Raw genomic sequence first — 118,341 nt, 5'->3', positions numbered from 1 at the left:
CTCTGTCTCTCCCTCCTCCATTTCTCTCTGTCCTATCCAACAATGAACAACATCAACAATAACAATAATAACCACAACAAGGGCAACAAAAGGGGAGAAAATGGCCTCCAGGAGCAGTGGGTTCGTAGTGCAGGCACTGAGCCCCAGCAATAACCCTGGAGGCAAAAAAGAAATCAAAAAGAAATGGTCACTATTACGTAGTCCAGATGCTCAGAGATGCCAGCTTTGTGTGTGGGTTCTTCATCCTTAAAGCACCCACAGAGGTGATAGAGCACTGGACTCTCAAGCATGACGTCTGGAGTTCCATCCCTGGCATCACAAGTGCCAGACTGGTGTTCTGATTCTCTCTTTTTTTAAATTTATTTTCCCTTTTGTTGCCCTTGTTTTCCATTGTTGTTGTAGTTATTGTTGTTATTACTGATGTCGTCATTCTTAGGTCAGAGAGAAATGGAGAGAGGAGGGGAAGACAGAGAGGGGGAGAGAAAGACAGACACCTGCAGACCTGCATCACCACCTGTGAAGCGACTCCCCTGCAGGTGGGGAGCCGGGGCTCGAACCTGATCCTTATGCTGGTCCTTGCGCTTTGCACCACGTGCACTTAACCCGCTGTGCTACCGCCTGACTCCCCTGATTCTCTCTTTATCTCATTAATAAATAATTCTAAGTCTGTCAGGCAGCTTCACTAAAAATACTTTTAGGGCCCATGACTGGCTCATCTGATAAATAGCAAACTTTACCATCCTGGAGGACCTGAGTTCAATCCCCCAGCTACCCCATGGGAGCACCCTGTAGAAGAGGTGGGGCAATGTCGTGTCTCTCTGTCTCTCACACTCTTTAAGGAAAAAAAAGAAAAAAAAAAGTGGGGCCAGGTGGTGGTGCAGCTGATTGACCTGATTTGAACCCTTTTCCCACCTTCGGGGGAAAAGCTTTGCAAGTGATTAAACAGTGCTGCAGGTATCTCTGTCTCTCTTCCTCTCTATATCCCACTTCCCTCTCAATTTCTGTCTCTATTCAATAAATAAATAAATAATAAAATTTTTAAAAAGAAGGGCTGGGGGCGGTAATGCAGCGGGTTAAGCTCACGTGGCGCAAAGCGCAAGGATCAGCATAAGGATCCCGGTTCAAGCCCCCGGCTCCCCACCTGCAGGGGAGTCGCTTCACAGACGGTAAAGCAGGTCTGCAGGTGTCTGTCTTTCTCTCCTCCTTCTGTCTTCCTCTCCTCTCCCCATTTCTCTCATCCTATCCAACAACGGCGACATCAATAACAACAACAATAGTAACTACAACAGGGAGTCGGGCGGTAACGCCGCTGGTTAAATGCAGCGGCGCAAAGCGCAAGGACCGGCGTAAGGATCTCGGTTCGAGCCCCCGGCTCTCCACCTGCAGGGGAGTCGCTTCACAGGCGGTGAAGCAGGTCTGCAGGTGTCTGTCTTTCTCTCCCCCTCTCTGTCTTCCCCTCCTCTCTCCATTTCTCTCTGACCTATCCAACAACAACGACAGCAATAATAACAACGGTGACAATAAACAAGGGCAACAAAAGGGAAAAAATTATACTAAAAAAAAATTTTAATTAAAGAAAAAAAAGGAAGGGCTGGGATATGGCATAAAGTTATGGGAAGGAGTTCCATGCCTGAGGCACCGGAGGTCCCAGGTTCAATCCCCTGCATCACCATAAACCACAGCTGAGCATACATACTCTGGTAAAAATAAATAAATATAAAAATCACGAGGGGCCAAGTGGTGGTGCACCTGATGGAGCTCACACATTACCACAGTCTAGTTCTCATATGCAGGGGAGAAAATTCTCCAGTGGTGAAGCAGTACTGCAGGTTGTCTTTCTACCCCCTTTCAATTTTTCTCTGTCCTCCTACCACATAAAAGTAAATAAAAATTGGGCAGGGGTAGATAGCATAATGGTTAAGCAAACAGACTCCCATGCCTGAGGCTCCAAAGTCCCTGGTTCAATCCCCTGCACCACCATAAACCAGAGAAAAAAAAAGTAAAATAAATTTTTTTTAAAAAGTAAATAAAAATTAGAGAGAGAAAGATAGTGCAGTGGAGCATTGGAATCCCACAGGCACAAAGCCCCAGTGAAAAATACCCTGGGGAGAGAAGAACAGATACCCCAGACCATAGCATCACTGTCCCTGGACACCCTCAGCCTCCTGCTGGAAAGGATGGCACCTGGGGGCTGCACACGGGGCACACAGGAAGACACAGTGAGCAACTAGTATAGCGCCTGGGGGGACGAATGAATGAACTGTCCTGTTTCTCTTCACAGAACTGCCACAGGGCAACCTCATTCCCTGAACACCCTGTCACAAATCCCCCTCAGCTGACCCAACCCAGTCCTGTCCCCAGATCTGAAATCTTATCACAAACCAGGGAGAACAGAAGCAACCCGTGGCACAGCTATATACAAGATGTTGGGTATTGTACAGCAAATCCTAACAAAGGGACTTTTCAAAGTTAACCCAATTACCAAATAATGTGATGATAACAATAACTATCCATTGTCTTCTTGAACCCTAAGACAGCAGGAACCTCACATTTCCACTATACAGCCTATATTTTCCCCAGTCCTGGAACCTTAGGGTGGGGCGCACTTTCCTGCATGCTTCTCTCAATTCATATCAAATAATACTGCATCTGCCGATCACAACCTAATCAACACAACGAGTGCCTCCTCAGCATGCTTCACTTCAGACTGTGTCCAGAGACTCCAGGTGTGGAATGACAACCCTTCAGCTTCATTACTCAAGTGAGACCTTTCCTTTCATAGTATTCTCTAACTACATTCCAGGTGGTCCACTTCCTAACAAAGTCCCCAAACCTAGATACAGACCAGGTCCCCTGAGATAGAACATATGTTCACACGTATCCATAAACTAGGGCAAAATATATACCTGAAAGCAAAAGTACACAATAGTCTGCAGTGAGTACCCCCCAACACTTCATCTGCACTATTCCAGCCTTTAGGTCCATAATTGTTCAACAATTTGTTTGGCTTTGTATGTTAACTCTCTTTTCAGCCACCAGGTTCCAGATGCCAGCAGGATGCCGGCCAGACTTCCCCAGACAGAGGACCCCACCAATGTGTCCTGGAGCTCCACTTCCCCAGAGCCCCACCCTACTAGGGAAAGAGAGAGGCAGGCTGGGAGTATGGATCGACCAGTCAACACCCATGTTCAGCGGGGAAGCAATTACAGAAGCCAGACCTTCCACCTTCTGCATCCCACAATGACCCTGGGTCCATACTCCCAGAGGGATAGAGAATGGGAAAGCTGTCAGGGGAGGGGATGGGATACGGAGATCTGGTGGTGGGAATTGTGTGGAGTTGTACCCCTCCTAGCCTACCGTTTGTTAATGTCTCCTTTTCCTAAAATAATTAATTAATTAATTTTTTAAAAAAAGAAAAGGAGACAGACACCTGCAGACCTGCTTCAACACTTGTAAGGCAACCCCCCCCCCCCACAGGTGGGGAGCCGGGGGCCCAAACCAGGATCCTTGCATGGGTCCTTGCTGCTTCATACTATATGCACTTAAACCAGTGCACCACCACCCAGCCCCTAAAATCTTTTTTTTTAACATATATAATCAGATCCTCTACCCCAACCCCCTTTTTGTTCTTTTTTCCATCTAAATCCCTGCTCAGGTCTGGCTTATAGTGGTGCCAGGAAATGAACCTGGAACCTCAGAGCCTCAGACACAAAAGCATTTTTGCACAACGTTATGCTGCTCCCCAGACGCCTCTTACTTTAAATGACAGCTCTGCAAACTCTTCTGCAAAGGGCACGTGAAGTTATCTGTGTTTCTTTCCTATTGCTACTGTACCAAATCACCACAGATTTCAGACTTAAAATAACAAAAATGTCTTCCCTGCATGTAAAGTTCACATGGGTTCTCGCCAGGGGCCGTCCAGGTGGGAGCAACATTCCTAGCCTTGGCTTTGCCAGCGTCTAGAAGGTATCTGCTTTTCTAGACTCAGGACCCTTCTGCCGTCCACAGAGTGCATTCCCTACACTCTGCTTCTGAGATAACCTCTTCCCAAATTCAGGATACATCTAAAAGAATGAAAACAGAGACGGGGGCAGTGGCACACCTGCATGAGCACGCATTACCATACACAAAGATCCAGGTTCAAGCCCCCACCCCCACCTGTAGGGGATAAGCCATAAGGCAGTGCTACAGGGGGTCTCTCCCTCTCTCCTCCCCCTCCTCTCTCAATTTCCATCCATCCTGCCAAACAAAAAAAAAGGGGGGGGGGTGAGGCTGCACAGAGTAGTGGATTCCTCATGCAGGCAACCAAGTCCAGTAATAACCCTGCTGACAATATAAATAAGTAATAAGATAGAATGAAAACACACTCAGAGGGTGGTTGATTTGTTTCTAGCACCATTATTCACATAGAAAATGCCAACAGCCCAGCACCTGTCTACTCACTTTGAAAAGGAGTTCCTGCAGGGATGAACTCGGAAAGCAGGGGCGGTGAAATAAGCCCAAGATCGCAGGGATTGACCCTGAACAAGCAAATTCATTGGTTTGGGGGAGGGGGGCGGTGAGTGGGGGAAGAGAGAATGAAGTTACTACTGAATGGGTGTGGAGCTTGTTTTAAGATGACAGGAAACTTTGGAAATGAATGGGGTAGTAGTGGCACAATGATGTAGTTGATACCACTGAACCACATACTGTCCAGTGGTTAGAGTGACAGGGTTTTATTTTTATTTATTTATTTATTCCCTTTTGTTGCCCTTGTTTTATTGCTGTAATTATTGTTGTTGTTGTTGTTGTTATTGATGTGGTCATGGTTGGATAGGACAGAGAGAGGTGAAGAGAGGAGGGGAAGACAGAGAGGGGGAGAGAAAGACAGACACCTGCAGACCTGCTTCACCGCCTGTGAAGCGATTCCCCTGAAGGTGGAGAGCCAGGGGCTTCACCCAGGATCCTGAGGCTGGTCCTTGTGCTTTGCGCCACCTGCACTTAGCCCACTGCGCTACCGCCTGACTCTCGAGTGACAGGTTCTTTTTTTGTTTGTTTTGTTTTGTTTTAAAATATTTATCTATTTATTTATTCCCTTTTGTAGCCCTTGTTTTTTTATTGTTGTAGTTATTATTGTTGTTGCTGTCATTGTTGGATAGGACAGAGAGAAATGGACAGAGGAGGGGAAGACAGAGAGGGGGAGAGAAAGATAGACACCTGCAGACCTGCTTCACTGCTTGTGAAGCATCTCCCCTGTAGGTGGGAGCCAGGGGCTCTAAGCGGGATCCTTACACTGGTCTTTGCACTTTGCACCACCTGTGTTAACCTGCTGCGCAACCGCCCAACTCCCTGGCAGGTTTTTATGTTAGGTGAATTTTACCAAGCAAAAAATATTCAGGGGGGCCGGGTGGTGGCGCACCTGGTTGAGTACACGTATCACAATGCGCAAGGACCCGGGTTCAAGCCCCTGGTCCCCACCTGCAGGGGGAAAGCAGGGCTGCAGGTGTCTCTCTCTCTCTCTCCCTCTCTCTGTCACCCCCTTCCCTCTTGATTTCTGTCTGTCTCTATCCAATAAATAAAGATAGAAAAAAAATTTTAATGTTCAAGCAGGGAGTCGGGCAGTAGCACAGAGGGTTAAGCGCAGATAGTGCAAAGCGCAAGGTGTAAGGATCCCGGTTCCTGCCCCCGGCTCCTCACCTGCAGAGGAGTCGCTTCACAGGCAGTGAAGCAGGTCTGCAGGTGTCTATCTTTCTCTCCCCCTTTCTGTCTCCACTCCTCTCTCCATTTCTCTCTGTCCTACCTAACAACAATAATAACTACAACAACAATAAAAATAACAAGGGTAACAAAAAGGAAATAAATATTTTTTTAAAAATCTAAAAAAAAAAAAACAGAGAAAGTTCAATCAAACAAAAATGAAAGGAGCCAGGGAGATAGTGCAGTGATAGTGCGCAGGACTTGGGGAGGGGGCCAGACCTGCCCTTCCCCACCGTTACCTCTTACTGCAGGTGCACACCGGCTTTTCAGTTGAGACTTCACACAGGCAACAGACCCACAAACAACTTGACCTTCAAAAGGGGTTCTCTGCTAGAATGTAATGAAATGACCAATCTTGGGTGTCTGTGCTAAAAAAGCCGGTTACGGGGCTGGGTGGTGGCGCACTTGGTTGAACGTACATGTTACAGTATGCAAGGACCCAGGTTCAAGACGCCGGTTCCCACCTGCAGGGGGAAAGCTTTGTGAGTGGTGAAGCAGGGCTGCAGGTGTCTCTCTCTCTCTATCTTCCCCTTCCCTCTCAATTTCTTTTTTTTCTTGACTTTTATTTATTTATTTATTTATTGCCTCCAGGGTTATCACTAGGGTGAATCAACTGCTCCTGGAGGCTATTTTTCTCATTTTGTTACCCTTGCTGCGCTTGTTATAGTTGTTATTGTTGTTGTTATTGCTGTTGTTCTTGGATAGGACAGAGAGAAATAGAGGAAAGGAAGACAGAGAGGAGGAGAGAAAGATACCTGCAGACCAACTTCACTGCTTGCAAAGTGACCCCTTGCAGGTGGGGAGCTGGGGACTCGAACCAAGACCCTTATGCTGGTCCTTGTGCTTTGCGCCTTATACCCTTAACCCACTGTGCCACCGCCCAGCCCTTCTCTCAATTTCTACCTGTCTCTAGCTAATAAATAAAAGTAATTTTAAAAAGAAAAGCTGGCACTGGGCCAACGAGGTAATTCACACAGAGAGTTTACCATGCCTGGCACCACATGGGAGCACTAGGCATGGTGGAGCAGTGCTGTGGTGTCTTCTCCCTTCTCTATCTCTCTACCTCTCTCATGGTCTGAACTGACATGCATGAGATCCTGAGTCTAATCCTTGGCATCACGTGTGGCAAAGTGAAGCTCTGGTTCTTTCTCGCCTCTCTCCCTTTCTAGTAAATAAGTAAATGTTTGAATTTGTTTATTTTTTATATTTATTTATTTTCCCTTTTGTTGCCCTTGTGTTTTTTAAATAATTTTAATTTATTTATTTATATTATTCCCTTTTGTTGCCCTTGTTCTTTTGTTGTTGTAGTTATTATTGTAGTTTTTTTTTAATTTTTTTATATTTATTTTATTTTTTCCCTTTTGTTGCCCTTGTTGTTTTATTGTTGTAGTTATTATTGTTGTTGTTGTTGGATATTATTGTAGTTTTTTTTTTTTCCTCCTCCAGAGTTATTGCTGGGCTCGGTGCCTGCACCATAAATCCACCGCTCCTGGAGGCCATTTTTCCCCCCCTTTTGTTGCCCTTGTTGTAGCTTCGTTGTGGTTATTATTATTGTCCTTGTTGACGCAATTCATTGTTGGATAGGACAGAGAGAAATGGAGAGAGGAGGGGAAGACAGAGAAGGGGAGAGAATGATAGACACCTGCAGACCTGCTTCACCGCCTATGAAGGGACTCCCCTGCAGGTGGGGAACCTGGGGCTTGAACTGGGATCCTTACGCAGGTTCTTGTGTTTTGCACCACATGCACTTAACCCGCTGTGCTACTGACTCCCCTTTGTTTTTTTTTATTGTTGTTGTAGTTATTGCTGTTGTTGATGTATTTATTGTTGGATAGGAAAGAGAGAAATGGAGAGAGTAATGGAAGACAGAGAGGGGAAGAGAAAGACAGACCCCTGCAGACCTGCTTCACGACCTGTGAAGCGACTTCCCTGCATGTGGGAAGCCGGGGGCTTGAACCAGGATCCTTCTGCTGGTCCTTGCACTTTGCGTCACGTGCCCTTAACCCACTGTGCTACCACCCAACTCCCCCTGGGCTGATTTTTCATTCTTTACTTCATTTTATTTTTGAAATATTTATGGTGGATAGAACCAGAGTGTTGGCATACGACACCAGAGCATTACCTTGGCACAGATGCTGTGGATTGAACTCAGGACCTCATACTTCAGAACTCAAACCTTATACACTCTTTCACCTCCCAGGTTGCCACTCTTAATTTAATTTAATTTTTACCAGAGCACTGATCAGCTCTGGTTTACGGAGGTGCAGGGGATTGAACCTGGGACTTCAAAGCCTCAGGCATGACAGTCTGTTTGCATAACCATTATGCTATCTACCCCTACCCTACCCGCCACTCTTTATTTTAGAGGGAGAGAGGGGCGATATCTTAGCACCTCTCCATTATCTGTGGTGCTCCCATGAGGTGTCAGGGCTCAAACCCAGGGCTTCACACATGGTGAGGCATGCTCCCTACTGAATGAGCTGTCTCCGACCCTCATCCCTAATTTGAAGCTTTTTCCTTTGCATAAATACTCCAGGGGCAGAGGTTCAGATGGCTTTTGGGCCCCGGACATATTCTGGTGCACAGGATGCTGGGGGGTGGGGGGTGCTGCTGGAGCTGGGACGAGACCCCTGGGAGAGGCTCCCCAGAAAGCCATGGGGGTGGGGAGGGAGAGGTGCCCCTGTTGGAGAAAATCCCTTTCCTGGGGGGGGGGACACTTGTGGGACCCTGACCACTAGGGGGCGCACGGCACACACAATGTGTGGTGGACATGTACAGTGGCACAAACCTGGCTGGAGAGCCAGAGGCAGGTGCAGGGGTAGAGCTGGCAGTGGCCTCCCCACACCCCCAGGCTCTGCAGATGGGGGCACCTGGCCACAGGACACACCTCCTGTCCAGTCCACTCAGGGACGACTGTCCTGGCAGGCACCTGCATGCCCGCCCCATCCCCGACTGCACTGGGCCCCCAATCCTGGCTGGCCAGCCCCCCATTCTCCCTCCACTGGCATGCGTGGCCAGGTGCCCCCTGCCCTGGATCACCCCCACTTGCTCCCTGAGCCCCTCCTGTCCTCACACTCCAAGGGACAGCTCTCACCTCCCCCTCAGGACCCTCCCCCCAGGACAGTGTCTCTGCCTGTCAGACCATCTGGCCACCTCCTCCATGCAGTGTCTCAGCAGAGGGCAGCCATGCTCACCCTGGGGAGAGTAGTAGGGGGAGCTGGCCGGTATAAAGGGTCAGTCAGGGCCAACAAGATAGCTCATCTGAGAGGGTGCCTGCTCTACCTTGGGATCCAGATCCCAGCCAGGCCCCACCACTCTGGGTGTCAGAACCATGGTGTTTCTGTTATTTGTTTATTTATTTATTTATTTATTTATTTATTTATTTATTTATTTATTTATTTTGGGTAGGGATGAAGAGAAATAGAGAGGAAAGGGGGAGATGGAGGAGGAAAGAGAGACACCTGCAGCCCTGCTTCACCACTTGTGAAGCTCCCCCTACAGGTGGGGACCAGGGGCTTAAGCTAGATCCTTGGGCCCATCCAGATTCACCACAACCCAGCCCCTATGTCTCTCTACCTGAAAGAAAGGAAAAAAAATCCCAGAGCAGTGACACCTCAGTTGTGATAGATAAATAAATGAACAAAAATAAATAGGGGCCAGGAGGTAGCACACCTGGTTAAGAATACACATTACACCCCACCTGCAGGGATGTCGCTTCACAAGTGGTGAAGCAGGTCTGCAGGTGTCTGTCTTTCTCTCCTCCTCTCTGTCTTCCCCTCCTCTCTCCATTTCTCTCTGTCCTATCCAACAACAATGACAACAATAATAACTACAACAATAAAAACAACAAGGGCAACAAAAGGGAATAAATAAATAAATAATAAATATTAAAAAATATATATTAAAAAAAAGAATACACATTACAATGCACAAGGGCCCAGGTTCAAGTCCCTGGTCCCCATATTCAGGGGAAAAGCTTTATGAGTGGTGAAGCAGGGATGCAGGTATCTCTCTCCCTCTCTATTTCCCCCACCCCTTTCAATTTATGTCTCATTATCTTATGTGATAGGACAGAGAGAAACTGGGAGGAGGAGGGTGGGAGGAGATATCTTTTTTTAAAAAAAAACTTTTAAATTATCATTATTGAACAGAAAACCAGAAATTGAGAGGAAAGGGGGTGATATAGGAGAGAGGGGCCAGGTGGTAGTGCAGCAGGTTAAGTGCACATGGCACAGAGCACAAGAACTGGTATAAGGATTGCAGTTCGAGCCTCCCCTACCTCGTTCCTCACCTGCGGGGGGGGGGGGGGGGTTTGCTTCACAGGCAGTGAAGCAGGTCTGCAGGTGTCTGTCTTTCTCTCCCCCTCTGTCTTCCCCTTCTCTCTCCATTTCTCTCTGTCCTATCCAACAACAATAATAATAACAACAAAATGATAAACAACAAGGGCAACAAAAGGGATAAAATGGCTTCCAGAAGCAGTAGATTCATAGTGCAGGCAGGAGCCCTAGCAATAACCCTGGATGCAAAAATAAATAAATAAATAAAAATAAAGGGGGGGGAGACAGGGACACCTGCAGCCCTGCTTCACCACTTGCAAAGCTTTCCCCCCCACAGGTGGGGACCGGGGACTCAAACCCAGGTCCTTGCACACTGCAACATGTGCGCTCAACCAGGTGCACCACCGCCCAGCCCTGATGGGAGAACTATCTTAATGATTCTGCAAACAGTCTCTCATACCTGAGGCTCTGAGGTCCCAGGTTCAATCCATAAGCCAAAGCTGAGTTGTGCTCTGGAAAAAAAAAAAGCCTGAGGTGAGAGGAAAAGGGGCTAAACAGGGAAAGAGACAGAGTGACACCTGCAGCACTACACCACCACTCATGAGGCTTCCCCTGCAGGTTGGGACCTGGGATCTTGAAAGCAGGTCCTTACATAAGGTCATACAAGCGTTTTTTTTCTTTTTTCTTTTTTTTAACTTTTTTTTTTAATTTCTTTATTGGGGAATTAATGTTTTACATTCAACAGTAAATACAATAGTTTGTACATGCATAACAGTCCCCAGATTCCCATTTAACAATACAACCCCCACTATGTCATTCATCGTCTTTCATGGACCTGTATTCTCCCCACCCACCACCCACCCCAGAGTCTTTTACTTTGGTGTAATATTTAATATTTATTTATTCCCTTTTTGTTTTTGTTGCCCTTGTTGTTTTATTGTTGTAGTTATTATTGTTGTTGTTATTGATGTCGTTGTGTTGGATAGGACAGAGAGAAATGGAGAGAGGAGGGGAAGACAGAGAGGGGGAGAGAAAGACAGACACCTGCAGACTTGCTTCACTGCCTGTGAAGCGACTCCCCTGCAGGTGGGGAACCGGGATCTTTACGCCGGTCCTTGCGCTTTGCGCCACGTGTGCTTAACTCACTGCGCTACCGCCCGACTCCCCTTTTTTCTTTTTTTTAATATTTATTTACTTATTCCCTTTTGTTGCCCTTGTTATTATTATTGTTACTTATGTTGTCATTGTTGGATAGGACAGAGAGAAATGGAGAGAGGAGGGGAAGACAGAGGGGGAGAGAAAGACAGACACCTGCAGACCTGCTTCACCGCCTGTGAAGCGACTCCCCTGCAGGTGGGGAGCCTGGGGCTTGAACCGGGATCCTTCCTCCGATCCTTGAGCTTTGCGCCACGTGCGCTTAAGCTGCTGCACTACCACCCGACTCCCGTAATCCGAGCTCTTAACCAGCTGTACCACTGCCCACCGCACCCCTCAGCTCTTTATTTTTCAGAGGAAACAGCACAGAGTTCCCGGTGGCGGCGCACCTGGTTGAGCGCACATTGTAATGTGCGGTTCAAGCCCTCAGTCCCCACCTGTGAGGGAAAGCTTTGCAAGTGGTGAAGCAGTGTTGCAGGTGTCTCTCTGCCTCTCCCTATCATCCCCTTCCCTCTTGATTTCTGGCTGTCTCTATCCAATAAAGATAATTCAAAAAGAAAAAGAAAAGGTAACACCACAGCATTGCTCCACCATTCACAGTGTTCCTACAGGGTGCTAGGTTGCTAGGGTTTGAATGCAGGGCACAGCAGTAAGGAGTGCACTCTACTGGGTATGCTGTCCCCAAGCCCTGACAGAACATTCCTTTCCAGGCTGACCCCAGAACTCAGCAGGTACAGGTAGCCCCACTCTGGCAGGTAGGGTCAGGTCAGGGGGCCCGGCTGGGTGCAGGGTGGGAGAAACAGCACGTCACACACAGGTGGAGCCCAGCACCCAGGGTGAATGTGAGGCCATGGTGGCACGCAGGACAGTCCTGTCCATGGTGAGCCCAGGGCTGGATGGAAACTGCTGAGGTCAGGAGGCCTCGCTTCTTAGCAGTAGCGGGAAGGAGGCACATCCCAAGAGTGGCTCCCTCTGGCCAGTGCATCAGGGGTTAAGGTCTGTCTGGGAGCTGGAGCTGCCAGGAACTAGGCAGCTGAAACGTGAGAAGCAGAGCAGGAGGGCGGGCAGGGCAGGGCAGGGCAGGGTGGAGGGGAGAGGCTTTCCCTGGCAGGAGCTGAGAATTCTCCCCATCGGTGTCACTAGGCCCCTGTGTGCCTCCCACTGAGGGCCACTGGGCTGCTGCAGAACTGGGGAAGGGATGAGGGCCTGGCTGCGCCTGGAGTCTGGGCGCCCTGCCCCCGCAGACCTAGAAGGGAGGCAGAGGCAGCAGGAGACTAAGGCCTTGGACTCCCACTTCTTCAGCAGCAGAGTCTGTGAGCTGCCGGCGGCTCCAAGGGGCAGGACACACCCACACACAGCAAGGGCCATGGGGACTGGGGACGTGCCTGCCCGATGCCCCGGAGCCCATGCTGGAGGAGGGACGTGTGGCGGTGCATGGCCTCGAGGAGCTGCCTTGAACCCGGGCTCCTCTGACAGCAGGGAGACTGAACAGAGCCTGGTCCCTGGCTGGGGTGGTGCCGGAGCAAGGGCAGCAGGGAACCTTCATTAGTGGGGGAGGGAGGTGTCCCCAGGTGCAGGGGGCTGCAATCCCCCTGACTATCAAGGACCCCCTTGGGGATGGGGGGCCAGGACCCAGGCTGGGACACTAGGCAGAGCTTCCTGTAGGACAGCGTGGATGATGCCGCTGAAACAGGATGAGGGAGGCTGGAGAGAGAGAGAGAGAGAGGTCCCACCAGCACCGTGGCTCTCCCATGCGGAACAGAGGTGGGACACCCAGCAGCTGAGGCGTCTCCCAGCACCAAGTGCCCCCAGCAGGTTCTGGGGTGCTTTCCTCCCAAACAGCTGCAGGATGCTCCTGGAGGCCACCCCGCCCTCCCAGGACACGAGGCGAGGAGACCCTGGCTGGGTGCCCCTTCTGACCTGCCCACATGGGTTCCAGGAGATTCTGGGAAATGTCCCCTCAGAGTGCTACAGTGCACTGTGGCAGGGACAGGGAGGCCACTCCTTGGGCTGGGTCCTCCTGCAGCCCCAGGTAGCACTGGCGGCATGGGGCAGGGGTGGGGTGCAGTGGAGGACACCCAGAGGCAGGCCTGAGCTCAGAACCCTCAGGGGATGGTGGCCACGCTGTCTTCCTTCACCCCTCCCCTCACCCCTGCTCAGCCTCCTGTGCCCCTCAGTGCTCTGGGGGAGAAGTCACACAAGGCAGGACTCCACAGAGAGGGCAAGGGCACACACACCATCGCACAGTGCACACACACACATCATCGCACAGTGCACACACACACATCATCCACACACAGCACATGGAAACACTCATGTGCACAGAGGCAGGAAGATCCAGGGAAGGACCCTCCCACCCCACCTGTTGTCCCCCCACCCCCACCCCACCCGGCAGGTGCAGGATTTGCACACAATGTCTCAAGCCTCACAGGGCCCTCTGAGATCCCACAGGTGAAAGGGGCTTCTAGGAGCTTTGGGGAGGGCTTTGGGGACCCCAGCGGATGAGAGTAAAGCTGGGGAGGGGCCTGCCGCTGGGCCGGGGCTTTGAGAGGGTCTCCCAGAGCCCAGGCCAGCCACAGGGAATCACAGGCATGGCAGGCAGGGCGGAGGATGGTGAAAGCCAGTGTCCCAGGGCCATCTGCACCAACCAGGCCTCTGAGCCCTGGAGGGGAGGGAGCTCCCACTGCCCGCTGGAGGCTCTGGCAGATGTGGGGCTGGGGCTGCCTGAGATGGGGGCAGCCTGTTCGTTCCCTTGGGCCTTCAGATCCAGCTGGGCCTGGAAGTCAGCCTCCAGATGTCAGACCAGGGCCAGGGCCGGGGCAATGGTGGCCCCCGGCTCCCCCCAGTGAATCAGCCACATTCCAGAGGTGCAGCACAGACAGCCGCACCCTGGGCGGCCCTGCAGACTTCCTCCCAGTCAGGCCCCGCCCGCGCCCTCCCCAGGCCTCAGCCTGCCAGACCAGGCTCTGAGCTTCCCTTTCCAGAGACATTCTTCTGAACTGGATCAGAGACTCAGAAAGCCACGGTTGGGAGGCCCTAGACCAGAGCTCGCTCTCCCTACCTACTGGGCGCATCCTCCTTCACCAGCAGGTATTGCTGGGGGCCACTACCTGGTGCCAGGGGGCTCCAGGGGCTGATCTGGGCAACTGTGACAAAGCAAGTTCTGGGGGCTTCTCTCAGAGGATCTCCTCTGCAGTCACTGCTCAGTGTCATCTCACTGAGGCCAGGGGGGACCCTCACCAAAACAAGCCCCCCCCCCCCCCAGTCCACAACCCTGCCTCATTTGCCCGCAGGAAAACCAGGGAGGCCACTCTTCTGGGGTTCACGCAATTCACTGGGCTACAACTCACACACCACACAACTTACCCTGTCTTTACTCATGTTTTTGTCACTAGGGCTGTCGCTGGGGCTCAGCATCTACATGACCCCACTGCTCCTGCTGGCCACTTTTTTTCTTACATTTTTTAAATTCAGGGATCAGGTGGTGGTGCACACATTACAGTGCACAAGGACCCAGGGTCACCCACCTGCAGGGGGAGCTTCACGAGTGATGAGACAGGGCTGTAGGTCTGTCTCTTTCCCTCTTCCTCACCACTTTCTGTCTCTATCCAAAAATAAATAAATAAAATGTATTTATTTATTCCCTTTTGTTGCCCTTGTTTTATTGTTGTAGTTACTGATGTTGTCTTGGACAGGACAGAGAGAAATGGAGAGAGGAGGGGAAGACAGAGAGGGAGAAAGACAGACACCTGCAGACCTGCTTCACCGCCTGTGAAGGGACTCCCCTACAGTTGGGGGGGGCTCGAACCGGGATCATTCCTCGGGTCCTTGCGCTTTGCACCACGTGCGCTTAACCCACTGCACTACCTCCCGATTCCCATAAATAAAAATATCTTTTTAAAAAACTTATTCGTGTGTCATGCCTGAGGCTTCAAAGTCCCAGGTTCAGTCCCCTGCACCACCATAAACCAGAGCTGATCAGTGCTCTGGAAAAAACAAAAAAACAAACAAACACACAAACAAAAAACTTATTCGTGGTCTGGGAGGTGGCACAGTGATAAAACACTGGACTCTCAAGCATGAGGTCCCAAGTTCAACCCCCAGCAGCACATGTACCAGAGTGATGTCTGGCTCTTTCTCTCTCCTCCTTTCTCATTAGTAAGTAAATAAAATATTTCTTTCTAAAATATTTTCGTATTTATTTACTTAGTCCCTTTTGTTGCCCTTGTTGTTTTATTGTTGTAGTTATTATTGTTGTTATTGATGTCGTTGTTGTTGGATAGGACAGAGAGAAATGGAGAGAGGAGGGGAAGACAGAGAGGGGGACAGAAAGACAGACACCTGCAGACCTGCTTCACCGCCTGTGAAACGACTCCCCTGCAGGTGGGGAGCCAGGGGTTGGAACTAGGATCCTTATGCTGGTCTGGTCCTTGCGCTTCGCGCCACCTGTGCTTAACTCGCTGTGCTACTGCCTGACTCCCAAATAAAATCTCTTAAAAAATAAAGGGGGCCAGGCAGTGGCACATCTGGTTAAGCACACACATTACAGTGCTCAAGGGCCCGGGTTCAAGCCCCTGGTCCCCACCTGCAGGCAGAGAGGCTTCATGGGTGGTGAAGCAGGGCTGTAGGTATCTGTCTCTCTCCCTCTCTATCTCCTCTTCCCCTCTCAGTTTCTGGCTGTCTCTATCTAATAATAATAAATAAATAAAATATACTTAAAAAAATAAAAATAAAGGACAACCATGGCCACCAGGCTCCATGCTGAAGGTGGGGGACGGGCCCTCCTGGCAGGAGCTGACCACAAACTCGAGCCTCTTGGATGAGGTGTGCAGACAACTGTCTCAGGGAGGGACTGAACCCTTGTGACAACAGTTTTCCTTGGAGCCTTAGGTTTCAGAGTCTCTTACATCACCATTATGCTATCTACCTCTGGCGTATGGTGGTGTGGAGTATTGAACCTGGACTTTGGAGTCTCAGACATGAGTCTGTTTGCATAACCATTATGCTATCTACCCTCCACCCCATCAGCAAGCAGTCTTTTAATAGTCTTGTGAAGTAGCATTTCTTCAGCGAAATTTATTAAGTTAATTTTTGAAAAATGAGGATCCCCAGGCCCACAGGCCCAGGACTCACTGGCTCAGCAGGTCTCTGTGAGAAGGGGGCCCTGGATAAGCCACAGGGGGCAAGTCACATCAGCTCAGCCGGGGCCTCCTCCTGGATGCTGCACTAGCCCAGACCCAGGCTCACTCCAGGGGCCCCCTCTTTCTCAGCCCCCTGTCCACTTGAGCCTCAGGACTCACATGGACCCTGACTTCTCTTTACCTGGGCACCCCCCCTCTCACATCCTGCCTGGGTCCTTCAGTTCAAGGTCAGAGTAAGCAGGTGGGGTCCAGCTCCGAGATCAAAGCCCCTCAGACATCAGGAGGTGAGGAAGCCCCAGGTTAGGTAAGGTGCTGCTCCAGGTGCCCCCCAAAGGTGCCCTGGCCCCACCTACTTACTGAGAAGGGACTGGGTCATTCGGCCAGACACTAAGGCCTGGGGAAGGAAGAAGAGCAGATTGGGGCCCAAGACTGAGGCTGGGCGAGCAGAGAACTGCGGGAAGCCTGGGTGCTGGAACATCTTTCCCTCTCTCTGCAAAGACTGGCCGGGAGCAGTGCAGAAACAAGCAAAAAGGGTCACCATCCCACTTCCCATCTCTTCACCACCTGGGGGTGGGAGGTGGGGTCTCTGAGAAAAGACCCTCTCTCATCTCTCTGCTGGGAGAGGCAGGAATCCAAGGCTTTGGGCCTGGGCACTATTTTTGTTTGTTTGCATCCAGGGTTATCCTTGAGCACTAGGAATTTACTGCTCTTGGAGCTTTTTTTTTTTTTTTTGGATAGAACAGAGACATTGGGGCCAGGTGGTGGTACACTTAGTTAAGCGCACACATTACAGTACACAAGGACCCGGGTTCAAGCCCCTGGTCCTTTCTCAATTTTTCTCTGCCTCTATTAGTAATAAATAAATGCTATTGAAAAAAAAAAAAAGAACAGAGACAAATTGAGAGGGGAGGGGAAGATAGAAAAGAGAAAGACACCTGCAGACCTGCTTCACTGCTATTGAAGTGGCCCTGGGAGGGGGTTTGAACCCGTGATCCTTGTCCTTTGTACTATATGCACTTAACACAGTGCACCACTGCCCAGCAGCTCCCCCTGGACACTATCTCTGCTATCAAGTAGCAAATATTTTTTATTTTATCTGTATCAAGTAGCAAATATTTTTTAAAAATATTTATTTATTTATTCCCTTTTGTTGGCCCTTGTTTTAGTGTTGTAGTTATTATTGTTGTTATTGATGTTAGATAGGACAGAGAGGGGAAGAGAAAGACACCTGCAGATCTGCTTCACTCCATGTGAAGCGACCTCCTTGGAGGTCGGGTGCCGGGGCTCGAACTGGGATCCTTATGCCGGCCCTTGCACTTTGTGCCACATGCGCTTAAATACCAGATGACATTTTTTTTTTTTTTTTAACCAGAGCACTGCTCAGCTTTGGCTTATGGTAGTGAGGGGTGGGAGGTGGGACTCCAGTCTCAGGGATGAGAGTGTTTACATAACTATTATGCTGTCTCCCCTGACCTTCTTTTAATTTGATAGAATAGAGAGAAACTAAGAGGGATGAAGGCGAGACACCTGCAGCCCTCCTGTATCCCTTGTGAGCTTCCCCCTAGCAGGTGGGGACTGGGTGCTTCAACTTGGGCCCTTGCACCATAACATGCACTCAACCAGGCATGCCACTGCCTGCTCTATTTCCTTTTTTTTTAAATCAGAGCACAGCTCAGCTCTGGTTTATGGTGGTGTGGCGGACTGAACCTGGGGGTTCGGAGCCTTAGGCATGAGAATCTCTTTGCATAATCATTATGCTGTCTACCTCTTTCCCCCATCACTATTTTCTTAAGATGTATTTTATTAAATTCTGGTCACCATTATTAGTGAGAGCTGAGTAGTGTGCTCTGGTTTAAAAAAAAATTTTTTTTTAACTCAATTCACAAGATAGAGGTGAAGAGAAAGAGGCAGGGATCAAACTCAGGACCACAGACTTGAGGGCTCGGGGCTCTCCGGATGGGCCAGTTCTGTGCTTAGTTAGGGAGGCTCACAGAACCTCTGGCCTCGCCCATCTACCAAAAGGGCCCCGGGGTGCGGCCCGCCGTCTAACCCCGGCCCAGGCCGGCGGGTGCTGCAAGATGGGGGTCAGGCGAGTGGCGCTGCTCCAGTGTCACCCTGCCCCAGGCCAGTACCTGGCCGGACATTCCCCCAGCCAGGCCCGTCGAGGCGGAGCCGGCAGGCTACAGGAGGCGTCGTCTCCCTTTCGTGGGCCCTGGGGGGGGGGGGTCGGGGTTCTGCGGGGGCCTTTGTTAGCTCAGCCTTCAGCCCCCCCACCCAGGCGGCTTCCTCCCGCCCTCCCGCTCCCTGAAGCCACTTGTACCTGCTCCAGAGCCTGGAGGACTGACAAGTGCTTCCCAGACAACAAAAGGCCCCATTCTGCCCACGACAGGCTTCCGCCAAGGCTCGGGCCGCAGCTCCAGCCGCCGCCCGCCGGGTGCTCCCACCGCAGGGCGCCCGCGGGCATGGCGGGGGCGGGGCCCAGCTCGCCGCAGCCGGGGTCTCCGGGCAGTGACGTCAGTGTCGTGCGCCCCAGGGCCGGGTGACCTTGGCTGCTCACTGCCCCCCACGTCCTGCCCTGTTGCTAGCCTCGCCGGCCCTGAAGGCCCGCCCCTCCCTGCAGTGGCCCCCGGGCTCCGCTCGCCACCACCCGCACACCCCCAGCTCGGAGCCCCGCAGCAGAACGGCGGGAGGCCTCCGCGCCCAGGCTGCGGGCGGGCGGGCGGCGGGGACAAAGGCCGCCCTACCTGTGCGGGGGCGCGCGCCCGGGAGGTCACGTCCGGGTCGCGCCCGCAGGAAAGAGGCCCCGCTGAGGGCGCCGGCCACGCCCCCTCGGGCCGCGCGCCCTCGACGGGGGCGGGGCTAGCAGGGCCGCCTCGCACTTCCGTTTCGCTCCGCACGGATATGCATATGCATGAAGGGGCGTGTCCGGTTTTACCCCCGAAGCGCCCCGCCCTCGGCCGCGACCCCGCCTCCCCCGGCGGAGGCTCCAGCCCCTACCGGGCGCCCCCGGCTTCCGCCTCGGGGAGGGAGTTTCCACTTGGTCAGGACTCAAAAATGTGTCACTCCCGCTCCTCCACCCCCTCACCCCTGCCCCCGGGGTGGGGGGGTCTCCTTCCCTCGGAATGGAGGAGGGGTGAGGTCAGGGGCGACTCGGCTCCTCCCTCCGGGGCAGGTCCGCAGGGACCCGGGCTGACCCGCTTTCTAAGTTAGCGCAGGCAGCGAAGCTCCTCTTCATTTTAAAATATGTGTTCATTCAACTAGAGAGGGCAAGGCCAGAGCATCGCCCTGGACACAAGTGGTGCCAGGGATCGAACTTAGGGATTCATACAAGTCCTGCACTCTTCCCTAGACCATAGTATTGCTCAGAAAAAAAAAGAAAAGAAAAAAAAGGAAACAAATGAAAGACGGGGCCAGGCGATAGCACAGCGGGTTACACACACATGGCGCGAGGCTCAAGGACCAGCATAAGGATCCCGGTTCGAGCCCCCGGCTCCCCACCTGTAAGGGGGTCGCTTCAATGGCGGTGAAGCAGGTCTGCAGGTGTCTTTCTTTCTTTCTTTTTTAAATATTTTATTTATGTATTAATGAGAAAGATAGGAGAGAGAGAAAGAACCAGACATCACTCTGGTACATGTGCTGCCAGGGATTGAACTCAGGACCTCATGCTTAAGAGTTTAGGCCTAAGCCACTGCACCACCTCCCGGACCACTTTTTTTTTTTTTAAGATTTTATTTATTGAGAGAGATAGGAGAGAAAGAAGCAGATATCACTCTGGTACATGTGTGGCCAGGAATTGAACTTGGAACCTCATGCTTGAGAATCCAATGCTTTATCCATTGTGCCACCTCCCGGACCACTCTTTTTTTTTTTTTTTAATAAGCTACTTTTTATATATTTGCTCCCTTTTATTGCCCTTGTTTTTATTGTTGTAGTTATTATGGTGGTCATTGTTGTTGGATAGGACAGAGAGAAAGGAGAGAGGAGGGGAAGACAGAGGAGGAGAGAAAGACACCTGCAGACCTGCTTCACTGCTTGTGAAGCGACGCCCCTGCAGGTGGGGAGCCGGGGGCTCGAACTAGGTCCTTGCCGGTCCTTGCGCTTTGCGCCACCTGCGCTTAACCCGCTGCTCTACCGCCTGACTCCCTCTTTATTTTTTTTTTTTTAAGATTTTACTATTATTATTGCCTCCAGGGTTATTGGTGGGTTTCAGTGCCTGCACTGGCAAACGCTAGAAGAAGAAGTGCCTGCACTAAGAATCCACTGCTCCTGAAGGCCATTTTTTCTTTTTAATTTTTTTTCTTTTTTTATATTTATTTTATTTATTTATTCCCTTTTGTTGCCCTTGTTGTTTTATTGTTGTAGTTATTATTGTTGTTGTCGTTGTTGGATAGGACAGAGAGAAATGGAGAGAGGAGGGGAAGACAGAGAGGGCGAGAGAAAGACACCTGCAGGTAGAGAAAGACACCTGCAGACCTGCTTCACCGCCTATGAAGCGACTCCCCTGCAGGTGGGGAGCCGGGGTAATTTTTTTATTTTTTAACCAGAGCACTATTCAGCTCTGTCTTATGGTGGTGTGGGGGATTGAACCTGAGACTTTGGAGCCTCAGGCATGAGAGTCTGTTTGCATAACCATTATGCTATCTACCCTCCACCTAATTTTTTCCCTTTTGTTACCCTTGTTGTTCATCCTTGTTGCTGTCATTGGCTAGGACAGAGAGAAATAGAGAAGGGAGAGAAAGACCGACACCTGCACACCTGCTTCACCGCCTGTGAAGACTCCCTTGTAGGTGGGGAGCTCAAACCCAGATGCCTACGCTGGTTCCCTGCGCTTCTTGCCATAATGCACTTAACCTGCTGCGCTACTGCCCGACTCCCTATTTATTTATAATTTTTAAAATTTATTTTCCTTTTTGTTGCCCTTTTTTATTGTTGTTGTAGTTATTATTGTTGTTGTTACTGATATCATCATTGTTGGATAAGACAGAGAGAAATGGAGAGAGGAGGGGAAGACAGAGGGGGAGAGAAAGACAGACACCTGCAGACCTGCTTCACCGCCTGTGAAGCGACTCCCCTGCAGGTGGGGAGCCGGGGGCTCGAACCGGGATCCTTACGCAGGTCCTTGCACTTTGTCACGTACACTTAACCCACTGCACTACCGCCCTACTCCCTCTTTTTATTTATTTTTATTATTGGATAGAGACAGAGAGAAATTGAGAGTGGAGGAGAGATAGAAAAGGAAAGAGCCCAGAGTCGGGTGGTAGCACAGTGGATTAAGTGCACATGGCACAAAGCCCAAGGACCAGCATAAGGATCCCAGTTCGATTCCCACCTAGGGAATTCGCTTCACAGGTGGTGAAGCAGGTCTGCAGGTGTCTATCTTTCTCTCCTGCCTCTGTCTCCCCTTCCTCTCTCCATTTCTCTCTGTCCTATCTAACAATAACAATAACTACAATAACAATTAAAAAAATAAATAACCAAGGACAACAAAAGGGAAAATAAATTTTTAAAAAGAAAAGGAAAGAGCCAGAGAGACATCTGCAGCTCTGCCTCACCACTTGTGAAGCTCTCCCCCTGCAGGTGGGGATCAGGGGCTTGAACCCGGGTCCTTGAGCACTGTAATGTGTGCACTTAACCAGGTGCACTACCACCTGGCCCCTCTTCTTTCCTTCTTTCTTTCTTTTTACTTATTCCCTTTTGTTGCCCTTGTTTTTTATTGTTGTAGTTATTATTATTGTTGATGTCTCTCTCTCTCTTTTCCCTCCAGACTTATCACTAGGTCTTGGTGCCAGCACTACAAATCCACTGGTCTTTGCTGCCATGTTTTCCATTTTATTGGGTAGGACAGAGAAAAATTGACAGATGGGTGGAAGATAGAAAGATAGACACCTGAGAGTCAGCGGTAGGGTAGCTCAGCAGGTTAAGCGCAGGTGGTGGGAAGTGTAAGGACCAGAATAAGGATCCGGGTTGGAGCCCCTGCTCCCCACCTGCAGGGGAGTCACTTCACAGGCAGTGAAGCAGGTCTGCAGGTGTCTATCTTTCCCTCCCCCCTCTGTCTTCCCCTCCTCTCTCCATTTCTCTCTGTCCTATCCAACAACAACAACAATAAAACAACAAGGGCAGCAAAAAGGGACTAAATAAAATAAATATTAAAAAAAAAAAAATAAATAAATAAATAAATAAATAAATAAATACATTCTTAAAAAAAAGAAGGGGGAGTTGGGCAGTAGCACAGCAGGTTAAGCGCAGGTGGCACAAAGCTCAAGGACCGGCATAAGGGTCCCAATTCGAGCCCCCAGCTCCCCACTTGCAGGCAGTGAAGCAGGTCTGCAGGTGTCTTTCTCTCCCCCTCACTGTCTTCCCTTCCTCTCTCCATTTCTCTGTCCTATCCCAACAATGACAACAACAATAATAACTACAAAAATAAAACAACAAGGGCAACAAAAGGGAATAAATAAATAAATATTTTTTTAAAAGAAGAAGAAGGGAGTTGGGCAGTAGCACAGCGGGCTAAGTGCACATGGCACAAAGCACAAGAACCGGCTTAAGGATCCCTGTTCGAGCCTCCAGCTCCCCACCTAGTGGGGTTGCTTCACAGGCAGTGAAGCAGGTCTGCACCTGTCTTTCTCTCCCCTTCTCTGTCTTCCCCTTCTCTCTTCATTTCTCTCTGTCCTATCTAATAATGACATCAATAACAACAGTAATAACTACAACAACAATAAGAAACAACAAGGGCGGGAGTCAGGCGGTAGCACAACGGGTTAAGCGCACATGGTGCGAAGCTCAAGGTCTGTCATAAGGATCCCAGTTTGAGCTCCCAGCTCAAACTTCCTGTAGGGAAGTCAATTCACAGGCGGTGAAGCAGGTCTGCAGGTCTGCAGGTGTCTGTCTTTCTCTCCCCCTCTCTGTCTTCCCCTCCTCTCTCCATTTCTCTCTGTCCTATCTAACAATGGTGACATCATAACAACAACAATAAAAAAACAACAAGGGCAACAAAAGGAGAATTAAATAAATATAAATTTTTTTAAAAAACCAAGGGCAACAAAAGGGACAATAAATAAAATATAAAAAAGAAGTAATAATAAACTTATTAAAGTTCTGTATTTAAAAAAAGGAGAGAAACCGTATCACCCTGGCACTTATGATGTGGAGGATGAAACCAGGACAGCCAGGTTGGGAGTTCAGAGCTCTCCCACTGAGCCACCTCCCAGGCTAGGCTATAGTCATGGCATCAACCTGACATAAAGTCTTTGAGGTATCCTTGTGGCTCCACTCCCTAAGGCTATCAGAAGCAATCCTGCCACTCACTGCATCATCCAACGGGCCCCAAGCACAGGATGATTTGGGGCTGGCATCTGCAGCCTTGGGAAGGGCCAGGAGCACCAACCCACTGTGGGGCAGCCTGGGCAAGGAGCAGTATTCTGCAGCTCTGCTGCCAGAGCCAAGCCATGTTTGTACAGTCTTGCCTAGTGGCCAGGTGGTGGCGCACCAGCTTGAGTGTACACATTACAATACTCAAGGACCCAGAGCCACCTGCCGGGACGAGCTTCATGAACAGTAGAGCAGGGCACAGGTATCTCTCTCTCTCTCTTTTTTTTTTTTCTCCTCCAGGGTTATTGCTGGGCTCCGTGCCTGCACCATGAATCCACCGCTCCTGGAGGCCATTTTTCCCCCTTTTGTTACCCTTGTTGTTATAGCCTCGTTGTGGCTATTATTATTGCCTTTGTTGATGTTGTTCGTTGTTGGATAGGACAGAGAGAAATGGAGAGAGGAGGGAAAGACAGAGAGGGGGAGAGAAAGACAGACACCTGCAGACCTGCTTCACCGCCTGTGAAGCGACTCCCCTGCAGGTGGGGAGCTGGGGGCTCAAACCAGGATCCTTATGCTGGTCCTTGCGCTTTGCGCCACCTGCGCTTAACCCACTGCGCCACCGCCCGACCCCCAGGTGTCTCTCTTTCTCCCTCCTTTTCCTCGCCCTTTCCTCTCAATTTCCCTCTTTTTCCCCCTAATTTATTATTATTTTTTTATTTACTGGATAGAAATGGTCAGAAATCAAGAGGACGGAGACGTAAAGGGGGAGAGAGACACTGCAGCACTACTTCACCACTTATATTTTCCCCTGCAGGTAGGGACTGGGGTCTTGAACCCGGGTCCTTGTGCATTGAAACATGTGCTCTCAACCAAATGTGTCACCACCTAGCCCCTCAATTTCTCTTTTTTAAAAAATATTTTTGATCGGGGGAGTCAGGCTATATCTGAGCAGGTTAAGCGCACGTGGCGCAAAGCACAAGGACCGGCGGAAGGATCCCGGTTTTGAGCCCCCAGCTCCCCACCTGCAGGGGAGTCGCTTCACAGGTGAAGCAGGTCTGCAGGTGTCTGTCTTTCTCTGCCCCTCTCTGTCTTCCCCTCCTCTCTCCATTTCTCTCTGTCCTATCCAACAACAATGACATCAAGGTGACTACAACAATAAAACAGCAAGGGCAACAAAAGGGAATAAATAAATAATTTAAAAAATTTTTAAATCCACTAAAAAAATTAAAATCTTGCTTAATAAACAATTTAGGACAGGGGCCAGGTGGTGGTGTTATAATGTGCAAGCCCCCAGCCCTCACCTGCAGGGGGAAAGTTTCATGAGTCATGGACCAGTGCTGCAGGTGTCTCTCTTTTAAATTAATTTAAAATACTAAAAAAAAAACACAAAAACTTAGGGGTCAGGCAGTAGTGCACCCGGTTAAGTGCACATCATATGAAGTGCCTGTGTAAGGATGCCAGTTTAAGCCCCCGGATCCCCACCTACGGGGGGGGGGGGGGTTGTAGCAGTGAAGCAGGTCTGCAGGTGTCTGTCTTTTTCTTCCCCCTCTGTCTTCCTGCCTCTCTCCGTTTCTCTCTGTCCTATCCAACAACAGCAGCAACAACAACAATGGGAAGAAAAAAAAAAAAAAGGCCTCCAGGAGCAGTGGATTCCTAGTGCAGGCACCCAGCCCTAGCAATAATGCTGGAGGCTAAATAAATAAATAAGAGTGAAGTCTGTGTACTGTTGTTACAACAGCCTGAGCATAAGCCACTGCTAATAGGTGTATCTAGGGGCTAAATCTGGTGCTGGAGCCATGCTCTGGTCTCAGTGGGGGTCTCATTGGGGGTCTTCCTGAGTACAGGCCCCTGTGAGAGGATACAAAAGTTTCCACCAATTTCTGATGGAGGGGGTTGACAGTTTTTGTTTGGTTTTCATTGCTGCCAGGGTTATCACCGGAGCTCAGTGCCACTTCCGTTTATCTTGTCCATCTCCAAAACTCTCTCCCTTTACACTGTCTGAACTGGAAGACGCTTTGAAGAGGGTTAAACCAGGAACAGCTGCTGGCTATGATAACATCACCCCAGAACTCATTCTTAACTTGGGCCCCTCGGCAAAGAAGTGGCTCACTTCATTCCTGTCCCACATCTTGGAATCTGAATCTATGCCCAAAATTTGGCGTCATGCGAAGATAATAGCAGTTTTGAAACCAAAGAAAGACCCAACACTGGCCACCAGCTATAGACCAATTTCTCTCCTCTCCGTGTGTTACAAACTCCTTGAGAGGTTGCTTCTGTCACGTATTTCTCCTCTTACAGAGAAATTCCTATCACCCGCCCAAGCTGGTTTCCGCCCAGGAAGATCTACCTGCGAACAAGCCCTGGCCCTCTCAACTTACATTGAAAATGGATTCCAGAAGAATTTAAAGACGGGTGCTGTCTTTGTTGATCTCACAGCAGCCTATGACACGGTCTGGCACCGTGGTCTCCTAGGCAAGATCTCAAGATGCCTGCCTCCATGGGTGGCCAACACTATATCGTTTCTTCTCCAAAACAGAAGATTCCGGGTGCATCTGGGTGACAAGTCTAGCAGATGGAGACTTGTCTCAAGTGGCCTCCCCCAGGGCTCTGTTCTGGCTCCTACGCTATTTAATATTTACATCAATGACCTCCCAGAAACTTCTTCAAGGAAGCTCATCTACGCCGATGACATCTGCTGTGTAACTCAGGCATCCAAGTTCGACATCCTCTAGGACACACTCACGAAAGACGTGTCTCTGATATCTGATTACTGTAAAAAATGGCGACTAATCCCTAGCACTGCAAAAACGGTATCATCTGTTTTCCATCTACACCATGCCTCGGCCTCTCGTGAGCTTAATGTGCAGCTTGGCGATACGAGAATCCGGCATGAAGCCCAGCCAGTCCATCTTGGCGTTACTCTCGATCGCACTCTGTCATTTCACAAACATCTCATAAAAACTGCAGCAAAGGTGGGCGCGAGGAATCACATCATTGCAAGACTGGCCAGCTCCTCATGGGGCGCGAGCGCTTCCACACTACGATCATCCTCTCTGGCATTATGCTATTCCACTGCAGAATACTGTGCCCCAGGATGGTTCCGTAGCCCCCATGTCCACTTGGTCGATTCCAAATTATATTCCTCCATGAGGATCATTTCTGGAACCATCCGTTCCACCCCGGTTCCATGGCTGCCAGTTCTTAGCAACATCGCCCCGCCAGATATTCGTCGGGATGCGGCATCATCTAAGTTCATTTCCCACGTCTACGCTCGACCGGACCTGCCAATATACGAGGATATGTTCGCCCACCCTGTCCAACACTTGACGTCTCGTCACCCAATCTGGTCCCCTACGCCTACACTGAACTTCTCTGTTCCAGACTCTTGGAAACAGAGTTGGCAGTCAGCTGAGGTAAAGAACAAACACCTCATCACAGACCCCTGCAAGCGTCAACCCAGCTTTGACCTGGCACGTTATGATTGGGCCCTCCTCAATCGCTATAGAACAGGCCATGGCCGGTGTGCCGCTATGTTCCATCGCTGGGGAGCCAGAGACGACCCGAACTGCCCCTGCAGCTCCCGACAGACTATGACCCACATAGTCAACAACTGCCACCTCTCCAGATTCAAAGGAGGTCTCGAAACTTTACATCAGGCTCAACCTGACGCTGTTGACTGGCTACGGAAGAAGGGCAAACGCTAGAAGAAGAAGTGCCTGCACAATAAACCCATCGTTCCCAGCAGCCAATTTTTTCTCATTTTTATTTCTATTACTGTTTTTTTTTTCCTTTACTTGATAGGACAAATTGAGAGAAATTGAGAGGGGAGGGGGAAGTCGGGACAGAAACAGAGAGATACCTGCAGTACTTGCTTTACCACTTGTGAAGCTTCTCTCCTCCAGGTGGAGATCAGGGGCTTGAACCCAGATCTTTGCGCATGGTAACATGTGTGCTTAACCAGATGTTCAGCTCTGATTTATGGTGGTATAGGGATTGAACCTGGGACTGTCAAGGGTCAAACTTGGAACCTCATGATTTTAAGTGCAGTGCCAAGGGTAAAACATCATGATTGCAAGTGCAAAGCTCTATCCCCTACACCACCTCCTGGACCACTAGCTGGTAGGATTTCACAGCAGACCTGTATTTCTCACAATTCTGACTTTTGGGAAGCCCAAGTGCTAGCAGTCCCTGGTAGGAGAATTCTCTTTCTTGCCTATAGATGGCTGTCCCTCCTGTTGTGTCCTCACATGGCAGAGATAGAAACAGAGACAGAGATTCGACTTCCGGAGGCAGAGCTACGAGCAGCAGATGGCTTTCTCTCGTCTCCTCTCCTCTCCTCTCCCGGATCAACTAGGAATACCAAAGGAGACCACCCGGACCGAAACAAGACAGGACTAGAATGATCACAGAAACCCAGTAAATCACCCGTGAGTACAAACACGCGTGGCTGGTGACAGAGAGAAGAGAGGGGCCTAAGGAGAGATTAAGTGACTGCTAACAGTTCAGCAGTTTATCAGTGGAGACACCACCTCCAGTCTGCTCCACCAACAAGGGGACAGCTGAAGGGAGGAAAGGACTCCCCAGAGACTCACCAAGTGTAACTCTGAGTCTCCATTGCTACTACCCTCAGAATCTGGAGCAGTGAAAGGGAGGGACACCAGGGGACAGAGATCTAACCGGGAAACTCAGGAGAAGACCTATACCTCGGTGGCATAGCTGAGGGGCTGTGAAAGTCTCTTTGCATAACCACTGGATTATCTCTGCCACACCCTGCTTTATCTCTTGGTCAGGAGTCAGTGATTAAGCGAAGAAGCCTATTGATAGTTTAAAAGCCCTCAGGCTCCCATAGCCTACAGGGAAGAAGAAAAAAAGAGGCTTTTACACCACTGAGCTCCAACTCAGGGATTGAAAAAACTGTTAACTTCCACCACGGTAAAACCTTTAATTAAATTACTTAGACACAAGTCAATCCAGGCAATAGTGATCAATAATTTGAAAAGTACTGATAAAGGGAACTCATAACATAATATATAAAATGGTTAAAACAACAAGAAAAAATATTGGAGACTCGAACCAGGACAAGAGTTCAGCTAAAAGTCCTCTAGAGGGTGAAGCACAAAACAACGAGTTCAACATCCAAACAATAGCTAAGGAAATATTAACAGGAGTGAGTAAAGAATTTGAAAAAATTGTAATCAGAAATGCAGGAACAACAAATGAGAATATGGAAGAAAATTCTAATTATCTCATGGTTATTAGAGAGCTGAAAGCTGAAATCGCTGAGCTAAGAAGGCAACTAGCTGAACAAGCTAAAACAGTATCAGAGCAGGGCAACAAAATAGATGAACTCCAGAAAGCAGTAGAGGGCAGAGAGAATAGAATCTATGAGGCTGAAGACAGAATTAGCAAGATTGAGGATGAATTAGAGACAACTAAAAAAGAAGTAAGAGATCTCAAAAAGAGATTAAGAGATGCTGAAAACAACAACAGAGTCCTATGGGATGACTTCAAAAGAAACAATATACGCATTATTGTCATACCAGAGGAAGAAAGAGAAGGAGAGGAAGAAAGCATTCTCCAGGCCATAATAGCTGAAAATTTCTCTAGTCTAGACAACACCAAAGACATAAAGATTCAAAAAGCCCAGAGGGTCCCAAACAGAATTAACCCAGAACTAAAGACACCAAGACATGTCATACTTAGAATGGAAAGGAATAATGATAAAGAAAGGATCCTCAAGGCTGCAAGAGAAAAACAAAGAGTCACCTACAAAGGAAAACCCATAAGATTAGCAGCAGACTTCTCCATACAAACACTACAGGCCAGAAGAGAATGGCAAGATATCTATCGAGTGCTCAATGAGAAAGGCTTTCAGCCAAGAATACTATATCCTGCTAGACTGTCATTCAGACTAGATGGAAGCATCAAAACCTTCTAAGACAAGCAACAGTTGAAGGAAGCAACCATCACCAAGCCTGCCCTGAAAGAAGTTCTGAAAGGTCTCCTATAAACAGTCAGAGCACCGCAAATAGGACACATATCAAAACACTCTAAAACTCTACAAGAATGGCGTTAAAATATCTTCAATCTTTGATATCAATAAATGTCAATGACCTGAATTCACCTATTAAAAGACACAGAGTAGGAAGATGGATCATAAAACACAACCCAACAATATGTTGTCTACAGGAAACTCACCTAACTCAACAAGACAAACACAGACTTAAAGTGAAAGGATGGAAAACTATCATACAAGCCAATGGCCCACAAAAAAGGGCAGGAACAGCTATTCTCATATCTGACATGATAGACTTTAAAATAGATAAGATTAAAAAAGATAGGAATGGACACTACTTAATGCTCAGAGGACCAGTCAATCAAGAGGACTTAACAATTATTAATATCTATGCACCCAATGAGAAGCCATCTAAATACATCAAACTTCTACTGAAAGAGCTACAGCAATATATTAACAGTAACACAATCATAGTAGGTGACTTCAACACCCCACTATCTCAACTTGACAGATCATCCAGGAAGAAAATCAGTAAACACATAAGGGAGCTAAATGAAGAGATAGATAAACTAGAACTATTGGACATTTTCAGAATCATTCATCTCAAGAAACTGGAATACACATTTTACTCAAATCCATATGGGTCATTCTCAAGGATAGACCATATGTTAGGCCACAAAGACAGCATCAGCCAATTCAAGAGCACTGAAATCATCCCAAGCATCTTCTCAGACCACAGTGGAATTAAACTAACACTTAACAATCAATAAAAGATTAGTAACAGTGCCAAAATGTGGAAGCTCAACAGTACACTTCTTAACAACTTCTGGGTCAAAGAGGAAATCAAGGAAGAAATCAAAATGTTTCGAGAGTTTAATGAAAATGAAGACACAAGCTATCAAAATATTTGGGACACAGCTAAAGCAGTCCTAAGAGGGAAGTTCATAGCTATACAAGCACACATTAGGAAACAAGAAAAGGCACAAATAAACAGCCTGATTGCCCATCTTAAAGACCTAGAAGAAGAACAAAAAAGGAATCCTAAAGCAACCAGAAGGACAGAAATCACTAAAGTTAGGGCAGAAATAAATAACATTGAGAATAGGAAAACCATACAAAAGATCAATGAAAGTAAATGTTGGTTCTTCGAAAGAGTAAAAAAAATCAACAAGCCTTTAGCCAGACTCACAAAACAAAAAAGGGAGAAGACCCAAATAAATCGTATAGTAAATGAAAGAGGAGATATCACAACAGACACTGCAGAAATTCAACATATCATGCGAGGCTTCTATGAACAACTATATGCCACCAAGCTAGAGAACCTGGAAGAAATGAATGATTTCCTAGATACCTATCAACTTCCAAAACTAAGTAAAGAGGAAGTGGATAACATGAACAGGCCCATCATAGCTAATGAAATTGAAACAGTTATCAAAAATCTTCCCAAAAATAAAAGTCCTGGACCAGATGGTTTTACAAATGAATTCTACAAAACTTTCAAAGAAGAACTAATACCTCTACTTTTAAAAGTCTTCCAGAAGATTGAAGACACTGGAATACTCCCTGCCAGCTTCTATGAAGCCAACATCACCCTGATGCCAAAAGCAGACAGAGACACAACCAAAAAAAGAAAACTACAGACCAATATCTCTGATGAACATAGATGCAAAAATATTGAACAAAATTCTAGCCAACCGGATATAGCAGTATATCAAAAAGATTGTTCATCATGACCAAGTGGGGTTTATCCCAGGCATGCAAGGTTGGTTTAATATACGTAAATCAATCAATGTGATCCACCACATCAACAAAAGCAAGACCAAAAACCACATGGTCATATCAATAGATGCAGAGAAAGCCTTTGACAAAATACAACATCCCTTTATGATCAAAACACTACAAAAAATGGGAATAGATGGAAAAGTCCTGAAGATAGTGGAGTCTATATATAGCAAACCTACAGCCAACATCATACTCAATGGTGAAAAACTGGAAGCATTTCCCCTCAGATCAGGTACTAGAGAGGGCTTGCCCACTATCACCATTACTATTCAACATAGTGTTGGAAGTTCTTGCCATAGCAATCAGGCAGGAGCAAGGAATTAAAGGCATACAGATTGGAAGAGAAGAAGTCAAACTCTCCTTATTTGCAGATGACATGATAGTATACATGGAAAAACCTAAGGAATCCAGCAAGAAGCTTTTGGAAATCATCAGGCAATACAGTAATGTGTCAGGCTATAAAATTAACATTCAAAAGTCAGTGACATTCCTCTATGCAAACACTAAGTTAGAAGAAATTGAAATCCAGAAATCAGTTCCTTTTTCTATAGCAACAAAAACAATAAAATATCTAGGAGTAAACCTAACCAAAGAAGTGAAAGACTGGTATACTGAAAATTATGAGTCACTACTCAAAGAAATTGAAAAAGACACAAAGAAGTGGAAAGATAGTCCATGTTCATGGGTTGGAAGAATTAACATCATCAAAATGAATATATTACCCAGAGCCATCTACAAATTTAATGCTATCCCCATCAAGATCCCAAGCACATTTTTTGGGAGAATAGAACAAATGCTACAAATGTTTATCTGGAACCAGAAAAGACCTAGAATTGCCAAAACAATCTTGAGAAAAAAGAACAGAACCGGAGGCATCACACTGCCAGATCTCAAACTGTATTATAGGGCCATTGTCATCAAAACTGCTTGGTACTGGAACATGAACAGACACACTGACCAGTGGAATAGAATTGAAAGCCCAGAAATGAGGCCCCACAGGTATAGACATCTAATCTTTGACAAAGGGGCCCAGACTATTACATGGGGAAAGCAGAGTCTCTTCAACAAATGGTGTTGGAAACAATGGGTTGAAACATGCAGAAGAATGAAACTGAATCACTGTATTTCACCAAATACAAAAGTAAATTCCAAGTGGATCAAGGACTTGGATGTTAGACCACAAACTATCAGATACTTAGAGGAAAATATTGGCAGAACTTTTTTCTGCATAAATTTTAAAGACATTTTCAATGAAACGAATCCAATTACAAGGAAGACTAAGGCAAGTATAAACCTATGGGACTACATCAAATTGAAAAGCTTCTTCACAGCAAAAGAAACCACTACCCAAACCAAGAGACCCCTCACAGAATGGGAGAAGATCTTTACATGCCACACATCAGATAAGAGTTTAATAACCAACATATATAAAGAGCTTGCCAGACTCAACAACAAGACAACAAATAACCCCATCCAAAAACAGGGGGAGGACTTGGACAGAATATTCACCACGGAAGAGGTCCAAAAGGCCGAGAAACACATGAAAAAATGCTCCAAGTCTCTGATTGTCAGAGAAATGCAAATCAAGGCAACAATGAGATATCACTTCACTCCTGTGAGGATGTCATACATCAGAAAAGGTAACAGCAGCAAATGCTGGAGAGGGTGTGGGGTCAAAGGAGCCCTCCTGCACTGCTGGTGGGAATGTCAATTGGTCCAACCTCTGTGGAGAACAGTCTGGAGAACTCTCAGAAGGCTAGAAATGGACCTACCCTATGACCCTGCAATTCCCCTCCTGGGGATATATCCTAAGGAACCCAACACATCCATCCAAAAAGATCTGTGTACACATATGTTCTTGGCAGCACAATTTGTAATAGCCAAAACCTGGAAGCAACCCAGGTGTCCAACAACAGATGAGTGGCTGAGCAAGTTGTGGTCTATATACACAATGGAATACTACTCAGCTGTAAAAAATGGTGACTTCACCGTTTTCAGCCGATCTTGGACGGACCTTGAAAAAATCATGTTGAGTGAAATAAGTCAGAAACAGAAGGATGAATATGGGATGATCTCACTCTCAGGCAGAAGTTGAAAAACAAGATCAGAAAAGAAAACATAAGTAGAACCTGAAGTGAAATTGGCGTATTGCACCAAAGTAAAAGACTCTGGGGTGGGTGGGGAGAATACAGGTCCATGAAGGATAATAAATGATATAGTGGGGGTTGTATTGTTAAATGGGAAACTGGAGAATGTTATGCATGTACAAACTATTGTATTTACTGTTGAATGTAAAACATTAATTCCCCAATAAAGAAATAAATTTAAAAAAAAAAGAAACAGAGACAGAGAGCATTCCCATTGCTCCTCCTTCTCTTGCAAAGGCACCACTCTCATTGTGGAGGACCCCTCCCACACCTGAACCTAATCACAGCTCTAAGGCTTAACATGCAGATATCCTTTCACTCAGGGCCAGGGTTTCTATGATGAGCCAGCACATGATGCCCTCAGCCCTCTTGGGAGCACTTAATGGTCAGAGAGAGGAGGCAGTACCCTAACAAACAGGCAGAGAAAGGTGGATGCTCAGAACTCAGGAAAAAAACACAGCAGGACTGTAGGGGTGGGGGCACCCCTCCTCATCCACTTTGCACTAAAGGAAGACACTAGACCTGGTTTGACCGCCGGGGTGGGGGTGGGGGTGGGCATCTCCCTGAAAGGCACAGCCCCCAGCAACCCTCTGGAGACCCACCCCCACCCCATGTCCTGTCCCCTCACCCCACATACTACTTGATGGTGCAGAGAGGTCATGGGTCATGAGGGCTCTGCAGACAGATTGAATGTTTCTCCATCAGGCTATGCTTCCTACTAGTTTCAGAGACCTTGGCCGAGTACTTCTCTGAGCTTCAGTTTCCTTCTCTGTGAATGAGACAAGGATCCACCATGCCCTCTGTAAGAATGAACACCAAGTGTCCAGGACAGGAAGAGCTGGTCTGACTGAGCACTGGGGTTTCTGGGTGGTTCAACCCCAATGAGAGTTCTCCCTTGTTGGACTTGTGAGAGTCAAGGGTTTGACTGACAGTGAAGAGGGCACCACTGAAGTTCTGACTGCTAATAGTACTGAGAATGCACTTCATTTAATCCTCAGAACGTCAAGTCTTGGGGGGGTGGGCTCTGTTGTGGGCTATCCAGCGTGGGAACCCAAGTCAGAGACCTCACAGGAGGCAGGCCCTGGGGGTGAAGTCACCTTCCTCTCCTGGAGTGACAAGGGTTGGAGTCCCCTGGTCATGTGACTGTGGTCAGGCAGGACAGTAAGACCCACCCTTTGTCCCCAAGGTGGCACAGCGCCCAGCACCCTACAAGTGCTGGAAAGGATTTGTGCCACGATATAAAACTAACAAAAAGCAAAAAGAGAGGCAGGGTGGTGGCGCTCCTGGTTGAGTGCACATGTTACAATGCACAAGGACCCAGGTTCGAGCCCCTAATCCCCACCGGCAGGGGGAAAACTTTGCAAGTGGTGAAGCAGGGCTGCAGGTGTCTCTCTGTCACTCCCCCTCACTATTTCCCCCTTCCCTCTCAATTTATGGCTGTCTCTATCCAATAAATAAGTAAAGATAATAAAAAAATTTAAAAAAGCAAAAAGAGACATGAACTGAGGAGACAGCACAGTGGTTCTGCAAAAGACTTTCATGCCTGGAGGTCCCAGGTTCCTTCCCTGAAACCAGCATAATAAACCAGTACTGAACAGTGCTGTGTGTGTATTTAAATTTTTTTTTGTTAATTATTTATTTATTTATTAATGAGAAAGATAGGAGGAGAGAGAAAGAACCAGACATCACTCTGGTACACGTGCTGCTGGGGATTGAACTGGGGACTCATGCTTGAGAGTCCGATGCTTTATCTACTGCACCACCTCCTGGACCACTAAAAAAAATTGGGGGGCAGGGGTAGATAGCATAATGGTTATGCAAAAACACTTGCATACCTGAGGCTCCGGAGTCCCAGGTTCAATCCCCTGCACACCATAAACCAGAGCTGAGCAGTAAATAAATAATAAATGAAACTTTGATATTATTTAAAAATAAATGTTATTTTTATTATTACTTTTATATTTATTTATTCTCTTTTTATTGTCCTTGTTGTTTTTTATTGTTGTAGTTATTATTGTTGTTGTTGGATAGGAGAGAAATGGAGAGAGGAGGGGAAGACAGAGAGTGGAAAGATAGACACCTGCAGACCTGCTTCACTGCTTGTGAAGTGACTCCCCTGCAGGTGGGGAGTTGGGGTTTCAACCAGGATCCTTACACTGGTCCTTGCACTTTGTGCCACCTGTGCTTAACCTGCTGCGCTACCGCCCGACTCCCTTTTTTTAAATTTTTTTTTTTTTTACCACAGCACTCATCAGCTCTGGCTGATTGGGGGATTGAACCTGGGATTTTGGAGTGTCAGTCATGAGAATCTTTTTGCATAACCGTTATGCTATCTACCCCCACCCTCTTTATTTATTGGATAGAGACTGCCAGATATTGAGAGGGGAGTGGGAGATAGAGAGGTAGAGAGGCAGAGTCACCTGCAGCCCTGCTTCACCACTTGCAAAGCTTCCCCCTGAAGGTGGGTACTGGGGGCTTGAACCCAGGTCCTTGGGCATTGTAATATGTGCGCTCAACCAGGGCACACAGTGTGTGTTATAGAACTGCCTCCCTTCCGCAGTCCTGGTTTCCCCTGTGGCTGGAGCTGATCTGCCCATAAGGAGGCTGACTCTAGATGTCAGGAGGAGGCACTCTGCAGCCTCAGCCTGGCCCCCACCCACACCCCAACCTGGTCCAGGTACTAGGAGTCGGCCCTTAACATCCCCCTCCTGGGAGGCACCAGGGCTTGAAGCTGGCCTTCCTGCGGCCCACCTGCCAGCTAATGTTTAACCCGCCTCACTCCACATTCTGCACATTGCAGTGGGGTGGGGGTGGAGAGGTCACCTCCAGAGCGCAGCCTGGGGTGCCTGGGGTCCTTCCCAGAGCGTCCTGCTGAGCGCCTCCTTTGCGGGCACTCAGTCCCTGGGGTTGTCGGGGTGCCTACTCCTCACCCACCAGCCTGGTGTCTGGGATCCAGGGCCTACTGTGCACAGCTGTGCCAGGCCCTGGGGTGCGCCCTGGACTTGGCTTGTGTCAGACTTGCAGGCCTGGGGTCCCAACCCAGTGCCACCTGCCTCGCAAGTGCCAGTGAAGTATGCAGACTGGGGTAACCCGACCTAACACCAGTACTGGTCTTTCTCAGTCGCCCTGTCTCTCTATCATGAAATAAGTAAAACACATTTTAAAGAAAGAGACGTGAGTGGAGGCTGAGCCGAGTGGGTGACCGTGGGAGTCAGGTGCCACACCTCCAGAGGATGCTTGTCCCCTGGACCTCTCAAGGCCACGGCAGGGGGCGAGGTGGAGGAGTGGGGGGTGAGGGGAGATGCTTTTGATCACAGAGCTGGGCAGGGACCCCAGTGGCCCACAAAGCAGCTCAGGAGCGAATCTGGGGTCCAGGAGGAGGTTCGCAGCGCTCGGGCTGGGGAGGCAGGCGGCCGGTCTCCAACTGCTGGAGCAGCCCGGGGCCGCGCGCAAGTCCCGACTGCACCGTCAGGGAAACTGAGGCATCGCTAAGGAAGCAGCTGAACTGGGCCTCGAACCCGGGCTCTTGAAGAAGCCGAGAATGGGGAGCCTGGCGTGAGCCTCGGGGCGCTGCCCGCGCGTTCCTGGAAGCCGGCTGGGCGGAGAAATCCCGCCGCCTGAGGATCTCCTGCCGCCGCCAGCCAGCCCGCCGGGGGCCGCGGGGGGCCCGGCCAAGGTGACCCCGGGAGCACGAGGAGGCGAGGGCCCCTCCGCCCGGCCGCCGCGACCTTCCCCCCTCCCGGCCCCGGGCTCCCCCACCCCGCGGGCTTCCCCGAAGGCCGGACATCCCTCCCCACACGCGGCCACCCCGGCCGTGTCCCAGCGCTGCCCTGGGGCTGGGGGGGGACCCTGGGAGAGGCCGGGAGGGGGGACACAGGAGAGGCCGAGCCGGGGGCGGGGCGGGAACCCCAGGAGAGATGGGGAGGGAGGTCCTGGGAGAGGCTGGGGGCTCAGAGGGAGCCGGGGATGGGGCCAGGGACGCGTAGAGGGGACCCAGGGGGGGCCTGGGGGTGACGGGGTGGGGGACCACGGGAAGAACCGGGGTGCCAGGGGATGAGGCCGGCGGCGGGAAGCGGGGCGGGGGCTGCAAACGGACCCCCAGGAGGGCCGGGGGGCTGCGGGAGCTGAGGCTGGGGCCCGGGGCGGAGGTGGGCGCGGACAGGCGCTGCGTTGGGGACCCTGGGTGGGCGGGCGGGTAGGACGCGCGTCGCCGGCCCGCCCCCCGCCGCCCCCTCCCCCGCCCCGCACACGCCCCGCCTGGCAGCTGGCGCCCCGGGCCTGGGGCCGCGGCGGCGCGAGGGGTTTGCAGGGAGGCGGGGGGCTGGGGGAGGGAGGCGGGCTGGAGGCCGCCCCCCGCGCCCCTCCTCCGCGCGGCCGCCGGCCCTCCTCCCCGGCCTGCTCCCCGCCTCCTGCTAGACATCCCGCACGGCCGGCCGCCGCGGCCGCCTTCCCCGCCCGCCCGAGCTGCAGATGTGGCGGAGCGGCCGGGCGCCGGGCGGCCGAGCCAGGGGAGCCCCCGCGCCGTGAGCCCCGCGCCCCGCGCCCCCGCCCCGCCCGGCCCGGCCCTGCCCGCCGACCCGCCGCCCGGAGCCCGCCGCGAGGTAGGAAGCGGGGCGTCGCGGGGCTCCCGGGGCGCCCCCCGCCCCCCGCCATTGTGCGCCCCGGCCCCTCCGCCCTCCCCTCCCGCCGTCCGGAGGCCGTGGCGGGCCGGCGGGGGTCGCAAACTTCGGCGGGGAAGTTGGGCGGCCGCGGTGGGGGCGCACGGCCCCCGGAGCCCCGGCCCGGAGTTGCCTGGGGCGCCGGCCCCTCCCTCGGCTGCGCCCGGGCTGCAGAGGTGCCCGGCCGGGGCCCCCCGCCGCCGCGGCCGCTCCTGGGCCCGGAGAGGGAGGCGCCCGGTCGGCTGCGCGCTGTCCCGCGCTGTCCCTCCCCTGCTGTCTGGGTGGCAGCGGGCGGGCGGGCTGGGGCGTCGGAGCGAGGAGGGAGGGTCTGAGGGCGGGGGAGGGGGCCGGGCAGGTGCATCCCGGGGGAGGGAGGGAGGGAGCCGCCTGCCCCTGCGGCCCCGGGATGGGGCTGGGATCCAGGCTGGCACCTGGAGGCCTTGGCACGCTGCCTGTCCAGCCGGGTACTCGGGCCACGGTGGGGCAGCGTGCCGCCTCCAGCCTGTCCGGCGGGGGGCGGGGGCGCCTGGCCACCCAAACCGGGGTCCCTGCGGGAGCTGCCCGGCCCTGCCCTGGCGCCTGGGAAGCGGGAAGGGAGCCTGGGAGGAGCCCCGGGCCCTCAGCCATCGCAGCCCAGGATCTTGGCTCCGGAGAACGCTTGACACCGAGGGGCAGCCCGGCCAGCCGGGGACCTGGCCAAGGCCGGGCTCCCGGGGTTCTCTGGCCAGGACCAGTGTGGGAGCCGGGGTCCCTGGGCGGCCATGCGGAGGCCCTCCTCAAGGGTCCTGGTGTCCTGGAGGGAGGTGGATTTAGGAGCCAGGAAGTCAGCGTAGGTGCAGCCCTTGGGAAGGGGGACTGGCCCCCTGGATCTACCCAGCCCTCCCCACGCCGCCACACCCCTGCCAGCCCCTGGTACCACAGTGCCACAGCTGTTCCAGCCCACCCACACATCCTTCCCCTGACCTCCAGCCTCCCCCTCTGCTCCTCCTTCTCCCCTTTGGGCCCAGCTTGGGCCTCCCAGCTGGCCCTGGCTTGCACTAGGGGAGGGGTGACACCTAGGGGTTGCCTCCCAGGTCCCCTCATTTCCCATCTCCAGCCCAGCCCAGCCCACTCCCCCACCCACTCTACTCCTTTGGGCTGTGCCCGCAGCCAGCTAAGGGAGTGGAGTGGGAGGACAGGCACACAAGACCAGGGGATTGGGGCTCCGGTTATGGGGGTTGGGGACCCCTTGGAAGCAGCCCTGTTTTCTTTAGCCCCTGCCCCTCCCCCTCCTTTCCGGAGCTGCCATTAGAGCTGACCCTGCGACCCCCCCATGCCTGCCTGCCCGTCCCTGTCTGTGACCTTTGACCTTTGACCGTTGGTGTTAAATCCCTCCAGCTGGGGTTCTTCGGCCCCTGAGTGACCCTGGTACAGGCCTGGGGGGGCTCTCCCTGCTTCTGGCTCAAGGACACCTGCCAGTCCCTCCCTCCCTGCTGGAGTAGGGGTGCCCCAGGAAGTCACCCCACTTCCAGGCACCACTGCTTTAGGGATCACTGGTTTTGGGGGGCTGCCGCCGCCTGGTCATGACCCAGAGGATGAGTGGGTAAAGCTCATGGTCTGGGAGCCTGGGTCCTGGCCAAGGGCCACCGAGCCCCAGGGTGTCTGGGACAGCCCCTTCCCTCGCCTCCCCTCCCCTCCCCTTTCCGGGTCTCAGTTTCCTCATCTGTGAAACCCAGAGGTCAGACAGGGTGAGCTTCCTGAGCTCCAGAGTCCACTAGAAGCCTGGGGGGGCCAGAGGACCGAGGAGGGCAAGCCCAGTGCCCGCCAGCTCCCAATTATCCGTGGGTGGAGCCAGTATGAATAGCTGGATGCCACAGACATCCCAAAACCTCATTTTAAACAATCGTGTGAACCGCGTCCCCCGAGCTTTTGTTGTTACTGGGGAGGCAGCTGCACATGTGCGGCCCGGCCTGTGGGGCTGCGGGCGGGCCCACGTGGAGGCGGCCCTGGCCTCCCAGGACAAAGCTACCAGGCCGGGCCCTCCTGCACCCTGCTCACACAGCCCCTGGAAGGGGGATGTCCCCTCACCACCTTGTCCCTGGGTCCCAGGCAGGGCTGTAATCTCCTGATTGCCTTTGCCCAGTGTGCTGCTGGAATCCCAAATTCCTGTTCTGGAGAGGGGCGGTCTGTGCCCGGCTGAGTCGGGGCAGTCCTGGATGAGGGAGGGTGGTGACAGCTGGGGCTGGGGGACCAGATGTTGAGGCCCAGGCTCTGGCTCCTTGGCTGGCGTTGGGGTGGGGCCCCAGGCCTGGGAGGCCTGCTGGGTGGGTGGAGACACTTCTCCTGCCCCCCCCCAACACACCCAAGTGGGGCTGGCTGTCCAAGCCCCCACATCCCCAGGGAGACTGAAGAGGGTCCTGACCCGAGAAGGGGATTGGGGTTGCCATGGGGAGGCTGGAGCTGGGTGGAGTGGAGGCTGCCCTCTCCCAGGCTGGGGACAGTCTTTTCCTTGTCCAGGGCCATTACTGTCACTTTCTGCTCCACACAGAGGACTGAGGCCAAAGGAGTGGCCCCTGGAGGGAACTGGTGGGCCTCCTTCCTCCCAGCAAGCTACCTTTTCAGAGGTGGAGTGTGATGGGGGACACTTAGCCCCCCCATCCTGGGCATGTGAAGGGGCCCAGAGCTGACTGAGGAGTCAGAACACTGGGACCCCTGGGCCTGCCCCAGCCACAGCCCCTACAAGGCCCTGGGGACCCATCTGTCTCAGCGGCTTCTGAGGCAGCCCCCCTCCCTTCCCCACCTCTCACGCCCTTACAACCTTCTATTTTTTCAAGGTTTATTTATGGAAGTGAAATGGTTAAGAGCCAGAGCACCACTCTGGCACTGCACTGCTTGAGACGTCAGTGCTTCATCCCTTGCACCACCTCCCAGGCCACGGCCAGGACACTTTTTTTTTAATCTATATTTTTATTATTTATTAACTAATTTACTTATTTGATGGAACAGAGAGAAATAGTGGGTAAGGGAAGACAGGGGGAGAGAAAAAGAAACAGCTGCAGTACTGTTTCATTATTCCTGAAGCTTCTCCCTTGCAGATGGGGACTGGAGGCTTGAACCTGGGTCCTTGCACCTAGTAATGTGTGTCCTCAACCAGGTGTGCCACTGCCCAGCTCTAGCCAGGACATTTCAACAGGAAATGTGACTGGTGCTTTGCTGATCAGCCAGGGGGTGTGGTGATGTAGGACCCACCCCCAGCAGCCCAGCTCAGCCCTCTTGTAGTGGAGCCTCACCACCCTGGGTCCCGGGGGGTGGGGGTGGGGGCAAGAACTCAGCCAGCCCTTACCTGTCACTTAGCCCTGTGAAGCAGCACCCGACCCGGCCCTGCTCCCCCAATCCCGAGAAGGGCTGCTAGATTGAGGGTAGCCCCAGCGGGCAACTCCCACTTCTGGGGTTCTGAGGGTCCTGTGGGCCCAGGGGGGTGCAGAGGAGCTGGGGAGCCTCCTACACAGTGGGCGGTTTAGCCTGCTTTGTGGGGGCTTGGAGACCATTCAGTGCTCTGGGCATCTTTGGGGTGCGGGGAGCTCTGACCGCCCTTCTGATGAATGGAAGCTTAACTGGTGGTTAAGGTTGGGAGCGGCCTGGGGCAGGGAAGTGGGAAGGGATCTCAGTGGGGGGGATTCCATCTGCTCCAGATGCCCCTGGAGGGGGAGGGGCGGGGGCTGAGAACCTTCCAGAGCCCTGACTGCAGGCTGGGCTTCCTTCTCAGGCCCTTTGTCTTCACTGCCGAGGGGCCAGGTATTGGCCACCACAGAGCTCGCCTGTGACATGTGTGCACGCTCGCTCCCGCCTTGGCAGATGGCTGCCTGCTTGCCTGGGGACTCAGCCGGGAGTCAGCCCCTCCTCCAGTCATGGCCAAGGGCAGGCGGGACACCCCAGGGGACTTGAGGCTGCCTGAGTTAGCCTGGGCTCCTCTGGGGAAGCCTTGCTGCGGGGCTCACAGGCTAGGGCCCACCTCCCCCTCCAATCTCCCCAGACCCAAGGGCGGTCCTGGGAGGCAAGGGGTGGGGGGGAGAGGCTGGCGAAAACAGGCTTGGAGATCTGCAGGCTCAGACTGAGGTGACTAGGTAGGTAGCTAGGTAACGGGATCTAGGACTGGCCCCCGGATATAAGCCTGGGGACCCCCCTGCTGCCTTCCCACGCCCCCAATCCACATGTAGCCCTGAGCAAGATAGATGCAGGCAGCTGTGTCCAGAGGAAACCCCCTCCCCCACTGTCCACCTGGTCTAGCTGACAGGCCCCAGCCCTCAGGGCCTCCCCTCCCCTGCCGCTCCCTCTTGTGGCCAGAGCCCCTCAGCCCCTCCCCTGGCCAGCTGGCTCTGAAGGCCCCCAGGATGCCCCCCCCACCAGCTGGGCCAGGCTGTAGAGGGCAGCTCTGGGCCTGGGAGGCTACCCCTGGAGAGGCTGGGAAGGGGCGGTGGGTGGAAGGGAGTAGAGTTCATACTGGCTTCTGGGGTGGGTGCTCCGCCAGGGCCAGGCAGGGGTAGCAGAGATGGAGCTGGAGGAGCTGACCAGGGTGGTGATGAGTGGGGGAAACTGAGGTCTGCTCCCGGCCTCCTGCCCTGGCTGGATGGGGGCAGCCATCCCTGTGGGGGCCTCACCTGACCCTGAGCCAGCCACTTCCTTCCTGGTACTTCAAGCCCCTCCACAGGCTGGTGGCACTCAGAGATATGTTCATCCAACAAATGTTCATGGGTTCTGCGGGTTTGGGAAATCAAGACAGGGGTATCGGTGCTGTTGGCCCCCCTTCCATGGACAGGGAAAGGGAAGGCAAGGTCCAGAGCCTCTCCTACCTCACTCGAAACAGGGCTGCTGCTTCACATGGGGGTCGTGGTCCTAGCAGAGAGGCCTTCAGCCCAGACAAAGCTTGGAGCTGCCAGTGCCCCCGGCTGGCCCTGCCTGCTCTGGCCTCCCTGCCTGGAAAGGGGGTCCGGATGCTGCAGCGACACACACTGTGAGCACAAGGCCAGGCACGCGGTGTGCTCCGGAGCTCGTGACGTGGTGGCGTCGGTGATGTGCTGCTCCTGGGCAAGGAGCGTGTGGCAGTGTGGGCACGGGGGCAGGGCCCTGCTTGGCTCTCAGGTACTAGTTACAGCTGTGGGGGGTGGGGTGGGGCTAAAGATGAGAGGGTCAGCCAGAGGACTTCATGGAGGAGGGAGTAGGTTGAGTAGTAGCTGAAGGAGAATAAGAACTTGTGGAAGGTTGGGAAGAGGAATTGGCACCCAAAGTGTACCTCAGGCTCCTGGCAGAGCCCAGGGATGTGTGATGCTGGTATAGAAAGGGAGATGGCAGTCTTCTGTGCAGAGAGACCTGTGTGACACCCCCCCCCCCAGCCAGAGCCCGCCAAACTCTGCCCTGCCCCCCTCCCTTCATGGGCTCTTCCTTTGCTGAGAGCCTGGCATGTTTGCTGGCACCACACCACTAGGCCTTTGCAGCATCAGCCTGAAAGTGTGGGGTTTGGAGCCTGAGCACACCCCTTAAGAGCTCTGTGCCCCGTAGTCCAGGAGGTGGCACAGTGGTAAAGCTTTGGACTCTCAAGTATGAGGTCCTGAGTTCGATCCCCGGCAGCACATGTGCCAGAGTGATATCTGGTTCTCTCTCCTATCTTTCTTATAAATAAATAAAATCTTTTTTTTTTAAAAAGAGCTCTGTGCCCCAAGACTCCAAGCCTCAGTTTCCCCTGAAGCTGGAGCGGTACCTGTCTCACTGCTGGGAGGAGCTAGGAAGGTAGACTGGCTGACCTTGAGCCTCAGGGCTGAAGCCCAGCACTGTCTCTCTGCATACCCCCAGGCTCAGCACCTCCCTTATGCACCTGTGGCCCCACACTGAGCTCGGGCTGGGATACGCTACAGCCTGGCCCGGTCTGCCAGGCCAGAGTCCGGCCACCCGCCCCCACAACGCCCATGCCCATGCAGTGGGTGTTGCTTGCAGGGGTTCCCAGGACTTGTGGGGGGCTGCCTGTGGGGTCCTCCTGCAGCCAGAATCAGTTTGGGAAGCCTGGTAGGTCACCCCTAGGGGCACGAGAAGTGCTGGGTGGCGTCCACGTGGGGTGCTGGCCTTGGCTGGCCTGGCTGGGCGTGTGTCTGTCTAGAGCCCCATGCCTGCCCCTCCCAGGGATGGGGCCACTAGCGTCCAGCCCTTCCCTCCTCTCCTGGCGGGTGGGCGGGCGTGGGGCTGCTTGGCGGGCTCCCCTCTGGCTGGGGCCCAGGTGCAGGCAGAGCTCAGAGCCCCAGCACCCCCTCCCCCCCACTGGGCAGACAGGAAAATACCAGACATAGTTCTGCAAAGGTGGCTGCAGGCAGCGGGGGCGCGGTGGGGACCAGGGAGGCTTCTGTGCCAGGCTGGCCTGGCTACTGCGAGCTGTGGGGGCCCCGGGCTCTACAGAACTGCTCCCCAAGCCTGGGTCAGCCCACCGGTGCTGGGGAAGGAAGTGCACCCCTGGAAGGCAGGGCTCCTGTGGGCCTTGTGTTCCAGCTTCAGTTCTGAACTCTGCGGTGACCTTGGCCCTAGTGCCGGGGTACCCCCCATGGGGTGGGGGAGGCAGGAACATGACTGTCTGGGGCTCCCAGATTTTGGCATCTCTTCGATGCCCAGCCAGCTGGCACCTTGGGGTGAAACTAGGCTCAGAAAGGGTGACAGAGACCCATTTGGGACCCACTGTCAGGGACAGAGCCCAGTAGCCTGGCTGTGTGCCTTTAAACACACACCCTGCTCCTCCCTGGGGAGACCCAGGCACTGACCAAGTGCTTGTCTGGTGTGGGCAGGGGCCTGCCTGCTGAATGCAAGCTCTCCGGGGAGGTGAACCCCAAACTCTTTCAGGAGGTGCTGCCTGGCCCCTCTCCTAGGACCCCCTGGAACAGACTCAGATGAGCCCCTCCTTGAGTCCCCAGAGGCGTCTTCAGACTGCTCCTCCTCAGAAGGGCTGCTTTCATAACAGGGCTGCTCCCAGCTTCTCTGGGCCGCCAGTTTCTTTTTCTTCTTCTTCTTCTTTTTTTTTTTTTTAAGATTATTTATTTATTTATGAGAAACATAGGAAGACAGAGAAAGAGCCAGACGATACTCTGGTACATGTGCTGCCGGGGATTGAACTCAGGACCTCATGCTTGAGAGTCCACTGCTTTAGCCACTGCACCACCTCCCGGACCACCCCAGTTTCTTCTTTGATGAAAGAGTCTGAAGGGGACCGGCTCACCGATGGTCACGCTGCAGGACGGCAGCAGCCTGGCTCTGCGGGGACACAGGCATCTCCTTGCTCAGGAAGTGGAAGCCCAGGTGCACCCCATGAGGAGTGATGACAGGGTGGCAGGGCCTGTGGATGCAGTGTGAGGGCCGGGTATCCTCACAGCTCGGGCCTTCCAAGGGTGGCGGACCCAGCGGTGCTGACAGTTCCCCTAGCAAGTCTGACCCGGCCCCCTCCCTGAGCTTATGTTGATCTACCTTCCCTCACCCACTGATGGGGAAACTGAGGCTCAAGGCCAGCGTGCTGCCATCCTGCTGGAAGCAGAGAGAGAGGAAGCCAATGAGAGGATGTGTGCAAGGCTTTCTCCCCAGAGTCCAATGGCTGGCACCCCTCCGTCTTTGGAACTGAGCTAGAGGAGGCTCCACTTGCAGGTGACTTTCCCAAAGTCACATGGGCAGGGCGTGGTAGGGCCAAGCTGGAGACCATACTTGAGCCCGGCTCTGTGGGAGGGACCTAGAGGAACCAGAGGCCTGTCCCTGCACCCCAGTCCCCCCTGCAGCCCCAGAGGGTGGAGCTCTTGGCCAGGGCTGAGCCACAGCGGTTCCCAGGAATGTGGGGCTGTGGGGCCGCTTGCTTTGGCAGCCTATCTGCCCCCAGCTCTCCAAGCCTCCCAGAGGGCCGCTGCCCTGCCTGCCCAGCTCTGTAGCTCCAGGCCCCTGGCTGGGATGTGTCCCCACGCCCAAGGGCACAGCCCTGGCTACTGGGAAACATGGCTCCTGGGCTCAGCTGGGCAACCTCTGCACTGTAACGACTCTGGAATGGGGGCTGGTAGCACCAGCCTTAACTGGGATAAGCCCCCTTATCCACAAGTGGCTGTTGGTACCGCAGTTCCCAGGCCTGGCTTTGCCACCCTAGGGCCCCACGCTGGTCCTCAGTTTCCCAGAGTACCTAGCAGGGCTGGCTAGAGCTTCCAGGCACATGGAGGCCCGGGATTAGAGAGTTTGGAGTTTTTTTATTATTATTATTTATTTTAATTTTTTTCTCTTTGTTGCCCTTATTTTTGCTTTTTTTAATATTTATTCCCTTTTGTTGTCCTTGTTTAATTGTTATAGTTCTTATTGTTGTCGTTGTTGGATAGGACAGAGAGGAATGGAGAGAGGAGGGGAAAACAGAGAGGGGGAGAGAAAGACAGACACCTGCAGACCTGCTTCACCGCCTGTGAAGCGACTCCCCTGCAGGTGGGGAGCCGGGGGCTCGAACCAGGATCTTTAATCTGGTCCTTGTGCTTTGTGCCACCTGTGCTTAGCCCGCTGCACTACCGCCTGACTCCCGTCCTTGTTTTTTTTATTGTTGTTATTGATGTCGTCATTGTTAGACAGGACAGAGAGAAATAGAGAGAGGAGGGGAAGACAGAGAGGGGGAGAGAAAGACAGACACCTGCAGACCTGTTTCATCGCCTGTGAAACGACTCCCCTGCAGGTGGGGAGCTGGGGGCTCGAACCGGGATCCTTACGCTGGTCCTTGCACTATGGGCCATGTGCGCTTAACCCGCTGGGCTACCGCCCGACTTCCGGATTAGAGAGCTTTATTAATTCACCTTCATCAGAGACAGAGATCCGAGCCCTGCTCAGCTCTGGCAGGTGGTGGTGCCAGGGTCTGTGGTGTAGAGTCTGGTGTGCTACTGCCGTGCAGTCTCCCTGGTCTCCAGTTTGAATTAAAGTTGTCCTAGTGAGGGGACAGGCAGTAGTGCTCCTGGTTGCACACACGTTACCATACATGAGGACCTGGGTTCAAGCCCCTGGTCCCCACCTGCTGGGGGGAAGCTTCCCAAGTGGTGAAGCAATGCTACGGATGTCTATTGCCCCTCCCCCTCAACTTCTCTCTGTCTTATCAAAATAAAACAAATATATATATATATATATTAATATTTATTTATTCCCTTTTGTTGCCCTTGTTTTATTGTTGTAGTTATTATTGTTATTGATGTCGCTGTTGTTGGGTAGGACAGAGAGGAATAGAGAGAGGAGGGGAAGACAGAGGGGGAGAGAAAGATAGACACCTGCAGACCTGTTTCACCACTTGTGAAGTGACTCCCCTGCAGGTGGGGAGCCGGGGGCTTGAACCGGGATCCTTAAGCCGGTCCTTGCGCTTCGCACCCCGTGCACTTAACCCGCTGCGCTACCGCCCAACTCCCAGCACATATATTTTTAAATGTGTTAGTGAGAGTAGCGCTGCACCATTGCTCCAACACAGGCAGTGCTGGGGACAGACCTCAAGCCTACAAGTGCTGCTCCCAGCCTCACCACCCCCACCCTTCCTCTCTCCCAGGCCACCACCACCAGTCTCTGATGTGAAGCAGGAGAGCCCCATGGGGTGCGACTCCCAGGCTGGAAGGGGCACAAGTGACTGAAGGACATGTTTAGGATTAGCTCAGCGGTCACACCTGCAGTCGCCTAGGGTGACAGGTGGAGCCTCTGTTCTCCCCAAGGCCTTCCTCCCTCTCTGCTTTTGGCAGGGAGACCTCAGGACAGCAGCACACCGGCCTTGAGCCTCAGTTTCCCTGTCGTCAGAGGATCAGGGAAGCTTGGATTACTCAGAGGGGTAGAGGCAGAGAGCTGTGCAGTGGGCACCTGGCACATGGCAGGTGCCCTAGGCTTGAGGACCCACTTTCTGCTACGGCCCTGGTGGGGTCCCTTTCTCTTCCCGGACTCAATTTCCCCAGATTCCCCATGTTGCTGGCCGGGTGTGAGGGGGCTGAGGTGGGGTGGCCCTGGGACTTGGGGGCGGGGACAGGCGAGTGGGCAGCTGGGGGCCGTCTGCTAGGCCGGCCGGCAGGCAGGCAGGCGCACAATAGCGGCCATTGTCTGCTCTGCTTGGGGAGGGGGGATGGCCCTCCCCTGGTGGCAAGGCCCCCCTCTGGCCACCCCCGGTGGTCCCGCCCCGCCCCTGAGCTTCCTTCGGAGCCCTCCACTCTAATTAGTTCCTTGCGCCTCACGACCACCTGGGCGCTCCATTCCCCCCTCTATAGCCCCCCCAAATGCTGGGGTTGCCGGCCTGAACCCTGGGAAAGCAAAGGGCCTTGCCTCGTAGCCAGCTAGGGGAAACTGAGGCCATTGCTCAGTCGGCAAGCTTTCTGGGGCTCCCAGAGCAGGGCAGGGAACCCCATCTGCCTTGGGGAAATGGAGCCCAACTGTACCTCCCTGTCCTGTGCATGAATGAGAGCCTGCTGCACCCCCCCCCCCAACCCCGTGCACCTCCCAGGCATGGGGGTGGGGTGCAGGAGGGGTGAGATCCAGTACCATCTTGGGGAGCCTGGGGCTGGCCAAGGTCCGAGTCCAGCGGGATCACAGGCAGTCCACCCCTGCAGTGCGGCAGGGAGAGGCCCCGGAACATGGAGTGCTGTGTCCTTTGGTGGGTGGCTCCTTTCTTCCCCAAGAGCAGGGAGGTGGGCCTCCCTGGGCAGAAGCAGTGTCAGGAAGTGGGGGGCTGCTGACTGGGGTGGTGTGCCCAGACCTCTGACAGGCTCTCTCGGGCTCTCGCTGGTTCTAAGTGGAGGTGCCATCCCCAGCAGGTTCCCCACCCCACAGGCTTGGAGGCTATCACCAGGAAGTGTCCGCTTGAAGCTACCACAACCAGCTGGTCCTGCATCCCTGGGTCCCTTTTTAGGAAGGCTCAGATTGGGGGCGGCGGGGGCGGGGGGGGGGGGGAAGCTGTGGGGAACCCATGGCCCTAGGCCAGCCTGAGGACCCGGCCACCAGCCCTTCCTGGCTCCTGAATTCTTAATCAGCATAAATATTTACTTCCTTCCTCCCCTTCCAGGCTCCCAGCACAGAGGAGCTGCTGGGAGATTGGACTGGGCCTGTGTCTAAAAATAAACAGGTGGAGGGACACAGACACACAGACAGAAGTGGGGCAGGGGGCTCGGGTCAGGCCAAGGGCAGCTGCCTGCTAGCCTGGGGAAGAAGGTGGGGGCCTGGTCCATCCATCTCTGTCCCTGCCACCTGCCTGTGTGTGGGGTTCCCAGGCCACCCCTGTCAGTGCTGTGGCACAAGCCTGAGTCACAGACACGGGTTCCACTGCAGAGTGTGGCTGCCCCTGCCCAGTGGTCCCCACTGAGCTGTGGTGCTGGGGAGGAGGGTCTTAGGATGTATCCCAGAGACAGAAGGTCCTCAGTGAGGGAGGGGACCTGCTTCCTTGTTCCTGGTGACCCTGGAACAAGAGGGGCGAGGGGCTGTCCTCTGGGCAGTGGCACACACCCACATAGCTAGCAGTGTTTCCCTGGGAGGTGTGGGCATGTTACATTGCTCAAGGACCCAGGTTCAAGCCCCCGGTCCCCATCTACAGAGGGAAAGCTTTGCAAGTGGTGAAGCAGGGCTGTAGGTATCTCTCTCTGTCTCTTTCCTTCTGTCTCCCTCTTCCTCTTGACTTCTGTTTCTATTTCTCCCTCCCCTCTCAATTTCTGTCTCTATCCAGTAATAAAAATTAAAAAACAATAAAAAGCTCAGTGCTGTAGTTTTTTTTTTTTCTTCTCTTTTTTTAAATATTTATTCCCTTTAGTTGCCCTTGTTTTATTGTTGTAGCTGTTAGGACAGAGAGAAATGGAGAGAGGAGGGGAAGACAGAGAGGGGGAGAGAAAGACAGACACCTGCAGACCTGCTTCACCGCCTGTGAAGCGACTGCCCTGCAGGTGGGGAGCCAGGGGGCTCGAACCGGGATCCTGACGCCGGTCCTTGGGCTTTGCGCCACCTGCGCTACCACCTGACTCCCTCCTTCTCTCTGTCTCTGCCTCTCTCTAAAAGTCAGCCCGGGGCAGTGAAGATGACCACATTCAACAATATATATCCTCACTGATGTTTATGTATCTGTTAGCAGCCCCCAGCCCTGCCTCACAAGCCCTGCCCTGGTGGCTTGGCCCATAGTCCCCTACTGCCCCCTGGTGGTGGCTCCAAGTCCTGGCCGCACCTGTCTGAGCCCTGGCAGCCCTTTGGGGCCAGGTTCTACACCTCCTCACTGCTTGGGCCAAGCTTCCAGCCTGCTTTCCTCAGAAGTGAACGCGGGCCGGCAGTGGGGTGCTTGGTCTGCCCACTGTGGAAGGCACCTGCGACTCTTCTGGCCGTGTTGGGTATCTTCTAGTTTAGACCAGACAAGACTCATGGGGAAGTGGACCTGGGGACTCCGGGTAGTTGCTCTCTCCCTGATAGCTGCTGGCTGGGCCACGCAGGTCTTGTGAGGAGTCAGGCTCCTCGCAAAGGAGCCTGGTTTCACAGTGTCACAGCACAGCTCCTCTCCTTCCCAGGCTCCTGCCTGAACACCGGCTCCGGAGCCCCCTGCCCTGCCGCTGCAGCCTCCAGCCCCGACCCCACCGCCATGCACTCCCTGGACGAGCCGCTCGACCTGAAGCTCAGCATCACCAAGCTCCGGGCGGCGAGAGAGAAGCGGGAGAGGACGCTGAGCGTGGTCCGCCACCGCGCTCTGCACAGGGAGCTCGGCCTGGGGGATAACAGCCCCACGCCGGGCTCCCCGGGCTCCCCACCCACAGGTACACCCCCAGCCCCTCGAGGCTCCTGGCTTTGAGCGTGCCCCCACTCTGTCCGTTTGTGAGCCCTGGAATCTGTCCTGGATGTGATGTGTCCCAGGGATGAATTGGCACAGCAGAGCCAGGGTGCAAAGTGAAGGCCCCAGAGCCTCACGCTGGGCTTTCTGACATGTGTCTGATTAACCACGTCCCCGGGACCAAGATCAAGACCAATTGAGCTTCTTGGGGCGCTGGGGGGCTCTAGCCTTTGCTCTATCCCTGGCAGATCTCCCAAACCAGGTTTCTCTCGGTGCTAGAAGGCTCCTCTCAGTTTACAGACAGGAACACGGGGCCAGAGAGGGGCCTGGCAGAGGGCTGGGTGGTGGCACACCTGGTTGTGCACACGTTACAATGCACCAGGTTTGGGTCCCTGGTTCCCACCTGCAGAGGGAAAGCTTTTGTGAGTGGTGAAGCAGGGCTGCAGGTGTCTCTCTGTCTCCCTCCCTCCCTATCTCCCCCTCCCCTCTCAATTTCTGGCTGTCTCTAGCCAGTGAGTAAAGATAATAAAAGTGGGTTTGGCTCCCATCTGTAAAGTGTTTGACTCCCAGTCCCCGCCTCTTGGGTTAGGAGTTGGATGGGCTGCTGCTCATATTCCTGGGGTTCCAGTATGGGGGGTTGCTGAGCTGTGCCTCCCCCTCAGGCTTCTTGCTGAACCCCAAGTTCCCTGAGAAGGTGGAGGGACGCTTCTCGGCCCCTCTGGTGGACCTCAGCCTGTCACCGCCATCTGGGCTGGACTCCCCCAACGGAAGCAGCTCGCTGTCCCCTGAGCGCCAGGGTGGCGGGGACCTGCCAGCTGTGCCCACAGCCCCGGTAAGGAGGGGGACAGGGCAGTGATGGGAGGTGCAGTGGGCCACAAACTGGGCAGCTGGAGCCACTGCAGGGCCATGCTGCCCCCAGGGCAGGGTCCTTCCTGCTTCTGTGGTCACCTAACTACCCCTGTATATCTGTGTCCTTGACATGGTCACTGGATTCAGACCCCACCCGGTACCGACACCTCGGTAGATAAAGACAGTGTCTACCAGGCCCCGGTATCAGGGTGAGGACCAGGGTGGAGCCTCGGCACCGCCACTGAAGCAGATGGGGGGGTCGGCCTGCAGGGCCAGGGGTGCTGAGCTCCCCACCCCAACCCCCAGGACTTCCAGCGTTACCTGGACAGCATCCCCAGCTCCTTCCAGTTCTTCCTGCCCCTGGGCTCCGGGGGGGCCCTGCACCTGCCTGCCTCCTCCTTCCTCACGCCCCCCAAGGACAAGTGCCTCTCGCCAGAGCTCCCGCTGCCCAAGCAGCTGGTGTGCCGCTGGGCCAAGGTGAGCGGGGTCGGGACTGGAGGGCGCTGGGGGAGGCGGGGGGGGGGGGGGGGGAGGCGCCCCTCCAGGCTCACTCCCTCCCCCTCCCCGGCCCGCAGTGCAACCAGCTCTTTGAGTTGCTGCAGGACCTGGTGGACCACGTCAACGACTACCACGTCAAGCCTGAGAAGGACTCGGGCTACTGCTGCCACTGGGAGGGCTGCGCCCGCCACGGCCGGGGCTTCAACGCCAGGTGAGGGAGTGTGCCCGGTGGGGAGGGGGCGGCGGGCGGGCTGCAGGGCACCACTGAGCCGCCGCCTGCCCCCTGGAACAGGTACAAGATGCTCATCCACATCCGCACCCACACCAACGAGAAGCCGCACCGCTGCCACACCTGCAGCAAGAGCTTCTCCCGCCTGGAGAACCTCAAGATCCATAACCGCTCGCACACAGGTGAGGCCGCGGCAGGGGCGGAGCCATGTTGAGGGCGGGGCCGCTGTGGGGGCGGAGTCAGGACGAGGGCGGGGCCGTGGTGGGGCAGAGTCAGGGTAGCGGTGGGGGCGGGGCCCTCTGGCTGCCCCGGGTGGGCGGGGCTCTCTAGGCTGCCCCGGGCAGGTGGGGGCACCTCTCCTGGGAGTTCAGGGGCCGAGTACCTCCCAAGTGGCATCATGTGAGACAACACTGTGTTGCCAGCACACCGTGGGGCCAGCCTCGCAGCTGGGGCTCACCTCTGGCTTATGGCGGTGCTGGGGACTGAACCTGGGGGCTTCAGGGGTAAAAGTTTCTTTGCCAGGTGCTGCCAGGTTGAGCACACACATTGCCATGTGGAAGAATCCAGGTTCAAGCCCCTGGCCTCCATCTGCTAGGGGTAAGGTTCACAAAAAGTGAAGCAGTGAGGGCAGGCGGTGGCGCACCTGGTTAAGTGCACACACTACAGTGCGCAAGGACCTGGGTTCAAGCCCTGGGTCCCCACCTGCAGGGGGAAAAGCTTCACTAGTGGTGAAGCAGGGCTGCAGGTGTCTCTCTGCCTCTCTCCATCTCTATCTTCCCTTCTCCTCAGTTTCTGTCTCTATCCAATCATAAATAAAGTTTGAAAAAAAGAATTAGGGGGCCAGGTGGTGGTGCACCTGGTTAAGTGCTTACATTACTACAGTGTGCAAGGTCCCGGGTTCAAGCCCCCGGTCCCCACCTGCAGGGGGAAAGCTTCATGAGTGGTGAAGCAGGGCTGCAGGTGTTTTTCTGTCTCTCTCCCTCTATCTCCCCCTCTCCTCTCAACTTCTTTATCAAGTAAGTAAGTAAGTAAATAAATAAATAAATAAATAGGGAGTTGGGCAGTAGCGCAGCTGGTTAAGTGCACCAGGGAGTCGCCTCACAGGCAGTGAAGCAGGTCTGTAGGTGTCTTTCTCTCCCCTTCTCTGTCTTCCTCTCCTCTCTCCATTTCTCTCTGTCCTACCCAAGAACAACAACAGCTATGAAAACAATAATAAAAATTACTACAACAAGGGCAACAAAAAATGGAAAAGGTAGCCTCTAGGAGCAGTGGATTCGTAGTGCAGGCACCGAGCCTCAGCAATAACCTTGGAGCAAATAAATAAATAAATAATATTAGGAAAAAAAAAAAATGAAGCAGTGCTGCAGGTGTCTGTCTTTCCCTCTCTCCCTTGATTTTTCCGTCCCTATCACATACAGCAGTGTGTGTGTGGGGGGGGGGGGCTATTGGAGTGGTGGATTTATTGTGTAGGCACCAAGGCCCAGCAAAACCCTGGTAGCAGTTATTATTTATTTATTTGCCTCCAGGGTTATTGCTGGGGCTCGGTGCCTGCACTATGAATCCACTGCTCCTGGAGGCCATTTTTTCCTTTTGTTGCCCTTGTTGTTTATCGGTGTTGTTGTTACTATTATTGTTGTCGTTGTTGGATAGAGAGGAAGGGAAGACGGGGGAGAGAAAGACAGACACCTGCAGACCTGCTTCACCGCTTGTGAAGTGACTACCCTGCAGGTGGGGAGCCGGGGGTTCGAACTGGGATCCTTCTGCCAGTTCTTGTGCTTTGTGCCACATGTGCTTAATCCGCTGCACTACCGCCCAGCCCCCTTTTCTTATTTTTTTAAATTTATTTCCCCTTTTTAAAAATGTTTTTGTTATATTTATTATTGATGTCATTGTTGTTGAATAGGACAGAGAGAAATGGAGAGAAAGATACAACACCTGCAGACCTGCTTCACCGCCTGTGAAGCGACTCCCCTGCAGGTGGGGAGCCAGGGGCTCGAACCAGGATCCTTACACTTTGTGCCACGTGTGCTTACCCGCTGCACCACTGCCCAACTCCCTTTAAAAAAAAAAAAAAAAAGAGATGCACACACAGGGAGAGGGAGAGGGAAATGGCCGAGCTGAAACCTAGGTGGCGCATACGGCAAAGCAGTGCATTATCCAAGTGGGCTGTCACCACCCCACTGCTCTACCACTTGTGAGGCTTCCGCTTTGTATCTTGGCAGGGGACTTGAACCCTGGCCCTGGAGACTAAACAGTGTGCTCTGCTGGGTGAGCTCCCTTCTGGTCCCCACCGGCCTGATCTAAATGCACCGAGAGTAGCACTAAGGCCCAGTTGGGGGCAACTGTAGTGGCATCTTTTCTCGAACCCCACCCTCTGAAGTCTTTTCTCGAACCCCATCCTCTGAAGTGTTATTTGCACCCTGGAGCCCATGCATTGGGAGACCCCCCTACCCCTTGCGAGCTCACACCTGGGCCCCAGGTCTCACGTTGTCTGCTGGTGGAGTGCTGGACAGGTGCTGAGCACACCTGGAGCCCTTCTGCAGAGTAAGGGAGCTTCCCTCAGGCCATGCCAGGTGCTCTATGGAAGCAGTGTCCCCAGGCGCAGCTCCCACTGTGGGAAGAGGGTGGCCCATAGCCATCTGGCTTCTCAGCACGATGTCCCTGGGGGCAGCACTGTGTGGGACGTTGGGGGCCCCTCTGCCCCGTATCAGCCAGGTGGGGCTGCAGGGGTGGTCCGGGTGGCTGGTCCCGACGAGCCCTTGTGCCCCCACCCGCAGGGGAGAAGCCCTATGTCTGCCCCTATGAAGGATGCAGCAAGCGCTACTCCAACTCGAGCGACCGATTCAAGCACACGCGCACCCACTACGTGGACAAGCCCTACTACTGCAAGATGCCCGGCTGCCACAAGCGCTACACGGACCCCAGCTCCCTGCGCAAGCACATCAAGGCTCACGGCCACTTCGTGTCCCATGAGCAGCAGGAGCTCCTGCAGCTGCGGCCACCCCCCAAGCCACCGCTGCCTGCCCCCGACGGTGGCCCTTATGTTAGTGGGGCCCAGATCATCATCCCCAACCCTGCTGCCCTCTTCGGAGGTCCTGGCCTGCCCGCCCTGCCCCTGCCCCTGCCCCCCGGCCCCCTTGACCTCAGTGCCCTGGCCTGTGGCAATGGCAGCGGTGGGGGTGCCGCGGCGGGCATGGGCCCCGGGCTGCCGGCCCCCGTACTGCCCCTCAACCTGGCCAAGAACCCGCTGCTGCCCTCGCCCTTCGGGGCAGGAGGACTAGGCCTGCCTGTGGTCTCCCTCCTCGCCGGCTCCGCTGGCGGCAAGGCTGAGGGGGAGAAGCGAGGGCCAGCGCCCACCCGGGCCCTGGGTATGGAGGGCTGCAAGACCCCGCTGGAGAGGACTGAGGGCGGCCGCGCCCGGCCTGTCCCCGACGGGCTGCCCCTGCTGCCGGGCACTGTGCTGGACCTGTCCACGGGCGTCAACTCGGCGGCCAGCAGCCCAGAGGCGCTGACCCCCGGCTGGGTGGTCATCCCGCCCGGCTCTGTGCTGCTCAAGCCGGCCGTGGTGAATTAAGCCTGGCTGAGTGGGGACAGCCCTGACGAACAGAAACTCTTCTGTGAAATAGCAATAATGCTCCCTGACTGGGGCGGCCCCAGACCAGCGGACAAAGGGAAGGTGCTAGGGGTCACTGCTGGCACCCGACTCCTGGGCGGGGGGCCAGGGAGAGCTGTGCTCTTGGGTGCTGAGGCCTCGCCCCTCCCTGGTGCCTCCTTTATCCAGCGGCCAAAAGGGCAGGGGGCCTTCCCCATCCTGTCCAGCTGTCAGCCACGTCCCAGCAGTGGGTGGGCAAGCTGGAGCCCCATATCAAACTCCCCCACCTGCCCAGCCTCTGCTCTGGGGGCTCCTTGGACCCCTTTCCCACCAATCAGAGGGAAAGCCAGACAGACGCAGGCCCGGCAGAGCCACAGCAAGAAGCCACCTAGTCCTGTGACAAGGTGCCTCCCACCGCCCGGGAGACCCGCGCTGCCAGCTGCCAGCTCTGCCCAGGATGGCCCCTTCCTGGGCGGACGTGTATAAGGGACCAAGTCAGGCTGGGACCCAGCTCCTGTTCTGGGGCTGTGTGCTCATAGCCAGCACAGACAGGGCTCCAGGCCAGTCCTGAGGGCTGGGGGGGGGGACCACACACACACAGCTGGGCCCCTGGTTTACCCTTGCCCAGGAAGCTGGGTGCTCCTCCTGGAGGTGGCCTGAAGCCTGTGGGAGGCCTGTCCCGCCCTTGGCTGAAGTGGCCAAGCACCCTACACTGTGTATGTACAACTGGAGTTGCAGGGTGGCCGGGGTCCCTGCTGTTCCTCTGAGCAGCTCTGCCATGCCCCCCCCCCCCGACCGCCCTTCTGTCCCAGAGGGGTCACACTGACAGGCCAGGCGATGTTCACTCTGCCCCTCGAAGGGGCTGAGACCAAGCTGGAGGGAGCTGGCCTCCCTCCCTCGGGCCCCCCGGACCCTGGCCTCAGCCCCTTGGCTGGTGGGGTGCAGGTCTGCAGCTTGAGGCCAGGGAGCAGAGGCACAGGGCACTGGGCGGTGATGGAGCTCAGCGTGTGACTCGGTGACAGGCCAGGCCCTTGGGCCTGTGCGCGTTGTGTTGACGTGGGTTTGTGTTGCACATTCCAGGACATCAGTATTTTAACAGGTTCTAAGTGCCTTTCTATCGTAGCTTGTTTTCCCTCCTCTTGGCTCCATTGCTGTTAGCATAGAGTTTAAAACAAAAAGAGATAAGCTAATGACTATAACAATATATTCCTCCATGTGAGAGGAATTTTATAAAGAAACAATAAAAGTGAGTTGCAAACATGCCATCTGTCTCACTTGCACCTGGGGCTGGGCCGCTCACTTCCCGTCGTCCTGCAGCTTCTAGACTACAGCACCAAGTGCCAACCCCCCCACCCCTATGGCTGCTGGGAGCAGGTCCCGTGGGGAGGGGCTGTGCCCACACCCGAGACAAGCTTCTGGAGAGATATCCAAGTTCGGGCTTGCCCTGCCTCAGCACTCTGATGGGTGGCCGGGCCCCTAGCCTGTTAGCCGGCAGTTTCTCTGTCTCTGGCCACACACCACAACATCTGCCCAGATTCTGAGAGGCTGAGATCAAACCCTATCTGGGGAGATGGCACCACCTTGCACACCTGAGGTCCAGGAGTTGCAGGTTCAAACCTTGGCACCACCTGGTGCTGGAGCAGAGCTCCAGGCACTCTGCCATCATCTCCCATAAATAAGGAACTCCTCAGACCCAGCTTTGGGAGATGGACGGGCAGGGGCAGACCTGAGGACCATGCTGCTGGCGACGCCACACTTTATCCTGTCGTGGGACAGAAGGTGCCGCTGTCCAACCTCTGCCCACCCTGCCACAGGACCCAAAATGCACAGTGACAGGTGGGGAAACGGCATTTATTCGCGAGCTATAAATTAGGGGTGGGTGGGGGTGGGGTGATAGGAGGAGCCCACGTCACGTTTGGGGTTCTTTCCCTCTGTCCTCTTGGGCCCGGATCCTCAGCTCCTCATCCAGGCGCTCCTTTGCCCGGACCACCTGGGGAGGAGGTGCAGTGAGGCAGGGCAGGGCGTACAAGCCCCCATTAACACCCAAACACCTGTGCCCCCAAGTCAAGGCTGCCTGGACTAACCACCAGCTTGCAGGACTGTCTCCAGAGCCCGATAACTATGGGGCATGGGAGCATGTCACTTCCTCAGTAACGCAGGCAGTGCCCCATGTCGAGGGCCAGCTGCAGACTGTCCTGGAGTGAGACCCCCCTGAAGAGGCCCCAGCACTATGCTCGCTCAGAAGCAAAGGCCACTCACCTTTGACTGCAGGTAGAAGGAGCCGCCTACTGACTTGTCGTTCACCTTGAACAGGTGTTGATAATTCTGCAAGGGGAGAGGGTGTGGGCTCTGGCTTAGAAGTGGGGGCCAGGAAATGACGGGGGGAAAAGCAAAAAGGCCCCCATTCCCCAGCATGTCAGCCACATGGCCTGAGTGGCGGGGTGACCAGGCGTCCATGCGGGAAAGCAGGGGGCAGGCTCACTGCTCCCAACTGCTCTGCCTCAGCTTTGGGCCCCAAACAACCCGTGAGAGCGGTTTCTGCAAGGGGGTGTCACAGTAGCCTGTGGCCAGGCCCTCCCTCCTCTCCCCGGCCCCCCACTTCCAGCCCGGTGGCTTCACCTTTTGGATTTCCTCAGGGTTCAGCTTGGAGACATTGAGAATCTGCTGGGCTTCCTGGAGGCTGAGGCCAGTGAGGTTGGAGGCGGCTGCAGACTGGTGTCCGGCACGACCCCGGGCGTCAGCTGCTGCCCGGCTGGCTGTGTGGACGAGGGGTAAGTGCTCAGCCTGTGGAGGCCCAGAGCCCCTGGTGGGCCATCCTGGGAGCGCTCACCCTGCAGGGCGATGCAGGGAGACCTCTCCTTCAGGAGTAGCTTCTTCAGGGGGAGCAGAAGACTGGGTAGTGAGATGAGGACAGGTCTGCCCCCAGGGGACATGGGTGGGGCCCAGCCACCAAACCTGGTGCCCTCTCATCTCAGCTGCCCCTCTTCCTGGGTGCAGAGCAAGTCGGGGCACCTTAGGCTACAAAGGGGAACAGCATACCTGTGCCAAACCCACTGCTAGTCCGGACACCAGAGCAAGGTATCTTGGTGACTCTCCCTTTCAACAGAATTGTGGTTGGCAGGCTATTTGTTTCCTTTTTAAAATTTTTTTAATGATCTTTATTTTGTTTGATAGAAACAGCCAGAAATCAAGAGAGAACAGGGTGATAGAGAAGGAGAGAGGCAAAGAGACACCTGCAATACTACTTCACCACTTGCAAAGCTTTCCCCCTGCAGATGGGCACCAGGGACATGAACCCGGGTCCTTGTGCACTGCAATGTGTGTGCTCTACAAGGTGCACCACCACCGGGCCCCTGGCAGGCTATTTCTAAAAGGTCACAGTAAGGACTCTGTAGGCCAATGAGTCCATGTGCAAGTACCCAGTTCTGCCTTGAGAGCAGCTGTAGGGATGGCTGTGTCAATAAAACTTTATTTACAGGGGGAGTTGGGCGGTAGCACAGCGGGTTAAGCGCAGGTGGTGCCAAACTCAAGGACTGGCATAAGGATCCCAGTTCGAACCCCGGCTCCCCACCTGCAGGGGAGTCGCTTCACAGGTGGTGAAGCAGGTCTGCAGGTGTCTGTCTTTCTCTCCCCCTCTCTGTCTTCCCCTCCTCTCTCCATTTCTCTCTGTCCTATCCAACAACGACATCGATAATAACTACAACAATAAAACAACAAGGGCAACAAAAGGGGAATAAATAAATAAAATTAAAAAAAAAAACTTTATTTACAAAAAGGGGCAGGCAGGCCTGTCTGCTGGCTCCTGCCTGGATGCTGCCCTCCTCAGGTCTCCCTCCTCTGGGCTCAATCTCTAAATGCAGCGCTGGCCCCACCAGGGAAGTGCCCCAGGCCACCACGGCTCAAAGGGTCCTTGCAGTCACAACTGGCCCAAGAGGAGCTCAGAACAGAGTCTGGGAGGGAGTCCCCACAGCTTACCTGCGAACTCTTCCCGCAGGGCGCGCGCGAAGGCCCTGCCCACCACCTGTGCCCCCATCACGATGATCTGGGCCAGGTACCTGGCCTGTGGGTAGAGCAGACGCCTGGTTAGCAGGCTGCACCCCCCAAACCATAGCTCAGGGAGACACCGCGGAGCTGGCTGCACTCAGGGAGTGGGGAGGAGGGTGGCTGCAGAGCCAGGCCGACAGCTAGGAGCCCCCGCTTTGCCTCCTGCTAGTTATGCCCTGGGCAAAGCACTCAACCTCTGGAACCTCGGTTTGCTTATCTGCAAGTGGAGAGCAAGATACTCTCCTCTCAAGAGAGCTGTCACGCCCTCAGGAGGCAATGCACCTAGAACCAAGTGGAAAGAGACAGGCAGCAGCAGGACTAGCCAGAGCTGCTCAGAGGTATCTGCTTTAAGGTGGGTTCTGTCTGGTGCTGAACAGGCTGAAAGCAAGGGTGCAGCCAAGCCTCTCAGACGCCATTCAGCTCCAGAGGCCCACTGAGGGCCAGCTGTGATGAGTGCTGAGCAGTCACGGGACTGAGCTCTGCCAGCTGTGACTAGCGCAGCCGGTCAGGTTAGCCAGTCACCACCTGAGGGCTCTCCCAGAAAGGCTCAGGACACCTCACAGTCCACTGACTGACAATGGGGCTTAGGCAAGAGTGATCAGCTGACTCGGTGACCAACTCGGACTAAGCTGTAGTCAGAGGGCAGAAGTCAGGGCCGCAGGACACCGCGCCTGGGCGCACAGCTTCTTCATCAGGGGAGCAGGCTGGCCCAGAGCCCTGAGGCTGGGGCACAGGCCTGCAGTGGCACAGGGAGCACTCACGCCAAGAGCACCAAAGGGCTGGCCACAGGATAGGGCCACACTCCCTCCAAGGCACAGCTCCGGGGCTGGTGGACAGAGAGCAGAGCCTCCGCCTTTCTGCAGGACACACGGAGAAAGGAGGGGGCCTTACTTGCTGCGCATGGTCCACGGCCATGGGGCTGGGGGGACGGGGGGGGGGGTCACCAAGTATCAGCAGCCATTCAGGGTCACCTGCCCTGGGCCCTGGTGTGCATCTGGATGGGACATTCACTGCCACCTCTGCTCCGGCCAGTGCTAAGGTCTCGTAAACTCTAGGCTCCCAGGTAGGTGCATGTGTGCATGGGGGGACGGGCGTTCCCCTGCTCCCTCTGCACAAGGAGGGCTCTGGTCACCCCCAACAGTCCACACTGCAGACACCCCCGGCTTGGCGTGTCCAGCCTTCTGACAGAAAACACCCGATTTTCATCTCCGCCCAGCTCCCTCCACACGGCACCTGGCTGACCCCTCCTGCATCTAGTCTCAGGATCTCCACAGCCCTCAGTTCAAACAGATCACACATCCTCCGAACTGTGTATCTGTCAACACTTGTTGCAGAACCTTTCCATCAGCCCTCTCCAAAAAGCTACAAACCCATCCACCTGGAATCTCTCTCCCCTGAAGGTGACACTCAAAACCCAAAAGTCCTTCAAGACTTTGCTCAGCCCGTCCCCATGAGCCTAGTGACACCTCCCCTGGGGCTGGCTCGGGCCAGAGAGAAAGCTCACCAGGTAGGGCGTGTGCCCCGCCATGCCCGCAGCCCAGGTCCGAGCCTGGCACCACACGAGGTGCGGCGGCACTACGGGGAGCTCTGGTGCTGTGGCATCTGCGGCCAGCGAAAGGGCCACGTGTGCAGCCCAGCCCCCACAGCACCAGAGGAAGGTTTGTTGCTGTGGCCTCAAACTCTCCCTCTGCCTGTGTGTCTCTCTACGTCTGAAAAAGCCATCCCAGAGTGGAGAAGTCCGAGTGACAAACCCCTCCAAAAAAAAAAAAAAAAAGCTTTTAAAGCATAACATTAGAAAAGCGGCCTCAGTGGTCCGGGAGGTGGCACAGTGGTAAAGCTTTGGACTCTCAAGCATGAGGTCCCGAGTTCGACCCCCGGCAGCACATGTGCCAGAGTCATGTTTGGTTCTCTCTCCTCCTATCTTTCTCATAAATAAATAAAATCTAAAAAAAAAGAAGAAAAGTGGCTTCGATGGGCGGGGGAGATAGCATAATGGTTATGGAAACAGACTCCCATATCAGAGGCTTGAAGGTCCCGGGTTCAATTCCCCGCAACCCATAAGCCAGAACTGAGCTAGTGCTCTGGTAAAAAAGAAAGAAATGGGAGTCGGGTGGTGGCGCAGCGGGTTAAGCGCAAGTGGCACAAAGCGCAGGGACCGGCGGAAGGATCCCGGTTCGAGCCCCCGGCTCCCCACCTGCAGGGGAGTCGCTTCCCAGGCGGTGAAGCAGGTCTGCAGGTGTCTGTCTTTCTCTCCCCCTCTCTGTCTTCCCCTCTCTGTCCTATCCAACGACAATGACAGCAATAGCAACAAGTAAATATTTAGAAAAAAGAAAGGAAGGAAGGAAGAAAGGCAAGCGGCCCAGGGCTGGGAAGGTCGCATAATGTTTATGCCGAAAGACTTCCATGCCTGAGACACCAGAGGTCCTGGCTTCAGTCCCCCCGCACCACCCCGAGGCAGGGGCAGGGGCAGGGGCAGAGGCAGCAGCCTGGAGTGCTGACATCGTCCATGTGCAAAGCCCCCCTCCCACACACACACACACACACACACACACACACACGGTGTCACCGGCTTCTTTTAGCCGAAGCCCTGCTCCCTGCCTGGGCACACGGCCTCCTCCGGCTCCAGCCCGGGAAGGGCAGCGGCGAGGGGTCTCCGGGGCGTCCACGCCGCCGCGACCACAGACACCGGGACGGACACAGCGAAGGCGCCGGGGCGCCGCGCCCCCCGCCCCGATCCAGGACCGGACGGCACCGCCGAGGGGCTCCCCCACCTGGGCTGCGACACCCTCCGCCGCCCGCGCCCCCGACGGGCTCTCCACCCCGGGCAGCAGCCCTCAGGTCTCACCATGACGGCCGCTCAGCCTCCGGGGCGCGCGCCCGACTTCCCGCCCCACGATACCGACTCAAGGGCGGCCGGCGGGTCAGAGGTCACGAAGCTGAGGAGCGCGCATGCGCTGCGCAGTAGGCATGCGCACTGCATCGGTCCAACAGACGGGGTGTGATGACGGTGATGACGTATGGGGTGGGCGTGGCCCCGTCGTGTAAGGGGCGTGGCCCCAATTGGGGGAAGGAGATGGGAGGTCCCCGCTCTGTAGCCCACGTGAGCGGGCGCCCAGAGGTCTGTCGGCTCAGGGCAGGGGCTGGTTCTTCCCTGGATGCTGTGAACGAATGAATTAAGTTTCTTTCTTCCTTCCTTTTTTCCCCCTGCCTCTAGGGTTATTGCTGGGGCTCGGTGCCTGCACTACGAATCACGAATCCACTGCTCCTGGAGGCCAACTTTCCCCTTTTGTTGCCCTTGTTTATTATTGTTGTTGTTATTGCAGTCGGTTGTTGGATAGGACAGGGAGAAATGGACATAGGAGGGGAAGACAAGAGAGGGGGAGAGAAAACAAATAGACACCTGCAAACCTGCTTCACCACTTGCAAAGCGACCCCCCTGCCAGTGGAGAGCCTGCAGGTGGAGAGCCTGGGGCTCGAACCGGGATCCTTACACCGGTCCTTGTGCTTTGCGACATCTGCGCACTTAACTCGCTGTGCAAAGGCCAACCACCTCTTCCTCCCTCCATCCCTTCTTTCTTACCAGAGCACTGCTCAGCTCTGGCTTATGGTGGTGCAGGGGATTGAACCTGGGACTTTGGAGTCTCAGGCATGAGGGCTCTTTGCATAACCATTATTAGATTCTCTTATCAGAGCACTGCTCAGCTGTGGTTTATGCTGATGTGTGTGTGTGGGGGGGTTGAACCTGTGATTTAGGGGCCTCAGGTGTGAAAGTCTTCACAAAACCAGTATGCTGTCTTCCCCACCCTAAAAAAATTAAGGGAGACACAGCAATGGAACTTCCTGTTATATTAGATTTATCTGTTCATTTAATGAGATAAGGACTAGGTGAGAGGTCAGAGTAGAACTAACTCTTGCATATGTGATGCTGGGGATCAAACCTGGGAACTCATGCTTGGAAGTCTAAGCTCTACCAGGATGCCACCTCCCAGGACACAAATTTATATTTATTGTATGAGAAAGAAAGGAGGGCAAGAGAACCAATTACTCTGGCACTTGCAGTGCTGGAGACTGAACCTGGGACCTCGTGCTTGAGAATAAAACACCCTATCCACAGTGTCATATCCCAGCCCACTGGATTTTTTTTTTTTAAGACTTATTTATGGGTGGCCTGGGAGGTGGTGTAGTGGCTAAGGTGTTGAACTCTCAAGCGTTAAGGTCTTGAATTCAGTCTCTGATATTGCATGTGCCAGACTGATTCTCCGCCTTTTTTTTTTTTTTTTTTGCCTTCAGGGTTATTGATGGGGCTTGGTGCCTGCACTACAAATCCACTGCTCCTGGAGACCACCCCCCCACTTTTTGTTGCCCTTGTCATTATTGTTATTGTTGCCATTGATGTTGTTGTTGTTGGATAGAACAGAGAGAAATTGAGAGAGGAGGAGGGGAAAACAGAAAGGGGGAGAGATAGACACCTGCAGGCCTGCTTCACCGCTTGTGAAGCTATTCTCTGTAGGTGGGGAGCCGGGACTCAAACTAGGATCCTTGTTCTGGTCCTTGCCCTTAGTTATGTGCTTTTAACCCACTGCACTACCGCCCGGCTCCCAGGACCTTATGTATTTAAGTCCAACACTCTAGTCACTGTACCACCTTCTGGGATGCAGGCCATAATTTTTATTTATTTATTTATTTTTGAGAGAGGTACAGAGAGAAGCACCAGTGCACTGCTCAGCTCTGGCTTATGGTGGTGCAGGGGATTGAACCTGGGACTTTGGAGCCTTAGGCAGGAGAGTCTCTTTGCATAACCATTATGCTGTCTCCCCCGCCCTTAGGCCATGATTTTTAATACAGATGTTTTTGTTACCTACAAGCTTCACGAGAGAATCCAGAGCATCCCTGTGTCAGGGATTTCATGGGAGCCTCAGGCATGCAAGTTCAGTGCACTACAGGCTGAGCTGTAGCTCCTCAGCTGGTCTTCCCTGGATTTTGTCGATTTTTGAGACTAAAAGACATGCACCTGGTAGAGCCCACACTTTACCATGTTGGGGGCCTGAGCTGAGTCCCCAGCCACCACACAGGAGCACCATGGAAAAAGGAAACTTGTTGACTGGTGAAGCAAGTGATGCTGCTCCCTCTCTTCCTTTCATCTTCTATTTTTTTAAAAACATGTTATTTATTTTCCCTTTTGTTGCCCTTGTTGTTTTTCATTGTTGTTGTAGTTCTTGTTGTTATTGATGTCGTCATTGTTAGATAGGACAGAGAGAAATGGAGAGAGGAGGGGAGGGGAAGACAGAGAGGGGGAGAGAAAGATAGACACCTGCAGACCTGCTTCACCGCTTGTAAAGTGACTCCCCTGCTCTCTTCCCTCAGAGCTCAGTAGCACAGTGAGGGAGAGGACAAGGGCTGCCCATCCTGTCCCTGCCCATCCCTGCCTGTCCCCTCCTCTGCCTGCCAACCCAGATACCACGGCTGCACAAGAGGTGGCCAGTTTAAAAAAGTTTAATTGCTGAAAACATCCACGTGCGCAAGTGCTTGCACCTAGGGCCGGGCCAGCGGCTTGGTGATGCCCCCCCCCTTCCTGTATTCAGCCTGGGAGAGTGCCAGAAGGCCTGGTGGGGGGCCAGCCCCCAAGGCCCTTGACCAGAAGTGGGGAGTGGGCAGGATAGAACATAACCGAAGGAGCTGCTGGGACCTGCCCAGGGCCGGGACCCTGCCCCCGGCACCACATGCTAGCAGGCAGTGAGGAGATGCAGCAGGTTCCTGAGAAAGCAGTGCAGGTGATGCCCAGGAGAGCCACGGGCCCCAAGGCCATGAAATGAAAGGCCGCAGGAAGCCAGGGCTTTGGAGGGTGGCGTGTGAGGTGTGCGGGGCGCTGGGTGATTCTGGGCGGTGGCAGGTGGCTTGGCTGGTGGGCAGGCTAGTCCTGGGGAGACAGACCAGGCCATGGCTGTGGAGGGAGCCAGGAGCCCCGGCTGGAGCTGGTGGTGCAGGCGCAGTCTGAGGGGCGGGCGGGAGGCAGGGGCTCTGCCACTCACCCACTCGTCCTCGTCCACGCCTTCGAAGGAGTCCTGGGGCAGTGGGTCCTCACGGTTGCCCAGCTTCGCCACCATGGCACTCAGCAGCTGGGGAGGGCACAGGAAGGAGGGTGGGCAGAGGACCTCTGTCTGCTAGTGTCATATCCGGAATTTCTAGCCTGCCCAGCTCGAGGCAGTCATGTCCCTGAGAGCCCTGGCCTTGAGGGTTTTCACTGAGCAAGCAAGGCCTGTGGACAGAGCTGGAAGCTGGGGCCTAGCTGGATTGTAGTGTACTTCAGGGCACAGGGACCCAGGTTGAAACCTTGGTCCCCACCTGCAGAGGGGAAAGCTTCACAAGCAGTGAAGCAGTGTTGCAGGTGTATCCATCTCTCTCCCTCTCAATTTCCATCTTTTTAAAAAGTGAATAAATTATTAAAAATTTACGGACTGGGTGGTGATACACAAAGACCCAGGTTCAAACCCCTGGTCCACACCTGCAGGGGGAGTCTTAACGTGCAGTGAAGCAGGGCTGCAGGTGTCTTGTCTCTTTCCCCTTCTATCTCTCTTCCCCTCTCAATTTCTGTCACGAGGGCAGGGGTAGACAGCATAATGGTTGTGCAAAGAGACTGATGCCTGAGGCTCCGAAGTCCCAGGTTCAACCCCCCGCACGACCACAAGCCAGAGCTGAGCAGTGCTCTGGTGAAAAAAAGAGAAAAAAAAACTGTCTCGATGCAAAATAAGTAAATGAATTAAAATATTTGAAAATCCAACGGGGCACAGGTCCTCTGGTTCCAGTCGGCTGGGCCTGACAGGTGGTGTCCTTCTGGCCCAGAGCTCCAGCAGCAGTTTGGGACCCCTGAGAGCCCCTTCCCACTGTCTGTCTGAGAGCATGGACCCCTGAGGGGGTGGGATGGTACTGAAAGGCCTTCTCAGGCCTGGCCCCACAGTCAGCCTTTTCCCCTCGCCTACCCTACCTCCTCTTTCTTCTGCTGGTCTGACTTCTCCTCCAGGTAGAGGGTGGAGGAGGGTGCCCTCCGCGCAGGGGCCTCCCGGGGGGCCTGGCTCACTGTGGGAGGGATGTAGGGGCAGGTATTAGAGGGGTCCCTGTGCAGGGCTCCTGGTCCAGCCCTTCTGGGATCCCATGGCTACTTATCCCCTCTCCTCCCAGGTCTTCCCCAGAGAGCAGGCTAAGTGTGTGTGTGAGAGAGAGAGAGAGTGTGTGTGCATATGTATGCATGGTGGGCATATGGGGATTACAGAGAGCAGGCTAAGTGTGTGTGTGTGTGTGTGTGTGTGAGAGAGAGAGAGAGTGTGTGCGCATATGTATGCATGGTGGGCATATGGGGGGTTACAGAGAGCAGGCTAAGTGTGTGTGTGTGTGTGTGTGTGTGTGAGAGAGAGAGGGGGGGGCACATGTATGCATGGTGGGCATACGGGGGTTACAGAGAGCAGGCTAAGTGTGAGAGAGAGTGTGTGTGCACATGTATGCATGGTAGGCATACGGGGGATTACAGCATGCCACCCTTGAATGTGCCAGATCTTCCCATGTGCCAACTGAGCCTTCTGCCCTTCCTTCTAGCACCCCTACAAACCCCTCACCACACCTGGGGTCATGTCGGGGGGCTGCAGGCTGAGGAACCGGGGCTGCCCGTTGGCGCCTCCCAGCCAGGCCTGGGCACTGAGGAGCGGCTCCCAGCTCACAGCTGTGTCAGGAAACACGTCGTCCTGGAAGAACTCTTTCTGCAAGGGTTGGGGGCTGACGTGAGGTGCTGACCGGAGGACTTCCCATCCCCAAGGTGTTCCCAGGAGTTTCAGAACCTCATGGAGGAAGGTGCACTGGGCAGCCTGGGGATAGGGCCAGGCTGACCGGAAGCCCTCAGGCCGGGCCGCTCACCCTGACTCGTGGAAGCCGGAAAGCCACAGGCTCCAGGGAGGTCTGGCGGAGCCGCAGACCCCTCGCAAACTCCACTTCCCGCACGTCGCACTCCCTCTTGGGCAGGAGGACGAAGCCCTGAGGGTGAGGGGGCAGGAGCTGGGGCTGGCAGTGGGTGTGCTCGCTCCCTCGGGGAGCTGCACACTGGGTGCTGGACATGGCTGCAGGGGAGGGGCGACCTAGCCTGCAGCTTTGCTTCTTTCTCCAGTGTGAAAAGCAGCATGAGGCCGAGTCCCGCCACCCATGTGACCCCAACTGGCTCCCTCATGTGGCACTGCCACCCACAGATGTCAGTGGCTTCAGCAGCATAGGCAGCAGTGAAATTGGGGACAGCAATCAACAAATGACAGAGTATCCATTGGCTTCTGCTGGCTTGTTTGCTTTCAAGGAGGGAGAGACACACACCTCCCCTCCTCCAGTGCTGTTCATGGTGCTCCCAGGTGGTGCAGGGATAGAACCCAGGGTCTTGCTCTTGACAGAGTGTGCACTCTACCTGCTAAGCCACCATCCTGTCCCTGATCGTTTGTTAAAGGCTGAGTTCAACACCCAGCTTCTTCACCCCCAACCCCCAAGCTGGCTGAGCTCCGGGCTGTTGCACTTCCTGGAGTGGCCACCAGGGGGTGGGGCAGCACCATGGTCCCAGCAGAGGGACGAACCCGCTAGACTCACCTTGTGGGGGTCCGAGGTGACGAAGCTGTTGCACTCCAGGAAGAAAGGGGCCTCCGGGAGGAGCTCATACAGGAACACTCGGGTGTCCCCCTGGGGGGCAGTAGGTGGGGGAGAGAGGTGGTCACTGGTGCTTCCTGCCTGCCCCCCGACCCCCACCCATGCCCTGTGCCCGGCCCACCTTGCCCGTGAGCAGCACCAGGCCCGTGTCTGGGTCGTAGCTGGGCAGCAGCGTGGAGGGCGCCACGTCGAGCCCCAGCACCGCCAAGGGGCCCCCTGCCAGTGCCTCCACTGAGTACAGGAGCAGCTGGCGCTCACTCCGGCTGGAGGGTGTGGGCAGGGGAGACAGCCAGCTGTTTATTGTTTTTTGTTTGACATACGTGTGTGTGTGTGTGTGTGTGTGTGTGTGTGTGTGTGTAGGTGGAAAGAGACAGAGAAATTGGGAGGGATGGGGGAGACAGCAAAGAGACACAGACACCTGCATCACTGCTTCACCACTTGCAAAGCTTTCCCCCTGCAGGTGGGGACTGAGGGGTTGAACCTTGGTTCTTAAGCATTGTAGCATGTGCACTCAACCACTACCTGGCCAGTTTATTATTTTATTTGTTTATTTCCTTTTGTTGTCCTTGGTTTTTTTATTATTGTTGTAGTTATTGTTGTTATTGGATAGGACAGAGAGAAATGGAGAGAGGAGGGGAAGACAGAGAGGGAGAGAAAGAGACACCTGCAGACCTGTGAAGTGATTCCCCTGTAGGTGGGGAGCCGGGGGCTCGAACCGGGATCCTTACGTTGGTCCTTGTGCTTTTCGCCACCTGTGCACTTAACCCGCTGTGCTACCGCCCAACTCCTGCCGGTTTATTATTTTATTAAAGACTTTATTTGTTCTCCTCATCTGTAGGGAGAAAGCTTCACGAGGGGTGAAGCAGGGCTACAGGTGTCTCTGTCTCCTCCCCTCTCTGTATCCCCCTCCACTCTCAATTTCTCTGTCTCATCTAATACATAAATTAAAAAAATTATTTGTCTGATGTATACTAAGCACACACACACAGGACCAGAGTGCTCTGGAGACTGAACTCAGGGAGCTGCAAGCTCCACATTGGATATCCTACCCGCTATAACCCTCTCAGGCTTCAAGACTTGGGGGCTGTGAGGCAGAGCAAGGGCTCCAGAAGGTCTCTGGCTGTGCACGGTGGGGCAGGCTCGGCGTCTCCAACTCTGTGTTCCGTCTGCACTGGCCTGGCCCGGCCTGAGCTCAGCTGCCCCACCTTCCTGGCCAGGGAGGTCCTGGCCCTGCACCTATGGTGGCACCGTGGCCACAGTGTGCGTTCCTTCCCCCAGGGTCACCTCGGGGTGAATGCATGGTGGTCGGCTGCCCGGCCTTCAGGTCCCTGCTGAGCAGCCCTTCTGTGACCCAGGGCCGATGACACCTCACCTCTCTCAGGTGCCCTCCATGACCCCCGCTCTGAAGAGCCAAAGGCCTCATCCTGGGGCCTGTCCTGGCTTCCAGCATTCAGCCCACACAGCCCTGGGGACTCACTGTTCCCCCCTCCCTTCTTTCTTTCCATCCATCTATCCATCCACTCAGTAAGGGAGAGGTGGTGACAGTTCAGCACACCTGGCAGCTGTGTGTGTCGGGAGTGGAGGGGACACAGGGCTGACCCTGGGGGAAGGAGACGGTGGCCCAAGTCTCACCTGTCAAAGCCAGATACCAGCAGACAGTGGCCATCACACACCCAGACCACGCGGGCTCCACGCGCCCCCTCGGGCCCTGGGCCCTCCTGTCAGGATGAAGCACATGAGGCACTGCCAGGCACCCCTACTGGGTCCTGCCAGCCCCCCACCCCACCCCACCCCTGCTCACCTGCACGGGCTCAGGGCCGCCCCGGGGCTCATAGACCCGCACGTGCCCGTCCTTGCAGACCGTGGCCAGCTGCTGCCCGTCGGGACTCCATGCCAGGCTGAAGATCTGGGGGTGGGGGAGGAGGGCATGAGGGCTGGGCCTGCTGTGGGGGCTGGGGGCCGCCCCCACAATAACTCACCTGATCCTGGTGGCCCTGCAGCCTCAGCCGCTCGGCCCCCACCCGCAGATCCCAGATGCGGATGGTCAGGTCATAGGAGGAGGAGGCCAGCACATCGGCCGCCCGGGGATGGAAGCGCACAGAGTAGATCTTCTCTGTGTGGCCTGCGGAGAGAAAGGCGTGGAGGGGTGAGGCCAGCCCCAGCCCTCAGCCCCCAGCCCCCCCGCCCCCCGCCCCCTGCCGACCTGTGAGCACGGCCTCAGGCATGGTCAGCACCTCCTGCAGCCCCTCCAGGGGCACCCGCCACAGCCGGATTCGGGCGTCCTCCGCGGCTGCAGAGAGCACAGGCTGGTGATGCAGGGCCGCTGCCCCCCACTCCCAGTCACCGCCTGTCATCCCCCCTTACCCACGGCAAGGCGCTGGGGGTCGAAGGGGTCCCAGGCCAGGTCGGTGACAGCTGCCCCATTCTGCAGCGTGGGCAGTGACGTGTCGGGCAGGCGGCCAGGCTTCCGCAGCTGTGGGAGGAGGCTCTTGAGGACTGGGGACCAGGACTGCATCCCAGCCTGCAGCTGCCCCCCCAGCTCTCAGCCCCTGCACCCCCTGTGCCTCAAGCGGCCCCCACTTGGCCCCAGGAAGTGAAGGGGGCAGCGTGGCACCACGGCAGGAGCTCAGGTTTGTGTCTCACTCCACCACGCACACAGCTGTGTGAAAACGGGGGGGGGGGAGGGTGGCAGAGTGGCGCCCCTACCTCAAACAGGCCCTCACCTCCAGCACGGCCACCTGCCCCCCGCTGCTCAGCAGGGGCACGGCCACGCGCAGCTGGTTGGCGCAGAAGCCGTCACTCTCGCCAGGCGTGGTGAGATTGAGGCCCTTGAGGTTGGTGATGTGGGTGTCGCGGTGCAAGACGCTGCCCTGAGCGTGCCGGAACTTGGAGCTGGGGCCTGGTGGGCGGTGGGGGCGGGGGGGGGGTGAGGCCCATGAGGAGGCCCCCTCCCATCTGGATCCCTGCTGGCCCCAGGCAGTAGACTCCTCAGGAATAGCAGGTGGGAGGGAGACTGCAGGTCTCTCCATGGAAACCAGGGAATCAGCCAGCCCCACTCTTAGGGTGGAGTGAGGACCCCACAGGGGGCCCACTAGAGGGGCCAGGACTGGGGTGCAGGCCATACTGCAGATTCCCGGGGTGAGGGGCAGGGACAGGGCTGAGGTACAGGAGGGCGAGGGGGCGGGTTTGGGGGTCCCTGAGGGTCTGGGCTGGTAGGTCATAGGGTGGGGTTCAGAGGAGATCAGGCTGGAGCCTAGAGGAAGATGGTTTGGGGACCCAGAAGGGGCTGAGTGGGGTACAGGGAGGGCAGGGCACCCCTGCTCACCCAGCAGGCTGTGCAGTGACCTCTGGCTGGAGCTGGTGCCGAGGCCGCTGGTGCTGGAGAGCGAGGGCCCCAGGCTGGAGGGCGTGGAGGGTGAGGCCAGGGAGCTGGGGGTCGAGAAGCCCTCCTGGGGAGAGGCAGGGGTCAGCAGCAAGCCCCCTACACTCAACCTGACTCTGGACAGCCCTGGTGACGTGAGGGTAAATTGAGCTTCTGAGGCAGGGGAGTTGGTCGCACAGCTCAGGGAGGCTGGGCCCCGAGTGTGAAGACGTACTGGCGTCTCAAGAGAAGTCTGAACCCCAGACTGACTTTTTTTTTTTTTTACCACCAGGGTTATCGCTGGGGCTTGGTGCCTGCACAATGAATCCACTGCTCCTGGAGGCCATTTTTCCCATGTTGCTGCCCTTGTTGTTGTTATTATTGTTGGATAGGACAGAGAGAAATTGAGAGAGGAGGGGAAGACAGACAGAGGGAGATAGACACCTGTAGACCTGCTTCATCGCTTGTGAAGCTACCCCCCTGCAGGTGGGGAGCCGGGGGCTCGAACTGGGATCCTTGTGCTGGTCCTTGCGCTTCATGCCATATGTGCACTTAACCTACAGTGCTGCCACCTGACCCCCCCAGGACTGACTTATTAAAAAATTATCTTTATTTGTTTATTTGATAAAGACAGGTAGAAATCGAGAGGAAAGGGGGTGATAGAGATGGAGAGAGACAGAGACACCTGCAACCCTGCTTCACCACTTGGGAAGCTTTCCCCCCCGCAGGTGAGGACCAGGGAATTGAACCTGGGTCCTTGTGCATTGTAATATGTGCACTCAACCAGGTGCACCACCACCCGGCCCCAGGACTGACTTTTATGAGGTGTCAGGATCTGAACCCAGGGCCCTGCACAGACAAGGTGCTTTACCCTTGAGCTACCTGCTCAGCCCGGCTCTCTCTGCTTTATACTACCTGAGAGAGAACTGGGTTATGAGGAGGCGAAAGGAAAAGGCACCATAGCACTGCTCTACCCTCCACCTCCCTGTCTAAAGTGCTCCTGTGAGGTGTAGGGGATTGAACCCAGGGACTTGTGTACACTAGGCAGGTGTCTAGCCACTGAGCCACCAGCCTGGCCCAGTCTCCTTAGTGCTTTCCACACTGCTGGGGTTTTGCCAGGGCTTGGAGCCTGCACTACTCCACCATTCCCCGCGGGCACTTTGTTCTTTTTTAACCTCCCATGGTCTCAGAGAGAAACAGAGGGAGAGAGATACCACAACTTCACTCTGCCACTCGGGACGCTTCCCCTGGGCATGGCGCTCCCATGTGGTGGCCAGAGGCCTGTATACAGAGAGAAGCATACACTTACCGGGTGAACTGCCCCCAGTCCCTCCCTAGGTTTTCAGTTTATGTTTTTTTTTTTTTTTTACTTTATTTATTCCCTTTTGTTGCCCTTGTTGTTTTATTGTTGTAGTTATTATTATTGTCATTGTTGGGTAGGACAGAGAGAAATGGAGAGGGGATGGGGAAGACAGAGAGAGGGAGAGAAAGACAGACACCTGCAGACCTGCTTCACCGCTTGTGATGCGACCCCCCCCCTGCAGGTGGGGAGCCGGGGGCTCGAACTGGAATGCTTATGTGGGTCCTTGGGCTTAGCGCCACCTGCGCTTAACCCGCTGCGCTACAGCCCGACTCCCTCAGTTTGTTTTTATGAGACACAAGAGATGCTACAGCTCTGCCCCAGCGTCCATGGAGCTCTTGTCTGTCTATGGTGTGCCTGGGTGGTGCCAGGGTTGGAGCCCAGGCCTCACACACAGCAAAATGTGTGCTCTACTCACTGGCCTCCAGAAAATCGGACTGTTCTGTGAAAGCCATTTCTGCTTCAAGAGTGGGTGGGGTGATGTTGGGAAGGGCTTACAGCCGGAGGGGCAGCACAGGGGGGCAGGTGGGCAGGTACTCACACTGGGGTCCAAGTCTCCCACTGGGGTCTCTGCAGGCTGGGGCTTGGCAGGGGCAGGCTCCACAGGGGGCACCAGGCAGGACGTGAAGCTAGGCTGAGAGCGGCGGGCTGGGTTGAGGCTGACCTTGTGGACCTGTGGGGTTGGAGGACATGGGTTCTGGGTCAGTGCTCACTCCACTGTGGGTCACACAGAGGTGGCCTGCGGCTGGAGAGGCTGATCCCACCTGCTGGTTGTTCCCAGCCCACCAGGCCTGGGCGTCTGCAGCTGGCACGCAGCCGGGGGTGTCGGGAAAGAGGTCTTCGTGGAACTCCACGGTCTGGGAAGATGGGCACAAAGTAGGCAGTGAGGTCAGCGCCCCCCACCGGCCCCCCAGTCCCTGGCCCAAGCTTCCCAATGTCCACAATCCCTGCTCCAGACTCCACAGTCCCTGGTCCAGACTCCTCAGGCCCCTGTCCTGGCCCAGACTCCCCAGGTCCCCCAGCCCCTGGCCCAGGCTCCTCAGGCCTGCCCCCCCCCACCTTGCGGGGCACGTGGTAACTAATGGGCAGGATGGTCATGTCACCCAGCTGCAGGACACGCAGCACTTCGCAGCCCAGCACGGACAGCGCCCGCTTGGGCACCAGGGTAGCCCCACGCAAGGGGTGCTCCAGGAGGCACTGGGTCACTGTGGGAGAGATGGGGGACATTAGGGCAGGAAGGGGCATGGGAGGGACAGGAGGACGTAGGCAGAAGGGCAGGGCTTACCTGGGCTCAGAGCCGGCTTCTGCGTCACCACCTCATAGCAGGACAGCTGAGTCTCACCCTGAAAGGAGTCCCCACTGAGCACCCCAGGGTCCTGAGGCCCAGGATCCCCCCTCCCAGAGCAGCGGCTGGGGAGCCCTAGGCTGGGCAGTGTCCCCAGCAGGGAGAGAGCAGGAAGGAGGAGGCCAGTCTGGTACTGAGTCCCATGCTACCCTGGCTCTGCCCACCCTCCTCCCATGCTGATCGCAGGGGCATGGACAGCCAGGCAGCCCGGCAGAGGTGGCACCAGGGCGGGGCCCTGCCGGCTCATTCCAGCTGGCATTCAGGACAGGGGCTGCTAGGCCTGGAGAGTTCAGGGTCAGGCACTGCCCACTCACCTTTCCTGCTAGGACCAGGAGCCCGGAGTCGGGGTCTAGCAGGGGCACGAGAGATCTGCAGAGAGAAATATGCCAGCAGCCAGTCAGTCCGGTGGGTCTCATGACCCTGTGTGTCTCCAGATGCCACCAGAACAGGGGAGCGAGACCCTCCAGCTGCATCCAACCAGACCCTCTGCCCTCCCTGGACCACCAGCACCCAGCACAGCACCATGGCCAGACATCTCCTTTTCAGGTCCCTGTCATCTTCCCCCCCCCAGACACACACACACACACACACACACACACACACACACACACCTTACTGGCCCCTCCCCAGGACCCAGAGGAGCAGCATCACAGGGGCAGATGACGGGGTGCTGGAAGTGGGGGGCCCCCTATGACATCAGCCCAGGTGCTTCAGGCCTGTGCCAGAGCTTGGAGGCTGAGTGGGCAGTGACTGCCTGCCCCCGGGTCCTTGAGACTTGCCCCCCCACACACACACTGAAGGCCACCCTGTGCCAACCCCCAGGCTGGGCTGGGAGCTCCTTAGTTATGTTGAGGAGCCCTTCCAGGAATCTGTCCCTGTCCCTAAAGTGGGCAGGGGCAGTGGCAGGAGCGTAAGGGGAGGCTGGAGCCCGCAGAGCCACTCCGCTTAGCGGCTACCCCCCAGCCTTGTTGGAGGTGAGCTGGGTGGCCCCAAACACACACTCTGAGTGCTGCCTCCCAGGCCCAGGGGCTCTTGGGTGAGGGTCCCTCAGGCAGGAGCCCCTGTGCTCTGCATCTTGCTCTGGGTCTGTCTCCTGTCCCTGGACCCCACTTCAAAACAGAGCCCTGTCCTTGCTGTGGCCCAGAGGTCAGAGGTCACCAGCTGTGGCAGCTGCTGCCCCTTCTCCAGGCCGCCCACCCCTGCCTGCCCACAGTGGCCACAGTGGGCTGGGAGCAGGCAGGGCTCTGTTGCCACAGTTTCCTGGCTGCCCTGGGCTGGCCACCTGTGACTAAGGCGGCTCTAATTACCTGGGGCTGTAGGGTGTGGGCCCTGAGCCCTCCTGACCCTGCCCGCCCACTGTGGGGGAGGGGGACAATGTATGTGTCACCTGGGGCCCCCCACGCTGCTGCTGGCTCCCCAAGGAGGCCAGACATAGGGCCCTGCAGTGGCTCGTGCAGGGCTGGCACTGACTCATTCATTCATTCATTCACCATCATTTATTATTTGTGAGCTGGCTGTTGCCTGGCCCTCAGCTTGGTGGGTGAGAATGCTAGAGTCCCAAGGAGCTCACAGACAGACAGGCCCCCAGAACACCCTTTGGAGGGGAAAAGTTACGGGAACAGGCCACAAGAGGCAGTGAGATGGAGCTGTAGTGGCCACTAGGGAGGGGTGTCCCTATGACCCTGCTGAGGAAGAGTGCACTGGGTCCCAAGAGAGCTCCAGGCAGAAACAGCTGCTTGTGCAAAGGCCCCGTGGCAGGGGAGGGGGGTACAGTTTGTTTAAGAAACAAGGAAGAGCAGGGGTAAATAGCATAATGGTTATGCAAAGAGACTCTCATGCCTGAGGCTCAAAAGTCCCAGGTTCAATCCCCTGTTCAATCACCATAAGCCAGAGCTGAGCAGTGCTCTGGTTTAAAAATAAATAAAAAAAAGAAACAAGAATGAGGTGGTAGTCTGGGGGAGGGGCCTGACAGGGGAGACTGCGAAGAGGCTGGTCAGAGCAGCGCCTGGTGCATCATGGGGGGTGTCCAGTCCCCCTCCATTGGACAAGCAACAATTAGGGGCAGAGGCGGGTCTCTGCTGAGCAGACATCCCCCCATGGGAAGGAGGTGGGTGGTGACACGGAGCCTGGGTTGCCCGTGAACAGAGGGGAGGCCACCTGGGGGCTCTGTGGGCACTGGCTGTCCACCTGCACTCTCAACCAGACTCCCTCAGGTGCCAGGCCTGACCTGCAGCAACTCCGCCCACTGTAGCTGGCCCACTGACTCAGGTGCTGGCCAGGGCAGGAAGTCACAGAGGGCGGGGTGTCTCCTCTGACAGGTCCAGCCGGTCTTCCTGGCCCCAGGCAGACCCATCTGGGCAGCTCTGACAAGCCGGAACATCCTGCCCGCCATGGCACAGGCCAGGGAATGGGGTCATGGCACCCAGCCCCAGGGATTGGCCCATAGCCGGCACGGGCCTGACCCCAGGCCTTGTAAACAGAGCGTAACCAGACCTGGCAAAGGGCCAGGGTGGTAGGAGCTGGCACAGGGCACTGCCACAGTGAGGGGTCTGCCAGCATAAGAGTCTGCCACTGGGCAGGGCTTTCTCCAAGGACCAGATCTAGATCCCAGACACTGCAGGAACAGGGTGATTCTAGGGAGCCACAAGGGGGGAAGAGACGGGCCTGGTAATTCTACCTGCAATGAACATGCAAAGCCCTGTAAAGGAGAGCAGCTCCGGGAGCCTTCCTGGGGGCCCTGGAGAGAACTCAACATTGCAGAATAGGGCTGCATGTCCGAGGCCTCAGAGGTCCTAGGTTCAATGCCGGATGCCACCATAGGCCAGAGCTCTGGCCTCTTATTGCTCATAAAAAAATAGGTTAATTTGTGGTCCAGGAGGTGGCGCAGTGGATAAAGCACTGGAATCTCAAGCATGAGGTCCCAAGTTCAATCTCTGGCAACACATATACCAGAGTGATGTCTAGTTCTCTCTCTCTCTCTCCTCCTATCTTATTAATAAATAAAATCTTAGGAGTTGGGCGGTAGTGCAGCAGGTTAAGTGCACGTGGCACAAAGCACAAGGACCGGCTTGAGGATCCCTGTTCGAGCTCCTGGCTCCCCACCTGCAGGGGAGTCACTTTACAGGTGGTGAAGCAGGTCTACAGGTGTCTGTCTTTCTCCCCCCCACCCCCGTCTTCCCCTCCTCTCTCCATTTCTCTCTGTCCTGTCCAACAACAATGACATCAATATCAACAACAATAACTACAATAAAACAACAAGGGCAACAAAAGGGAATAAATAAATATTTTTTTAAAATAAATAAGATCTAAAAAAAAAAAAAAAATAGGTGGTGGTCCGGGAGGTGACATAGTGGTTACGGAACTAGACTCTCAAGCATGAGGTCCTGAGTTCAATCCCCGGAAGCCCATGTGCCAGAGTGATGTCTGGCTCTTTCTTTTTCTCCTCCTATCTTTCTCATGAATAAAATAAATAAAATCTTAAAAAAAAAAAAAAGGTTAATTGGGCTGGCGAAATAGCTCACTTAGATAGTGCACTGCTTCGTCCTGTCTGCAGCCCAGGTTTGAGCCTGGCCCCCGCCGCACTGAAGGAAGCGTTGGTGCCATGGGCTCTGTTAACTGTGTCTGAGGCGTGGTACAGGGGACAGTGTTGGGCCCTCAGGGAAGGGGTCTTGAGTGCCATCCCCAGCATCACTTCTGCCAGTGATTGATGCTCAGGTCTGCCCTCTCTTGGTAAATAAATAAGTGTGGTCTGGGAAACGGCGCAGTGGATAAAGCACCGAACTCTCAAGCATGAGGTCCTGAGTTCAAGCCCCCAGCAGCACATATACCAGACTGATGTCTGGTTCTTTCTCTCTCCTCCTATCTTTCTCATTAATAAATAAATTAAAAAAAAAATTAAAAAACAAAGAATAAAAGCCTTGCATATCCACTTTGCGTCCCCCCCTTCCTGTCTCAAGGGCGCATCATCCCTGCACCTTGATACATTTCCTGTCCCACATGGATCTTGGAATTGGGCTTCTCATCCTCTTTTGAGGTCACTTCACTATTTTGCCTTTGTCTCCTAAATCGATATTCTTTAAAAAGTAAAGAGCTGGGGGTCGGGCGGTGGCGCAGTGGGTTAAGCGCATGTGGCGCAAAGCGCAGGGACGGGCGTAAGGATCCCGGTTCGAGCCCCCGGCTCCCCACCTGCAGGGGAGTCACTTCACAGGCGGTGAAGCAGGTCTTCAGGTGTCTATCTTTCTCTCCCCTCTCTCTCTGTCTTCCCCTCCTCTCTCCATTTCTCTCTGTCCTATCCAACAACAAAGCAACGTCAACAATGGCAATAATAACCGCAACGAGGCTGCAACAACTAGGGCAACAAAAAGGGGGAAAAATGGCCTCCAGGAGCGGTGGATTCATGGTGCAGGCACCGAGCCCAGCAATAACCCTGGAGGAGGAAAAGAAAAAAAAAAAAAGTAAAGAGCTGGGAGTCGGGTGGTAGCGCAGCGGGTTAAGTGCAGGTGGTGCAAAGCATAAGGACTGGAGTAAAGCTCCTCACCTGAGGGGGGGTCGCTTCACAGGCGGTGAAGCAGGTCTGCAGGTGTCTGTCTTTCTCTCCCCCTCTCTGCCTTCCCCTCCCCTCTCCATTTCTCTCTGTCCTATCCAATAACGATGACATCAGTAACTACAAATAAAACAACAAGGGCAACAAAAGGAAATAAATAAATATTAAATAATCATAAAAATGAAAAGTAAAGGGAGTCAGGTGGTAGTACAGCGGGTTAAGCGCACATGGCACAAAGCACAAGGACCGGCATAAGGATCCAGGTTCGAGGCCCCGGCTCCCCACCTGCAGAGGAGTCGCTTCACAGGCGGTAAAGCTGGTCTGCAAGTGTCTATCTTTCTCTCTCCCTCTCTGTCTTCCCCTCCTCTCTCCATTTCTCTCTGTCCTGTCCAACAACGACATCATCAACAACAACATCAATAACAACAATAATAACTACACCAAGGGCAACAAAAGGGAATAAATAAATAAATAAATAAATAAAATAAAAAGTAAAGAGCCACTGGTCCAGGAGGTGGAGCAGAGGGTAGAGGGTAAAGCATTGAACTTTCAAGCATGAGGTCTCAAGTTCAACCCCCAGCAGCACATGTACCAGAGTGATAGCTGGCTCTTTCTCTTTCTCTCCTCTTATTTTTCTCACTAACAAGTAAAATCTTTAATTTTTTTTATTTGCCTCCAGGGTTATTGCCGGGGCTCAGTGCTTGCACCATGAATCCACTGCTCCTGGAGGCCATTTTTTCCCTTTTGTTACCCTGGCAGTTTTACCATTGTTGTGGTTATTACTATCGTTTTTTTTTTTTTCCTCCTCCAGGGTTATTGCTGGGCTCGGTGCCTGCACCATGAATCCACCGCTACTGGAGGCCATTATTTTTTCCCCCTTTTGTTGCCCTTGTTGTAGCTTCGTTGTGGTTATTATTATTGCCCTTGTTGACGCAATTCGTTGTTGGATAGGACAGAGAGAAATGGAGAGAGGAGGGAAAGACAGAGAAGGGGAGAGAAAGACAGACACCTGCAGACCTGCTTCACCGCCTGTGAAGCGACTCCCCTGTAGGTGGGGAGCCGGGGGCTCGAACCGGGATCCTTATGCCGGTCCCTGCGCTTTGCGCCACATGCGCTTAACCCACTGCGCCACCGCCCGACCCCCTCTATCGTTGTTTTTGATGTTGTTGTTGTTGGACAGGACAGAGAGAAATGGAGAGAGGAGGGGAAGACAGAGGGGGGAGAGGAAGACAGACACCTGCAGACCTGCTTCACCTCCTGTGAAGCGACTCCCCTGCAGGTGGGGAGCCGGGGGCTCGAACCGGGATCCTTATGCCGGTCCTTGCCCTTTGTGCCACGTGCACTTAACCCACTGCGCCACCGCCCGACCCCCCAATTTTTTTTTTTTAAGTAAAAAGCAAATTGGAGGAGTCTTGAGCCTTTGGCTAATCTGGCCTGAGTGAGTCCAGGGGACAGGCTGGGGAAGGGGCTCAGAGAAGGAGGGGTCTCCACCACTGCTAGAGAACCTGGAACCTGACAGGAGGCAGTTCCCAGAGGAGGTCAGGCTGAGGGTCCCCTGAGCAGCCGCGCCCCCAGGAGCATCTGTGGGCCCCTGGAGTGGCTCAGCACCCACTGAAAACCCAGTTGCTTCCCAAGCTGAGTGGGGGAGTGACCAAGTGATGCAGCTGGGAGTAGTGGGGAACCAAGCCAACTTGTGCACCCCCCACCCCCTGCCGCCCAATTCCCGTCCAAGGCAAGTTGGGAAGTCCCATGTCAATGTGAAATCACCCGACTTTCTTCTATGTTGGCAGAAGCTTCAAAGTTTTTTTTTTTTTTTAAAGTCCCATTTAAGCCAAATGAAATGCACCCGAGGAAGGGCCAGCTCTGGCCCAGAGCCGAGGTCAGAAGCCAAGACCTTCACCCACAGGGACATGTGTGGGGTATGGAGGAGGGACACATCTAGAAAGGGGCCCTGAGTGGAGAGGGGTTCTCAGAGGAGACACTGCTCAGGACTAGACACAGGGGCGTCCACTCTTCAGAGCAACTGTATCCTCCGGGGAACACTCCCCCAGCTGGTGTGACTGGGAACGAGCCTCAGCACCCAGTCCTCCCTCCAACCAAAGGCCTTTTACTGTAGGGAGGGCTGGAAGGGCGGCCAGTGTCCCTCTGGGAGCTGAGTCCCCAAACACTGGCGCTTGAGAGAGGCAGAGCGCCTTCGCGGAATCCTCCAAAGCAGGGGACTTTTCTGGACTAATCCAGCCATCGGCACCCGACCCTCCCACCCCATCTCGGGGACCACCAACTGTCGCTCCCCTCCCATACTGCCTGTGAAGATGCTGGTCAGTGTGAGGCCCTGGGCAGACAGTCACCGCCCCACCCCTTCCACCCTGGCGGAGGCCCTCCAGGGACCTCGGATCCCTAAAACCACCTGGGCTGAAGGAAGCCCAGCATCACTCAGGAGCTCTCTGTGCAGCCTAGCCAGGCCTTCCTGCAAAACCACCTGGGCTGAAGGAAGCCCAGCATCACTCAGGAGCTCTCTGTGCAGCCTAGCCAGGCCTTCCTGCAAACGGGGTTATAAGAGCAACTGCATACTGACTGAGATTTCTCCTAAAAACAAAACAAAATTCAGATTTCCAATTGCTCTTGAAAAACCCGAAGGACCGGCAGCCTGGGCAGTCCTGCACAGCCCTCCCTGCCCTGGGCTGGTGGCCGGGGGATCTGCCAGGGCGCTGGGCCTGCTGGAGTCCATCCACTTGCGGGGGGGGGGGGGGGACACAGGCACCCGAGTTTATGCTACGGATCGATCGCTTTTTACAGGAGAAATGGAGGGCGCGCCGGGGGCGGGGGGGGGCAGGCCGAGTCACCGCGGCTCCCAGGTGTCCCCCGCCCACCCGCGGCCCCAGTCGCGCGGGAGGGGCTTCCAGGCCCCGCCCCCGGCACGGCCAATGGGCTGAGGCCCCGCCCCCGATTCTTAAGGCACGACCCGCCTCCCCGCGAGCAGACTCCGCAGTCCGAGCCTGGGGCGGGGAGACGAGACGTGGGAGACCCGGGACCCAGGAGCCCTCTGGGCCGGCCGGCCGCGAAGCACCGCCTCCGCCTCCAGGTGAGTGTGCGCCCCGCAGGCCGCCCCCCCGGCCCCGCCGACCGCGCGCCTCTCCTCCTGCGGCCCGGGCTCCGCGCGTGGCCTGGGCTCTCCCGCCGGGGGCTGCCGCCACACCCCCTCCCTCGCTCCATCCTCCAGGGCGGCCCTCCCGCATCACCAGCTTCACGAGTCCAGCCCCTCTGAGCAGCGGTCAAGCCAGCCTTGGGCCACTTGACCCTCCTGGGGTGATAGACCCAGCCCCCCAGTTCGGGCAGTCTGGGGGACCAGAGGAGCTCAGTCACACGGGGCTGATCCTGGGGTCCCTGGCTGGCAGCTTGACACTGACTCCCCTCCTCCAGGGAGACTGGGTCGGGCATTAGGGCGCCCCGTCTCTGCCTCTGCCAGACAAGGGGCCTGTTTGGGCTGCGAACCCAGTGGCCAGGAGCCAGCCCAGTCCTTTGTGTCCCGGGGCCAGCAGCACCGGAGCCTGAGGCTGTGAGGTCCCCTGTGGCCACTGGCAGGCCCGTCCATTGGTGCCAACCATTCTGTCTCGCCCCCGTTCGTTAACGATTACCACACCGGGTCGCTGACCGTCTGTTGCAGGGGCCCAGGGTTGGTGTCTGCAAGGTGGAAGGGGGTTGGTAGCCCTGAGGGTCTTAGCGGCCCCTGCCTGCCTTCTGCATCCAGGCCAGGTGAGGCACCGCACAGAGCCCCCTCTCCAGGCCAAGACCAGATCTCAAAGCTCTCTCCAGGTCAGCCTGGACTTTGGATGCTGGGAGCCTAGTCGGGTGGGTGGGCGGGTGCCCGCCAAGAGAGGTCCATCGGAACTGGGCCAGCTGCGGGCAGTGAAGTCCAGTGTGAGCCCCACAAGGTGGTGGGAGTGGGTGGGAGGGGGCAGTCCCCTGAGTTTTGTCTCTTTTCCCCCCCGGGGGGGGGTGGGCTGAGCCCCTGGAGCTTCTGTAAACAGAGTGTCAGAGGCAGGAAGAGGCTCTGGTAATGAGCAGCCCAGCTGGAGGCTCTCCAGACCACTATCTGACCATGCCTGGGGCCGGAGAGGGCTGCGAGCACACGTGGGCACTGTCTGTCCCCTCCTCCCTCGCTGGCTGCAGACAAAAAGGGTCACACTGGAACCTTTGGGTCAGAGGGTCAGGTGGGGCTGGGATGGCACCCCTCTTCCAGGCTTTGGAAATGGGAGAGGCAGTGGGCTCAGTATACAATGCCCCTCACCTGCAGTCACCCCAGGAAGCCCCCACCGGCAGGCGGCCTCAGGGCTAGGGAGAAACCTGGGCTGGTCCAGGCTCCCCAAGTCCTGTAGCTGAGCCCCTACAGTCAGGGGGAGCTGGGGCACAAGTCCCAGGTGAAGAGAGGTGGTTCCCTGTGCGTAGTCCCTATGGTAAAGGAGCAGGGCCCCTCTGCTCCTAGCACCCAGCGCCCTGGAGGTGCAGGAGAGGCCTGACCCCTGGGTCCCTGTGCTCATGGCAAGGGGTTAGTGACCCTCCTGAGCACCTCCCCACCCCAGCCCACCCTCCTTAGTCTCCCCCTGGACCAGGGAGCCCAGGGCTCTGCCCTGCCAAGAAAACCAGCTCCCCTCACTGCTGTGGAATTTGCCAGAGTTCCTGGAGAGGGGGGAGGAGGAGGGGCCGCCCAGAGCCTGTGGCTGCGAGTCTGCGTGGGCGCGTGACCAGGAGAGTGGGGCAGTGAACGGGGCGGGCGGGCGGGGTGCTGGGGGAGCCTGAGCGCTCAGCTCAGCCCTTCAGCCCTTCCTTTTATCGGTCCCCACATTCCAGAGTCAGCCAGATTGCTTTCCCTCTGCGGGCTGGGCCGGCCATGGGCCTCCCCCACTTTTCCTCATTCCAGCCTCCCTTGGGCCACCTCGGGTTTGGGGGTGGGGTGGGGGCAGGCACAGGGCTAGTTGTCTCCATGGCTGGGGCCCCAGCGCTGGCCACAGTCCCCTGGGGGAGGGGGGAATGCAATAAGGCCCTGACATTCCTCCAAGGCTGCCCCAGAGATTTAATTAAGGAGGGAGGCGAGCAAGTGGCCTGAGGGCTGGGCCCACCATGGGCAGCCCGATAATGAACAAAACCCCCGGGAACCCCCTGGATTGAGACCCCCCCGGTCCAGCCCAGTGGCCCATGACCCCACGGGAGGGGCATGCTGCCCTGAGGGGACCAGAGAGGACGAGACTTCTTCCTCTGGTCCTGGCTGAGCTCCAGATTGCCTGGGCCAACTGGCTGGGGGCTGGTGGCCTCCCTGGGTGACTAAGGTCTCCTGACGGCAAATTGAGGGTTAATTGCGTAGTGAGGGCCTTCCTTGATTGGTGCTTGGCGTTGGGTGGGGATCATCGGGCAGCCGAGGCCCTGGGTCAGAGCCCAGTCACCTCACAGCCAGCCGCACGTGTCGGCAGTGGCATCTGGGACGGCCCACACCTAACTAGGTGCAGCAGGTGTCTCGTCCCAGCAGTGACACCTCTCTGGCGGCCTGGCCTGGCGCATCCCGCCACCCTGAGGCCTTGCTTGAGCCAGGGCTGGGCCTGAGTCACTGGTCTCCCTGCTCCGGGCCGACAGGTCTGGTGGCTGCCAAGTCCCCTACCCGGGTCCAGGTGCTTCCTGCCACGGAGGAGGGGGCCATGCCTACTCCTGGCCAGGGCTCTTGTCTTGGCTGCCCCCCGGTTGCAGTTCTGTGGCCCAGGGTTTAAGCCTACAGGCACAGAGGACTCCCCAACACAAAGCTCTGCCTCACCCCAGAAATCCTAAATGATCCAAAGCATTTCCTGAGGCTTTGGGGACGGTTCTGATGTGCACTTGAGTGCAGAAGGGGACCAGAGGAGGTCTGAAGGCTAATCTGTGCCTTGCTCAGAGCCAGTATGAGCACTGGAGGAGCATGAGGCAGAGACGGATAGGTACCCCCAGATTAACCACAGGTTAATCTCTGAGCCTCGCCCCAGCCATTCAGGAGGGCCAGAAAAGAGCCCCCCACCTATGCCTGCCGGGGCTGGGGCTGCTGGGTCTCGGCCCTGAGCTTACTCAGACACGTCAGCGAAACCGGAGCCAGCCTTGCTGGCCTCCCGCACAGTCCCGCCCGAGGGGGGATTGGCAGGCTCCTGGGCTGGGTCGAGGCCAGGCTGTGCTGGTGGTGTGGGGAAGGAGGCCTGAGCCACGGGGTCAGGCCCCAAACACCCACCCTGTGACCTGTCTGACCCTCAGGAGCTGTACCACTGGCCTGCACACGAGCTTCCCCGGGGGCAGGGAGCCTTGAGGCCTGAGGTGTGACGTGGTCACTGGACGCCCAGGTCCACCCACTCACTGGCCCTCCCTGGGTCAGTCAGTGTGAGGGTGCACTCCGGGTCCTAACTGAGATGACAGAACCCTTACTCAGAGCCCCTCCCTCTGTTCCCTAGTCATGTGCTGGATGGGGTGGCCAGGGAACAATTCACCCCTCCTCCTTCCAGAACCAGACACTCCTCTCCTCCACCCCAGGCCCCCAGCACCCCAAGGCATCCTCACCCTCAGGGCAAGAGGCCGGCTTGAGGTCGCTAGAGTTTCCAGTGTTTCCAAACCACATAGAGCGAGCTCTGGGATAAACTTCCTCATCCCCATTCACAGATAGGGTTCAGGTGAGGGCAGGCAGCCAGACAGACAGACCACAGAGTCCCATCCCAGTCACTATCCCCTGGAGGTGGCCCTCAGCACCCCCAATTTTGTCCTGTCCCCCTGACCAATCCCCTAAATCCCAGGGCTGCCTCCAGAAACTCACCTCATACCCTTTGCAGAAGGCGAGTCTCCCCCCCTTCCAGGTACCAAACTGCTGACTGCAGTGCTCTGTCCCACTGTAAGCTCATGATAGCCAGGCCAGGAGGGGAACCCCTGGCCGTACCCCCCTCCAGCCCATACCCCCCAGAGCACATGCACCAGGCAGGCAGAGTTGCTCCCAGAACTTGCTGGATTTCCCTGTTTGAAAACAAACAACCATATGAAACAACACCCCTGTGTGCTCAGAACCATTGCAGACCGGTGAGATGCCCACTGGGGAGGAGCCCTGAGAGACCCCTTGCCTCACCCCACTGTGGGCAGGCCTGCCCTCTGGGGGTTGTCTGGTCTGTTCCTGATGCCCTTCCCCAGTCCCATTAGTTTCCCAGGCAGGGGCTCATCCTGGCAGCTGGGAAGCCTGCTGCCTGCTGGGGAGACCCCAGCCAAGTACCCCATGGCTGCTTTTGTTCTAGAACCTCCTCCCCCGACTCTGGACAGAGCGCACACACACACGCACTCAGCTAGTTAGAAGGCCTCCCCAGAGCCCAAGCTGGTGTGTGTGTGTGTGTGTGTGTGGGGGGGGCGTTTGCAGCAGCCCTCAGCATGCCCCCATTCTGGGAGGTGTTGACTCTGCAAGGAGGGGGGGCGACAGATGAGATGCTTTGTGTGCCCAGCTCGGGACGTCTGGCCGGGCAGCCAGCTGAGCACAAGCTCTTAACCATGACCTGCTACGAGGCCCGGGGGAGCCTCAGCTGCGGGGGTGGCGGGCTGGCCACGTGCAGGGCCCCCTCCCACCCTAGCCTGGCTGCTCCCTGCCTGACCCTGCCTGGCTGGCCCCCCACATCCACTTGGGGGGGGTGGAGAGGCACAGCCGTCCACATCTGGAGGCCAGGCCACACCCACTGAGTCAGGAAGGGCGGAGGGGGGTCCGGGTGGGGGAGGTGGGGGAGGTGGGGCATCGAGGGCCAAGATGAGTTAAGCCCTGGGATATGGGGGTGGGGTGGGGTGGGGTGGGGGAGGCAAGCCCAGAGGGGGCACTGCTGGCTGGGGGTTGGGGAGGCACCCACTTGGCCCCTACTGACCAGTCCAGTGAGGGGGGTGATGGGCTTCACCCAGAGCTAGTCCAGGACCATCTCCCGGCTGGAGGGCCGCCCCACCAGGCTGCTACCTGGCTGGCCGGGCATGGGGGAAGGGGTGGCTTAGAGGCACAAAAGGCCCTTGTATGAAGGCAGGCCAGCAGGGGAGGGGGCCCTCCTTGGGGGAACTTCTAGGGGTTCAGAGTTTGAGGCTGCTGTGGGGGTGGCCTCAGACGCTCTCATGGGCAAAGGGGGCTGAGTTGTGGGCCAGCCAGTCTTGAGGAGGCCGACTCCAAGCTTGGGGAACCCTGCCCTGGGGCCCCATCACAGGGGCCTGTTGGCCACACCTGGACGTGGTTAAGGCTCGGGGCTCATGTTTCCCGGTGTGAAGGCAGCTCCCCAGCATCTGGGAGTGATGAGGAGTTTCCACTGGGAAGGGCTGGGGGGTGGGGGCCAAGAAGGCGGCAACTCAGTGGTGCTGGCTGCGGAAAGGCTCCCACTGCCCCTTTCCACCCCAAGGGGCCCCAAGAGACTAGTGAACAACCTGATGCCTCCCAGGTCCCCCAACCTGAACCCCTGGTCAGCCCAAGGCAATGGGCTTCCCATTCTATCCTCATGTCCCAGAGGTGGGGGCCTGAAGACCAATGTCCCCCACAATGCAAGGCACCTGCCCACATGGCTCCTCTACATCCCCCTCTCCTGCCAGCCCCACAGCCCCGGCCAGGGCAGGTCTGGCGGCACAAGTGGAAAAACCCCGACCCCATAGTTTCCACGTGAAGTCTTCCTGCTGCGGTCTCCTCACTTGGAGGACTCAGAGCGTGGCGGCCAGGGCAGCCAGCTTCTCCGTTTACGCGCTGGGCCTGCTGCCTGCCGGCTCTCCCAGACACAGCCGCCGCCACTGGGGAGGGGCTGGTGTGGGGCCCCCAACCCCTCCTCGCTGTCCACCTCAGCAGAGGTCAGGGACAGGGGGGCATGCAGGGCCTTGTGCTTTGACCAGGGGCTCTCTCTGAGCAGATGGAAGGTGGGAGTGCCTGGAGGCAAGGAAAGAGGGGGAAGTAAGTGGTCACTGAGTGCTGGGGACCCCCCCAACCCTGGTGGTGGGGTGGGAAGTAGCAGCTGATAGCATGATGGGGTCACATGGCTGCTCAGAGTCACAGAGTGGGCGGGAGCGGGGGGCTGACTCACGCTGGGGCACAGGGACGGGATGGGAATCCCCTTCTTGGTGTTCCTTGGCGTGGCTGTACCCTGGGCCCGACTCATACTCGCCTATCCTCTCCGTTCCCAGGGCCCAGAAGATGCCCCCTCACGCGCCCCCGGTTCTGCTCCTGTTGCTGCTGGCACTGGGGCGCGGGGCACGGGGCTGCCCAGCCAGCTGCCAGTGCTCCCAGCCTGGGACCGTCTTCTGTGCCGCCCGCCGGGGGACCTCGCTGCCCAGCGACGTGCCACCTGACACAACCCACCTGTACGTCTTTGAGAACGGCATCGCTGCCCTGGACGCCCCCAGCCTGGCCGGCCTGCCGGGCCTGCAGCTCCTGGACCTGTCGCAGAACCAGCTGGCTAGCCTGCCCGCGGGCGTCTTCCAGCCCCTCGCCAACCTGAGCAACCTGGACCTGACGGCCAACCGGCTGCGCGAGATCACCAACGAGACCTTCCAAGGCCTGCACCGCCTGGAGCGCCTCTACCTGGGCAGGAACCGCATCCGCGTCATCCAGCCCGGGGCCTTCGACGCACTCCGCCACTTGCTAGAGCTCAAGCTGCCCGGCAACCAGCTAGGGGCACTGCCCCCCCTGCACCTGCCACGCCTGCTGCTGCTGGACCTCAGCCACAACCCGCTGCCCACCCTGGAGCCCGGCGCCCTGGACACGGCCAACGTGGAGGCGCTGCGGCTGGCCGGCCTGGGGCTGCGGGCGCTGGACGATGGGCTGCTGGGCCGCCTACGCAACCTCCACGACCTAGACATGGCCGACAACCAGCTGGAGCGCGTGCCGCCCGCTGTGCGCGGCCTGCGGGGCCTCACCCGTCTGCGGCTGGCCGGCAACACCCGCTTGGCCCAGCTGCGGCCCGAGGACCTGGCCGGCCTGAGCGGCCTGCAGGAGCTGGACCTGAGCAACCTCAGCCTGCGCGCCCTGCCGCGCGAGCTGGCCGGCCTCTTCCCCCGCCTGCGGCTCCTGGCCGCTGCCCGCAACCCCTTCAACTGCGTGTGCCCGCTCAGCTGGTTCGGGCCCTGGGTGCGCGACAGCCACCTGCAGCTCGCCAGCCCCGAGGAGACGCGCTGTCACTTCCCGCCCAAGAACGCCGGCCGGCTGCTCCTGGACCTGGACTACGCCGACTTCGGCTGCCCGGCCACCACTACCGTCACCACTACTACCACCACCACCACGGAGGCTGCCACCACGACACCCAGCACCCGGCCTGAGGTGCGGAAGCCCACGCCCCCACCTGCCAGCCCGGTGCCCACGGGACCTGCCCCCATGGGGCCGACTGCCACTGAGGCCTCCAGCCTACCCCCCACAGCCCTGCCCACCCCGGGGCCTGCCCCAGTGCCCCAAGACTGCCCCTCGTCCACCTGCCTCAACGGGGGCACCTGCCACCTGGGGCCAAGACACCACCTGGAGTGCATCTGCCCAGAGGGCTTCGAGGGCCTGTACTGCGAGAGCCCTGTGAGGCCCAGCCCGGCCACAGCCACTCGGCGGCCACCGGGGCCCCTGCCCCTGGGCCTGGAGCCAGCCAGCCCCACCTCCCTGCGTGTGGAGCTGCGGCGCTACGTACAGGCCAGGCCAGCACAGCTCAAGGGCCTCCGCCTCACCTACCGCAACCTGTCAGGCCCTGACAAGAGGTCTGTGACACTGAGGCTGCCTGCCTCACTGGCCGAGTACACGGTCACCCAGCTGCAGCCCAATGCCACCTACTCTGTCTGTGTCAGGCCCCTGGGGCCCAGCAGGGGGCTGGAGGGCGAGGAGGCCTGCGGGGAGGCCCACACACCCCCGGCTGCCCGCTCTAACCACGCCCCGGTTACTCAGGCCCGAGAGGGCAACCTACCACTTCTCATTGCTCCCACGCTGGCTGCCATGTTACTGGCCCTGCTGGCCGCCATCGGGGCAGCCTACTGTGTGCGGCGGGGACGGGCTGCAGCAGCGCTGGCGGCAGCTCAGGACAAGGGGCAGGTGGGACCTGGGGCTGGGCCCCTGGAGCTGGAAGGAGTGAAGGCCCCCTTGGAACCAGGCCCCAAGGTGCCAGAGGGTGGAGGGGAGGCCCTGGCGGGGGGGGCCGAGTGCACAGTGCCGCTCATGGGCTACTCGGGGACCGGGCCGCAGGGGCCCCTGCCTTCCAAGCCCTACATCTAGGGGGCCACCAGGGCCCGGCTCCGTCCCTGCGAGGACTGGCTGCGCCCACCTGCTGCCAGACCAAGGAAACCCTCAGTTCCGCATGACGGGGACATATCATAGCAGGGGCTGTGTGACCACAGTAGGTCCCCACCCCTCTGGGCCTGGGTCACCTTGTCAGGACCCAGGCAATGGTTGATGAGGCCCCCAGGGCCTGAGTGGCCAGGACAGCATCTGCCCAGCTGACATGTGCAATCACGGGGGTTGGGCCGTGTGCTGGTAACACAGGCCTAGGCCACCCGCCCGCTGCCCCTGCTCCAAGGACCGTGAAGGAAGCTCCCTGGAAGATCATGGGGAGAGTGGAGTTGGGGGACAGGCCGGGTGGCCCCCACCTCAACCCCAGGGAGCAAAGGTACAAAAGAAACTGGAAAGGAAGACGCTGTAGGAACCAGTCGTTCTGCTTTGGTTTTTTAAACTATATTTATAAGAGATCCTTTCCCATTTATTCTGGGAATTTTTTTTTTAACTCAAAACAAGAACTTTGGTTTTTGTAAAACAAAGATGATATGAAGGCCTTTTGTATGAAAAATAAAAACTCAACTGAATCAAGTGTCTGTGATTCAGCCCTGGACACCTGGTTGGGAGTGGGTGGCCTGTACCAGGAACCCTCCCCCCAGCAGGCACAGTGCCCTCTGATGAGCCCAGTGGAGCAGGGGCACTTCCTTCTTAGGGCAGAGTACCCAAGGGGAGTTTTGCCCACTTGCCCAGTCTCATGCAGGCACCCTGGGCTCCCATGTAAGGCTGGGGTTGTCCCCACAGGTCCCTCTGTGCAGGGGTTGGCTGGTGCTGGGAGACACAGCCCCCACCCACCATACAGAGAAAGAGCTGGCTGTGTGGGTACCCAAGGTAGGGCCAGGCCAAAGGTCTGAGTCCAGCTGAGAGAGGCCCACTGTGATGTCCCGCCAGTCCCTGTGTGTCCTACGCTGCCAGGCTTTCCAGAAACCCCGGAAATGGGAGTGTTTTCCAGGAAGGCCAGAGGCGGGGACACCCGGGGAGCTTGGGGACAATGACAGAGCCACAGCACCTTTTCCTACACCTCCAGGTCAATGTCCCTCCCAGCTCAGTCAGACCCAGGCCCCACTCTCCCCTGGAAGAGCGGGGTGGCTCCCTGCACAGGGCAGCAATGTCAGGGCAGGTTTATGTGGGGCTCTGGATTCAATTAGCGGCCCTGAGGGTTTTGGAGGGAGGGGAGTGGGCCAGGGTGGGGCCTTTCTTCCTGAGGTGGCAGCAGGGGCCCAGGTAGGCTTCCTGTTGGCCTGCATCCTATTAGGAGAGCAGCCATGGTGCGGCCCCCTTCCAGCAGCCCCATCAAAGGCGCCATTGTGGGCTGGGGGCCACAATCAGGTGGTGGCTAAATAAATGTTTTCTCTGCAAAGCCAAACCCGGCTGAGGGTGGTGGTGGGGAAGCCTCTCATGCCATCCTGCCCAGGAGAGGTGCCTGAGTGCCCATAGATTGGGGCCTGGGGGTAAGGAAGGGCTGAGCCAAGACACAGGGCAAGGGCCAGTCCCCACGCTCAGGAAGCCAGCACAGCAGCTACAGGTCAGCACAGCTTCCCCATACAAGGGCTCAGGACAGATTTGGGTCTCCAGGAGAGGAGAGGGAGACCCCCATCCCAGGGCACACCTCCGTTCCTTTGACCAGTGGCCAGGCGGGAGGCCTGACCAGACTGGGTGCTGGGGTGTGAACCAGCAGAGATGGGGACCCTGGAGATGGGGACCCTGGAGCCTCCACTGCTTGGCAGGTACCTGGGGAGAGCTCAAATCCCACCTGCCTGTAGCCTGGGGGCTCCCACTTTTTACCCCGCACCCCATGCACACTCAGGCCTGCTCACACCTCTGTGCCCACAAGAGCCACCTGTCTCTTAGCATGAACTACTCTGGTGGAACCAGGCCCCAAGGACCCCCATGCCCCACTTCCACCCCACACCAAGCCAGGCCCCAGAGCACAGGAAGTCCCGGGCAGCCACATGTGGACCTGCACCCTGGCTGGGCAGACCACACAGAGTCCTGATGCCCACTACTCCCCCCTTGATCGGAACTATCCACAAGCGACAGGGCAGCAGGGAGGGAAGAGGGAGAGCAAGGATGGGCCCCATCCCTGGGGAAAGGATAGAGGGTATGTGCCTGACCCTGACCTCTCACACTGTTCTGCCTAAAGTGACGTGAAGAGAACGGAGGGTGTACCGGGTATGGTGGCACTGCCTGTGCCCATGCGGGAACCCCTCACACTGGCTGTCCTAATGCCAGCTGGCCCAGGTCTGTGAGGGCTTGGTGGCCAGGGGGCCGGGGTGGGCACAAAGCCCTGGCGCCCACTGGCTGGAGAGTCCCGTCTCACGCCAAGGGCACAGGCCAGCAGGGCAGGGGCCAGCGGGGGTGGAGGGGGCGGACAGTGGCCTGGCCGCCCATCTGGGAGCGATCTGAGACATTCCAGGCTGGCTGGCCCTGGGAGGCTATTCTTAACTGCTGTAATTACAGGGTCAGCCTGGCCGGTGGCACCGAGGGGTCTGGCCATCATTAACTCCTCCTGGGACCACGCTGCGCTGGGCTGGGCGGGGCTGCTCTTGGGGAGGGGAGGGACCTAGGAGGCAGGAAATGGTGAGCTGAAGGGCATTTAAGGGCTGGTGGGGGAAGTAGGGAGACCAGGGCCAGGAGGCATCTGGAACAGGGAGTGGGGTGGGAGGAGAGAGGAGCCAGGAGCCCCAGAGCTTTCACCCTCCAGCACAAGGGGGCTGGTGACACCAGTAGCGTTCCAGGGCTAAGAACATACAGGGGCCTGGCACCCACTGTGGCTCTCAGAGTCTTCCTCACTCTCATCTTCAGCAGCAGAACAGAGAAGGGAGGGTGGGGTAGGGGTTCCCGCCACCCTGACCACTGTCCCTTGTCTGGGGTCCTCAGAGGAGGTCCCACCAGGAGCTCTTGGGATACTCAATTCGCCCAGGGTTGGGGTGAGTCACTCATGGATGGCACTCTGACTCAGTTTCCCCAGTTGTGAAACCAAAGAGGGAGGGGTGGGACAGAAAGGACCAGGGTCCTCTTCTGGCTTGGGCCTTGCAGATGTCAGCAAGCCCCTTCTCCTAGTTGCCCATGTGGGGACCAGGCCAAGCTGGGAGCAGAGCCTACAGACTGGGCAGGAGGGATGGCAGAGGGAGCCTCCCTAGGGGAGGACAATTAAGAATTTTCCTGTTGGGAGTCGGGTGGTAGCGCAGCGGGTTAAGTGCACATGGTGTAAAGCGCAAGGGCCAGCTTAAGGATCCCAGTTCGAACCCCCAGCTCCCCACCTGCAGGGGAGTCACTTCACAGGCAGTGAAGCAGGTCTGCAGGTGTCTATCTTTCTCTCCCTGTCTTCCCTTCCTCTCCATTTCTCTGTCCTATGCAACAACAATAACAACAACAATAACTGCAATAAAACAACAAGGGCAACAAAAGGGAATAAATAAATAAATATTTTTTTTAAAAGAATTTTCCTATTGGAGCCAGGTGGTGGCACACCTGGTTGAGCGCACATGTTACAATGCACAAGGACCCAGGTTCAAGTCCCCGGTCCCCACCTGCAGGTGAGTGGTGAAGCAGGGCTACAGGTGTTTCTCTCCCTCTCTATCTCTTCTTACCCTCTCGATTTCTGACTGTCTCTATCCAATAAAGATAATTATTAGGGAGGTCGTCTGGGAGGTGGCACAATGGATAAAGCATTGGACTCTCAAGCATGAAGTCCTGTGTTCGATCCCTGGCAGCACATGTACCACAGTGATATCTGGTTCTTTCTTTCTCTCCTATTTTTCTCATTAATAAATAAAATCTTTTTTTAAAAAAAAAAAGTTAATGAGGGAGTTGGTTAAGTGCATGTGGCACAAAGTGCAAGGACCAGTATAAGGATCCTGGTTCAAGCCCCCACCTCCCCACCTGCAAGGGGTCCTTTCACAAGCGGTGAAGCAGGTCTGCAGGTGTCTGTCTTTTTCTCCCCCTCTCTGTCTTCCCTTCCTCTCTCCATTTCTCTCTGTCCTGTCCAACAACGATGACATTAATAACAACAATAATAATTACAACAATAAAACAAGGGCAACAAAAGGGAATAAAATATTTTTTTAAAAGATAATTAAAAAATTTTTAAATATTTTATTTATTTTTACCTTTTGTTGCCCTTGTTTTTTATTGTTGTTGTAGTTATTATTGTTGTTGTTATTGATGTTGTCATTGTTGGGGCCAGGTGGTGGCGCACCTGGTTAAGCACACACATACAGTGCACAAGGTTCAAGACCCTGGTCCCCATCTGCAGAGGGAAAGCTTCATGAGTGGTGAAACAAGCTTGCAAGTGTCTGTCTCTCTCCCTCTCTATCTCCCCCTCCTCTCTCAATTTTTGTCTCTATCCAATAATAAATAAGAGAGAAAAAGAGAGAGAGACAATTGTCCTGTCCTGCCCCTTCACCATCTAGCTGGAATGCCTGCCCCCCACTGTGGAGGGGACAGAGGGGACAGTCCCCAGTGCTTGTTGGGGCCTCCAAGTGTCTCTGCAGAGCTGGCTTGTGGTGTGTGTGGGGGGTGGTAACCATAGTGGGGAGGGGAGTGTGCTGATAACCTAGATGGCTTGGGCACCCTCCAGCTCAGGAGAACTGGGGACAGGCGTGGGGCCAGGACTCAGAGGGCCCCACCACCACCACACCCCAGCCCGTCAGCTTATCTGGCCTCAAGTCACCCATGGGTGCCCTGGCCTCCGTCCCCTCAGCCCCAACGTCAAGTACATTCCCATCCAGCCCAGCCACATCTGGCGGGTCCAATCCCTCCTCAAATGCCACACCGGTCAGTGGAACCCATGTCTCCTGGCCTGTGAAGGAAGTCACCAGCTTCAGTGGGGGCCGGTCTGCCAGCTGCCCCACCCTGAGGCCACCTTGAACCCAACAGGTGAAGGCCTGGCAGCCCAGAATGTGGGGTGGATGCAGAGATCTCCAAGTGACCCACATTGCCTGACTCCCTGGCCCCAGCCCATCCCAGCACGGCCGCTCCTACCCGGGTGAGGTGTCCAGGCTGACGCAGGTCAGGGCGCTGGAGAAGTGCCGAGTGTCCCACAGCTTTACTTCACGCTCACGCATCTGTAGGAGGGGTGGGAGGGTGCTCAGAGGGCTCTGGGGAACTGGGGGCACAGGGCTAGGGGAGGGGTCTGCAAGCTACCCCAGGAAGTTTGGGGGGGTGGTTTTGGGGATGACTTTCTCAGACAGAAAATGAGGCAGAGGAAGAGAGAGAGAGAGAGAGAGAGAGAGAGAGATGGGAGCAGACACCACAGCACTGAAGCTTCCTCCCCTGAGGTGGGGCTCAGGCTCAAGCCTGGGCTGTGACCATGGCAAAGCAGGCACACTATGCAGGTGGGCTATTTCGCCAGCCTGAGTTTGGGATTTTAGGCTGGGTCTTTTCGTGAGGCCTCAGGTGACAAGGGAAAAGGGGCAGTCCCCTCCCTGAACTGGGGTTCCTGGGGCGTGGCAGTGGTTTCCAGGGTCAGGCTGAGCTACCCAGACGGAATCCCAGCATCCAGAAGCCTCTGGTCCCCCGAGGCCTGGAGCCCTGCTGCGCACAGGCCGTATATGGACAGTGTGGGGACAGGCTGAGTTGCCAGGCACCCCTCCCAACCAGGGCAGGAGCCTTAGTCACAGGGGTGCAACTACCTGGTTTAGACCAGTGGACACGAGGTGCTCTTGGTTTCCTGTCCATGCCAGCCGGCCATCTCTGCTGTTGGCATGGGCTTCTGTGCTCTGTGGAGAGAGGGCCTCAACTAAGTGCCCCAGAGGGCAGGAGGGGCCAGGTCCCCCGCCTCCAGCCAAGAGGGCCCCACTGTCACCAGCCTGCAACCCAGCTGAGTCAGTCCTCCCAAGGCCCCTCCCCACCCCGACAGGCACTGGCATCATCCCCAGCTCCGGGAACCCCGTGTCCTCTGGGAACCTCACTTTTCTGGCTTGGGGAACAGAGAGGTGCAAACTGCCACTAAGCACTGTGCAAATGGGGGATTAGGGGCATTACCATGGCTGCCAGGCCAGGTGCCAGCACTGGGGACGGTCCCAGGAGGCTGCAGTGGCCAGCAGGGAGAGGCCAGCCCACACCCCAGGCAGTCTGTCCTGGGGGCACTGAGGGTGGGGGAGTTGAGGGGGCCAGAGGAAATGCTCCCTCTCTGTCACTCCGCCCCTGGAGCCTGAGACCAAAGACCCTGTTACCAGAAATAGCTCACCCCAAACCAGGGCCAGCTTCCTCCCAGCTTCCCACGATGTCCTTGGGGACAGATGCGGGCCGGAGGCTGCTTCAGGAGCTGGCCCGGCACCCCCTCCCCAGCCCGCGGGGGCTGACCCCAGCGTGGGAGACAGGCAGAACCAAAGGGCCCGCCCGCGAATTCAAGGGGCTCAGGCTCACTGCTCTCTCCCCAGCACGCACGACCTACACAGGAAGTTGCCGGCTGGAGCCTGAGAACCCAGGCCCCACTGCCTCTCCCCACGCAAGCAGGGTTAGGGGTCAGGGCCAGGGCCAGCCCAGACCCCCATGCCCTGGAGCCTGTCAGATGACCCTGGGTTCTCACAGGTCTGCAGGTATCCTGTGTAAGCAGCAAACCAAGACTCCACATGTGAGTCCCCTCATCTACTGATGGCCACACTGAGCCCACACCAGGTGCTGTGTGCGGAGGGGCTCCCCAGGGCTCCTTCCTGGCGCGGGTATTCTCATATGGCTTGTGATGCCCAGGGCCTCGAACCTGGGTTCTCACACATGGTAAAGTGTGTTCTCTATTCTCTACCAGGTGAGCAATCTCCCAGCTCCCAAACTTGTTTTGTTGTTGTTCATTTTGTTTTTGCCTCCAGGGTTAGCACTGGGGCTCAGTGCCAGTACTATGAACCCACTGCTCCCGGAGGCCATTTTCTTCCACTTTATTGGACAGGATAGAGAGAAATTGAGAGAGGTGGGGGAGAGAGGGGCAGAGAAAGATAGACACCTGCAGACCTGCTGGGTCTCCTGTAGGGAGCTGGGGACTCTAACCAGGAGGCTTGTGCAGTTTCTTGTGCTTTGTACTACGTGCGCTTAACCTGGTGCACCACCACCCAGCCCCCTTTTTATTTATTTATTTATTTTTTTAATATTTACTTATTTATTTCCCCTGTTTTATTGTTGTTGTTATTGATTCCATCGTTGTTGGATAGGCAAAGAGAAATGGAGAGAGGAGGGGAAGGCAGAAGGGGGGAGAGAAAGATAGACATCTATAGACTTGCCTTTTTATTTATTTTTTATCAGAGCACTGCTCCATTCTGGCATATATGCTGCTGAAGATTGAACATGGAGCCTTTGGTGCCTCAGGCATAAAAGGGGTGTGTGTGTGTGTGTGTGTGTAAGCATTATGCTGTCTCTCCAGCCTCAAACTTGTTTTTTTTTTTTTTTTTTAAAGCTGGAGAACAGAGCCCAACAAGAATGCAGTAAGGGGTAAAGATTTACCATCAGGTCTGCGCTGAGCAGTGAAGGATCAGCAGGCCTTGGGGGAGGGTGACCAGCACCAGGGCCTTGTCTACACAGATCACAGGTCAAATGACAGGCACTCGGTGCTTCCCCTGCTTGTCTCTCACCTGGAAGAGGCTCTGTCCCCAGGTCACCTGCAGGGCCTTAGGCCTCCTCCCCCATGAGGCCCCCGTGCTGTTCTCTGCTGTGAACCCAAAGGGGATAGCCTAGGACACCCACAGGGAGTCACAGCCAGAGGGCAGCCACACCAGGACAAGGGCCCCAGCACCCACACCCCAACCCTGCTCACTAGGGTGTGGGAGTGGTGGGGAGTGGCCTCTGGACTGCCTGGTAGCTGGGGCAGGCAGTGGCCAGCAGGCCCCATTTGGCTTCTGGGGGTCCAGGGCACCCAGGAAGTGAGATGAGGGCAAAGCCTGGGATGAAAGGCTGTGGGCGCTAAGTCTGCTGGGGGCCCTGGAAGCCCCCTCCCTCCAGTCCCAGATCCCCAGGGCATTCTTTCCTTTTTTTCATGGGTAAGAAAGTCAGTGTTGGTGTTGAAAGTGACTTTCACTTCTTGGCTGGCCTCAGCAGGAGTGGGGAGGAGCCCTCTTTTCAGACCTCCCTTTCACCCTCTCCCCACCCACCCTCAGTAGGGGAGGGGCAGTGGGCTCTGGAGGTCAGCTCCAGCCTGCAGGCCACATGTGGGCTTCTTCTCACGGGTGTGAGTGGGGGGCCTCTGTCCCCCTGGTCATGGTCTGCCAGCGCCCCCCCCACACCTGGCCAGAGAAGAGCCTTGGAGGGCGGGGACCAGGCTGGGGGCTGCCCAGCTGGGGGAGCAGGCGCATACCCCGCATTCCAGTTGCGGTGCGGCCAAATCCCCTCCGGGTCACCATGGCAACGCTTCCTGTGTGGGGCAGGGCGACTGGAGGTCTAGTTCTTTGCTCAGTGGAGGGGACCTTCTCCCACAGGGAGAACCCCTCACCCGCCTCCTCTGCCTCAGTTCTAAAGCTGCTACTGCACAACTTGGGGTCAGGGGGCTGCTCCTGGAGCCCCTCTGCCCCAGAAGGGGGTCTGGCTGCCTTGCTCTGAGCACCCCAAATGCAGGCTGCTATGGCCCAAACCCCTGAGGCTTCCGGGCCTTGGCCACCCCCACCTTGAGCTTCAAAGGGCCCAGAAGCCCCAGACTCTGACAAAGCTCACCCCCACCGCCCAGCCAGGGGAGCTGGGACAGCGGTGACAGCAGGGACCTAAGGGCAGTCTTCACAGGACAGTCATGAGAGGAAGACCACAGAGGGCCTGGGAATGAATAATGGTCACAGACACACACCATGGGGGGTGTCCCAGCTCAGGTCATCAAAGGCAGAGCCCAAAACAAAGTGGGAGACCCTCAGCCTCCCCACCCAGCCTCCCAGCTTTGGGGGCAGCTCCCCTGCCCTGGCTGCCCGGCACAGGCCCCCATGTTGGGGGAAACAGCTCTCGGGAGGAGGTGGCTCACTCACACTGACCCCAGCCGCCAAGAGCGTTTTCCTAATAGAAGCCAGGTGTGGGCCAAATGCCCCAGGCGGAAGTGGGGGGCAGGGCCCCAGGCAGCATTCCAGGCCCACTGCCCCCGCGCCAGCCCTGGCCCAGCACCCTGGGCGGCTAGAGGGGGTGGGAGCCACCCCCGCTCTTCCCAGGTCCCTTTGGCCCAGGAGCCCACGGCAGGGGGCTCCCTCCAGAGCCAGATCCTGCCTGCCCCTTGGAAGGCAGCCACTGCCTGCACCCCAACCACAGGGAAGGAAGAGGGAGGGAAAGAGAAGGGAGGAGAGGAGGAAGGCGCCAGGTCTGGGAAGCCAGCCCAAAGCAATGCCCAATCAAGAGCAGGATGGGGTCTCCTACCCTGGGAAGGGACCTGGGGTCTTCATGTAGGTGTATGTATGGGGAGGGGATAGCTGAGAAAGCTGGGGCGTTGAGCCCAGGACCCCCCTGTGGACAGAGGCATGGAGACCAGCCAAGGCAAGCTGCACTGGGCACATTTGGGCTGGTGGGTGAGCCTCGAACCCAGAGAGGCAACAAGTCCCGGAAACACAGACATGAGGGGTGTCTGTGTTGGGCACAGGGCTCCCCTGGGGAACGTAGCCCCAAAGCTGACAGCAGGACTCAACTCCGCTTGCACCTCAGCTTCCAGAACATTCGTTTCTGTCCTTTCATTTATCTTTGCTACCAGGACCATCACTGAGGCTCTGTGCCCGCACAGTTCCACTGCTCCTGGCTATTGATACATAATTATTGAGAGAGAGAGAGGCATAGGTAGAGGGCAGGGATACCCCAGCACCACTCCTGAGGCTTCCCTATGCAGGTGTTTCCATGTGGCGGCTAAAGACTTGAACCCGGACACACAAGCACAGTGGCTGAGTCACCTCCCACCCCCACAACATTCATTTTTTAAACTATATTTATTTTCCCTTTTGTTGCCCTTGTTGTTTTTCACTGCTGTTGTAGTTATTGATGCCGTTGTTGTTAGACAGGACAGAGAGAAATGGAGAGAGGAGGGGAAGACAGAGAGGGGGAGAGAAAGACAGACACCTGCAGACCTGCTTCACTGCCTGTGAAGCGACGACTCCCCTGCAGGTGAGTCCTTAAACTGGTCCTTGTGTTTCGCACCACGTGCGCTTAACCCCGCTGTGCTACCGCCCACTCCCACAACATGCATTTTCAAAGTGTAAACTTCCTGCCTGAGGCTTCCCAAAGGCTTCCTGCAGTGGCCCTTAATGCTCAGCCAGCCTCCCTACAAACACACTCTGGTCCCTCTAGCTGTCACTCGCAGGCCTCAGCTTCCAGCCAGTTCCCCAGGGCTGCAAGATGAACCCCACATACACCCAGCACCCAGTGTGCCTGTCTCCTTCACCACAGAACGTTCTGTGCCCCTTGTGAGTGAGGGTGGTTCCTGGGGTGCCTGCAGCAGGACCCAGGCTGCAGCCTCCCACCCAGACCCCAACAAGACCAAGTCTCAAGACCCCAACAAGTCTCAAGACCCCAACAAGAACCCATTGGCCCAGGCACAGCTGGGGACCAAGCTGTAAAACTGAGGCATGAGGGACCTGGGGCTCTGTCCTGGCACCTCCGAGCCCACCACCACCTCCCCCAGCTGATGAAGTCAGGATGGGTGAGTTTAGGGGTGGGAGTGAGGGTCTCAGAGGTGGAAAGGAAGCTGGGATCTCAAATTAAGTTCCCAAAGCCATGGGATTCCTCCATAGAAGGTCTGGGGCAGCCTGGGAAGCCCTCCCAGCACCTCGAGCACCCCACCTCCAACCCCACCCCCAGCATTACAACCAGGGCCCAGGCTTCAGACAACCCAGGCCTGGCAGCCTCTGGCCACACCTGCTGCAACTCAGCCCTGCTGCCCACACAGCTTACCTGGGCGGCCTCAGGCCTGGCTCGTGGGTCAAAGATCCGCAGCTGCTTGTCCTGCAAAAGCAGAGGGGAGGAGACAGCTCAGCGAGGGCAGGGCCTGCAGAAAGCCTGCCTCCCCGCCCATGCCTGCTTCTTGCTGCAAGGGGTCTCCTGGCCACCCTCAGTCACAGCAGCAGAAGACCCAGCAACCAGAACAACCACACTTTCCAAGTTGGGCATTTTTCCAACAGAGCCCTGCTCAGCTCTGGTGGACGGACGGTGGTGCTGAGCGCTGAACCTGGGAGCTTCAGAGCCCCAGGTATGACCACTCTTTAGTACTGTCTCCACACTTTTCTTCCTTTTTTTTTTTTTTTTTTGGGGGGGTGAGATTTATTTATTTACTTATGAGAAAGAGAAAACCAGGACATCACTCTGGTATATGCAATGCCGGGGTGGAACTCAGAACCCACTTTACCTACCAGCTGTGCCACCTCCCAGATGGCCTGTTCCATTATAGATCACTCTCCAGATGCCTGGCCACATATCCCCCCCCCCCCCGACCCCTTCACAGACACAGGAGAAACAGGCCTGAATGAAATTCTAGGGACCAGCTGCTATGGGTGTGCCAGGCCTATGTCCAGCCCAGTGAGAGTCTGGGACAGAATCTTTCAACTCGTAGCACTTGGGGGTGAGCTTACACATCCAGCCCGCCCTCAGCAGTCAGTGACTCAGGCTATGAAGGGGGGTGGGAATGGGCAAGAAAGGGAGTGGGGAAAGCATATAGCTGCTTGGTAGGGCACATGCTTTGCTGTGTAAAAGGCCCTGGACTCAAGCCTCAGTACCACATGGGAATACCATGGCAGGTAACAGGAATCTCCCTGGGAGGTGAAGCAGTATCTCCCCTTTGTCTTCCTAAAAAAAAAAAAAAAAAAAAAGTAGAGGTTGAGAGAGACCTACATAGTGCTTCTGCAAGACTTTCATGCCTGAGGCTCTGAGGGTCAGTCCCCAGCACCACCATAAGCCAGAGCTGACCAGTGCTGGTCTCTGTGTTTCCTTCTCATAAGTCAGGTGGTGGCCCAATAGGTTAAGCACAGGTGGTGCAAACAGCAGGGACCGGCATGAGGATCCTGGTTCAAGCCCCCAACTCCCCACCTGCAGGGAAGTCGCTTCACAGGCGGTGAAGCAGGTCTGCAGGTGTCTGTCTTTCTCTCCCCCTGTCTTTCCCTCCTCTCTCCATTTCTCACTGTCCTATCCAACAACAATAACTACAAAAAAACAAAACAAAACAAAAAAAAGGGCAGGAAGTTGGGCAGTAGCGCAGCTCGTGAAGCTTCTTCCCTTCAAGGGTGGTACCTGGGGGCTTGAACTCAGGTCCTTGTGCATTGTACTGTGATGTCTGTGCTCACTACATGTACCACCACCAGCCCCCAGTTGCCTTTCTTTTTCTTCTCTCTACCTCCCTCTTTCCTCTCAATTGCTCTCCGCCTCTACCTAGTAAGTAGATAAATTAAATAACGGGTTTAAAAGAGAGCATAATGGTGAATAACTGTGCCAGGGAGATGACACCGTGCTAGGCCTGAGTGAGGCCCTGGACTTACTGCCCCAGCACTGGAAATAAGTAGAAGACTCGCACGTCTGAGGGTCCCAGTTGATCACTAGCAACATGTATACTGGTGTGCTCTGGCTTTTGCTTTCTCTCTCAACTGAAATTCTATCTCATATGAAATAAAATTTATAATTGTGATTTTTTTGTAATTTTATTTATTTTCCCTTTTGTTGCCCTTGTTGCTTTTTATTGTTGTTGTAGTTACTATTGTGGTTGTTACTGATGTCGTTGTTGTTAGATAGGACAGACAGAAATGGAGAGAAGAGGGGAAGACAGAGAGGGGAGAGAAAGACAGACACCTGCAGACCTGCTTCACCGCCTGTGAAGCGACTCCCCTGCAGGTGGGGAGCCAGGGGCTCGAACCAGAATCCTTATGCTGGTCCTTACGCTTTGCGCCACCTGTGCTTAACCTGCTATGCTACCGCCCGACTCCCTTTTTTTTTTTTAAATAGAGAAGCAAAGAAAGAGACCACAGCATCAAAGTTTCTCTCAATGCAGTGAGGGTTGGGTTGGGCTTGAACCTAGGTCACACACACAGCAAGTGTGAGAGTAAGTCATTTCACTGGACCTTATTATTAGTTAATATTTTATACATTTTTTATTGGATTGAGATAGAGAAACTGAGATGGCAAGGGGACTTAGGGAGAGAGAAAGATAGATACTTGTAGCAATGTTTCACCACTGGTGAAACTGGCTGCTGCTTGTGGACTGGGGACTTGAACCCAAATCCTACTCATGGTAACATCCTCACTCAGCCAGGTGTGCCACCACCCAGCCCCTACTGATCCTTATTTTTATTTTTTTAATTTTTTTATATCTATTTATTTATTTTCCCTTTTGTTGCCCTTGTTGTTTTTATTGTTGTTGTAGTTATTATTGTTGCTGTTATTGATGTCATCGTTGTTGGATAGGACAGATAGAAATGGAGAGAGGAGGGGAAGACAGAGGGGGAGAGAAAGACAGACACCTACAGTTCACCTCCTGTGAAACGACTCCCCTGCAGATGGGGAGCCGGGGGCTCGAACCTGGATCCTTATGCTGGTCGTTGCGCTTCATGCCACCTTTATTTATTTATTTTAATATTTTATTTTATTTATTTATTCCCTTTTGTTGCCCTTGTTGTTTTATTGTTGTAGTTATTATTGTTGTTGTCGTCGTTGTTGGATAGGACAGAGAGAAATGGAGAGAGGAGGGGAAGACAGAGAGGAGGAGAGAAAGATAGACACCTGCAGACCTGCTTCACCGCCTGTGAAGCGACTCCCCTGCAGGTGGGGAGCCGGGGTTCGAACCGGGATCCTTATGCCGGTCCTTGTGCTTTGCACCACCTGCGTTTAGCCCACTGCGCTACAGCCCGACTCCCCGCCACCTTTATTTTTATTTTTACCAAAGTCCTTCTCAGCTTTGGCTTATGGTAGTGCTAGGGATTGAACCTGGGATTTCAGAGGCTTGGACATGGAAGTCTTTTGCACAACTATTATGCTGTCTCCCTACCCATTTTACAAATCTTTTTTTTAAAACATTTTTTTAAATCTTTACTTATTGGATAGAGACAGCCAGAAATCAAGAGGGGGGAGTTAGGCGGTAGCGCAGCAGGTTAAGCGCACATGGCGCAAAGCGCAAGGACCAGCATGAAGAACCCGGTTCGAGCCCCCAGCTCCCCACCTGCAGGGAGGTTGCCTCACAGGCGGTGAAGCAGGTCTGCAGGTGTCTGTCTTTCTCTCCTCTTCTCTGTCTTCCCCTCCTCTCTCCATCTCTCTGTCCTATCCAACAATGACAACATCAACAATAATAACTACTACAACAATAAAAACAAGGGCAACAAAAAGGAAATAAATATTTTTTAAAAAGCTGAAAAAAAAATCAAGAGGGAAGAGGGTGAGAGACAGAGAGACACCTGCAACACTGCTTCACCACTCACAAAGCTTTCCCCCTGCAAGTGGGGACCGGGGACTCGAACTGGGATCCTTGAGAACTGTAACACATGCGCTCAACCAGGTGCACCACCACCCGGCCCCCCCATTTTACAAATCTTTAGTGGGAGTTGCAGTGTGGTGATTCTACTGTGGTGTCAGCAAATACAGCTCCCTGTGTTGGGGTCTTGTTCCTGCATGTCTTATGGGTCTGCTGAGCCAGGAGAATGTCTTGACCAGCAAAGGCCTGGGTGTCCCTGCGGGGGTGGGGTCGGGGGTGGACAGGCCTCCATTTCAGCGTGTCTCTATGCTGTTCCACCAGCAACAGGTCCTCTCTCCACATTTTGAGAAACAATGAGTCAGCAATGAACAACTAATATTTGAAATTTAAAAAACAGCATCTAAGCAGAAACTGAAAAGCTCAATTACCACTCACTCGAACACGCATAAGATCTGGAAGAGAAATACAAGCCAACTACAACTATAACAAGAGAAACCAAGGTTAAAAAAAGGGAATCGCTTCACAGGCGGTGGGTGAAACAGGTCTCCACAGCTGGTGGAACAGTCCTGTGGTGCCCCTCCTCTCCCTCCCTCTCTCTCCCTCTCTCACTAAAAATATATAGAATTACAGCTGGGCAAGGGAGGTAGGTCAGCAGGATCACACATGGGTGAGGCTGTGGTACCCAATTTAAAAAAAAACAAGAGTTGGAAGTGGGGTCGCCAATGTTTGCACACGCCTGTGCTTAGAGTGACTTTTCTTTTTCCCACCAGGCTTATCACTGTAGCTCATTGCTTACACAACTCTGCCTTTTTTCCCCTGATAGAGAGAGAGAGAGAGAGAGAGAGAGGGAGAGAGAGAGAGGGGGAGAGAGAGAGAGAGGGAGAGGGAGAGGGAAGCAAAACTTCTGCAGCACTGCTCCATGGCTTGTGAGGAGCAAAGGAATCCTCCTGCATTGCTGGTGGAAATGTAAATTGGTCCATCCTCTCTCTGTGGAGAGCAGTCTAGAGAACCCTCGCAAGGCTCACACCCTTGAGGACATTACAGCCAGTAAAGTAATCAGGACCGAGAGACACATAGCACTTGAGGAGTCAAGATCAGTCAGATGAAAGAGATGGCCAGCAGGACAGCAGCTGCCCAGCTGGGGAGGGGCACAGGGGAGCTGTACCATGGGTTTAGAGTTTCAGTTCTACAAAACGAAAAGGTTCTGGTGGGGCCGGGTGGTGGGGCATCTGGTTAAGCATTCACATTACGGTGCACAAGGACCCAGGTTTAAGGCCCTGGTCCCCACCTGCAGGGAGAAGGTTTCACGAGTGGTGAAGCAGGGCTGCAAGTGTCTCTATCTTTTTTCCCTCTCTATCTCCCTCTACCCTCTCAATTTCTCTCTGTCTTTATCCAATAATAAATAAAAATAAAAAAGAAGTGGTCTGGAAGGTGGTGCAGTGGATAAATCACTGGACCCTCAAGCATAAGGACCCAAGTTCAGTCCCCAGTAGCACATGTACCAGAGTGATGTTTGGTTCTCTTTCCCTCTCCTCCATTAGTAAACAAACAAACAAACAGAAAGTGGGTGGGGGAGAAGGCATAATGGTTATGCAAACAGACTCTCATGCCTAAGGCCTCCAGGTCCCAGGTTTAGTCCCGTGTACCACCATAAGCCTAAACTGAGCAGTGTTCTAGTAAACAAGAGAGAGAGAGGGAGAAATAAGAGATTCTTCTTGATTTCTGGCTGTCTCTATCAAATAAATATACATTAAAACTTTTTTTTTTTCCTCCAGGGTTATTGCTGGGCTCGGTGCCTGCACCATGAATCCACCGCTCCTGGAGACCATTCCCCCCCCCCCTTTTTGTTGCCCTTGTTGTCATTAAAACTTTTTTAAAAAGAAAGGCTACTGCTCCACAGAAAGGTATGGAGAAGGGCAGGGTGGTGGCAAGCAGGCGGAGCACATACTTTTCAGGCTGGGGAGGCAGCTTCGGAGACCTGGCCCCATCTGCGGGGGAGCAGAGCTGCAGGTGTCTCTCTCTCCCTCTCTCTCGCCCTTTCCTTCTTCACTTCTATTGAGAGGAACGAAAATAGCTACCTGGAGTGGTGGAGCTGTGTATACATCAAGCTCCACTGATAACACTGGGGACATAAAAAGAAAAAGTAAAAGGGTAAAAAGAATAAACAGGGCAGTGTATAGTTTTTCATACCTGAGGCCCAGAGGCTTCAGGTTTGACCCCTAGTACCGCAGTGCTCTAGTCAAAACAAAACAAAACAAAACACCACAACCCTGATGTGAACTGTGGCTTTAGGAGCCACGGTGGATGGAAGATGTGGCCATGGGTGGATGGGGGGTCAGGGCTCCCGGGAGCTCTCTGCGCTCTGCTCGATGCTGCCCCCCAGTCCTGCAGCCCGCTGTAGCACACAAGCCCCTCAAGTGCTAGGGCTGTGACCCCACATAGGTCACGGGCTACTCTGGAAGCAACCTGGACCTGAGGTGAACCTCGGCACACAAGTGGACGCCGTGCAGGGGTGGGAATAGCATTCGAGGCAATGGAATGGCCGAGCAGAGGTGGGGACAGGGGCCTGCTGGTGTGTGGCAGGAAAGAGGCCACTTGAGAGTCAAGGTGGGGTGGGGGTAGTGGGTGGGCTAACAGCTAAATGGGGCAGGCGTCCGCCAGGAGGGGTTGGGCCCAGGGCTCTTGGCCCCCTCTGAACAAAGCCTCTAGAGGGCAGATAGTGGACACTTGCTACATGCCAGCCAGGTGGAGGCACAGCCAACGAGGACAGAAAGGACAGAGGATGGAGGACAGAGGGGGAACTGGGTTAACTTAACACCTGGTTAAGTGCACACGTTACCATGTGCCAAGACTTGGGTTCAAGCCTCCACTCCCTACATGCTGATGGGAAGCCTCTCTCTCCAACTCCCTCTCCTCTCTTAATTTCTCCTTGCCCTATCAAATAAGATAGACAGGAGGAAAAAAAAAAAGCCTTCTAGGAGCAGTGGATTTGTCCTGCTGCCATGGAGCCCCAGCTAACCCTGGTAGCAATATATATATATATATATATATGGAAAAGAGAGACCAGAGCAGAGACAACTAGAGAGAATAGAAGTAGACAGGGAGGCAGAGCTGGACAGAAAAAGAGCCAGTGAGAGACAGAGAGCCTTTGGATTAGAGCCGCACCGTCTGGGTCCAGCAACTCCACCTGGTGCTGTGAGACGCAGTCCACCCACTGACCAGGGGGCGGGGTAGCTGCCCGGGGGACGTGAACCGTGAGGGCAGCAGTGGGACGTGGGATCCTGCCAGGGCTGAGACTCAAGACTGAGCCGCTCTGAGGCTGATGGGGGTCCTCAGGGCCCGGTCAGAAAGAGGACACTGCGTGAAGGTGGCCACGTCCCCTCAGGCTCAGGACTCAGTGGCCCAGCAGAGGGAGCTCAGCTATCTGTGGGGCCCGCACGCCCCCTAGCGGCCTCCTGCCAGGCTCCACCCCAGGCATCCACGATGCAGCTGGAGCTCCTCCTGCTCCGCCCAGCTCAGCCATCACCCATTCCAGGGTTCCCACAGAAAGCAGCACATCACCTGACCAGACCTCTGCTGAGTATCCCCCCCTCTGGGTGTGAACCCCCTTTTGGAGCCCCTCTGTCCCAGGGCCCTCCAAGGCAGGGAACCCTCTTTGGAAGGTTCAAACCAGGGCAAAGTAGGTGGGTGGTTCCCCCCACACACACACACAGGCCCCAGACCTGCTACCTGCTGTGGACTGGGAACAGAGCCTGTGTGTGAAGGAGGGCAGCCTGGAGGAAGCAGACAGTGAGGCTTCTGATGGTAAACCAGGGCTCAGTGGGGTCAGCCGGGGACTTAATTGGGCCCCAAGCCTTGGGGTCCCCCAGCCTGGAGGGGTGGGGGTCGCAGAAAGAGAGAGAGGTCCAGATACAGGTGTGAGCCAAGTTTGAGGGTGCTGGTGGCAAGCAGGCTGACCTTGGGGCTCGTCTGCCCACAAATACAGTGCACCGGCCAGGGCGTCTCCCACCGAGGCTCCAGCACATCCCCCCTTACCCTGCAAGCCGTGCCCAGCAGGGCTCCATCGCGGCTCCAAGTGGCACTCTGCACCAGGTCCTTATGGGCCACCAGCTCTGGGGAAAACAAACAGCCAACGTCAGAAGGTATGACATACTGGGTTTGAGTCCTGACACTATATATGACAGAGCAGAACTCTGACCTCACTGTCTCTTGATTTCTGATTAAAAACAGAAAAAAAAAAAAAAAACTTTTTGCAGTCAAATGCTCTACCACTGAGCTATACCCCCCCAAAAAAAAGCTTTTTGTAGCCCACGTTCAACCCCTTGTATCTCCTGTGCTCCAGAGTTCTCTTCCAATAAAATAAGCCTTAATAAAAGGTGTGTGGGTTAGGGAGACAACACTTTGGTTATGCAAAAGGCTTTCATACCTGACGTTCTGAGGTCCCGGGTTCAGTCTCCATCACCGTCAAAAGCCTGAACTGAGCAATGTTCTGGTCTTTTCTGTGTGTCTTTCTCTATCTCTCTCATTACAATTAAATAAATAAAATGCTTTTTTAAAGCTTCTATTTATTTATTCATGAGAAAGATGGGAGGAGGGAACCAGACATCACTCTGGTACATATGCTGCTGGGGATTGAATCTAGGACCTCATGCTTGAGAGTTCAATGCCTTATCCACTGTGCCACCTCCCAGACCACTTGTTTTTGTTTTTCAGTTTGCTTGTGGGGATGGGGAATGAAACCAGGGCATTGCACACATACCCCACCAGCACTGCCTCCCCAGGCTGATGTTTTATCAAGAGGAAGAGAAAAGTAAGATGGGGGGAGCTGGGTGGTGGCGCAGTGGGTTCAGCGCAGGTGGCACAAAGAGCAAGGACTGGCGGAAGAATCTCGGTTCAAGCCCCCGGCTCCCCACCTGCAGGGGGGTCACTTCACAAGCAGTGAAGCAGGTCTGCAGGTGTCTGTCTTTCTCTCCTCCTCTGTCTTCTCCTCTCTCCATTTCTCTCTGTCCTATCCAACAAGAACAACAGCTATGACAACAACAACAACTAGAACAAGTGCAACAAGGGCAACAAAATGGGAAAAATGGCTTCCAGGAGCAGTGGATTCATAGTGCAGGCACCGAGCCCCAGCGAGAACCCTGCAGGCAAAGTAAGATGGACAGACAAGCAGAGAGAGGAGAGACATCGCAGCACCACTCCACCATCCATGAAACTCCCCAGCAGCTTCCACAGGGTCCCAGGCAGTGCTGGAGCTGAAACTGGGAGCCTTAATCATGATGAGGGGTGTGTCCTACGAGGTAAGCAATAAACAAACTAATCTTTTCTTTCTATTCTCTCTCCTTCCTTTTTCGTTTCCAGGACTTCACTGCTCCAGATTGACTTTTTTTTTTCTTTCCCTTTTTGTTGCCCTTGTTGTTTTTCCAGATTGACTTTTTCAGGTAGAAAGAGAAAGCAGCTTAAGAGTTGATCCAGGGAAGTAACCGCTGGACCCTCAAGCATGACGTCCGGAGTTGAATCCCCATCATCCCATTGACAGAGTGAGCTCTGGTTCCCTCTCCTCCTCTCTCTCATAAGTAAATGAAGCTGGGGGCAGGGGGGAAGGGGCAGGCAGTGTTGTACCCAGCTAAGTGCACATAGTACTAAGTGCAAAGACCCACACAAGGATACAAGTTAAAGTCCCCACTCCCCACCTGCTACGGGGACACTTCACTAGCAGTGAAGCAGGTCTGCAGGTGTCTATCTTTCTCTCCCTCCTCTCTCAGTTTCTCTCTGTCCTATCCAATAATAATGGAAAAAACGGCCGCCAGGAGCAGTGGACTTGTAGTGCCGGCACCAAGCCCCAGCGATAACCCTGGAGGCAGAAATAAAAAATAAATGAATCTTGACAGAAAGATAGAGAAAATACCACCAGACTAATTTGAAAGAGAGAGAGATTGTGTGTGTGTGTGTGTGCACGCGTGTGCACGCGTGTGCGCGCGTGTGTGCGTGTGTGTGCGTGTAGGGGCCAGGAAAGCAGCACTATCAGTACTGCAATAGAGGCGTGGGGGGCCCAGGTCCAATTCCTGGCACCACTGTTAGCCAGGGCTGAGCAGAGACCTGGTTTACTAAAAGAACAGTATAAGGGGTCATTAGAGAGCCATCCCAACAGCTCACTTAGTGCACTCTTAGCCACAAGCGACATCCTGAGCCCAGCTCAGTGCTGTGGTCTCTTTCCCTCTCTCATCTGTCTCTCTCTATCTGGAAAAGTCAGCCTGGAGCAGTGAAGCCACTGAGATAGATAGATATAGATTAGTTATAGAAATAGATATAGATATAGATATGGATATATAGAGAGAGATAGAGATATATAGATAGAGATGGATATGGATATGGATATAAATATATAGATATGGATATGTATATACACACACATACATGTTTCAGAAGGATGCAAAAGCATATCTACATATAATATGCTTCTAAGTCGTCTAGAAATATGGAGGGCAGTGAGAGAGAACAGTGGGCAAACTGCAGCATGTGCAAGGGCCTGACTCAGTCCTCCAGCCGCCTCAAGTAGTGGAGCAGTGCTGAGGTGTCTCTCTTCTTTCTCTATTTCTCCTGTTAAAAAAAAAAAAAATCAGTGGTGCGGGAGGTGGCGCAGTCGCTAAGGCACTGGACTCTCAAGCATGAGGTCCCAAGTTTGATCCCCGGCAGCACATGTACCAGAGAGATGACTGGTTCTTTCTCTCCTCCTATCTTTCTCATGAATAAATAAATAAATAATTTTTTTAAAAAAAAGAGAAAAGAGATTCTTAAAAAATAAATAAACAAATCATCCAGGAACAGTGAGATAGTGCAAGCATGGAAGCCTCTTACAGCCACAGTGGAAAGAAGCAGCAACGGGGAGAAAAAGGAGAAAAGGCAGTCAGGGACCCTGGACAGAGGCCTGCCTGCATGGGGCTGAGAGCACAGGGCTTCTCGCGAGGCCTTGCTCATGTAAAGACTCAACATGTGCAAAACTTCCTGTGGCCAAAGCCCTGAGCAGCAGGGCCGTGGTGACAGCCATACCTGTGAGGGGCAGCTGCTTGTCAGCATCCCAGACCTTCACAGCCTTGCCCACTGCGCTCAGCAGGATGCCGTCAGCACTGGGGTGGAACTGCAGCGCCTCCACCTGGAAGTCCTCGGGGCCCAGCACCAGGCCGGGGGTAGAGGGCAGGGCCTGGCCAGGGGTCGCCAGTCGCCACAGCTTCACCTGCAGGAAGAGGGAGAGTCAGCCTGGGGCCAAGGCACTCCAGTAAGGGCAGTCCCCACCCCAGGGGGGTACAAGCTGTGGGTCCTGCAGGAGTCAGAGTGCAGGTATAGTTGGGGCAGGGATAGGGGCTCCACTGTCCCCCTCCACTGAGCAGAGGGTCAGGGTCATGAGCAAGGGCAGGGGAGTCCAGGGTTCTGGGGGCTGAGAGCTTGTCCCCCAGAAGGCTGAGGAGGGGCCAGGCCTGGAGCATGTGGCTCCACTCACCGTCCTGTCAGCCGAGCCCGTGGCCAGAAGGAAGTCATCGAAGGGAGAGAAGTCCAAGTCCGTGACCAGGTCTGTGGGAGAGAACCAATTCACAGGACCTCGGGGACGCCTGGGTTCAGCTCCGGAGACCAGGAACCAAGGCCACAGGCCCCGAGAGCCCAGAGACGGGGAGGCCAAGGGCACTGGCTCTGGGAAACCGCTGACCCCTGACAACCAGGCACCAATTCACCCCTAAGTCGGATCCCAGCTCAGGGCCTGAGTCTGCAGAAGCTAGTGACATGGCACAGATGCCACCCGGCCCTGTCAACCTTCAGGGCCCAAAGGGTAACCCCAGGATCAGGGCAGGGCACCTTCAAAGTCATCCCAACGTCAAGAGTGATGGAGACCTTTCTGAGGGAGTGTGCTGGGTCCTGGGGGACATGAGTGAGTTGAAGCAAGTCAGGATACTGTGGAGACAGCCAACCCATGAGGATCTGCCCCAAGAGAGGGTAGTTCCCCACCCCCTTCATATCGGCCCCTTCAGCAGACCAGGCGAAGCCCAGCCTCACTGGGGGAATTATCCCAGAACAGGAAGGCCAAGGACTGGGCGCCACGGGGACTACTGGGGGAGGGCAGCCAGCTGGGAGGGAGCCCAGGAGGCCAGGATGGGCACGTCCAGCTTCAGTCTTGAGAGCTCCCCAGGACGCTCATTAACCACCACCCCACCCCCACCTTCCAGCTCCAGCAAGCTGGTGGCAGTCCTTTGTAATGGAAGAAGCTGAACTGCTCCACTGATGGGGGGCTGGTGGTCTATCAGTGTGTGCCAGAGACTGGAGTAGGGGGCTGTTGGTTTTCATGGACAGAGAGTAGGGCAGGGCTGAGGTGTAGGGGTCAGAAGGGGTGTAAGCAGGGCAGCCTGCACCCCCAGTAAAAGCCCAGAACCACTCCTGCTGGCAGCCCATGCCCCATGGCTGTGAAAGTGGGGCCTAGGGACAGGGCACCAGACGGGCTGGCGTGGCCACCAGTTCAGTGTCCCCTCAAAGCAGGCAGGCTGCCAGGGGGCCGTAGGCGCCCCCAGAAGCAGCTGCAATGACAAAGGCTCCCTTTGTGAGGCTTCTCCTGAAGGCTCTGGAGCCCCTGGCCAGGAGGAGGGGTAGCGGAGGTGGCCTGCTGGGCTCTGGGAGAGGAAACATTGCCCAGAGCCACACGGGTGAGTCCTCCTCAGGCACTGGGCCCAGCAGCAGCCTGGTCCTGGCTCTGGCCCTGGCCCTGGCCTGCGCAGCTCCCTCCTCCCTGCTGGAGCACCAAGCCTCCCCACCCTCACCCAGATACCCTGCACAGGGACCGGCCTTCTAGTGGGATGAGGACAAAAGGAGGGAGAGGTCCCAGACTCAGGGAGGTGGGGCCAGGTGAGTGTGTGCCCCACAAGGAGGGAGGGGAGACCCCCACTCACCTGAGTGGCAGCCCAGGTGGGCCACGTGTCTCCTGTGCTCTCCCTGGCCCTCCAGAGGCACAATGCCCAGCACACCTGGCAAACAAACACAGGATCTCTGACTTTGGGGTGGTGGGGCATCTACCACCAGGGGCTCTCAGAGGTGATGAGACCCTAGGGTTCAGCCTGGGGCCTTCCCAGAGTGTCTGCCCACCATCACACCACAACCTTTGGGAGCAGAACCTTCCGTGCTGCTGTATGCACAGGTAACAGCCAGGGGAAGAGGATGTCTCTTTTTGGCACAGTGGGTGAAAAGAGGCCAGCCTGAGGCCACAGCTACCACCTTCCCAGCTCGACTGGACAAAGAAGTGAGGGCAGCAGAGCCGAGGGACACAGAGCAGGATGGCAGGAGCCTCTGGATACAGCCCTGCCTGAAGTCCTTGGACTCACTTCTCAGTCAGAATCGGGTCTCAGCTTGAGGTCTGAGATGGATCTATCAGTAAGCAAGAGATCCCACTGACGTGGGGAGCTCCTCTCTCTTATTTTTTTGGTATCTTATTTTATTTACATGTTTATTTACTGGATACAGACAGAGAAAAATCAAGAGAGAAAGAGGAGGGAGAGAGCGAGAGACAGACAGACACCTGCAGCACCACTTCACTGCTTGTAAAGTTTCCCCCTGCAGGTGGAGGCTGGGAGGCTTGAACCCTTGAACATTATAACATATGTGCTCAATGGGTGCACCACCGCCCAGCCCCAAGCAGGGAGATTCCCCTATCTTTCAGTTCCTATTGACACCAGCCACCCCCAGGCCCTCAGATGAGCACATGGGGACACTGGCAGCAAAGGGGACAGTGGCCCCTGCCTGCCTCCTGGCCTCAGAGACCACGGCCTGGCCAGGCAACTGAGACAAAGTATGTGTGAATGCTCGGGGTGAAACTGACCTGGTCACTGCGTGCCCCTAGTTTTAGGTGACTGAGCCCAGAGAGGCTCTGCCCAGTCTCCAGCCCTCAGAGTCTGCCTTCGTCCCGCCCCAGCCAGAGCGACAGCCTCTGAACCTCCACTCTACCTGGCCGGTCGGAGGTGAATGCTATCAAGCTGCAACTCGACTTGATGTTGTTCCCACCGGAGGGTGTGGTTCCTGTGCGAATGTCACTGATCCAGGCCTAAACACAGAGTAAGAAGCATGGCTGCCAGGGCTGGGGGATGAAGCAATAGGAGGGGCACAGCCAGGGAGCCTGTCCTAGCGCTGCTCCCCCACCCCACCCCCGTCCCCTCCACAGCCCCTGTTCTTGAGGTCGTAACCTCAGCCGTTGCTGGGGTGCTCTCTGAGAAGGGGGGTGGCCGCAGAGGAAGCTCAGGCTGAATGAAGCCAGGGGGCAGTAGCCATGTGAGCACATGTGTGTGGGGGAGGGGAAGGCTGTTGACTCTGTTGAGAGAGAAAAGTGGAAAAAGGAGAAGTGAGCACCAAGAGAAGAGTCAGACTCCGCTTCCTCAACTGCTGCCTCCAAGCCCCACAGAGCGCCAGTCCGGCTGGGAGCAGGGAGGGGCCTGTGGGCAGATGGACAGAAAGGCTGTGGACAGAACAGTCACACCAGGATAGAGGGAATGGGGATCGCCTTTTCCGAAACTGCCACCAGCAGGTCCAAGTGTTCTCTCTGTCGGTGTCTGCGTACCAGGCAACACTCCTTCCTGCCTTCAAACCATGGGGGTGGGCGTGGGGTTGTTCCCAGTCCCCCCTCCGGAAACCACCTCCACCACCCAGGTTTCTATCTCAGCATCCCCCTGCCAGGTTGAAACCCATCATCTGGCAAGAAGCCGCCCCACCCCACCACCAGGTGTTTACTGTGACACTGTGACAGGAAAAGTGCTGCCCCGGCTCCCTCCGTAAACCTGGCGGGTCCCTGCCTGTCAGCCCTCCACTGACGCATCCGGGAGCAAGTCCCAGGGCCTCTGGAGCACTTTCCGGAACTCCATCCTAGATCCTAGCCACACCAGCCCGACTATCTGAGCGGCTGCATGAGGTTCCTCTCCACCACTGGCCCCTGCAACCTCTGGGCCAGCCCCTTCCTTCCTGTGGCCCTCACCTGACATGAGCTTCCCTGGCCACGCCACTTTCTCACCCTCCCCCTTAGGGCGTCAGTTTCAGTGTTGCCTCCTCCTGGCAGCCCTCCCAGAGCACCTGCTGAGATCACCCCCCCCACCCCGTGCGCGCACACACACACACACACATAAACACATGCACACGGGCACACACATGCACACACATATACACATGCACACGCGCACACACATGCACATGCGCGCACACACATGCACACATACACATGCACACACATACACATGTGCGCACACATACACATGCACGCGCGCACACATATACACATGCACACACGCACACGCGCACACACGCACACATACACACACAAACACACACACACTGGGTCACCTGCAGCTGCAGCCCAGCCCGTGTGTTTCCCCCGAGCTCTTACTAGAAACTTGCAAAGCCCCTCAGCCTGTCTGGCTGTCAGCCGCTGCGGGCACCGCAGAGGAAGGAAGGGCAGTGCGGGCTGCCTGCTGCTCTCTGGCCCGGGTGGAGTCAGCCCCCGGCGGTTCAGGCCCAGTTACCGGAGGGCCGTGCGGGGGCGCCACCCAGCGCGCATCTTCCCGGAGGAGCTCAGCTGACATCGAAAGCTGCCCTGGGGGGCTCAGGGCGCCCCCACACCTGTCCCCGGCCCACCTGTGCCCGGCCCACCTGGCCCCGGCCCACCTGTCTCCGGCCCACCTGTTCCCGGCCCACCTGGCCCCGGCCCACCCGGCCCCCGCCCACCTGTCTCCGGCCCACCTGGCCCCGGCCCACCTGTCTCCGGCCCACCTGTTCCCGGCCCACCTGTCTCCGGCCCACCCGGCCCCCGCCCACCTGTCTCCGGCCCACCTGTTCCCGGCCCACCTGTCTCCGGCCCACCCGGCCCCCGCCCACCTGTCTCCGGCCCACCTGTTCCCGGCCCACCTGTCTCCGGCCCACCCGGCCCCCGCCCACCTGTCTCCGGCCCACCTGTTCCCGGCCCACCTGGCCCCGGCCCACCTGGCCCCCGCCCACCTGTCTCCGGCCCACCTGTGCCCGGCCCACCTGTCTCCGGCCCACCTGTTCCCGGCCCACCTGGCCCGCAGCCCCGCGCCCCGCAGCCCCGCAGATCCCCCGCGCGGGAAGAGCTCGCGCCAGCAGCAGGAGGAAGCGCGGCGGAAGCCGGCGGGAGGGCGCGGCCGGGGGCTCCGGGTGAGGCAGCCGGGCGGGGCGGGGCAGTGCGGGGCGGGGACTGACCCGGGTCCGGGGGTCGCCGATGGGGCCGGGGGGGGGGGGGTCAGGGGCGCAGCCGGCCAGCAGCCCCGCATCGCGCATCGCGCCCTCGGCAGAGCCGACCGGAAGCGGGGAGACACCGGGCGATTCGCAGGCCTCGGGCCTCGGCTCCGGGTGCGGGGTCCCAGGGTGCGGGGTCCCGGGGGGCTCGCGGCCTGCAGCAGCCGGAGCGCCACGCAGCGCCGGTTTCTGTCCGCCCGGCGGCGACCGCGAAACCCGGCTCGGAGCAGAGGGGGCGCTTCAGGGGGCTGGGGGGCTGCGGGTCCGTGTGAGGGAGGCGCGTCGGGCGACGGCGCGGGGTCCGCGGGCCTGCTCACCTCGCGGCGGGGCGGCCGGGCCTCCACGTGCCGGAATTTGGACGCCCTGAAGCGGTTCATGGCGGCGGGTCCCCGAGCGGCGGCCGGTAGCTCTCAGGTGCGCGGCGAGCGGCCGCGACTCCCGGGGCTCCGGCCCCACCCGCGGCGAGCCGCCTTCGGTCCCGCCCCTCTCGGCCCCCGGCCAATCGCCGCCCGCTCTTACCCCTAGGCCCCGCCCTCAAACCAATCGCAGCGCGCCCCCTGGGAGGCCCCGCCCCCTAGCCCGCAAGGCGCGCAGCTGCGCAGGGGGGAATCATGCGCAGGGTGCTGCCGGCCGCCCCCGACCAGGGACCTGCAGGGACCCTCGCGGTGACTGGGGGTGACACCCCGGGGTGGGGTGCGGGGCTCTGCAGGGTGCAGGGCGCGCCTTTCTGCACCCACTCTCCCCAGGGAAAGGTCAGTCAGAAACCCGCTCTGAGTCAGAAGCCTCTGGGCCAGGTGGCAGGTAGTGACAGCGGGAACGAAGCCAGGTGTAGCGCGGATCCCCTTTCGGGGCGGCTCCACAGCCTCTCTGCACCCATCCATCTCCCTGTTCGCCCAGCGCCCCATATTAGGGCAGGTCTTGGGTCAGGCCTGGGGCACAAGGCTAGGACCCCTGGCCCTAGCCAGGAGGACAGATGCGGGCCAGAGCAGAAGA

General features: G+C 55.9%; 4 protein-coding genes across 9 annotated transcripts; 2 read left to right on the top strand and 2 right to left on the bottom strand.

Annotated features, from left to right (window-relative positions):
* The first annotated feature begins 37,820 nt into the window (after positions 1-37,820).
* Positions 37,821-57,417, top strand: GLIS2 (GLIS family zinc finger 2). 2 transcript variants are annotated; one of them, XM_060172464.1, is made up of 8 exons: positions 37,821-38,163; positions 50,733-50,975; positions 51,652-51,821; positions 52,145-52,315; positions 52,414-52,547; positions 52,629-52,747; positions 53,088-53,162; positions 55,343-57,417. In XM_060172464.1, exons 2-8 carry the CDS (start codon positions 50,804-50,806, stop codon positions 56,137-56,139), a joined length of 1,638 nt encoding a protein of 545 aa, XP_060028447.1. In that variant the 5' UTR covers positions 37,821-38,163; positions 50,733-50,803; the 3' UTR covers positions 56,140-57,417. The 2 variants fall into 2 exon arrangements, with proteins under 2 accessions (XP_060028447.1, XP_060028448.1); XM_060172465.1 differs by lacking the exon at positions 53,088-53,162 and having other exon boundaries at positions 37,824-38,163.
* A 573-nt stretch (positions 57,418-57,990) lies between these two features.
* Positions 57,991-63,200, bottom strand: PAM16 (presequence translocase associated motor 16). Of its 2 annotated transcripts, XM_060172466.1 has the most exons (6): positions 63,047-63,094; positions 60,133-60,217; positions 58,988-59,175; positions 58,777-58,913; positions 58,417-58,482; positions 57,991-58,147 (listed from the first exon to the last, which is right to left on the bottom strand). In XM_060172466.1, the coding sequence occupies exons 3-6, from the start codon at positions 59,088-59,090 to the stop codon at positions 58,067-58,069; spliced, it is 387 nt and encodes a 128-aa protein (XP_060028449.1). In that variant the 5' UTR covers positions 59,091-59,175; positions 60,133-60,217; positions 63,047-63,094; the 3' UTR covers positions 57,991-58,066. The 2 variants fall into 2 exon arrangements, with proteins under 2 accessions (XP_060028449.1, XP_060028450.1); XM_060172467.1 differs by lacking the exon at positions 58,988-59,175 and having other exon boundaries at positions 63,047-63,200.
* Positions 63,201-65,678: 2,478 nt separating this feature from the next.
* CORO7 (coronin 7) lies at positions 65,679-117,817 on the bottom strand. Of its 4 annotated transcripts, none has more exons than XM_060172460.1 (28): positions 117,666-117,817; positions 115,060-115,156; positions 114,012-114,086; positions 112,580-112,650; positions 112,132-112,315; positions 109,120-109,196; positions 101,592-101,642; positions 96,395-96,481; positions 95,745-95,827; positions 75,249-75,303; positions 74,875-74,932; positions 74,649-74,794; positions 74,354-74,446; positions 74,131-74,262; positions 72,194-72,317; positions 71,592-71,767; positions 71,233-71,341; positions 71,072-71,158; positions 70,848-70,990; positions 70,670-70,774; positions 70,501-70,586; positions 68,990-69,131; positions 68,812-68,901; positions 68,104-68,220; positions 67,814-67,949; positions 67,184-67,275; positions 66,231-66,317; positions 65,679-66,142 (listed from the first exon to the last, which is right to left on the bottom strand). In XM_060172460.1, exons 1-28 carry the CDS (start codon positions 117,723-117,725, stop codon positions 66,113-66,115), a joined length of 2,793 nt encoding a protein of 930 aa, XP_060028443.1. In that variant the 5' UTR covers positions 117,726-117,817; the 3' UTR covers positions 65,679-66,112. The 4 variants fall into 4 exon arrangements, with proteins under 4 accessions (XP_060028443.1, XP_060028444.1, XP_060028446.1 ...); XM_060172461.1 differs by having other exon boundaries at positions 65,679-66,118; XM_060172463.1 differs by lacking the exon at positions 67,184-67,275.
* On the top strand, positions 82,415-91,288 carry VASN (vasorin). Its single transcript, XM_016187644.2, has 2 exons — positions 82,415-82,559; positions 88,646-91,288. Exon 2 carries the CDS (start codon positions 88,656-88,658, stop codon positions 90,702-90,704), a length of 2,049 nt encoding a protein of 682 aa, XP_016043130.2. The 5' UTR covers positions 82,415-82,559; positions 88,646-88,655; the 3' UTR covers positions 90,705-91,288.
* Positions 117,818-118,341: the final 524 nt, after the last annotated feature.

This window comes from Erinaceus europaeus, chromosome 15, assembly GCF_950295315.1.
Source record: "Erinaceus europaeus chromosome 15, mEriEur2.1, whole genome shotgun sequence".
In the NCBI taxonomy this organism is placed as follows: Eukaryota; Metazoa; Chordata; class Mammalia; order Eulipotyphla; family Erinaceidae; genus Erinaceus; species Erinaceus europaeus.
This window is presented reverse-complemented; position numbering and strand designations above follow the sequence as displayed.

What these genes read in the sequence shown, in the direction of transcription:
- CORO7 (XM_060172460.1), bottom strand. Translation starts at nt 117,725, where the DNA reads ATGAACCGCTTCAGGGCGTCCAAATTCCGGCACGTGGAGGCCCGGCCG. An exon ending in CAAGCAGCTGCCCCTCACAG is followed by an intron (nt 109,197 to 112,131) that starts GTATGGCTGTCA and finishes TGTTTTCCCCAG; the next exon opens with AGCTGGTGGCCCATAAGGAC. An exon ending in TCCTGGTCCTAGCAGGAAAG is followed by an intron (nt 74,933 to 75,248) that starts GTGAGTGGGCAG and finishes GACTCCTTTCAG; the next exon opens with GGTGAGACTCAGCTGTCCTG.
- VASN (XM_016187644.2), top strand. Translation starts at nt 88,656, where the DNA reads ATGCCCCCTCACGCGCCCCCGGTTCTGCTCCTGTTGCTGCTGGCACTG.
- GLIS2 (XM_060172464.1), top strand. Translation starts at nt 50,804, where the DNA reads ATGCACTCCCTGGACGAGCCGCTCGACCTGAAGCTCAGCATCACCAAG. An exon ending in CCCGGGCTCCCCACCCACAG is followed by an intron (nt 50,976 to 51,651) that starts GTACACCCCCAG and finishes CCTCCCCCTCAG; the next exon opens with GCTTCTTGCTGAACCCCAAG. An exon ending in CTGGCCTCCATCTGCTAGGG is followed by an intron (nt 53,163 to 55,342) that starts GTAAGGTTCACA and finishes CCCCACCCGCAG; the next exon opens with GGGAGAAGCCCTATGTCTGC.
- PAM16 (XM_060172466.1), bottom strand. Translation starts at nt 59,090, where the DNA reads ATGTCCCCTGGGGGCAGACCTGTCCTCATCTCACTACCCAGTCTTCTG. An exon ending in TCCCTGCATCGCCCTGCAGG is followed by an intron (nt 58,914 to 58,987) that starts GTGAGCGCTCCC and finishes TCGTCCACACAG; the next exon opens with CCAGCCGGGCAGCAGCTGAC. An exon ending in ACCCTGAGGAAATCCAAAAG is followed by an intron (nt 58,483 to 58,776) that starts GTGAAGCCACCG and finishes CTCCCCTTGCAG; the next exon opens with AATTATCAACACCTGTTCAA.